At 44.2% G+C, this 144,179-nt stretch overlaps 2 protein-coding genes and 1 non-coding gene across 3 annotated transcripts in view; 2 read left to right on the top strand and 1 right to left on the bottom strand.

Annotated features, from left to right (window-relative positions):
* The window catches only part of GXYLT2 (glucoside xylosyltransferase 2), a 12,516-nt gene extending 10,585 nt beyond the window's left edge, over positions 1-1,931 (bottom strand). The window contains exons 1-2 of the mRNA XM_056855717.1: positions 1,750-1,931; positions 1,386-1,517 (exon numbers count right to left, since the gene is read on the bottom strand). Coding sequence (XP_056711695.1) covers positions 1,386-1,517; positions 1,750-1,890 — 273 coding nt within the window. The 5' untranslated portion in view covers positions 1,891-1,931. The remainder of the gene's footprint in view (positions 1-1,385; positions 1,518-1,749) is intronic.
* A 49,447-nt stretch (positions 1,932-51,378) lies between these two features.
* Positions 51,379-124,869, top strand: SHQ1 (SHQ1, H/ACA ribonucleoprotein assembly factor). The gene is made up of 11 exons (XM_056846744.1): positions 51,379-51,552; positions 51,874-51,935; positions 52,619-52,756; positions 54,315-54,457; positions 56,556-56,668; positions 61,512-61,642; positions 75,242-75,396; positions 76,827-76,880; positions 80,243-80,366; positions 88,397-88,517; positions 124,197-124,869. The coding sequence occupies exons 1-11, from the start codon at positions 51,410-51,412 to the stop codon at positions 124,867-124,869; spliced, it is 1,857 nt and encodes a 618-aa protein (XP_056702722.1). The 5' UTR covers positions 51,379-51,409.
* Positions 59,381-59,452, top strand: TRNAF-GAA (transfer RNA phenylalanine (anticodon GAA)). Its single transcript has one exon. It is a non-coding gene; the product is annotated as a tRNA-Phe (tRNA).
* Positions 124,870-144,179: the final 19,310 nt, after the last annotated feature.

Raw genomic sequence — 144,179 nt, 5'->3', positions numbered from 1 at the left:
GAGTTTTGCTGCCACTGCCTCTCTTGCTTTATTTTTCAATGGCTGAAAGAGAGGTGGGGAATGAAACCAGTCTTTCAATACCATCCCAATTCTTTTTTTAAAAAAACCCACGACTCAGGCTAGTAACTAGGAAGTGGCGAGGTAAGATTGCCTGACAGGTGTGCAAGGGAGAGCGGAACAGTTCAATCAGGCTTCCATATCTCTCTGGCCATTTATCTCTAGTCAAATTCCATTGCTTGTATACATGCTTTCTTAGGAAATGTTTCCTGCTGGAAAGGATGTTCAGAATCTGCTACTTATTTCCACCTTTGACAGACCAATCCTTACATTCACACTTTATTGGAAAACAAGTCAAGATCAACATTTAAAAGATTAGTAACATGATGCATTAAATTACAACTCTTAACTGAGATACCAGGCCACATCAATGAAGAAGCCCATGTTTGCTTTCATTTAAATTAACAAGAAATGTATTGACAGTAGTTTATACTTAGCAATGGCACAAAAGTGGGGGAGGGGGACTTGACTACCCTTCTGAACTGTTCTGGGTCCAGAAAGTACAGCAACTACTAAGGATAAGTGCCTACAATGCATGCACCTCCAGCAAGAAAAGCCTCCCAAAAAAGAGTTTTATGAAAGAGTGGAAGCCAATTATCACATTTTTAGAGAAATCCCCATTAAACAGAAGCAAAATTATTACAGTGTGATCCTAAGCAGAGTTGCGTCACTCTAAGTCCATTGAGGTCAACAGGCTTAGAACAGCACTTTTAGTAATATAAAGCTTTATGTTTATAACATTTTACTTTTAGCATTTTACTTTTCTATGAACTATGGGGTGGAGGAAGAGGAGGAGAAGAGTTGGTTTTTATATGCTGTCTTTCTCTACCATGTAAGGAAGAATCAAACCGGCTTACAATCACCTTCTCTTCCCCTCCCCACAACAGATACCCTGTGAGGTAGGTGGGGCTGAAAGAGCTCTGAGAGAGCCGTGACTGGCCCAATGTCACCCAGCTGGCTTCATGTGTAGGAGTGGGGAAACAAATCCAGTTCACCAGATTAGCCTCCACCGCTTATGTGGAGGAGTGGGGAATCACACCCGGTTCTCCAGATTAGAGTCAACCGCTCCAAACCACCACTCTTAACCACTACACCATGCTGGCTCATTTTACATTAGAACTATAACTTCAGTGTGATTCATCTGTTAATCTGTTCCCTTTACTATTATGACTATTCTATTATTTATTTTACAAATTAAATTAGACATTAACTAAAGCAATCTAAGGCCAACACACCGCTCTCACATAACTTCGAAGGGTGTAACTGTGTTTAGGGTTGCACTGTCGGTTTCTTAGGTTCTTCCACTTATGGGAGTCTGGGTACCTTACCGGAAGAAAGAGGCGTTGGGCGGCACACGGCTTGAATAATTTTTTCCATTCCTGAGCATTTCCTACCGAAAAGGCAATTGGGTAGACATTATGCTCAAACTTCTTTGTATAAGAGGAAGGCCAGTCCTGCAACTGAAGAGCATAGGGAGGAAAGGGATTAGAATTCTTGATGGACAGTTTCTAGAAATGCTATTGCAACAATGTCAAACAAATTAAAAGAGAGCCCTTATTCAGATGGAATTTTGAGGACTTAAAATGCAAAAGAATTCATTGACTTCTTAACTTGTGGCTGTCGGGCATTTCTAATCAAATATGAGGGCCTGAAGATCAGCTGCTGAAAAAAAAATGAACGAGGGTGACTCACTTTCCTCTCAAATTCGGGCTTCAGGGAATCTTCAGCAAAGATGTGAAACTTGAGTTTCTTGTTGCTGAACAGAACTGCTGATTTCAACATGATGAGCGTTTCTTCCAGCCGGTCACCACATGCTACAACCGCCAGATGCATCCGCTGTGGCGATGAGAGCTGAATTGTAGATGGTTTCTGGACCTTTGGTCTCCTAAAATGATGATAATGATGATGATGATGATGATGATGACAACCAGTAAGAAGAAGAGTTGGTTTTTATACCCCACTTTTCTCTACCTTTAAGGAGTCTCAAAGCAGCTTACAACCACCTTCCCTTCCCCTCCCCACAGCAGGCACCTTGTGAGGTAGGTGAGGCTGAGAGAGTTCTGAGAGAACTGTGACTAGCCTAAGGTCACCCAGCAGGCTTCCTGTGGAGGAGCGAGGAAACAAGCCCGCTTCACCAGATTAGAGTCCGCTGTTCATGTGGAGGATTGGGGAATCAAACCCAGTTCTCTAGTTTAGAGTCTGCCGCTCTTAACCACTATACATGGCTGAGAGACATGGTAATTTTGGATTGTCAACTTTAAAGTAATACTTTTACTAGATAAGAACTTGCAATTAGTCCTAGTTTAAATAAAGTATTAATATTCTACTACATTTTTTTGCCATCACAACTGCTTCATTATATGGTAGATTACAAATAGCTGCAGACATCAGTCCTAAAGAGATCTACTCTATATAATGGAGCTTAGCCTCAGAAAATTGTCATTAGGATGGTACTGTTAGGCCATTTATGCTTGGTAAATAGCAGTGCGTTCCAGGCCCTGCATATTTTTTTTTAGTTTTTCACGCTGAACCATCATTCAGGAAGTGACTGCGAAGCCGGCACATATCTGCTTTGCATTTCTTAAGAGACCCTTTAACATGACCTTTTGTGTTTGCTCTGCCCCCGCATCGAAGAATCCCCTCAAGGAAGCATGCAAAATGACAGCCACATGTTAGCTATGCAAATGGCGGCTGGGTAATAGAGGGAACGAAGGAGCAGGTGAGTGGGGTGGTGGTGTAATTTCTCCTTTTGCATCGAGACCGTGAATAGGCATTTTAAAGGTCACGTTTTAAAAAAGAGCTTTGAGCGAGCATCAAAATTGACCCCACATAAATGGCCTTAGTTTCAGTCTTTGCTTCTAATAGAGGTAGAAGATTTAGAAATATACTTGTGATTGCCAAGTAAATACGGAGAAGCTTCAAATTTTACGGGAAGCACCAAACCTGCCTCTCACATCTGGCTAACCACTTCCTGCTGGTGGAAATACAGGCAACAGACTGAATCCAAACTACTGAAAGCACAGGAAAGCTCATAACATTTCCCACCTTTCCTCTCCTCCCACAGCCTGCTGAGCCACCTGCAGTTCTGCTCCTGGTAGGCAGGAGACCCTCAACAAGGGGGGTGGGGGGAATCCGGGGTCTGCACTGGGAGAGAACCAAAAAAAATTGCCCCCTCCACCTTCGGAAATATAATTCGGCTAGCATCAGTGCCATAACACTGGTGAAAGAGCAAGTGTCGCGGCCCCAATATTCTGGAGGCATGTTTCTAAAAGCCCAGCCTAGTTCTTTCTTCCACAGTTCCCTGTCACAGACCCTTCCTACCTCTGACCAATCTCTCTCCTCATGCCTCCCACCCGACTCCAATAATTCAAACTTCTGCAGACATGAAAATACTAGGTAAGCCCAAAAGATGCTTATGCAAAATTATGGCCGTTCACTTCATTAACTTGAAGAAATTATTCTAGCAACAGAATTATGGGTCCCTTGGTGCAAAATACAAACAGACCTGGGATCGGTACACTTCATTCATAAAGGGAACAGACTTTTTTCCCCCTCCAGAAACTACAGTCTGTAATAGCTGCTGCTCTATATTGCAACATAAATCTTCTGGTGCCTTAAGGGACATCAGCCTTTGGTACCTGACTGGCTAAGCAATGCAATATATTTCATTAATTGCTTGAAAGTCCATAGGCTTTTGTCTTAATTAAACCTCAATTTCTGCAGTGGATAAATAATGATATACTACATTTATGCAAATAGTATTTACTTTCCAGCCAATTAGTACGAAACCTGCTGAATTATTAAAGGACATAATTGGCTGCTTGCATGGATTGTGCTCTTTCTCCTTTCTTATTACTCTGCTTTTTGCCTACTTTCTTCAGTGCTTATTCTTAATTGCTCCTCTAAATCAAGAGGTACATGAGAAAGCACAAGGCTTTCAAATGTCTCTTGCCCAGATACTTCCACTGAAGCAAGCAGAAGCCCCAACCATTTTTTATCGCAATGCCAAAATGTTTTTTGACACAAATATAATGCTTAACTAAAGATACTAATTTTATGTGCAGACATAAATCAAGGATGTTGACATAAGAAGCTCTCCTGCACTGTGAGACAACTGGTCCATTTAGCACGGTATTATCTACTATTTGTCAGTCACATTTTTCTCCCACCCTTTCTCCGACTCAGGGTGGCCCATGTGGTTCTTCCCTCCCCATTTTATCCTCATAACAACCCTGTGAGGTAGGTGAGGCTGAAAGAGAGTGACCAGCAAGCTTCAAGGCAGAGTGGAAATGTGAATCCAACGGCGCTTTCACACATGCTGACTGACTAATGTACTTTCAAACCACTTTCAAATGCACTATAGTTAGGGTTGCCAGGTCCCTCTTCGCAACCAGCGGGAGATTTTTGGGGCGGAGCCTGAAAAGGGCGGGGTTTGTGGAGGTGAGGGACTTATAGAGTTCAGTTGCCAAAGCGGCCATTTTTCTCCAGGTGATCTGATCTCTATCGGCTGGAGATCAGTTGAATTAGCAGGAGATCTGAGAAATCAGTTGAGACAAAGTCCAATCCAAAGAAGGAGACAAAGTCCAATCCAAAGAAGGAGGAAATGCTATTCCGGATATTCTTGTAGCGCTTTCACCAAAGCATAGCTTCATCAGCCTTTTTATGCAAAGCAGAACAATGACTTAACTCGTAAGGTTTCAAATGATCCCTCTTACTCTCGTCATTTGCACTGTTCCTGACTACATAATAGCAGTTCAAAAGAATGACTCTTAGTGACGGGACCAGATGGCTCTTCTCCATGTTCACAAGAAAGCTGTGAGTGGTGAGAACGTGGATTACCCTGGAGGTATGAACCACTGCCTCCTCCCTGGATCTGGAGCATATTAAGTTGTCATCCAGATAAGGGAATATTGTAATCCCCTCCTGACCAAGCAAGGCCACCAGCGTCACCAAGATTTTGGTGAATACGCGGGGAGCAGATGCCAGTCCGAAGGGGAGTGCCCTGAACTGGTAGTGTTTGTTGTTGTAGCAGAGCCTGAGGAACCTCCGGTGTGACTGGTGAATGGGGACATGGAGGTACGCTTCCTTCAGGTCCAAGGAGGTTAGAAATTAGTCTAATTGGAGGGCTTCTAGAATGGAGCGGAGTGTTTCCATGTGGAATTTCCTGTATCGGACTCTCCTGTTTAGGTGCTTCAGGTCTAAGATAGCTCTTCAGTCCCCATTTTTCTTGGGGACTGTAAAGAAAATGGAATATACTCCACTGCCCTGTTTGGATTGGGGAACTGGCTCTATGGCTTGTTTTGTTGTAAATGCAATATGGCCACTAGAGTTCTGTGGTGTTTTTCCTTCTTTAGGGATCTTGGGGAATTCAGAAACGTGTCCCTGGGAATGCTGGTGAATTCTATGAGGTATCCCGTTTGAATGACTTGAGATACCCAGGAGTCCATGTATGACCTCTCCCACCTTGAGTGGAACTGTAGGAGCCTGCCCCCTATCTCCAGGGCCCTGACGTCACTGTTTAGGGGCCTTGGAGAACTTGTCTCCTCTGTTGTTTGAGAACTGTTGCTGACAATGGGGGGCACGAAAAAATCTGTTGCCCCCCCTACGAAAGGAGCCCCTGTTGCTAGTATTCCATGTACCCGATGGTCTGGTCTAAAGGGCGCAAGGGTGTGAGTAGATCTGAAGTTGGGAAAGGCAGAAGAGGATCTCCCATCCTTCTTGTAGGATCTAGGGAGAACCTTCTTTTTATCTTTGTTCTCGACTAGAATCTTCTCTAGTCTTTCCCCAAAACGTTTGCCCCCAGTATAGGGGTATGACATAGTAAGGGTTTTGGTTTTGATTTCGTTCTGCCACGGACGTATCCAGAGAGCTCTTCTAATGGCAATGTTGGACGAAGTGGCCCTGGCCACGAAAGACATGGCGTCCAGTGAGGCGTCTGCCATGAAGGCTGATGCCTTGAGGAGCCTGTTCAGCCCCTCAGAGAGCTTGCGGTTGTCCCCAGTGTATAACTGGATGATCTTTCTCAGCCACACTATGGAAGCTCTGGCTATGATAGAAGTCGCAGCTGACGCTTGGATGGCAAGAGTAGAGGCCTCATGTACCTTTTTAGACAAGATTTCGGCCTTCCAAAATCTTCCAAATTAGGGGACCCAATTAGGGTCCCTAATTGTCCCCATCCCATCCTCAGAGGGTAGGTCCGGGGAGTGAACTGTTGCCACGGGAGCGTCTATGAGAGGGAGTTGAAAGAGGGACATTGCCTGAGGAACCATGGTGTAAAGCTTTTTGGTGTTGGACGAAAACTGCCTATTGGCCAGAGGCTTATCGAACTCAGCCTGTACCTGGGTCTCAAAGAATTCTGGGAAGGGAATCTCCCATATACGTGGCTTGGTACTAGGGAAGAATTCCTTCGTTCCCTTTTTTCTGGTTTTGAGTTTGGAATCGGTTACTGGTTCTGGGTCCTCATTAAGGTCCAGAGCTATGAGGGCCTTGTTTAATAAGCCTTGGAAATCCTCTGCCAAGAACAGCCGAGGATGTTGCTCCTCCAGCAGGACTGGGGTGTCCTCGTCGGAGTCAAACTCCCCCTCCTCTCTGCTCTCTGCGTCGGAAGCCATAGATAAGCATTCCTCCACAGGTTGGGGTGGTTGGGGGGGAGGTTGGGCCTTCAGAGCAACCTTTGTGCACCATTGTGAATTGGAACTTCTCTCCTGTTCCCCTTGTCCCTGCTGGAGAGGGAGGGGATTAAGGTGGGGACGGGTCATATCATTGCCCTGGATGATAGGAGCAATGGAGTCCCTAAAGGCGTTCATCATCTGTGCCTGTTTATCCAAAACCCCATTAAAAAGATCTAACATTTCCCTTCGTGTAACAGGAGCCTCAGGCTCAGACATAAATACGTTACCCCCCGATTGCCGCCGAGGTGCCTTCTTTAAGCGGGCTCCTTGTGGTCGAAGGCGCGTTGGGAGCCGACTGGCGCATTTCGCCGCCGCTCGCGCCATTTTGAGGCGGCTCCTCTGAGCGTGCCTTTTTTGATGCCGTCGGCCCTTCCAAGCCGCGAACCGCAGCTGCGACCGCCAATACGGTCTCTGCAGCGGCACCCTGTTGGGGCAACGAGGGCTGCGTCGTGGTCCTCCTCGGACAGTAGATCCGAGTCTGAGTCTCTCCTGCCGTCCGCCATCTTGCCCAGCGGGGCGAAGTGGGGGCGGAGAGTAAAGGACAAGCGGGGAAGACGGGGGAGGAAAAAAGGATGTGCCTGCGACCCGAGCCGGCAGGGGGTAACGGGGAAAGAGACGGTCTAACAGAATAGGGAGCGAAAGTCATACAGACAGGAACACACAAGGTAAAATTATCTCTAAAAGACGGAGTTCTATAACAAAGCTGCCACCCTAACCAAGGCAGGAGGGAAACTGGGTTTCCCGCCCAGGGAGACAGGAAATTGAAGAAAAATTTTTTTAGTCCTGCCTCCCTGGGCACGTGATGGTAATACCCGCGACTGACAAGATGTCCTTCCACCCAGAACTGAGAAGGGCACTGAAGGTGCATTATTTGGCATGTGTGAAAGCGCCGTTTCCCAGATCCTAGTCTGACACCCTAACTACTACGCACATACACTAACTCTATCCAGAATCTCAGGTGGAGAAAGCTCTTTCCCAGCACCTGCTATCTGACCTATATATGCTGACATAGTTAATCCTTTAAAACAGTCACAGAGGATCCAATCTAGGGATCAGGTAACTCTTTCCACACACACCATTTTCTCAACCAAAAGTGTCAGCGTTGATAGCATACGGGCCTGCCTAAATCTCCAGGACTGGACCTGGCAACCCGGTATGCAAGCGCACAGACTGCTTTCTAGCCGCACGCCTGCCTCAAACGCTACTGGGCAGTCGCGGCGCGACTCATTTGAAACTGACACAGCTGCTCTTGCCAGCCCGGGCAACCAGCTACTAGGAACCAGATGCAAAGGGCTGTCTCTTGTGAACCTGAGAGGAGCCATGTTCCTGTACATCTCTGTTTTAGAAGCAGCCATTTCGCAGAGAGCTGACAGCCACGTACCCAATGCGAGCTGCTCCCCCCCTCCCAACTTCCTCCGTTGCTCAATGAGTCGTTAGCAGTAATCCTGATATCCAGATGAGTCATCCCTCCTGTCCAGCTGCAGAGACCCCAGGACATTTGCACAGATCGCACCTATTGTTCCGGAATGTAAATCCCATCAGCAGAAAGATTCTTGACCATCTCGGGTTGTGAAAGCCATTGGAATTATAATAGATTTCCAAATTCTCACTACCCTGCCCCGGTAGACACAGCTTAATCCTTTTGTCCACCTTTTTGCCACCTGGGAACCTGGGAGGGGTCAAACCCCTCTGCCCGCCCCCAGAAAACAGTATAATTAGGATACCCCTGGCCCATTCAACACACCTTAGGTCTTTCCTGGCACCTTTGCCGTTACTCTGTTGGTTTGGTCTGCGCAGCCTTACCACGCTCCCTCCCGCCTTGCTGGTCAAGTCCACGGGAACCCCCACCCCCATCTCGGTCTTCCTTTTCAATCTGTTTATAGTCTGCGTGAGTTGGACAACACCTCATCTAGATAAGGTAAATATATTGGGTCTACGATATCCTGCCAAATTGGCAAATTTCCCTGTACTACTGCCTTTAATTTACTAGCTTCTTGTATGCTTGTGATGCACCATTTGAATGCCTGAATACATAAACACTGTTTAATTTGGAACTCCTAGTCTCTGTCTTTATTCAAACGTCTCATTAAACGGATTCTGGTATAGTTGAGTGCGAGATCGCTATAAAAATACATAGTTACCGATTGCTCAGCTAATTTCCCCATATAAAGGAGCAATTCGGCTAACAGATTACTGGTGGAGGAATGCGGGCACTCCTGCACGTCTGAATACATGCGAGTCGGCACGTGTGTATTTAGCGTGTTGACGTAGGAAAAAGTTTTTGAGACGCTTTGAATTTTGACCAGTTTTTCACAAAAAAATCAATTGTCACGTAAAACGACAGTGTGTGTGTGCCTGAGTGTGTGGCTCTAGTGAGCGCTATCTTGTGGGTTGGCTTCTCCCCCCTTCATTCTTTCAGCCCTAAGTCTAGCCGCCAGCTGAGCTATCTTCTCAGCAAAGCAAGGAGACTGAAAGGCTTTGCCCTGGGAACCACCTCTCTTCGGAGACTCCCCATTTGAACGGCTGTCTGGGTTGGGTGTTGCAGAGTAAGGTTGCACGTAGACATCTGCACCTACACGTAGGCCAATATAATATTCCCCCCCCTCCTTGAGAAATCCCCCGAGAGGAAACGATCTCTCCTCTCCCCTCTCAAGTCACCCTTACCAGGCGTTGCCTGCTGAATATTATTTCACTCACCCCGGACGCGGAGTGAGGTTATTGGGCGAGTAGAAGCGCCCCAGCATAGGGTTGAAATCACCCAGAAAGACCTAGGACGGAGGAGTGGCCACTCCCGCTAGGCTGGGATACGCAGTTTTCCCTTAGGAGTTCTGCCAGGAGTATCCCCAAGTGGAACGCGCACCAGTCCCTTAGGAGCGTGCCAGGAGCGTTGCCACTAATACAGGGTCCCCAAGTGGAACGTGCATCCGTCCCTTAGGAGTTTGCCAAGAGCGTTCCCACGACAGAAGGGTTCCCGAGTGGAGCGTGCACCCGTCCCTTAGGAGAGTGCCAGGAGCGCTGCCGCGACTGAAGGACATTCCTCTGATAAAGGTTGTCCCCATGTGCTGAGACGAGCCCGTTTCCCTTAGGAGAGAGCCTGAACCGTCTCCCGCAAGCACCAATCAAATGTGCTGAGAGGAGCCCGTTTCCCTTGGGAAGCGAGCCGGAACCTTCTCCCGTAAGCACAGAAACGCGCTCTCCTTCCTTAGAGGGACAGCCAGGAGCGTTTCCCAGTTTTGAAACCAGCAGTTTCCCTTAGGATATCTGCCAGAAAGTTAGTGCAAGGTCTACCATGACCACATTGGAAAAAGGAAAAAAGCAGGTTCTCCTTAGAGGATCTGCAAGGTAACATCTCCCCTATTAAGGCAGGCTCACCCTCCTTAAAAGGGAATATTAGAGCCAAGTCCCAGCAAAATCACCCCCAGCGTAAGGAGAAAAGGCGGTGGCAGCGCCTGCTCTCTCTCTAAGTTAAAGTGTAGCTCAGTTTGAATCCTTGAACCCTCCTTCCGTGCTGAGCTGCTAACCCACAGCCAGCGATTTAGAAAATCCAAGGAGCCCTGATTGACTCAAACCCACTTCCTTTGCGGTGAAAATAAAAAGGGCAACTTGTTGCCAAATCCCCCGCCATCCTGCAAAACCCACAGGGGGCATTTTAATCCAAAGAGATCAATTCAGGCTCAACCCCCCCTCCTTTTCTCCACTGAGAAGCATTGTTTTTGCCTTACACGGATCAGCCAGAGTGATCCTGCCCTTCCCTGAGCTATAGTTTACCATGGCAGAGAAATCGAACAGTGACCCCAGCCACAACAAATTAAAGAAATGGCTGCCAAAATTGGGTGGGTCCCGTGGTGGTCTTTTGGGGTGCAGTATCGGCAACAGCAACCCAGTTAGATCCCGGGCAACTGGTGCTTTTAGTAAGCGCTGTGAAACCTCTCAACCTAAGTACCAGGAAATGTGTGAGAAATCAGGAACCAGCACACAAGAAAATGAAAAACTAAAATCAGTAGAAAATGAACTAGAAAAAGAGAGGAATGAGTTATCTCATGCTCTCCTCGAAACACAAAAAGAATTAAATCAGGTAAAAGGAGTGCTGATTGCTGCTCTAAGCAGGATCACCTCGCTGCAACAGGAACTAGACCATTCAGGAGCCAAAATTCAGTCTCTCCAGCAGAAGCTTCTGACCCAAGACAAAATTATTAAAACCTTACTGTCTGCCCCCCCAAAAAAATGACCAGACAGCAGAGGATCACCATTCCCTCAATTGACAAAGGGAACCAGCAGCCTCTTCCCCAACTGAGAAGAGCTCGCTGCAAAGTTACTAACTGACCTACAGCCCCAGGAACACCAGAATGCAAGGCTGAGCTCAAGTAGCTTTGAAAGTACGATCAGACACCATTGAATTTCATGCTAAAGGAAAATGCTGTTCCAAGCAGCCGCTGGAACTAACTTGGGATATTCCAAGCTTCTTGAGTATCCCTCCTTTTCTCCCCCTTGTGTGAGTGAATGCATGTGTGAATGTTTCCCCCCCTATATTTTGAGTAAGAATTAAGAAGTCCAGACCATGTTCAAAGAAAATGCTGCCTCCCCATCCTAAGGGAATGGTAAAGTAAATCATTTTTGCTCCCTCTGTAGGGAATAGAAGGGCACCAGCACCAGCCCAAGTTTAACCCTTTCTCCGCAGGTTAATAAAGGAAAGCAAGCCTCCTCAGGGAGGACTCTTTATCTCCTGGTCTTTCTAATGTAATGCTGAATATGTGTAAAAAGTAGCCATGATGTGCAGTTGTAATAAAGCCTCCCTGGGTCAGAGAAGTCTATCTGGCACAGGAAAAGGATAATGATATAACATGTTTTTCTCCTACAGGAAATAGAGTTGTGTGTGTGATAAATATGATAAATCGATATTCAGGGTACATGCTTTTGTGAAGATCCGGCCAATCTCACAGAAACATCTGCCTAGGTTCCCCAAAAGTACAATGCGGTTTGCGCAAAATTGGCATGGGGCACCAAATGGAAATATGCAAGGGAGTGCGCTCCCCCAAGTGCCTGTATGTTTGCAAGTGAAACTAGCATGTGTGTCTGTATGAATGCTTTCCCAAGGTACCTGGGAAAGTAAGAGGAAATTATTTCCATGTGCTCGTAGAATAAATATAAAGTTAATTTTACTGCGCAGTAAAAGTCTTACATAATAGTATATTTGTCAACCTCGATGCTGTCTGTGTAAATATGTGAAAAGTGAATAATGAAGGGGAGAGCCCCGTGTGCTCTGCCCCTCCCCCCCCCCACAACCTCCCCCCACAGCTCCCAGCCCCTCTTCATTCGGTTTTATAGCTATTATTACTGTGTTGGAGAAACATGAAGGTGAAAGTATGTTGACATGGTGTGAGGAAAGAAGGTGTTTAGAATATAAAAGATAAAAGAATGGTATGGCTAATGCTTTGGGACTGCAGCCCATAAGCAGCGGCCAAAAAGGATTGTATTGTTATAAGAAGGTCAGTGAAAAGTTTTGAAGTGTACATGAATAAGATGGTCTCGAGAGTGGTGACTAAAAATAAGTTGGGGCTGCAACCCTAAGTGATGCAGCAGCTGAATGAATTCATCCAACATGGTAATAATCTGTAATCCAAGCAATAGGATTTTTATCTTTTTGTTCCTCCAAAATGTTAGGGTTGTTTCAGGAAAACAGCAACCTGGGCTCTCTAGCCCCCTGAAGCAACCCCCAAGCTCTCATTCTAGTTGCACATTTTGGTTCTTGCCTGTCATGGCAGATCCCATTAATGCAGCTCAATGTACATCGTGCACTCTGCACGTGCACAGAGATACAGTCCCTTTTGGTAACCCTTTAGTTCTCACCCTTGATCCTTCCTCAGGAGGAAGCTCTCATGCTTGCTTGCAACTTAAGCTCTGTAAGAACCTTGTGATTTGCTCAGTTTTAGCAAACTCACACCAGGACCTCACTAAATGTAAAACCCAGGTGCTCTATTTTTAAAAGATGGATTTTTGCTTTAATTTGGTAAACAGTTTGGAATTTGATTTTTGTGTGGATAACCCCTGAGTATCAAGACTCACCAAAATCTCATTAGGAACAGGGAAAGCCCCATTGCTCTCCCTCCCCTCGCTCTTTAGACAAACTGGAACCCACCCCGGCTTCCAAAGTGCACTCTGCATATGCCCAGTGGTGCCACACAGCCTTCTGGCATGGGGTGCACCGCATGGAAACAATCCTTTCCTCCTCATGTATTCAGAGGAAAGGAGGGGGGGAGAAGATATCCAATCTACTTTTATCTTTGAACCACTGCTATTTTTGAATTTGGAACTCTTTAAAGGAAAGAAATATAATCAATTTTTTTAATGTTGAAGTCGAGTTGAAGTTTTTACTCGATTTGAAGTTGATTTGAAGTTTTGAATTTGGACCTTTTTTTGAAGAGAGAAATATCAGATTTTGAGCTGGGTTCATTTTCTTTTGAATTTATTTTTGAAAATCTTGAAAAAGTCCTGATTTTTGTTTGTTTCAACCTAGCTTCTTCATTCCCTGGCATGCTAACAAGGCTATCAGGGATATGAAGGGGGGGGGTTGGAGAAGCAAACCGCCACTGGAAGGGTCTCTTCCTTCCCCTCTTGTGATCTTGTAATACAATTACCTGGCATTCATTAACAGTCTTGTTTCCTGATCCATGCCAACCAACCAGGAGAACAGGGAAGAAGAGTAACCCCCCACCAATTCTGTTCTGTTTACAGTGTTCAACTTTCTCTCCTTTAAGAAACCTCAATGCTTTATGCATACTACAATGTGTACTGTCTTTGATTATTAATGGCAGCCTGCATAAGGCTGCTCCCTGATCTAACTTGCTCAAACGCCACTTGTCTCTATCATATGAATACCTGCCTGCTTTGTAAGAACTTAATAAACAACCAGGTACTCCCTCCCCTTGGGAAACAAGGGGAAGAGGAACAAAAAGTCTTAATGCTCTATTTTAGCCTTGCAACTCTGCTCTCAGCAATCAATGCTAGTTATATACATGCCTGCTAGCCTTTTTTTGCTAGATTTCTCCCTGCAAGGACCCTTCTACCAGAAGAGCTGACTGCATTCAGCTCTCTCCGCCTCAGTGTTTTTGTTTGATTGTTTGCCTTGCCTTAAGGTGCAATGCAAATGCAAAGCACCCCCCCAAGCCATCAATGTGTCTAAGTAATATTGTTAAGTATGCAAGCCTCTACTCCCGGGCACCTGCAACTACTGCTGGAACTCCCTGCTGTATGCTCCTTTGTTCCTCTATGCCACCTCCAGGCAGGAGACTCCTGGTCAGCAACAATCCTGCTGCAAGCCAGCCTGCTGGCAAGGTGCCCCAAAGGTCGCCAAAGGAGGGAGGGTAGTCAACAATGGGCTTGCGAGAATGCACAGGGAAGGGAACAACTAAGAAATCTTTCCTTGCTGACAGGGCATAATTAGAAACTGGATTTCTGCTTTAAAAAAAAGTGCATCACCCTCCAGTATAGCCAGGGTTGCATTCAAGTCTGTGCAACCCTAGTATCTATGCACTAAGGTAACTGGTTCAAGTGGGACCCCGCACTGATATTTATATCCAGGGCTCCCCTTTTGCCAACCTCCTGGTCAGACCCGAACATCCCCAAAGAAGATATCTGACAACTGATCCAGCCGCTGCTGCTTCAGGGGCTCTCGCCAAAGAGGGAGAGGGGTGATTTTCATATGTGTATTCTTCAATATGTACAATACAGGTTGCAAGGGCCAGCCCCTTGGAGCCATGATGTCCTGTATGTTTAAGTCTATGAACTCCCCCATATGTTTTATACTATTGTGATCTAACCATCAGAACAAAGTAGTTCCTCCAGCCTAAACCACTGAAAGGTGCAGCCAATTAAGCATCAGATCCTGGTAACACAAGCCTGCTTAACTGTGCTGATTATTTTTCTGGGGTGCTGGGTGAAACGGCAGCTCAGCAAGCTGGAGGTCGTAAATCGCACCACCCCACTATCATATAAGCCGCTCTAAAAGGAAGGAAGGAGGGGAGGAGATGGAACTCTCCACTTCTCCACTCCCCCCCTCCTGTGTGTCTGTGTCTGTGTCTGTCTGTCTCTCTCTCTCTCTCTCTCTCTCTGTCGTCTAGCAATTTTATCATTATTATTGTGGCAAGTAAAAGTGTGTAACACAGATATGCCACTCAAATGGAAAAGGTGATGAATTAAGTTTTAAAGGTTTTAATTGTGCAAAGGCATAAATATGAATGATTGTAATGCCTAGTGCTAAGTGCAGAGGCCTCCCCACCTCCGGAGGTCTGCCAAGATCAAAGCATGCTGTGCGCGCACACCTAGATGAATGTCATATTGTTTTTTGCATCATGTGAATGTTATGAATTTTAGTCCTCACCAGGGAAGGTGAGACAGCCCCCCCCCAAAGAAAGAACCCCCCAGCATTCCAAAGCCCCCTCTAGTTGGGAAGGAGGGAACACTCCCCCTTCCATCAATTCAAGATCTATTCTTTAACATTTAGAGTGGGGTTGTTATTGGCCAAACCCCGGGCACAAAAATTGAAAAGGTTTTTCTCTGGAGTTGGCTCCGCTGGTGGCGTGTCATCACACCCACCGTGAAGGCGGGAACCTCCGTGCAACTACCGGTTTCGGGCTGTTGAAGGAGAGACACGCCAATTGCTGGAGCAGAGGAGGGACCCTGGGGAAAACCAATGGAGCCTTGCGGCGGTGGGGTGTGCAAGCACTCGGGCCATCCTGGTTTTGGACGGCCCACCCACCAATGCAGGAAGGCCTCCACTGCCACCGCATGGTCTCCTAAAGACACCCGCCTTGAAATCACAGGGGCCCCCTCCCACCGAAAAACAAACATTCCCCTGGAAAGCCAGCACCCTTCTCTGTGTCAAAAATCTGCAGCTGTCTCTTTAACGGACAGCACCTAGGCTGAATACCTGTCTGAACACCAGGAGCAGTCAGTTACCCATCAAGCCCCTGGTCTCAAAAATTTGCATAAGCCGGACCCTTTGGTGCAGACCGAGTCTGCGCAGTTTTAGCATGAAGTCCCCTCGCCCCCTCCCCTTGGAGCGTACCAAGTCAAGTATAGGAAATGTTGTTGTATATGCTGCTTTGTTTAGTTGGAATTCTATCTTTTACCAGTATAGGAGAGGTCTCCCCCCCGAGAAGGCGATTCCGGCTCCCGTAGAATCGCCCTGTTAGGAAGAGACCTCAAGGTCCTGGTTACATAGTTAGCCCGCTCAGTGGGCTGACTATCCAAAACCAGAATGACCCGCGTGCAATCCAGAAGGCCCACCTGGGCCTAGTGGTAAAGGACCGCATTTACTGGTGGGTGTGAGGACATGCCACCAGGGAAAATTAGCTTAGAGCTAATGAATTGCGCCTCGGTCTAACTTGGTCCCCTAGCCCCGGTTACCTTCTGCAGACTGTGTCCAGCTAAACCTCTCATCTAGTATTTTTCTCATATGTATAAGAATAGGAAACCAGGAAAGGCCTTACAGACACCTGGATATAGAAATGTTATTGCAAAGGTTTTATTAGGAAATGTGTAAATGTATTGTGTACCATAATACCCTGCGCCTTATGCAAAATGCCTCTCCTCCCCCAAAATCGCCTCCAACGTGATATCAAGCGAAGGTCCGCAGCTCGAAAGGCCGCGAGACTAGGAATGATTGACACCTCTCCCTTACGGAGAAATCCGAGAAAGGCCGGCCTTTGCCGATAGGACCGCATCCGGGCTCTTTCCCCCATCTGTTAAGTCTGTTCTTTGACCTTCATAGGCGGGGCTACCCCTTTTCGGCTTGCCCCTTTGGAAAAATTGGCTGGGAACGGTCAGGAGTTTGATGGCGGTTTCACTGTGGTGCTCGCGGGAGTGGAACTGTCTGATCTGGCCTATGCCTTGGAAGCCAATGCCAGTTATTGTCGGGCCGGTTTTGGACCGCCAGCCCACGGCCAGCACTAGGCCGGCTCGGTAAAGAGTAGAGGCTAGAAAGTCCTCCGGGTCCACGACAGCTGTAGACGCACCTAGCATGGCGACCGACTCAAAATTGCAAAAAGCCCATACTAGGAAGATCAAAGACAGACCTAATCCCCCACAGGTGCCCCTACCCAACATGCCAGCATGCCCGCCATTTGCATACGACCGCCCCTCCAACCCTAAGGCTCTAGTTATGCATATATGTTTTACTGCGTGTGTTGTGTATATATTTTGTTTGATCTATCTTTTACCAAGAGTATTGAGGCCCTTCCCGAGGAAGCGATTCCAGCCTGACCAAATGGAATCGCTTCATTAGTCAGAGCCTCGACGGTTCGCCCGGCGGGATCATCCGGCCCGAAACCAGAATGGCGCGAGTGTAAGCCAACGAGGTCACCTTTGGTGACCCGCCAGATAGGCGCCACCCCCGAGAGGTACCATAGTGAAGACCGCGCAAGCGCGAGTCTTCATGATTGATGGATGGCTATGGAAGGCGAGGGCATCCACTACAATAGATCAACCCTAAAAGGATATAGTGGGCACAAAACCAGTGCGCAGAAAGGGTCCCAGACCACTTGACCCCTTGATGACAGGCAGAGGTGCCAGAGTGAAATGGTATAGTAATCTTATTGTGCCCCTAGCATGGCCCTAGATCTAACCAGAATGCCTTGCAAGGCTGTATGTAAATCACCCCACGCCCCCTTAGTCAGGCCATCCCATACCAACCCCCGAGACAGGCGAGGCCCCGAAGAGTGCTACCGAAGAAGCACGAAGATAGCCGAGCCCAGCCGATTGCCAACGGAAGAGGCAAAGAAGATCTTTTTTTTTTCTTAATTAGCTCTCCCCCCCCCTCTCTTTACCATGGGGAGGAGCGAACTGGAAACCATTGTGTTTATGTGTACCTTCACCCTTCTACTAGGAGGGGAACGAGATTTTCCAGATCCTAAAACGAATGCTTGTAAACCAGCGGTATGTCTTTCTATCTTTGTCTATCTGTAACTTTAAAAAGGGTACAAAGTTTTTCCTTTTTACATCCGGCAGTTTTGCCTAAGGTTTTTTCTTTGTATCCTATGTATACTGTTATGACTCAATGTATATGTTTTCAGTTTGTTAGTTTAGCAATGTAAGCTTGAGTTTAGAAAACAATGTTTTATTTTGTACTGTAAGATGAACCGGATGCTTTGATACATGCAATGCATCCGCCCTGAAATATGCTTGCAAATTTAACAATGCACCCTTCTTGAGAGGTTGTCCAACTTCACTAGGCGGCCCCGTTTTTAATCTAAGGTTTTAGTATAGGACAAATGGTTCCCAAACCTCCATTGGCCAATGCAACCCGACCCCGGTGTCTCCAATCAAGACTTCAATCAACACGTGTTAGGTGTGCCGCCATTTCAGACGTTGTCTTCAGGCGGCAAGGAGGGGAATTGATAGCATACGGGCCTGCCTAAATCTCCAGGACTGGACCTGGCAACCCGGTATGCAAGCGCACAGACTGCTTTCTAGCCGCACGCCTGCCTCAAACGCTACTGGGCAGTCGCGGCGCGACTCATTTGAAACTGACACAGCTGCTCTTGCCAGCCCGGGCAACCAGCTACTAGGAACCAGATGCAAAGGGCTGTCTCTTGTGAACCTGAGAGGAGCCATGTTCCTGTACATCTCTGTTTTAGAAGCAGCCATTTCGCAGAGAGCTGACAGCCACGTACCCAATGCGAGCTGCTCCCCCCCTCCCAACTTCCTCCGTTGCTCAATGAGTCGTTAGCAGTAATCCTGATATCCAGATGAGTCATCCCTCCTGTCCAGCTGCAGAGACCCCAGGACATTTGCACAGATCGCACCTATTGTTCCGGAATGTAAATCCCATCAGCAGAAAGATTCTTGACCATCTCGGGTTGTGAAAGCCATTGGAATTATAATAGATTTCCAAATTCTCACTACCCTGCCCCGGTAGACACAGCTTAATCCTTTTGTCCACCTTTTTGCCACCTGGGAACCTGGGAGGGGTCAAACCCCTCTGCCCGCCCCCAGAAAACAGTATAATTAGGATACCCCTGGCCCATTCAACACACCTTAGGTCTTTCCTGGCACCTTTGCCGTTACTCTGTTGGTTTGGTCTGCGCAGCCTTACCACGCTCCCTCCCGCCTTGCTGGTCAAGTCCACGGGAACCCCCACCCCCATCTCGGTCTTCCTTTTCAATCTGTTTATAGTCTGCGTGAGTTGGACAACACCTCATCTAGATAAGGTAAATATATTGGGTCTACGATATCCTGCCAAATTGGCAAATTTCCCTGTACTACTGCCTTTAATTTACTAGCTTCTTGTATGCTTGTGATGCACCATTTGAATGCCTGAATACATAAACACTGTTTAATTTGGAACTCCTAGTCTCTGTCTTTATTCAAACGTCTCATTAAACGGATTCTGGTATAGTTGAGTGCGAGATCGCTATAAAAATACATAGTTACCGATTGCTCAGCTAATTTCCCCATATAAAGGAGCAATTCGGCTAACAGCGTCACCCCAACTATTACTACCAGAAAGGAGAAAACAGGCACTGTCTCTTTGAGTGTCTTTTCCCTCTCTGTGACGAGTAGCAATCCATAGATTTCTATCAGGAAAGCTGTGTGTGTGTGAGAGAGAGGGGGGGGGAATTCCTCTTCTCAGTGTCATAGCCCCGATCCCAGGCCTCCCACGCTGTTTTTTTAATATTAAAAGAAGTCAGGGACCTCATCATAGATAGCCATCTAATGTGTACTTCTGCCCCTAACTGATGGAAGGGACTGAACTGGGAACCTTCTGACTGCAAAGCATCTGCTCCATCACTTAGTATGGTATCCAGTCCATCTAGTGTAGCAGTACATCTACTGGATTCCTGGAAAAGTTAGCATTGTTAAAGCTTATATGCCTCATTGTTAGAAATGCAAAGATTTAAAGTGTCCACAGTCTGGCAGAAGTACTAGCTAACTTCCTTCACGATTCATATATGCAAGATCCTCTACCGTACCTATGGCCCCGCCAGCATTCAATAACTACTGTTCCTCCTTTCCAGCCGTTATTAAATCAGAGCACTTACCGTATTGTAAAATGAGTAGCAAAACTGTTCTGAATAAACCAGAATCAGATTCTGAATAAACCATTTCTGACTCTAGTAATTAAGATTCAAGTTGGGGCTTTAGACATGAAATCTATGAGAAAGAATGTGCATATACACAAATGTCTTCTACAGTAATGTCTCAATCTCCCCCCCCGCCCCAACATAAGTGGTTTCTGCACAGGCAAAGGCATTTGCTTGGTTGGAGAAACTCTACAGAATGTTTCTGTCTACTGCAATATATGATCTTCTGTAGCTGGAGCACCGACATGAAGGAACAAATTCGTTGCAGCGCCTTTTATAATCTAAAGCGACACAAGATGTTCCTCTGTAGTTTGCTTCTGATCAGCAGTGGATACAAGAAATAAACGTGACATAACTGTACTCCCAGGGTACTCGCTTGTGTGTGCGTCTATGTGCGAGAGAGTAAGAATACTCCCCTGTCTTCTTGCCGAGCTGAATTCAAAATGCATATCTGTGGCGTGTACAATGCTCTGGGGGTGGGGGGTGTCACAACAGGCAGTCTTCACTATGACAGGAAGTTGTCACACACTGGATAAAAACAGCTACCCAACTTCACCCTCAGAGCAGGCCTGTGAAACTGCACATGGGTGACAACAGTGGGGAAAACTGCCTGCCCCAGACGCGTGTTCCTCACACACCAAACATAATGTCTGAATAGAAGGTAAACATGGGAGACTGTCTCAGCACAGTCATTCCCGTTCCTCTTCAAGGTAAAGTAACCTGACTGACAGCAAATGTCACTTTTAATGGCACCCAGGGACCACAGAAGTGTGGCAAGTGCTACGTGTCTGTAAAGTTAGGCAGCTGACTGGACTCGACATATATCTGAAGGCCTTACTGAGGATATGGTGAAATACCCAATCCACTGCTCTCCTAGCTGGAGAGTCAGGTTTCTTTCCAAAGGGAAGACTGAGATGGGAATGTGCATAAGCCCACCCAAAGGAGCAGATTGATATTGGGCAACACACTGAATAAACTTGCTTGAAACTGCTCTGGGATGAATACTGAAGATCTCCTGCATCTTTGGGGAGCCTGAAGGTTTTCCGGGCATCGCTCTGGATTCCTGAACTCACAAAGAAAAGGAAGTATGTTGAGTACTAAAATGGACCACAAGGCACCGATTCTCTCTTATCATATTTTCATACTCTATACTTCCCTTCTGCTGCACTGAAATGCCTGGCCTGCAGATACTCCTGATGAAAGTGCTGTCAACAAAGTCCAGCCCTGAAGGCACCTTGGGCACGATGCAGCTAGAAAACATGGCAAATATTTTGGAAGCTGATAAGTGCACGGATAGCCCAGGCTAGCCCCCATCTTGTCAGAACATAGAAGCTAAGCAGGGTCGGCCCTGGTCAGTATTTAGATGGGAGACCGCCAGGGAAAACCAGGGCTGCTATACAGAGGAAGGCACTGGAAACCACTGGAAGGGGTCGCCATGGGTCGGCTGCAACTTGACAGCACTTTACACACCCACAAGTGCACTGATAGCCCAGGCTACACCCATCTTGTCAGATCACAGAAGCTAAGCCAGGGTCATGACATGGAGGTGGGCAATAGCAAACCACTTCTGAACATCTCTTGCCTTGATAACCCCCAAAGGGTCACCGTAAGTCAGCCGTGACTTGACAGCAACACTTTTTAAAAGTGCACGGACCACAAAAGTGACAAAACTCTGAACAAAGTAAGATTGTGCACCAGAAAGAATTCCAGTCTTTTCCAAAGGTAGAACTGTGCTTAATTCCCTCTGAAGCACTGACTTTGAGGGAGATTCCCCATGCCATGCCACCTAAATATGAGTGCTGCAACTATGGAATGGGTATGGTAGCTGGCTACAGCAGGGCAAGGAATTGCCACAATTGCTTCTTTGGCTAAAGCTGGAGGAGCAAGCATTGGGAACTGCAGTATCAGAGACTGATTCATAGGGCATCTCGGCAGAAGTGTGGAATGATGAGGGGGAAAGAAGAGGAGGAGGAGGAGGGTGTGTGTGGAGGCTGGGTTGTAAAAGAGGAAGGGAAGGGAGAGAGCAGCAGAGGTGGGTTGAAGGTTTGACATAAAGCAGAAGGAGGAATGGAGAAAAAAACAGAGGGCAGCAGGCAGCGAAAAAGGGCAGGGGGCACAGAGAGGATGGTCCAAAAAGATAAAGGGAAAGGGAAGAAGAGAAAGGCAGAACTGTTTTCTCCCAGCATGCAACCATTTTTGATAAAGCTGCCATTGTCGGCTCTGACAAAGCTGTCTTTCTTGGCACCCAGTGTTGCTAGTGTCAGGGTTGGGTGGGGGTTCCCTAGAATCCCCCCTCAGAGGATTCCACTCTCCCCCGCCCATTTCTTTCTGTTGGAACTGAGCAGAAATTATCAGAAAAGCACCCCCCCCCAAAAAAAAAGGCACGGAGATTTCAACCAACACCCGTTCCATTGACAGCCCCAACCCCCATTTCTGTCTTATATCTGGTTATAAGTAAAAACATGAATTGCTTATCCTTCCCAATATAGGTAGTTTGACCAGAACTGTCAAGACGGCTTTCTAGAGGCACCTGGATGGCCACTGTGTGAACAGACTGCTGGACCTGATGGGCCTTGGTTTGCTCCAGCATTGCTTTTCTTATATTCTTATGACCATACAGATTGTCAGGCACACACACAATCTGCAACGAAGGTCTCAGGAACAGGAAACACAAGACTGATCCACAGGTTATAACGTACTCCTTCTGCTCACATGCAAGTCGGCAGACATGGTCTGGAATGGGATTTCATTGCTTAGAATTTCCCATGTGCATGCTGGGCCACCTCAGACAGGGATCCCACACCATTTTCTCAACCTGAAACAGCCCCAAGAAGCAGCTATTTGCCTAGTCAAGGATTCTTATGCGTAGCCATCCATATATGCAAGTTTCCCCAACAGGGCGAATGGCATCTCCCTGGTGAAGTTTCCGATCTGAAAAATGGCACTGGGACAGGCTTAGCCACCCCCAAGCTCTGCAGTCCTGGTCCAAAATGGGCCCACATGTACCTGGAAATTCAGTTCTGAACATGGAACTCCCCACAAAAGTCCTTGTGGCAGCCACGTGAGGGCACAAATAAATCAGACCCCCAAACTGGCTGTTAGCTCTCAGTATGAAAGCCCCTAGTCATTGATTGAGCCGCAGTGATGTCACAGAGGTCACAGAAACTTAGACTCCAATGTCCATAAAAACCAATGCCTTAAACTCCTTGGATCATACATGTGCTTTTTAGCCAACATATAGAATATAAATATAAATCTCTAGTTTTATTCCCCCTTTAATCAACAGAACTTTGCAAAGTGAACTCCTACATTGTATTTAAAGAGGCATATAACTGAGTGAAAGCGACCACAGTGTAAGAAAACGGAGAGCTGGATACTCTGCATCCCTACTTCTATATTCTAAAGCTTTCTACATTGATGAAGAGTCCCTGCCAGCCCAAACTTTGTAAGAAATACTTAAATAAAACTCAGATAAAATCAAGCTTCAGAACATCAGATTATTTGTATTAATGTAAATGGGAAACTCAACCTGTTTACCCTTTTCAGGATAGTTTTTACCACATTAGCTCCTCATTCATTTAGTGCTGCCCAAAAGTTCCATGATAATCTAAGAGATATGCTCCGAAGAAAAATGACTTAAGGAGGTACGGTTGCTAATGGAAAATAATCCTGCCTTAATGCATCCATTTGAATTCAGTCCATGAGCCCATCCTGGTCACAGTAAACATCCCTTGCTCTCAATCAGATACAATGCCGGTAAGAAACCATCCACGTTAATAGGGCAAAGAATGAGATCTTGGAGAATGAGGCAGCATTTCATTCAGGATATCTCTGTGAAATCATGAATCAAAGACACAGAGGGTTTACTTGATAGATAAGGTCACACCGAAGCCGCAAGGGAGAGCAGTCTTCCAATCTAGAGGAACTACCCAGCAATTATCTATACTTTTCTGAATTAAAAACCTATTATTTCCCAGCATTTCAGGTTCACCTTTTTGTAAAAACATCATCATCATAACAGGCATAAATTGCAGTATGTTTTGCTAACTGCAATTATATAAAAAAAAGCCCAATTAATGTCTAAATTCAAGAGACTGGCTGTGCAGTTAATTATTCAGCTTCGTGTTAGCCTTACTAGTATAGAAAAAGCCGCATACCTGTTGTGATATTTTTTCCCATTTTTAATTCACAGGGTGGGGGAGAGGCAAGACAGCACACATTTATCTTTGATTAATGACAGTTATTCTGAATGATTACTGAAACTCGAACAGTGGTATTATTTTGAATGAATGCAGTGAGTGTCTTCAAGATCTCTTCTTGAAACTGGGACTATCTTGGATGGGGAAAGTGTATTGTTAGCACCAAACATTTTCACTGTAGTTCAGGAATAACTTTTTGTAATCATTTGTAATAGTAAAATGTTTCTTAAACATTTAAAGGGATAAGGTACATTTACACTGCAATCCTAAGCACAGCTATGCCTTTCTAAGTCCAAAGAAGTCAGTGGACTTAGAAGAGCATAACTCAAGCAGGACTGCAGTACAAAGTATCTAGAATATTTTTTTACTATTATAATAGTATCATATGAGAAAGCACATTTCCCTTGACTGACTTTCTTTTGAAGCTGTTGTGTCTTGGCGGAAATAGTAAGAAGAAGAAAAGTTGGTTTTTATATGCCGGCTTTCTCTACCACGTAGGGAAGAATCAAACCGGCTTACCTTCCCCTCTCCACAACAGACACCCTGTGAGGTAGGTGGGGCTGAGAGAGTGTGACTGGCCCAAGGTCAGCCAGCTGGCTTCATGTGTAGGAGTGGGGAAACAAATCCAGTTCACCAGATTAGCCTCCGCCGCTCATGTGGGGCGTAGGGAAATCAAACCCGGTTCTCCAGATCAGAGTCCACTGCTCCAAACCACCGCTCTTAACCACTACACCACACTGGCTCTCTATAATAATAATAACATTCATGCTCACACACAACTGCTTCAAAAGAAAGTCATTCTAGGAACATATGCTTTTTCTAACTGTCTATTTAAAATTCTGCCTAAATCTTATCTTACGAGAGACATCAGTACACTCAGTGAGACTCAAAAATGAGAAAAGGAGAAATATTTTTTGACAGCGGTATGATGCCTGTAGAAGCTTAATACGTTCTAAATGATCGGGGAAATCACAATATTCTACCCTTCACACAACACCATTCTGGAAGTTTTTGTGCATCAGTGAGCAGAGCCAAGTAAAAGTCTCCCGATACACAGGGAATCGAAAAATATCTCTGCTCTCCCTGGTGAAGTGCAGAGTAAATTTATATGTCGCAGGAGTACACAGATCAGGAAGTCACAGCATACTCTACTTCACCTGTGACGGTGCCCGTTTTTTTTTTCCAATTTGAAAATGATTTCTGTGTAAGAAAATTATCAAGGTTAAAAACAGAGGGGAGCTCTAACAGTCCTCAAAATGAATGTATTCAGGATGGCTTTAGCTGCTGATCAAAGAAAAACTTTCTGGGAAGGAGCTACGTTTTGCATCCCACGGCACCTAGAATCAGACCAAGCTTTCTGTCGCCCATTTTGCTGGACAGGTTAAGGCCTGTAGGCTAATTTGTAATCTAGAAGATCTCCAAGGGCCACATCTCACTTGACATTTTGTATTCAGGCATGATACAAAACGCCTTCTACCAACTGATGTATACTGAAAGCTGTGTTTCAGCAAACTACGCAGAAATTGGTTTCAAAAATAGGATCGCGCCCATCTAAGCTTGGTGTATTTTAACATAAGAAGAGCCCTGCTGGATCAGACCAGTGGTCCATCTAGTCCAGTGGTTCCCAAGGTGGGCGGAAGCACCCCCTGGGGGGCGGTGGGATTACCTAGGGGGCCACTAAGAGGGAAGGGGGCAGCAGGGGGTGCTAGAGGTGGGCGCCTTCAACTGTGTTGTTGGATAGGGTAGGGGGCGCTAGGGTTGAGTTTGTGGAACCAAGGGGGCGGTGGCCCGAAAAGTTTGGGAACTACTGATCTAGTCCAACATTTTGTCTCATTCTGTGGCCAGCCAGATCCTCTAGAGGTCCAACAACAGGGCATAGAGGCCAAGATCTTCCCCTGATATTGCTTCCTGGCACTGGAATTCAGAGATTTATTGCCTCTGAATAGGGATGTTCCTTTCAGTTACTGAACAGATTATCCTCCATGAATACGTCTTTTAAAGCTGTCTGTGCCTGTGGCCACCATCACTACATCCTCTGGCAGCCAATTCCATATTTTAGTCACTTGCTGAGTAGAGAAGTATTTCCTTTTGTCCGTCCTGAATCTACTGCCCATCAGCTTAATTGGATGCCCTTGAGTACTAGTATTTTGGGAGAGGGGGGAAAAGTTCTCTATGTCAACTCTCTCCATTTCAGGCATAATTTTATAAACCTCTATCATGTGCCGCTTAGTTGTCTCAACTTAAAAGTTTGAATACTTGGTTCCCTCTCATCCAAACCCAATCGCAGAGCAGCCCGTTACCAACAGCATACCTGACACCAAGCGGTTGCTCTGTGGCTCCATGGTGCCTGCTTTAGAGTGCCTGCTTTACATGCAGAAGTTCCCAAGTTCAATCCCTAGCATCCCCAGTTCATAGATAATATGAAAGACCCATGACTGAGTCCCTCATAAGAACATAAGAAAGGCCCTGCTGGACCAGACCAAGGTCCATCAAGTCCAGCAGTCTGTTCACACAGTGGCCAACCAGGTGCCTCTAGGAAGCCCACAAACAAGACAAGTGCAGCAGCACCATCCTGCCAGTGTCCCACCACACCCAATATAATAGGCATGCTCCTCTGATACTAGAGAGAATAGGTATGCAGCATGACTAGTATCCATTCTAACTAATAGCCATGGATAGCCCTCTCCTCCATGAACATGTCCACTCCCCTCTTAAAGCCTTCCAAGTTGGCAGCCGTCACAACATCCTGGGGCAGGGAGTTCCCCAATTTAACTATGCGTTAAATCATAAACCGAGAGCCACTACCAGCCAGAGGAGACAATACTAGCCTTGACAGACCAATGGTCTAAATCAGTGGCAGCATCATGTGCTCATGTATACGATGCATGTCATTATACATAAGTAGGGTTGCCAACCTCCAGGTACTAGCTGGAGATCTCCTGCCATTTCAACTGATCTCCAGCCCATAGAGCTCAGTTCACCTGGAGAAAACGGCCGCTTTGGCAATTGGACCCTATGGCATTGAAGTCCCTCCCCTCCTCAGGCTCCGCCCCCAAAACCTCCCGCCGGTAGTGAAGAGGGACTTGGCACCCCTATACATAAGACACGTTCGCTGTCACTTGGCATTTAAGCTCCCTGGGAAGAAGGAGCAGAGCATGCCTCTCCTTCCGACGGTGTGGCTCTGCGGGGTGAAACCCGTCACTTGTGAAGCGGCTCCAGCTGCCTCGAACCCTCAGCATTCTAGCGACGCGTTCCTATAGAAAACAATGGAACTGTCGCGGGATTTGTTCCAGGAGGGCTTCTCCGGGGCAAAGCCCGCTTGCTCGGGTGGAAGGGTTTACACGCAAAGGGGGAGCGCCGTTTCTTTTCCAAGCTGAGGCTCGAGCTGCCAGCCAGAGGCTCCTCTTTGCAAAGCGCCCAGTCCCCCCACCGCCTGCCAATTGAAAAAAAAAAAAAAGCCAAACACAGAGATCCTAGTAGTAGAAAAGGGCAAGAGTCCAGTAGCACCTTAAAGACTAACAAAAATATTTTCTGGCAGGGTATGAGCTTTCGTGAGCCACAGCTCACTTCTTCATACACAGCTAGAATGTGAATCCATCTGACTTTAAGTAGAGGAGAGTGAATTCAGACAAGCATTAGTATGTCAATGTTCACAGTATGTACATGTGAATAGCAGGCGTGATGGGATGAGGTGTGGTCTGCAGAAGAGTTGGTGATGTCCAGGGGAGAGATGGGTGTGGAGAAATCAGCACCGGTCATGAGCCATGAATGCAAGGTGAATGAAGAAGCGAGCTGTGGCTCACGAAAGCTCACCCCCTGCCAGAAAATATTTGTGTGAGTCTTGAAGGTGCTCCTGGACTCTCGCCCTTTTCTACTGCCGCAGACAGACTCACACGGCGAGCCGCTGGGAATTATCTACAGAGATCCTCATTCATGGCGATCGGCGTTCCAAAGCCAACGCGAGCAAGGGGGAGAGAAGAAGCGAGCTGTGGCTCACGAAAGCTCACACCCTATCAGGAAATATTTTTGTCAGTCTTTAAGGTGCTTCTGGACTCTTGCCCTTCTTCAGCTCTGAAGAAGCGAGCTGTGGCTCACGAAAGCTCACACCCTGCCAGAAAATACTGTTGTTAGTCTTGAAGGTGCTACTGGACTCTCGCCCTTTTTGACTACTGCAAACAGACTAACACGGCTACCCACTGTGAAGGGGGGGGGGAGGGAGGGAGAGAGAGAGAGAGAGAGAGAGAGAGAGAGAGAGAGAGCAGGGACCGGAGGGCTTTACCTCGCGTTTGCAAACTTCCCCCGAGCAGCGCCCCGCCCGCCCGGCCGCTCGCGCGGACGTGGCTCCCGCCCGGCCGCGCGCGCCGCCTCTTGCTCCGGGAAGCGCGCCCCGTCGGCCCCCGGCCCTTGCGAAGCCCGCGCCGGGCGGCCTCCCGGCGGCGGCGGCTGGTCGGCGTGGCCCACGGAGAGGTAGAGCAGGAGCAGGGCGCCCAGGGCGAGCGCCAGGGCCACCACTTTGCAGGAGAGCCTCATGGCGCGCCGGGCGGGCTCAGCCCCGCGGAGACGACGACGACCACGACGACGCCTCGCCCCTCGGCATCCTCCTCCCGCCGCCGCCGCTCGCTGCCTCGCTGGCAAACGGGCTGCAGCCTTGACATCTTAAAGCTGCTCGCTGGCCGCCCCAGGCATTGTGCGGCGGGCCAGGGGGGAGTGGGCGGCGCGCGGCGCCACGCTCGGCCCGGGCTCCGGTTGCAGCGGCCCGGGCAGCGGCGGGGAGGGGCGAGCGTCGCCCCTACCGTAAAGTTCAGAGTAGCCCCTCGCCCCGATAATGCCCCGGAGTCTTTTCCAGGGGCCTTGTACACCCGGGAGGTTTGGCCTTGGATTTGCCGCTCTCTATTTTATTATTATTATTATTATTATTATTTTATTTTGTTTTATTTTTTAAATCAAAAAGGGAAATACAGGAAAAGAGGGAAGGGGAAACGTGATATTATTTACATATCATATAGGTTAATAACTGTTAATCTCTCCCCCTTTTAAAATCCTCTTTCGTGCTCGCTTGTCATCATATTGTTTTAAAGTAGCAGAGTCTACTGTTTTTTTTGTTTGTTTTTTATGGATTCATCAAAAGAGTTCCATCTTTCATAATTATGTGCTTGTCCATCATCTTTCATATATTCTGTAAGTTGTGCCGTAGCAATATAATCTAAAGACTTATCCAACCATATTTGAAGTGTCGGAATCTCTAGATGCACATTTATTCCCATCCGACTTCTCAAAGCTCAGCATGGGGGGGGGGCTTGTTGTTGAGTTTTGAGAACTTGGATGGGAAAAAAACGGGCATCTACAGAGCGGCACATCCAAGGCAAAACCTCCCGTGCATAAATGGCCAGTGACTCTTGGCTTTTCATAATGTGACCTCAGTACGATAGCCTCCGATTACTCATTTGAGCTTCTAGGGTCATTGGTGCTTGTGGGTTATCCGGGCTGTGTGACCGTGGTCTTGGTAGTTTCTTTCCTGACGTTTCGCCCGCAGCTGTGGCCGGCATCTTCAGAGGAGTAACACTGAAGGACAGTGTCTCTCAGTGTCACGTGTGTACGAAGAGTAATATATAGTCAGAAAGGGGTTGGGTTTGAGCTGAGTATTGTCCTGCAAAAAGTATCAAAGGTAATGTGCTCATCATTGTCCTGTAAGTATCACGATAATGTGCTAATGAGGGTGTGGTATGTTAATGTGGAACCATTGTATCCTGAAGTTATCTGTTAATGTGTGAAATCCAAAACTAATCTGCATGGCTATTGTGGAGTGTAGTCAGGGTCAGTTCAGGCTTGATTTGATCGATGACCCTAGAAGCTAAAACGACTAAATGGAGATCTAGATCTAGATCTGAAGAATGCAAATTTGCATCTTAATCTTGTACAGAGGGGTAGTCACTCAGTCAGATTTTCTTTCTTTCCTTCTTTCTTTCCTTCCTTCCTTCATCTGACAAAGTGGGTTGTAACCATGAAAGTTTATGCTGCAATAAAATCTTGTCTGCCTTTAAAGTCCCACTGCAGTCCTGTTTAACTCCATACAGAGTTACTCCAGACTAAAACTGGAGTGACTTGATGTAGGATAGCACTGTTAATCCCTTAGATTTTTCAAATTAGTCCAGAGTGGTTTGATGTAGTGCCTGGTTCCCTAATAATTAGCTGAATTGTATTTTGTGATTTCTGTGGTCAGCAAACCTTTTTGAACAGAGCCCCACCCCCGGAAAAATGATACAGAGAAATGCCATAAAGAAATACCTAACCAGAGGCATCTAATAGGAACGCAATTTGTGGGCATTGATGGAGCCACATGTGTTGTAGTAAAATGCCTGGCTTGGTTCAAATCCCCAAAAGACGAACACATTATTTTTAAGCATAAAATTAAGTATATTAAGCATAAATTAAGCATTATTAAGCATACACTGTCATGAATTAGAGCCTTCTCAATAAATCTATCTGGGAGCCAGTGTGGTGTAGTGGTTAAGAGCGGTGGTTTGGAGCAGTGGACTCTGATCTGGAGAACCAGGTTTGATTCTCCACCTCCACATGAGCGGTGGAGGCTAATCTGGTGAACTGGATTTGTTTCCCCACTCCTCCACATGAAGCCCGCTGGGTGACTTTGGGTTAATCACAGCTCTCTTAGAGCTCTCTCAGCCCCACCTACCTCACAGGGTGTCGGTGGGGGTGGGAAGGGAAGGTGATTATAAACCGGCTTGATTCTTCCTGAAGCGGTAGAGAAAGTCGGCATATAAAAACCAACTCTTCTTCTTTCTTCTTTTAAGGTCTCCCTCACTTTGCTGAAACAGACTAACAGGGCCACCAGGCTTAGATCGGTACCCCTTTGGTTTCAAATCCCCATTCAGACATAGATGTAATAGGTGGCCTTAAACCAGTCACTGTCACTTAACCTAAACTACCTCACAAGGCTGTAGTGAGGACTTGGAATAAGTTCCAAGGGAGATAAAAAACATGAGTGAACTGAAATGTCTATAGACCATCCTTTTTGTTACAGTCCTCCCCCCAAAAAATCCTGTCAATAAATAAAATCCAAAGACTTGCTTTTCCCATTCTGTCCCTCCTCTTGTATCTGCTGTTAGACCCCCTTGGAATCCTACACATTATGACAGATGGGTAGGCTTGCCAGGTCCCTCTTCACCACCAGCAGGCTTTTGGAGCGGAGCCTGAGGAGGGCGGGGTTTGGGGAGGGACTTCAATGCCATAGAGTCCAAATGCCAAAGCGGCCATTTTCTCCAGGTGAACTGATCTCTATCGGCTGGAAATCAGTTGTAATAGGAGATCTCCAGCTAGTACCTGGAGGTTGGCCAACCCTATGGGAGAGCGCGGCGGCAATGGGTGACCAAACCCATTGCTGCTTTGTTTCGTTCGTTTTAAAGTGGCACAGCAAACCTGACAAGCCAACAAATGACAAGAACGCTACATCAGGGTTGAACAGGAGGTCGCTCAGGAGTGACCAGTCACTCTCAAAACAATTAAAATGATTTCTCCGTCCCTCCTCCAGTGCTGCTGTAATCCATTTCCTATTCTTTCCTTCAAAGCTACTACACAGCTACTCTCCTCTTTCACACAAAGGAGAAGGACACACAACACATACATGCACCTTCACTCTGGATGGGAAAACAACCGCACCAGTATCCTATCTTGTCTGCTTCTCCTCTTACTCCACGTGTGCACAAAAGCACCCTCATTCTGGATGGGAAAGGAGTATGCTATTGATTTTTCTCCTCTGCATCAAAGCTGGTATTTGCCTCTTCCAGAGAAAACACAGAGGTAACACTACTGCAATATCAATAGATATTAGTAGCGTGCGTTGGGCAAATAATCATCTTTGAGGCAAGCGCGGAAGGCGCGTCAGGGCTGGCACTTCTGTTACCAACCCTGGTATGCTCCAGCAAGTGTAGGGACACACAGTGAATAGCAACAACAACTTTAATGAGGGAAGCAAACAGGGAAGCTTTAGCTGAGAAAGGTTAGGAAGCAATAACTGAGTTCCAAAGGTGAGTAACTCGGTCTTTCATGCTAGCCAGCTAAACTGCAGGAATGCTCTCCCAGGTTTCAGGCTCTTCTTCCCAGGGCTTTCACGTTTGGTTGTGAGCCAAAGCACACGTTAGTGGGAGTAAGCTCAGTTACAGTCAGCGGGGCTTAGCGCCAAGTGTAGTGGCAAGGGTTTGAACATAAATATGCTTTGAACTGTAATGATAACCTTACAATAAAAAAATCAATTAAAGTTTCACTTTGGTCTCATAGTTCTTGCACAGTTGGGGAAAGAATTAAATGGATTTGTTAATAGTGGCTGAAAGGTATGAGATAAATGCAGTGCAGCAGAACCCTCATTGTTTCCAGTTTATTTATCCAAAACTATAAATTGCCTGGAGTTGCCCATGTAATTCTACATTTTCTGACCCTGATTTAAAAAAGTATATTCTTTTTTGGATTCCTCTAGGACATGGGTTCTCAACAAGGGGGAGGATTTTAAGGTTCCGGTGGGGGGGGGGGGAGATTGGGACCACAATTCAGCAAAGTGTGACGTCCTGTAGATTATGTACCATCTGTGAAATTGTAGTTTGTTTTTAGTTTAATCTGCAACATTCAATAAAGTTTATGACTATCTTGGGAAGGGGGGGAATTGTTTTCTGAACAATGGGGAAAGGGGGGAATGGAGCAAAAAAGGTCGAGAACCACTGCTCTAGGACATGTTGCAAAACACAAACTTCTGAGTGGGCAATTTAACGTTTTTAATCACTCACAGAAGGCTGCACATTAACTAGCAAATACAGGCCATTATATGGATTATTAGAAGTTCTGATAGTATAGTGAGTTTTCATATACAATATCTAGCCAGAACCTAGGAATTGCATAGGCTTCAACAGCTGCTGTCAGGAAAGACTAATGGAACCAGAACTAAATTCTGAACCACTTAAAATGCACTCACACAGATCTCATTCATGTCCACTTTGCAAGAGAAGCGGCTTGATAAGCTAGTGCACATGTGCAATCTTGCCTTCAGACTACTTTGTAACAATTTGGACATTTCCCCCCACTCGCACATGTACACGGTTTGTGGGCTACATTTGTGAGTTCCTACTGCTTCATAAATGGAGATGCTTGCAAGCCAACGCATGTTGTAAAACCAGAGGATTTAAATCAAGACACCTGGTGGGTTACACTGCATAGCCAGGAATGCCATTTGCAGACCCCCCTAAGGACTACACATGGTACACATCTATTAGATACCATCACAATAAATTATCGTGCTGTTATATGAACAGCAAACTCTCTAGTGACATCTGTCCTGGCAAACCATTGTGCAATGGAATTATGCACAAAAAAAAAAGATTTGAATCTTGTTGTTTTTATACAGTTTAAGGAATTTTCCTGGCTAATGCTGTCTGGTAACCTAACTAAAACCAGATGTTTTTCCCCCTCAGTACACAAAGCAAATGCAGTTCAAGCCCAGAATAAACATCATGCTATTTGAGTGGAATCTTTGCATGAATTAAGAATGTGTATGATAGTTTGCATGCAGGAACACACAACTAGGGTTGCCAACCTCCAGGTACTAGCTGGAGAACTCCTGCTATTACAACTGATCTCCAGCCGATAAAGATCCATTCACGTGGAGAAAATGGCCGCTTTGGCAATTGGACTTTATGGCATTGAAGTCCCTCCCCTCCTCAAACCCTGCCCTTGTCAGGCTCTGCCCCAAAAACCTCCCGCCAGTGGCAAAGAGGGACCTGGCAACCCTTTGCACAATATATCACAATCTGTTTGCACATTCTCATCTCTAGAAAAAACCTCCAAGGATAGGTCAATTCCTTTTTTTAGTTGCGCATTTAATGTTCATCTAGTGTTTTGCACAAACTTGATTCTCGAGAACTAGTCTGATTAGAGTGGTGAACTAGGACTGGAAAGACCTAGTTTCAAGTTGTCACTCAACCATGAAGTTTTCTGGGCAGCTTTCGACCAGTTGCTCAGCCTAACCCACCTCACAGGGTGACTGTGAGGATAAAATGGAGGAGAGGAGAACAATGTATAACGCCCTGAGCTCCTTTGCAGAAGGGTGAGTTAAAAATGTCATATCTAGAGAGACAGATATCCTCCATACTTAAAATATCGTACTGTTCCTAGCAACCGTTGTGCATTTATGCTAGGGTGACTGGATGCTTTGCCTACAGCTGAATTGAAGGGTCAATTTACTAATACTCCATTCTCTGGACACCTCTGGGTCTTTGGCGTATGGCTGTAAGAAATGGTATATCATGTATGATATCTTGTTGTCTATCAGTCAAATTGGATGTAGGAGACCATTTTTGTCTCTCTAGTCTCTCAACCTCTCGTGTGACTAACTGTTGGAATGTAGATATGAAATGATTAGAGGTGTTGGGTATAAAGGTGGATCTGTTTTTGAAACGAGATTGTTCTGCTATTACAGGGGTGGAAGTTTTGAAAAAATCTTTGAGTTTTATGTTCCTGAATAGTTTATAAAGTTCAATTTTAGTTTGTAAAGGGGAATATTTGGAGGTAGCTACAAATCCCAGTCCTAAATTAAGGACTTCGGTCTCCTCAGGTGTAAGAACTCTCCTGGAGAGATTCACGACTAGTGTTTCATTCGTTGGTTGCATCGTGATCTGGGACGGTAGGAAAAATTCTGATAACGACTCCCTGATCATAACTGGTATGACCGACCTGAAAATATCGAATTATTGGAGTCATAGGAACTTGCACTATCATGGTGAGATGTTCCTGCCTCTGTATCATAGTTAGTTCTATCTCTACCAGGCATGCGTCTGTTGGGTTTGGGTTCCATCGTGTCCTCCAGGGGAGCTCAGATAGAACACATCACACAATATCTTGACCATTTCTTACAGCCATACACCAAAGACACCCCTTCCTATATTCAGGATTCTAAATACCTAATTAAAATCATAGAAGGAAAACCTATACCACAGGGCGCAGTGCTTGCCACCCTTGACGTGGCAGCACTTTATACTAACGTTCCTCTTGAAGAGATTAGAGAAATTATAGTTATTAGATTCACGGTCTATCAAAGACCCTCCCACCCATTTTCTTGTGGACCTATTGGATGTGGTCTTAGAACATATTTTTTTCCGATATGACAACAATTTTATTTACAGACTAAGGGAGTGCCGCGCCACTTGTGCTCCGCCATCGCCAACATTTACATGGGACACTTTGGAAAAAAAATTTTGTTTAACAATAATCTATTTCATAATGATCTCATTCTATACAAACGTTTTGTGGATGATTTGCTATTTTTATTTAATTCTTCCAGTTTTGACAAATTTTCCAAATGGATTAACACTCTTGATACTCACCTACAGTTTACAGGAATTTGCCATTCAGAATACATTCATTTCTTAGATTTGGAAAAAAAAAATTTTTGAAAATTTTATTGGTTTTTATAATATAAATTTTCCATGTTGACAAACAACAATAAAAGTAATATAGAAAACTAAATCATAAGTAATGTTATTATAGTTATTTAAGTACTTAAGTACTTAATAAAAATAAAAAAAAATTATAACTTCAGAGCGGACCCTGACTATTAAACCATACAAAAAGCCCATGTCCCGCGATACAGGATTACATTTCTCCTCGTACCATCCCATCCATTTAAGACAGAATCTTCCTTATAGCCAGCTATTACGCCTCAAAAGAAATTCTACTCATCAAGGGGATTATAACAAATCAGCTACACAACTAACTCATACATTGAATAATAGAGGCTATCTTATAGAAGTGTTACAAACAGCGCTCACCAGAACGGAAAGGTTGCAACGTTCTGATTTGTTGCAAAACAAATCACCTACTAACAGAACTAACTTGTTCTGTTCTCTTACATACAACAAACAGTCTCATGCAATACAAAAAAATCATACAAAAACACTGGCACATTATCTCCAGTATTCCAGGATGTTCAGCTCCACCTACTTTTTGCTTGTGCCACACAGCCTCCTTACGAGATCAGCTTGTGCATTCGGATGTGGCTGCCCCCTCACCACCTCCACCAGTTGTCAGACATTTCAGATGCGGATCGTGTTCTGTCTGTGCACTGAGTCTGTCAGTGAAGGAGTTTCATTCTCCTTCTTCCAACTTTAGATTCAAATTACATTTTTCAAATTGTGCCACCAGCAGGGTGGTTTACGCCATCATCTGCGCATGTGCCAAACTTTACATTGGTAGCACAATGTGCCCTATACGATTCCGGATCGGAGAGCACCAATCACGGATCAAGGACCAAGTCCAAAATGTGCCCCTAGTCTTCCATTTCCTCGAGAAAAAGCATAATGAAAACAATCTAAGTTTTTTTGTTGTTTGGGACATCAATACAATTCAAATATCATACAAAAAACATACAAAATGTTTGGGACATCAATACAATTCAAATATCATACAAAAAACTTTATTGTAACAAGAAATTAAATATATACATCTTTTTAAAACTTTGGCATCTTTAGGATTAAATACAGATTTTGATTTATCTTGTTACTTATAAACATTTCATTAAATTTGATTTAGCTTTCCTAACACAACTTATAATTTTTATTAGACATGGTCCCTTTAATACAACATACACCAAGACCTCAGAGTCAGCAAAATAGGTTAAAAAGTAACATCTGTGAATAGAAGCTTTACTCAGAAAGCGCAAGCAACCATTACACAGGCAAGAATCAACTCGCAGACTACTATGTAGCATTAACAAAGTAACAAGGTAATACAACTTATTTTACTTTACTTACCACTGTGTGTTTGGCAATAGAAATTTTAGTAATTACATTTTAATATATCGGGCACATTATTGGTGAAAGCATCTGTTACCTGGAAGACGTTTCCATTTGACATTAAGTGCCAGCTTGGTTCTCATTTGAATTTCCCGCAGCACACAGCCAGTGGATTAAAGAGTCCGATTCCCGACACGGACCCTACAGAAATCTACAGGAATTTTTTCCACTTCCTGGACCAGCTCTTACAAAGACTGATATCATAATAGAAAAGTCTTTAGGACTCAAAGGGAAACATTAGACATAGATTTCTTGTATATATTGTTCTTTGACTTTGTTCTTTGATACTTGTTGTACTATGTTCCCTTGTTTGACTATCGCTCACTTGTAGATATTGCTTCCGCTACTTTTTGTAATGACTGTCTCCTTTTGAATATATGTGTAGAACTGAGCCTAGTGTTGATTATTTTTGCATAATCTCCAGGTGGTGGCTGGAGATCGCCCGCTATTAACAACTGATCTCCAGCCGATAGAGATCAGATCACCAGGAGAAAATGGCTGCTTTGGCTATTGGACTCTATGGCACTGAAGTCCCTCCCCTCTCCAAACCCCACCCTCCTCAGACTCCGCCCCCAAAATCTCCAGGTATTTCCCAACCCAGACCTATCCTAGTCATGGATAGGGTTACCAAAATGTAAAAAAAAAAAGAACGTGTCCTGCCCCTTTGATGGAAGCTTAATGGATGTTATTTACTTGATGAGACCATTTATCCCCATGCCATGCAAAACATTTCCTACCATTTCCATGCATTATGGAACATTTTTCCCCTCTAGATTGTTGGCAAACATACCAAGAGATCAGTCCTATGCAGGGCTACTTAGACTCCTTCTCAGGTGTATTCAATGGGGCCTGCTCCCAGTTGCGTGTTCATAGGGCTGTACTGCAAACCACTGCTTTTTGGCTTCTTCCAAGGAAGAATTTCCCATCTCCATTTGCACTGAGCTGTCGATATTGCAAGGCTGTCAGATCAGTTTGACAGGTGCATGGTAGATCAGATGGATGTGAAATGATGCAATCAGCCTGGAAACTCCCTGGAGAGCTAGAGGGAGCTGGCCTGATCCGGTTATGACCAGTAGGCTGATGCAATGCCTGAGCAATGTCATGATGACTAGGCATCTGCTCTGATAGGTGGCTGCGACCATCAAGTGTATATAATGGAGTGAAATTGAAGCTCAGTGTGGAATGCTATGAACGGAGAGAGTGTGACAGGTATTTGTATTATATCTTTGCACTGTAAAATAAACTACACTTTTCTAAGTAGCAGAGGACTTTTATGATGGTGTTATCCTGGACTGACTGCCAATCCACTGGTATCCGCGTCATGAGCAAGTTTAGAAGCCAAGAAAAATTAATGGAAATGCATGATGAAAATGACCTTTATTGTAAGAATTACAAAAAACAGAGGGCCAGCATTTTTTAAAAATAATTTAAAATTAAGAAAAACTCATATAATGAAGGACATATGAAATGCATGAGCAGTGTCGTACCACCATCATTCCATGGGTTTTGTGTGTCCCATTAAATAAAACAAATTAGATTAGGGTTCTGTGCTTTAAAACAGTATAGAAATTCCAAGATAGATTCTATCGCAAGCTCTTCTGCTATGTAACTTTTAAAGGCTTAGGAGCCCTGTTTTCCCTGTTTATATATCCGCTGAGATGGAATATTTGGATTTAACCCAATTAAGTTCCATAGATATCAAATTGCAATTTATATTTTTGCACATGCAAAAGTACCACCAAGTCACAGCCGACTTATGGTGACCCCATAGCGCTTTCAAGGCAAGAGACAAACAGAGGTGGTTTACACTTGCCTGCCTCTACGTAGGTACCCTGGTCTTCCTTAGTGGTATCCCCATCCAAGTACTAACCAGGGCCAATCCTGTTTAGCTTCCGAGAGCTGACAAGATTGGGCTAGCCTGGCCCATCCAGGTCAAGGCACATTTCAATTTAGGTCAAATAGCTAATTACAAATAGCTAAATTTATATATATATAAATGCTAGATTCACTCTGAAATGCTTACTGGAAATGCTTATAACCTGCTCCTCTCTTGACCAGGAGGGACCCAAGGCAATCTTAGACTTGCTAGGAAAGGTACATAAGTTGGCAGCACTCATCTTCCAGCCAGAGCCATTCACAAATATGTTTATCTGTCTGTAGATCTGGGAATCACTCTGCCATCTGCAAATGGAGCACCAGCAAGCCCACCCTTAATTGTTTTAAATCAAAGTACTTTAACTTAACTAGTTGGTGGACAGCAGCCAATGACATAAAGTAGCCATAAAGAAGTAATGTAGGCATAGTTATAAATTGACAGTAATGATTTTATCATCATTAAGAAACAGGATAGAAAAGTCTTTAACATGGGATTCGGTCCAGAGTGAAAAGGCATTACAATACATCATTTTTTAAGCCGCTGATAAAGATGATTTATTCCATAATTAAGTTGTTAGTCTATTTTTGCAGAGGCATACAATAAGAAATAGATGACCTTTCCATATTGCTTAGACGTTCCCCTAAACTAGATGCTCCTCTAAATTTGAGGCTGCTGCCGAAAAATGGCCCTGATAGTCTATCCTCTCCTCCCATGCCTTAATATCGCATAGAACTTGACCCACCACAACATTCACTGTTCTGAATCAACATCATTGGCTGTGGGGTGAAACTGGAATGTCGTAAGAACATGAGTAAGTTTGAAGAGACGTTATGGAGTAAAAAGCCATGTGGCAGCTTGGCAGCGATGCATTTTAAGATGTTTGTTTCCCTCCCCCATGAGAATTCTTCCTCTTTGAGACAACAGTGGTCAAAATCTGAATTCTCAGTATCAAAATTAGTATTTATCTCTCCCAGAGATCAATTAAAATCAAATGTTCTATTTATTTAGGGTTGCCTTTTCGATAAGTTTAACTGGCAGATTAATTAAAGCTTACAGTTAAGGATAGGATAGGATGTTTTGGAGGACACTGATTCATAGGGTCGCCATGAGCCGGAAGAGACTTGACAGCACTTAACACACACAGTCAGATCTAACTGTTCAATCCTGAAAGGGGGGGCAGAGCTGATTAGGAGCTGGCATGATCCCACTGCCATGCAAAGTGGCACGGATGCTGGCGCAAGGCAACTTATGCCTTCTCCGGGGAGCAATACAGCAGTGCAAGCCTCGTGCACCGGTGCTGCCTCCCCAGTGGCGTTTTTCCGGCACATGTGCTTGCCCCGCCATCTAGGGGGGCATTCCCGGGAGCGGAGGAAGAGGAGGAGTGGGAACCTGGGCCCGTTCCTCCAAGGACCGCACTGGAACAGCAGGAAAAGGCATCAGAGCCACCAAGACCCATGACAGGGGATGAGGGCTGCTCATTCTGGCAGCAAACAGAACAGCAAGAAGAGCAGGACTCCTCGCCTGCAAGTTCTCCCAAGCCAGCTGAAAAGCAGAGAATCAGGGCCCGGCTTCAATTAAGGGAAAGAAGGCAAAATGCCAGGTGGGTCTTGAGAGAGAGAAAGACAATTAAGCCTAATCAGGGAAGAGTGGAAGAAGCTGGAACTGCTAGGCTGATAAAAGGCCAGGCAGATTGCCAGAGTTCTTGTGGGTTCAACACATGTTGAAGGTCACTGACTGAGAGAAGCGAACAGAAGCTTCAAGCAACTGAAGCTATCTCAGTTAACCCCGGCGTGCAAGCTGACGTCTGATCTGATAAACAAGGAGGCTGTGCTGATAAGTGCCTCTACTCCTTTACCTGCTAATCACCTTAGTCTAGCCCTGTCCACGGGAAGAGAAAAACCTGCGTCAGGCTCTGGGCAACGCAGTACTCCCATTGCTGTTGTTGAAACCAGAGACCAAGCCTCCGACCTGGTTACTGCCTGCACGCTATACTCCTGCCTGAGCATGACACCTTTCGCCCTGGGAACATACCATTTTGCAGGCATAGTTACACCTGCAAAATAAGTGCCGTAGCCCCGTGAAACCCAATGGGCTGTCTTAGAAGGAAGTGCTACTGAACTTAATCAGGCTTACTCTCACATAAGTGTGCGTACTACTGCAGTTGTGTGGCGCCAATCTAGAAGAGTTTTAACCAGTGAAGCTGAAAATTAAGTGGCCTTTTAAAGACTATTTTCATTCTGGGTTACTGTAATACAAAATTAATTCTGGGTTACTGTAATACACTGAGTCGTGGCTTGGCATGCAGAAGGTCCCAGGTTTAATCCCTGGCATCTCTAGTTAAAGAGACACAGCAAGTAAGTGATGTGAAAGACCTCTACCTGAGACCCTGAAGAGCAGCTGCCAGTCTGAGTAGACAATACTGACTTTGATGGACTGAGGGTCTGATTCAGTATAAGGCAGCTTCATATGTTCATAAGAATAAAAACAATATAAATGGGTGATATGTGTTTAATGAATTTTAACAACTTAATTTATTTGCATTTAATACACTGTTAAATCATCTCACATATCCTTCAGTATTGTAAAAAATGAGTTGGAATACGCACATTCTAATTTTACTCAGTTACGAACAATTAACTGAAACGCCTTTAGTCTGTTGACAGCTCTAATATTTCACAAAAGCATCCTAGAAACAGTTCCTTGCGTTGAGTTATATTGAAGACAATCTATTTCACAAGTCTGAGTAATGCCTGAATCTGCGTTGTTTAAACAGCTCTTATCCCACACCACCTTACATCGCAAAGGAATCTGGAGTTGTATAGCTATTTTGCCTCCTTTCTATCAAGTAGCCCCTTGTGCTGAAAGGAAGCTAGGCACCAACTGCGGGCATTTTTATACATGACAGTAATAGAATTTTAATGATGCCCCAGGGAACTTGAGCTTTTTGTTCCTAAGGCCCAGTTTCTCATTCTGTAAAATATTATCCCTGGTATCTAAGGTCTGGAAAGCCATTCTTGTTGTTTGGCTGCTAATATGTAGCTTTGTGGTGATAAAAAAACATTTGAGTTTAGCTTATCTGTTCACAGGTAACATAAAAAGGTCTTAGTGCAAATATAAACCCGCCTTCCTTTGTGGCCCTCAGTACAATAAAAGACTGTTTTTTTTCAAAATGCATTAAAATCATTCCTACACACAAAGAGCAATAAGTGTATTAAGCGTACTATATGAAAATGTTTTGTGGAAATATCTCCTATTGATTTCAATGAAACTGCTCATAGCAACCCTGAATGAATACTATGATCTTTACTCTGCTCTTGTTAGACCTCACCTAGAGTATTGTGTTCAGTTCTGGGTACCACAATTTAAGAAAGATGTAGACAAGCTGGAACATGTCCAGATAAGGGCAACAAAGATGGTGAGGGGTCTGGAGACCAAGTCCTATGAGGAAAGGTTGAAGGAGCTGGGTATGTTTAGCCTGAAGAGAAGACAGGGGGGATATGATAACCATTTTCAAACGCTTGAAGGGCTGTCATATAGAGGATGGTGCTGAGTTGTTTTCTGTTGCCCCAGAAGATCAGACCAGAACCAACGGGTTGAAATTAAATCAAAAGAGTTTCCGTCTAGACATTAGGAAGAGTTTTCTAACAGTTAGAGCAGTTCTCAGTGGAACAGGCTTCTTTGGGAGGTGGAAAGTGCTCCTTCCCTGGAGGTTTTTAAGCAGAGGTTAGATGGCCATCTGTCAGCAATGCTGATTCTATGACCTTAGGCAGTTCATGAGAGGGAGAGCATCTTGGCCATCTTCTGGGCATGGAGTATGGGTCACTGGGTGTGTGTGGGGGAGGTAGTTGTGAACTTCCTTTATTGTGCAGGGGGTTGGACTAGGTGACCCTGGCGGTCCCTTCCAACTAATGAACCTGTGTTGTATTCATGCAAGCATTTCCAGGATGAAGATGCTAGAGGAAACCGCACTGCAAAACATTTCAAGTCTACACAACTCATTTTTTTTTTGGTAATTTGGAAACGTGCACAATTAAAAATAAGAGGGTTAACAGGTACATGAATATATTACAGTGTAATCCTATGTATGCTTACTCAGCAGTAAATCTAACTTTGTTCAGTGGGGATCATTCTGAGGTAAAATATTGTCGAAGGCTTTCACGGTCAGAGTTCATTGGTTCTTGTAGGTTATCCGGGCTGTGTAACCGTGGTCTTGGAATTTTCTTTCCTGACGTTTCGCCAGCAACTGTGGCAGGCATCTTCAGACGAGTAACACTGAAGGACACTGTCCTTCAGTGTTACTACTCTGAAGATGCCTGCCACAGTTGCTGGCGAAACGTCAGGAAAGAAAATTCCAAGACCACGGTTACACAGCCCGGATAACCTACAAGAACCAATTCTGAGGTAAATTTGCACAAGACTGCATATTAGCAGGAATATATTTACAGGTATCTCATTTTATTTTCTTACTGCATGACAGCAGCATTAGAACAAAGGCCTCAGTCTAAAATATTTTATTTCTTATTCTAGGGCCATTCCAACCTTAAGTGGAAATAGATTTGCTACTAAATATTAATAGGGAATTCAAAGATTCAATTTTCCACATTCTCTCTGTAGGGATTCAGTTTTGGTTAAAGACTGCGGTAGGCTAGAAATCAAAATGCTAGAAAAATATCACTGGATGGTCATAATACTATTATGAGTGAAACTACTAAAGCCAATAAAGTCCTGGGAAATTAAATCAATGACCTGGAAAACAAGATCATGTTAAGGAACATTAGATTAGTGGGGTGTCCCTCAGGGCTTAGAAGAAAACCAGCAGCCCTTTTATAAAAAATGGTTTCTGGTAAACCTAAGAATGTTGATTCCCCCCAAGCAGTGCATGGGGAGATTTTATATACTAATCTCAGATCATTCAACCAGCATTTGCCAAATTCTTGGAGAATCCTGAAGGAACTACCATAGAGAACGTCAGCATGCACACTGCAAAACTCAGATTCTCAGCTCATTGCTTTCTGAACTGGGTTGGTTCAGAGTGTGTTGAAACCAACCGGCACAAAAGCATCCCCGACTGAGGATTCTGAAAGTGGCTGTATTTTTAAAATATCTTTTTTTCCCCCACAAGATGATTGTCACTTATAATTTAAAGAGCTTTTCTCACCTCTTTTTGTTGACTCCATACCAAAACAGGAGGTTCAAAAGTTCTAAAAACATCACCCAAACGGTCCGCACCTGTCATCTGGCTGGGAACAGAAATCTCCCTTCCACCAGGGAGTACTCTCATGCTATTTAAAAAGTTCGTCTTATAAAGAAACCTTCAAAAATAAAAAATTCGGCCCCTCTATTGAAACAAACTAATATTTTTCATACAGGTTATCTGCCTTGAGTTCAATGCTTTTGGGAACTCCCCCCCCCTTCCACACAGGATCGTAGTACATTTATGAACTTCCAGGGGGTATCCTGGCTTTTCTCTCATCTTTCTCAAACCTGCTTTGGGAAGGATCACAGTAAAGCCTGGATGGCTACAGTGTGGGTGGGAAAGCTGGGATTTTCTAGCCCATGTGGCAGCCATTTCATCAGACCCTCTCCCTGTGGCAACCATGTACACATGAAGCTGCCTTACAATCAATCAGACCATTGGTCCATCAAGGTCAGTATCATCTACTCAGATTGGCAGCAACTTCCAGAGTCTCAGGCAAAAGTCTTTCACATCACTGAATTCCTCATCCTTTTAACTGGAGATGCTGGGGACTGAGCCTGTGACCTCTTGCATGCCAAGCTGATGCTCTATCACTAAGCCATGGCCCCTCTCCTATTTCCTCCCCCACCACAGGGGGGGCTTTGATTTATTCATTTTTTAGAAAAATCAGCACTAGAATATTGTTACAGCGTTGTAACAATGGGTGTAGGAGGTTCTCTGTATCCTCAGCTTTTCATTAAGTAAAAACTAAGTCCCCTTAACTAAAAACTAAGTGCCCCGTCTCTTGAAGTAATATAAGAAAAAAAGGTATATCTTCACAGGGGAAGGGGCTAGATACTTTACTTTTTAATGAGAGCAAGGAATTCAGAACACGAGCTGCACTTATTTTTACAAGGGCATATCGATATGACGATATTCTACTACCAATTTTTTTAAAATTGCAAAGACCTTGGAGGGACAGGAAGGGGTGGTGACCACTTCTGGGAGACTGGGGCAGAGAAACTATGGGGAAACCTCCCATGTTTCCCTACTGCTTCTGAACTTCACCTGCGCTGGCAACTAGGAAACCACAAAATTGCCTCCCCGTGTGGAAGCTACCTTAAACTGTAAAAAACAAGATTTGCTTTGGATAATCTCTAACTTTAATCCTTTGGTCTTGATCTAGGGAAAAAAAACCACAACCCAGCAGGCCTATATTTGCTCTGAACTAAGTCCTGTGAAGAATAATGAAGAAGAGAGTGCCCAGAAGTACATAACCAATGGGTAATTCCATTGTAACTACAAATGAAACGGGGGGGGGGGGCACTTGAATCGATCTGATTACCGGCAAGAGCACTAACTAAACTGACTAAAAGGCTGGACTCTAGCGTTAGTGCAAGCTGGGAGGGTTAACACAAGCCAAGTCCCATCAGTGGGCAGACTCCCAGTAAATCACCTCCCAGATTAAAAAGAATGTAAGATGGGATCCGGGCAAATCACATGAAAGCTATCCAGGTCCACTTTATCTTCCCACTCTGATTCAGAGAAACAGAGAAGCCAAACAAAAATGACTGGTTGATGGAGCGTTATGTAGCTGCGGTAGCATCGCTACTTAGGTATCTCACCTACCCATACCTCACCTTCCATAGGCGTCGCCCCCAATTCCCCATCAATTTCCCCTACCCATAGGTGGTAACCCTACAACTCCTCGCCCTGACTTGCTGGGCTCCACTCCCAAGTGCGGCTGATATTACAATGTGTGTGTGTTAAGTGCTGTCAAGTCACTTCCGACTCATGGCGACCCTATGAATGAAAGTCCTCCAAAATGTCCTCTCTTTGACAGCCTTGCTCAGATCTTGCAAATTGAGGGCTGTGGCTTCCTTTATAGAGTCAACCCATCTCTTGTTGGGTCTTCCTCTTTTCCTGCTGCCCTCAACTTTTCCTAGCATGACTGTCTTTTCCAGTGACTCTTGTCGTCTCACGACGTGACCAAAATACGACAGCCTCAGTTTAGTCATGCTCAGTTTAGATATTACAATATTGCGCCTCAAATCCACTCATCCGATCCGTATGAGGTTGCAACCCTAGTATTATTGGGTTTTGTAATCAGCACGTACTGTTAACTGGAAGGAATTGGGAGACTGGTTTAGAGAGCCAGTGCTCTCTCCACGCTCGCAGATCCCCTTCCCCCCAATACATTTCAATGAGGCTGCAGAACTTGCAAGAAACCCAAACACAGCAGCGTTCCCTCTCTTTGCTAAATCACCGCGGACAAGGCGCAGGCGCAAAACTCGGTCCCCCCGCGACACCGTCTGGGCGATAGTCACGTGGCGCCTTTTAACGGCTCTGCGAGGCGGGCGCGCGCCTCGCTTTACGGCGATTGGGTAAGACCGGCCAAGTATCTACCAATTATATTATGGCGGCCGGATAGATATCACGCCCCCCTCCCTCGGAGTGTCTCTCCCTATAGGAAGAGAACGATAGATTGGCATCGTCCTGAAGCCAATCGAAAGCGTCATCGAGGTGGGCTGGCCTTTGGCCGGAGGGAGGGAAGCGGATTCTGAAAGCGTGGCTGGCGGCAGTGTGTGTTTCTCTCCTCGGCCGGGGTCCTGTTGGGTAAGCGGTTTGGGAGAGGGGTGTCTTGTGCCGTGCCTGTCCCCCCCCCCGCCGCGTTTCTTTTACCTGCTTCCTTCCCAGTAGGGTACCCCTTAAGGGCTCTTGGTACGAGCCAGAAGGCAAGCTGGGTTAAGATGGGTCTTGGCCCGCCCATGTCGGGAAGAGGGGGAAGTTAGTTAGTTAGACCCTCCTTGGATTTTAGAGGGGGAATAGAGTTAGGAGTGTCCTGGCTAGCCCGGTCTGGTCAGATCGCGGAAGCTAAGCAGGGTCGGTCCTGGTTAGCGCTTGGAGGAGAGACCACTGAGACAGCAGGGTAGACTTCCCCTGCCTATGGAAGTTCCACTGATTTAGCAAATTGCAATAATCTCTTTTCCTTTCTGTAAAATGTATTGAAATGTATTAGGGCAGCTAGGGAATAGCTTGTTGCTGGGCAGAATATCTCTGTGTGCTAAGGAATTGGGGCAAGAGTCATGGAGGGTTACAGTAAACCATAACAAGAATTGGGTGAAACTGTTACTCTACTGCCGCCTCTATGTCTGGAGTGTTATCAGCGCTACCCTGAATGTTGATGGGTTGTCATATCTTGAATTTGGATAAATATCCATTCCTCAGTACAATCGGGGCTCAGAGATTTTTACTCAGTAGAGTGCTCTGGGTAGCAGCTGCTTCAAATAAATAACTGTTTTCTTGTAAACAACGGTTTTGGGTCTCCTTCTCCTCCACGAACCGTTTTACCACATCACCACCAAGGAATACCAGGGGCCTGACGCGGAGTCAGGCAATGGCAAACCACCTCTGTGCATCTTTTGTTTGCATTAACCCTCCCAGCTTGCACTAACGCTAGCATTCAGCCTTTTAGCCAGGTCGATTCAAGTCTCTCTCTCTCTCCCCCCCCCCCCCATGTTTCATTTGTGGTTGCAATGAAATTACCCATTGGTAATGTACTTCTGGGCATCCTCTTCTTCATTATTCTTCACAGGACTTAGTTCAGAGCAAATATAGGCCTGCTGGGTTGTGTTCCCCCCCCCCCCCAGATCAAGACCAAAGGATTAAAGTTAGAGATTATCCAAAGCAAATCTTGTTTTTTTTTTTTTTTACAGTTTAGGGTAGCTTCCACAGTGAACTGCGACCTGACAGCACTTTCCACCAACAGAGTTAGGAGCGGCGACCTTTCGGCCTTGCAATTCCTCAAAGCGTCCCCGAAAGGAGTCTTGTGACACTTGAAAAGACTGGATTTGGGGGTGGGGGCTACAATAAGAGGGAAAGCTCCTACCTCCCCAAGCTCTGGTGTTCGTACCACAGAGATAGTTGCTTACCTGCATGTGCTTTTGTAGAAAAGGGCAAGAGTCCAGTAGCACCTTAAAGACTAACAAAAATATTTTCTGGTAGGGTATGAGCTTTTGTGAGCCACAGCTCACTTCTTCAGATCCGAAGAAGGGCAAGAGTCCAGTAGCACCTTAAAGACTGACAAAAATATTTTCTGGTAGGGTATGAGCTTTCGTGAGCCACAGCTCACTTCTTCAGATGTTTCTGCATGAAGACGTTCTGTAGAAGTGAGCTGTGGCTCACGAAAGCTCATACCCTACCAGAAAATATTTTTGTTAGTCTTTAAGGTGCTACTGGACTCTTGCCCTTTTCTCCTACTGCGGACAGACTAACACGGCTACCCACTGTGAATTATCTGCATGTGCTTTTGTGAGACTTGAGTCTTCTTCGTCAGGCCTCCTTCCCTTGCAACTGAATTAACGGTACTATCCCAGGGCACTGTCAAAGTTCTGAGAGGTATCCTCTGGAGGAAAGCAGCAAGTGACAATGTGGAGCTTCCACAGGGAAGAACACCATAAACTAGTGCATGTATAGAAGAAGAAGAGTGGGTTTTTTATATGCTGATTTCCTCTACCTTTTATGGAGAATCTAACCAGCTTACAATCTCCTTCCCTTCCTCTCCCCGCAACAGACACCTTATGAAGTGGGTGAGGCTGAGAGAGCTCGGAGAGAACTGTGACTAGCCCAAGGCCACCCAGCAGGCTTCATGTGTAGGAGTGGGGAAACCAATCTGGTTCACCAGATTAGAGTCCACCACTCTGAACCCCACTACAGCACACTCTGAACCACTACACAATACATATATGTATGGGGAGGGAGAATCCCACTTGCTCTGCATGACTAAATGTATTGGGCTGTTTTTGTGTACAGAGCATTGGAAAAAGCAGTATTAAGAGAATTCTGAGTCCAAGACAAAATCAAGGGATTCTTCCTCCTTTTCTTGCTATATTCCTAGATTATTGGCCAGAAAATATCTTAATAGAATAAGTATAGTTAATTGAATGTTTGTACCACTAGATGTAGATGCAGTGTCTCAGTACAATTAACTGTATAGGTATAGAGCAATAAATATTTTGAACACATGAAGTTGCCTTATACTTAATCAGACCCTTGGTCTATCAAAGTCAGTATTGTCTACTTAGACCGGCAGCGGCTCTCCAGGGTCTCAGGCAGGGGTCTTTCACATCACCTACTTGCCTAGTCCCTTAACTGGAGATGCCGAGGATTGAACCTGGGACCTTCTGCATGCCAAGCAGATACACCACCACTGTTCCACAGCCCCTCCCCCTTTTGTTTCATTTTGCTATATGAAGTTTCACAACTCTATTGCTTTGTTTTGTTGCTTCTCTGCAAAAGGCCTGCTATGCAGTGTTTACTGAGTAAGAAGCCAGTTGCTTGAGACAATTGTTCCACAACTGAGAACTTTTTAATATCTCTGAGTGTTCCTTTTGTATTGTGTTTAAAGGTTGTGGTATGGTAGTTCTGTGTTGGGAGCTGTCTTGTACAGACTGAAAAGTGGGAAGATAAAATAAATGTGCAAGTAATGGCAAGTTTGCTGCATGACCCAGAGCAGCCTTTTTTTAAGGAGTAAGTTGAGTGTGGACAGATTCTTACACATGTATAGATGCCACTTGTTATGATGCTTATAAATTGTATTAGTTTAATTTAAAAAATTAGATTACTTCTAGTACTGTTGTTTAGAGCAGTGGTTCTCAACCTGGGGCCATATGGCCCCCTGGGGGCCCCCAAGATATTCCAAGGGTGCCACAGGTGAAAATTGCGTAAATGGGGGCCCGTGGCACGAGACTAGGGGGCCACAGAGGGAAGTGAGAAGAAAACAAATACATGAAAACCCAACACATGACTTTCTTCATTGCACTTCTATGCATCGTTTGCAACTGTGGATTTTTGTATCGCTGTAATCTTAAGCAACGGTGGTAGAAGCTTTGTTCTCCCTTGTATGTGAACATCGTTGTTTATTAGCATGTTGTATTCCCTTTCTGTGGGGTATTTTTTGTAAATTTCAGTTTCCCAATAAGAATTGCATGTGTGCATTTTGTGTGGCTGTTTACGCTTCTTTGTTCCTTGGCTATTTCCAAACAAAACATTTAAATAGCTACCTTTCTACTGGTAGGATGGGGGGGCCACAGGAAGGAAACAAGGTAGGAAGGGGGGCACAGTCAGGAAAAGGTTGAGAACCACTGGTTTAGAGTATCACTTCCAAATACCATGAACTCTTGACATGATTTACAGCAGTGTTGATATGGTTTAGGACAGTGACGGCCTTCTTCCCTTTTCACTCTTCCCTCCCCCTCTCCCCATCCCCGTCATTTCTTGATCTTATTTTTTTTCTGATTTCCTTCTTCTACCCATTTTTCCTTTCCCTTGGTTTCCCCCCTACCTTTTTTGGACCTATAACCTCTCTGTAGTTGGTTGTCTCCCCATTTTACCTCGGCTATGACGGGGCTTTATTTTTATGCTAAGAAACAATGCAATATAGGACACCATCCTATTACATTAGATTGAGAATTAGGTTTTAAATACGATGTGTTGTTTTATATTGTATACTTTAAAATGTTGGAAGGCGCATGTGGGGAAAGGTGTGGGGTAAAAGCTGAATAAAATAAATAATAATATGTAAAGTGCCCAATGGAATATAGATCTTTGATCATATGGCTTGCATTCAAATATAATCAAGTATTTACAACTGGACCACTTGAGTCTAGATTAATCTGAAGCCTTTGCCTTTCTCTGCTTGTGCCCTTTTTGTAACCTGCCATGGAATTGCATATTCATGAATTGTAGGTCTGACAGTCAGTAACAGCATTTGTAGTCATTTGATCTTCCTTTGAACGTTATTTGTGGAGAAACTCCATATATGTACGTTTTGAAGCTGCTGTTTTGTTTTTAGACAACAGACAATTAAAAATTTTTATTTCATCCACTGCTCAAAATCAAAATGGCCCTCCCCCCAGATGTCTGTCCTTAATTCTGAGCACCACCAATTTAAATTTGCTCTTCTTGAGGAAAACTGGCATCTAGTAATTAATCAATGTCAGGTTGATGTACTAACCAAGAATGGGAAAATTCACAGACGGGTTCAAGTGCGGTTCATATTTGTTTATGTACTTCCATATACATAGTTAAATTGTGCAACTCCCTGCCCCAGGATGTGGTGATGGCTGCCAACTTGGAAGGCTTTAAGAGGGGAGTGGACATGTTCATGGAGGAGAGGGCTATCCATGGCTACTAGTCAAAAGGAATGTTGGTCATAATGATGCATACCTATTCTCTCCAGGATCAGAAGAGCATGCCTATTATCTTAGGTGCTGTGGAACACAGGCAGGATAATGCTGCTGCAGTCATCTTGCTTGTGGGCTTCCTAGAGGCACCTGGTTGGCCACTGTGTGAACAGACTGCTGGATTTGATGGGCCTTGGTCTGATCCAGCAGGGCTTTTCTTATGATCACGTGCTTAAATAGTAACTATTTTCTGTCTCTTCCCCTCCCCTTTTCCAATGATTTTGCAGGCAGCTTGGCTGCATTTCTAACAGTATTCATCATGATCACTCCAGCTTTTGAACTGAGTCAGGATCCAGACTTCCTTATATTAACAATCAAGGTACCTTATGCACGAGTTTCAGAATTTGAAGTCTGTTTTGAAGGGGCGGAGTTCAAATTTTATGCTAAACCTTACTTTCTCAGGTAAGTAATGTACTTTTCCCAACTCAGCACTCCCCCAAATTTCCAGTTTTTCAATTGGAAATATTGAAAATAAGTCCTCAGAACACATACCCCCTTCCTTCTCCCCCCCCCCCCCCGGCCATATTTTTCTGGTTTTCTTTCCTAGGGACTTCACATGTCTACTCTTACAACCTCTCTCAAATTGCCAAGTTTGCAGTTTGGGCTTATTTCATTCTGTGGAGTGTATGTGGTCTGTTTTGTTGAAGCCTGATAGTTGTCCACTGATTTGTCCAGTATTCTTTATAACTGTATTTGATGAAAGAGCTTTTAATTTGTATACAGACTGGCTCTTCCTGGAAGAATTGTAGAAGATGGCAGAGAAAAAGCATCATATGATGACAAAGGTTTGTAATGCTTTTCATCTTTTTATCAAGTTTTTACAAGATAGTATCCAAATGAGGAGAATATTATTCTAGTAATAACATAAAGGGAAGAGTAACAGGGAATAGAAATAGGATTGTCTTGCATATATAATACATGTTGGATTTACTGATATAAGGGTGAAACCAAATGGCAACAAAATAACCAGTTCTCCCTTTAATGAGGTAACTTGAAAAATTAGTCCATAAACTCCAGGAATGGATAGCAGACATTAAAAAGAATCTACTTTTGCTGGCCGTGTTGCTATACAGATCTGATAGGTGAGTTGGTTCTTGAGAATATATTCCCAGATTCTAGCATGCATTTAGATAATGACAATAATATTTCAGATTTCCGAAGAGATGCTGTTAGAGTCCTAACCAATATCAGAAGGTTTATAGATACGTTGTGAGTCTAGATTCGTAGCCATATTAACCAGTTAGACATTAACCTTCCCCCACTGTTGCCTCCAAGCAACGATGTTCAGAGGAGCACAACTGCTATCAGGGGCAAAGAAGCCCAATTGAAATTGAGCTTTTGTGGGGCAATGGATCCAGTAAGTTATTTAGAAAATGCTGGAGCAGAAGCTTGAATCACTTCTGTGTCCTATTTTGTGGGTTTCTGTAACTGAAGATATATTTTTTTAATTTAACCGTTTTATCTTAAGGGATATTTACAATCAAACTTCCCAAGGAGACTCCTGGAGCATACTTCGAAGGATTAGACATGTTGACAGCTCTGTTAGCACCAAAGAAATCCAGATCAGCAAAACCTTTAATCCAAGAGATAGGTTTGTATGCTAATAGTTTTCTCTTGTCCACTCACAAAGCATGCACTTTTTATATGTAAAAGGTCGTTATCATCCAGTTTGCTATAAATGAGAATGCCATCATTGTTTACCTCTACCTATATTTAGCAGTGATTGCTGAAAATCTTTCTCTCCTTTGAGAGTTCTGGAACTGTAGCTCTCTTCAGAGCTTAAAAACCTGCAACATTCTTGCCATATTAAAAAGGGTATAAAGTAGGCTTTGTGTTCAGAATGCCTCCTTAATGCCTCCGTAAGCTTTTGGCTTGCCCATTTATTTATTTGTGCCTTGACACAAGTAATCGCTGCATGATCTCGCCCCATCTCTACCTGATCCTCTTAAAACTAAGTACTGCAAGGGAAGTTTGTCTCTGTCAACTACTACTACCACATCTCACTTTTCTGCTCTAAGTGCACAGGGCGCTCCATGTAGGCCTTGTGCGGGCCTCATGGAGTGAAGCATTTGGATGGAAGTGCCAACCCTGTGACTTCAGGCTTCTCATGTGGGAACTCTCCCTGAGTAGTGATCTGCTCTTTCTTCCTCTGTAGCCCTTCTCCCATGTATCACACAGTTGAGTGGCAACTGATTTTTTTCATCAGCTGTCCTGATGGATAGAAAACTGTGTGCAAAAATGCATACTTATTTGATGAATTTGAAGAATTTCTGGACATTTTGAAGAGTTAGTTATGTACTTAGAAGTGTAGGAATTTGAAGAGTCTAGTCATGTTGGCTGTTGCTAATGCTGTTTTGTTTTACTTTATCGAAGTTCTCTATAGCTCTTGGATATATATGGATGAGAGGGAGGGCAGGAAGGGTTGCATCAGCGTTTGGCTCTCGTGACCCTTTCTTGCATACCCAGGGTAGTGCCAGTCGCCACTTTGGGGTCAGGAAGCAATTTTCCTCCAGGCCATAATGGCCAGGGATCCAGGAGGGTGTGGGGGAGAAGTGGTTGTGAATTTCCTGCATTGTGCAGGGGGTTAGACTAGATGACCCTGGCGATCCTTTCCAACTCTATGATTCTATGGATATATATGAAGGATGGGAGATGGTTTCTTTAAATATTAAAACTGTTTATTATAGGAAGAATATCATAAACATTCACAGCAAACTACATGTTAATTTTTTTTCTTTTGTTATTTCAAAAGCATTAGCTCTACACAAATGCTTGAATGTGTAGTAGATGGCTGATGTCCTACATCCGCTTGTTGTTAGCACTGAGTTCAAATCACATAACACCAGGCTCCACATTCGGTACACTCCCATCTTGAGGTGTGCATACTAAACAGTTTGGAATTTTCTGCATGTTGTTTCCATCACTGGATCTTTAGATGGTCCTCAAAGTGGGATGAACCAGAACAATCTGGATCCCCAGCTGTGTATTCTGTACTATATCCGTAGAGGGCTCTGGAAAGAAACTTAAAATTTAAGACTTACTACAGATTTCTACATTGAGCTAAGAATCTATAAACAAAAAAAGGGAGAGGGTGGAGAAATTATAGAATGTTCATGATGGAAAAATCAGCTCTTTGATAATTTTTGCTGATCTCAAAATTTCAGATGCTGGAAATGGCGAGGAGGAGGAAGAATTTGATTGGGAAATTGAACAAATTCCATATGAGGAAAGCAGAGAGGACTGCTTATGTTCTTCTTGTGGCTATGGATTTGGAAATCAGAAATCAGGAGTTTTTAGACGTCTTCAGGTGTGTGCTTTTGTTTTGTTAAACAGTTTGATACTTCTGATTTAGTAATAGGCACAATTGCATTCTTACCTGAGAAACTACATCCTGGGCTGCTGAGAGTGGGGAGACTGGCGGGTGGAATGAAATTCCTGGGGCCCAAGCCAGCTGGAGGGCCCCTGAAGCCAGTGTGAAGGCATTTCTCATTAATGTTGGAAATACCACTGCAGTGGGATACAAGCACCAGATGGACTATGTTACAGATAAATAATACATGAGGATATTTTGTTGGAGGGAGGTAATAATTGTTAGTTTTAAAACTCATATCTTATCCATTTGTTATCAAGAAGATCTAAACCTTTCTCTTGAAAAAGAGACTAATTTGGTCAGATTTAAAAAAAATATTTTAATGATTAAGTAGCATTTGGAGAAAACAATCTGTGTTCTTGCAGCATGGATATAACTAGGTTTAAATAATGGGTTTAATGTTTCACATTTGTTTTGGAATATATATATATATATATAAAATTTGCCTTTTTAATGCATTTTTAAGACCATGTTAAAAACCAGTGGTTAAGAAGCAGGGAATTTTAAATTTGGTGTCTTGAAGCGTCTGTGTACTGAGTTTCACATCAGTGCCTCTTTAGTTTGCGATACCTGATGAGATTATACTGAAGCTTTGCACTGCATAATACTTGACCAATGGAGATTGTTAACAGTATCATTTTATGTACATTCATTCCCTTGACTTAGCCATTTATTAGTTGTAGCCATTACCCATTCTAGATTTAGGACCCAAAACTGGGTCACAGACTAAGATGAATTGTGCCAGGGTATAATAATTAAAAACAAACACACATCAGAAATACAGGAAAAAGAGCAAAGCAGGAGAAGGAAGTATCATGGAACAAGAGCATTTGGAGAGGGGGGTGTAAAGCAGAAAGATGGACATATAGTAAAAAAAAGGGAGTCCCATGTGGCAAGTTGGGATTAAGGTTCAGTTGTTTAGTGATGTGGCCACCTGTAAGAATCAAGCTGCTGTTGCATGTGTGAAGCAGCTCTCATGCTGTTGTGATATGGTCGTGCAAGAAATCCTGTGCCATGTAACTCCTGAAGAAATGAAGACGTTGGTTGTGGTCCACACAATATACAACACAGCGGTGGCCAAATCTTCATTCTCCTTTTGAGGAGAGGAGGACATCTTGATGTTTGGGTACTCCTTCTCCCATGATCCCTGGAAGTTGGATATGAGGTCATTCTTTCCACCCTTGAGAAGGAGTACCCCTCCTTCAGTTCTTTTCCCTACCTCCTCTGCAAGTGCAGGGCTTCAGAGGACCTCCCAATGCATTTTGGCTTTTCCTCTGCAGAGTTTCTAGGTGTAGTTTCTTTCCCTCATGTGCCTTTAGTCTTTTTTTTATTGGTCTGTCTCAATTCTTCTGTGCATTTGTTCTCTTTCCCTCCCTCCCCCATCCTCTGCTTGAGAGTTAGAGGCTGCCGTGATGCTGGAAGGAGATTTGGGGGTCATGATGCCCTGTGAGTTCCAAAACCAAGGTGGAGGAGCAAACCAGCCACTTGCAGCGATGCTGTAGAATGACAGGCAGCTGTGGCCTGCGCTCTGGTTGGCTCTGAGGAAGATTTTGACGCCAGAAACCTTCTACCTTGCTTTAGCCACTGTCAGCAGCCTGCATCCAATGCCCCTTCTGCTGCAGCCCAGGAGCAAACTTTTTCAGGTGGTAGTGAGTGAGCAGGGCAATCCTGCTGACCTGGGCTCATCAGGATGCAGTGGAGTTGCCTTCATTGTCCTAGTGGGACAACATGTTGCAACTTTTTCTTGTTGTACACTGTACTGCCAAGTAAGGAAGTCTTGTAATGTGGCAGATTGCTGTGTAAAGGTAGTGGTTGAAAGCCCATTCTTAGCATCATGAGATATTTAATTACAGTGGTTTTTAACTGGTTAATTGACCTGCTTCCAGCCCCAGCTCTTCTTGGGACTACCTTAGCATCCTAGAGCGGTTACAGTATATTTGAGTAAAGCTGTGCAGACGTCTGTGTAAAGATTTAATAGTGTATTTTTTCCTCAGTAGCTTGTGGTTCAATTCTTTTGTTGTTATCCTCTTTCTAGGAAGAACTTAGTGAAGTTATTGACATTAAGAATCCAGATGCAACCCCCACAGATGAACGCAGAAAGCAACGGCTGGTGGCGGAAGGGGCCAAATTTGATCCTGATCACTACCTGTAGGTATTAATCTAGTAAATCTAGTCCGATGCACTGTCATGTCACCATTTCAGTAGAAGATTCATCTAAAATTTCAGTTTTTGGAGAAGGCGTGCCTTCCTCTGATACAGTCATATCAAACGGCAAGAATACTTTTACAGTGCATTCCTAAGGAGAGTTACTCCAGTCTAAGCCCATTCATTTCCATGGGCTGAGACTGGAGTAACTCTCCTCAGGAATGCACTGTTAGTCTAGCAACTTTGAAACAGCCACAGATGACTGCTCCTGATTTGATACAGCTTAATTTTGATACAGCGTTAGTTCTGCAGGCTAGCTGATGTCAAAGCAGGGTACGTGCAGGCTGCCCAGAAAGTTGCTTCACAGCTGGTTTGTCCAGGATTTTTGAGGATACCTGTAACGTTTTGTAATGTGGCTGTTACTTTGTAAGGTGCAGAACAGTCAGGGCAATTGACCCCCTCTGGTGCGCACAAAAGGAAATGAGCCCATATACTAACCCTTCATCTTTCTAAAGGGTAGATATAGTACCACTTGCCTTGACCCTTCACCAGACTGGGTTATAAAGGGTTAGTTAGTTAATATATGCCCACGGAGCAGCTCTGATCATCCGAACAGGGATCGTTAGCAGTTCCTCCATTTGGGTTAGTGGGAGCTGCTTCTGCTCCAGCTTTCTCTGTGGCTGCTCCGGTTTTATGGAACAGGTTTCCCGAAAATGTGAGAGAGACCACCAATCTTGAAGAGATTTCGGAGGCTGTGCAAGGCAGAGCTTATCCTATCGGGTTTTGGGGGTAAACAATTTGGGTCACATTGTGGTGGTGGAAAGTGCCATCAAGTCACAGCTGACTCGATGGCGACCGGTTGGGGTTTTCAAGGCAAGAGACATTCAGGGAGTGATTTCTCATTGCCTGCTTCCACGTGGGCTGAGAGAATTCTGAGAGAACTGTGACTGGTCCAAGGTCCTCCAGCAGGCTTCCTGTGGAGGAGTGGGGAATTGAACCCTGTCCTCCAGATTATAGTCCACCACTCTTAACCACTCTACCACGCTGACTCTCACCTGGTTCACATTATCTGTATTGTATTTTTGTGAATTGAGATTTTGGCTGATTTTAATGATGTAAGCTATGCCGAGTCCCTGTTGTTCAGGAGAAAAGTGGAATATAAATATTGTAAATAAATAATGCCTGCAAATGTTGAACAATTAATTGCCTACTTCAGGGAAGAATTAATTGCCTACTTCAGGGTAAATGCAAGTGTGTTTCTATTTTTCCTGGAGTGTTTGGAGTAATTTGTGACTGAGATGGTTATTCCATTAAACATGTCCTTATAATATTTTTATCTGTTTGTTCTTGGCAAACTGTTGGCTCTTTATTTAAAATAAACTAAAAATAAAACCTGAAGTTTGGTTCCTATACTTCCCGTTTTTTTAATGTAAGCATTGTTCCAGTGCTAGGCACTTTTGGCTCATACAAGACCGGTATCTTGCATAAATAGAAAGTGCCTATCTCTGGCTGAACATGCTCTGCAGTGGAGGAATGTACAGGAGCTAAACCTTATATTCTTAAATATTCAACAACAGGTAAATCTGGATTTCTATGCCTTCAAGACCCATAGGCAAAAAAGTACATTAGAGAGGTACACAAGAGTGATGCCTAATTGATCACAAACACAAAATCACACAAGGTTGGAAGAGACCACAAGGGCCATCCAGTCCAACCTCCTGCCATGCAGGATCCCACAACCAAAGCTCTCCAGACAGATGGCCATCCAGCCTCTGCTTAAAGACCTCCAAAGACGGGGGCCTCCACCCCCACCCCCCGAGGCAGTGCATTCCACCGTCGAACAGCCCTCACCGTCAGAAAGTTCTTCCTAATGTTTAGGTGGAATTGTTTTTCTCTTAGTTTAAATCCATTACTCCGTGTCCTAGTCTCTGAAGCAACAGAACAAGCTAGTTCCCTCATTAACATGGCATCCCTTCAAATATTGAAACATGGCTGTCATGTCACCCCTTAACCTTCTCTTCTTTAGACTGAACAAACCCAGCTCCTTAAGTCTCTCCTCATAGAGCATGGATTCCAGACCTTTGACCATTCTGGTCTGGAATTCTGATCAGTCCCATCAAGTGAAGTCTTGTGAACTGTGTGATTGTCTGTTGCCATCCCATGATTGCTTTGCATGATTATGTTCTGCAATTCACAATGCATTTTTAAGGTGTTGATTCAAAACAACAAATATTCTGTACATTTCATTTTTCCCAGTTGCCCCAAGAGGTCTATTTTGTGATTTCTTCATGGTAGGCTGTATATTGTCTGTTCTCAATAGGTACAAATTAGTGTTCTTCTATTCTATGCTGCCTCTTCCCCTCCCCCCCCCCAAGCTCTCAATAGGCTGCTATTGCAGTCAGGCATACAAAAGCTAGACAATGTCTGGAAATAATAAAGGTGTAACAACACAGCTACAGAATTGACATCAAGATGACTTGGCACTTGAAGAAATTACGGCTTTTACTGTTTTAATGAGAATAAGTATTTTAATTATAATGGAAGATTTCTCAAGATGTAGTATATATATTCATTTAGAGCATATGGAACGATTTTAAGGAGAAATCTGCTTAACATATTTTAGGGCAGTTTCCCATATTAGAATTTTAGAAACGTTTCCTGCAATTGGTTTGTTCTGAAAATGTTGGAATACATACACATACTTTCATAAAGGAAGGGGCTGTGGTTCAGTGGTAGAGCATCTGCTTGAAATGCAGAAAGTCCCAGGTTCAGTCCCTGGCATCTCCAGGCAAGTAGGTGATGTCAGAGTCCTCAACCTGAGACCCTGGAGAGCCACTGCCGGTCTGAGTAGACAATATAGATTTCGATGGACCAAGGGTCTGATTCGGTACAAGGCAGCTTCATATGTACATACACAGTCCCATGTCAAATGATGGTCTCTGGAGGCCTGAAGTGGCTTAGGATGCTTGCCTTGCTATTTGGGCTTCTCGTTTTCAGCGTATTGTCCCTTAGTACCTTTCCTGCTTTGGTCCAGATGTAGATGTAACCTTTCCTGTAGGCCTCTCTCTTTATGCACTTCGTTATATTATACACATAATTCAGTAAAATCACAAGATGGTGATCAGGTAGAAGGTATAGCGATAGGTTTTCAAGTACTCACTGCCTACACCACTGACTGCTGTGTTGGTAGTGCTTTACAGCTGAGGTGGACTGACTTCACAATCTTAAATGGTCTGTTCTCTGTCCTAGGATCGATGTGACCTTAAGATACATGTTTAAAGGATTATGATTATGCATTCGTGTAAAACATAGGCTTGGATCTTGTGAATGACTTCTGTATGCACTAGATAGTCTCTGCTGTGGAGTGTTCTTCCTCTTCTGCTACATCTTTCCTTTAGGCAAGCCCCCCCCCCCCCCCCCCACCGAGCTCCACGGCAGAGACTATCTAGTGCATATGGAACTTGTGCATAGGATCCCAGCTTCTATTTAGGGATTATTTTGCAAGACTCTCAGCTCCTTATAGGAGCTATGCGGTACATTAAATTTGACTGTGAACTGCAGTTCACTCTGTGCCCATGCAGACATGAAGAAGTGCATGAGGAAAAGGCATTCTTCTGAAAATAAGAATAGGTAGGGAATGAGAGACTGCAGCTTTCAAGAGGTTAGTTGAGCTCTGCGTGTAAACTTTCCACAAAAGTTATTAGCAGTTAAAATGTTGACCTGTGTGCACATACCTGTGTGTATCCTTTATGTCCTAAAGAAAGGGGGAAAGTCTCTGTTTTAGAAGAGTCACTACTTGGTCACTTTTGTTTGTTGTCACGTTGCAGTTGACTTATGATGACCCTTTGGGTTTTCAAGGCAAGAGATGTTCAGAGGTGGTTTGCCATTGCCTGCCTCTGCATAGCAACCTTGGTGGTCTCCAGCATGAGAGCCAGCATGGTGTAGTGGTTAAGAGCGGTGGATTCTAATCTGGAGAACCGGGTTTGATTCCCCATCTCCACATGAGCAGTGGACTCTAATCTGGTGGACCGGGTTTGATTCCCTGCTCCTCCACATGGAGCCTGCTGGGTGACCTTGGGCTAGTCACAGTTCTCTCAGAACTCTCTCAGCCCCACCTACCTCACAAGGTGCCTGTTGCGGGGAGGGGAAAGGAAGGTGATTGTAAGCAGCTTTGAGAAACCTTACGGTAGAGAAAAAAGCATGTTATAAAAACCAACGCTTCTACTTCTTTTTCCCATCCAAATACTAGCCAGGACCGATCCTGCTTAGCTTCTAAGATCTGATGAGATCTGAGGGCTATCTTGGGCTATCCAAGTCAGGGATATACCTAGTCACTTGGTTGAGGTTATTTGCTACTGGCAAGTAATTATTTATAAGCCTATGGTCGCTGCTCAGTAGCAGGATGTTCCAAGTCCAGTTCTTGTCATCTCTGCTTAAAATATAGGAAGAATCTTGAGTAGTTTTGCTTGGAAAGACCTGCTTTAAGACCTTGGAGAACTGTTATGACTCTATGGCACTTATATATAAGCGCTCATAGGTTTACATTCATTTTCCTTTATTTTTGTAGTTGAGCTTAATAAATAGCTGGGAGAAGTGTGATGGTAGTCTCAGTTAACCCCATGTTAATAGAGGAACCATGAAAGACCCCTATTTTTCACACTAGTGTGAGAAGTTGGAACTTGTAGTCCATGGTGAGAAACTTGAGGTCCAAATGTAATCACGGAAATACATCTTGAAATGTGCAAGGGCTTGCATTTATGGAAAGCTTCCAATGAATTATATCATTGGTCCTGTCCCATCCATGGTTATGAACCTATAATGGATGAATCCTTTATTTTTTTCTCAGTGCTGACGTTTTTGAAGATGAAGCTATTCACCATCTGCTGAAGTACAAGCCGTGGTGGGTTAAAGCCTGTGCTAAAAAGATGGATTCTGAGAAACACAGTCCTCCAGATGAATTTAAGCAAACGGCAATTGGTAGGATTATGTTTTTAATTCTTATATTTCTGCTGTTTTAAGTTACTTACTGATGGGCAGACTTGTTTGTGGGTATCATGGCTCCTGTTTGCTGTCCTCTGGGAAAAGCAGCAAATGTGCAAGCCTCCTTTTGCATCTCTTAGGCATTAATTTCACTCCTGCTTCAGATCCAGCTTGAGGTCTAAAGCTGTTGTGATTGCCCCAACAGCCTTCACTTTGAGAGAGGCAGTTGAGTCTCCTGGCCTCCTTGAGTCTTTTGGACTACTTGGTGACTTTTCATGCCCCTCAACCATGATACCCTTATTGACTGGCTGTTTTACATGGATGTTGAGATGGCAATGCATTCTGGTTGTTCTGCTTCCATCCTGAAGACTGGGACCAGAAGATGGAACTGGTGGTGAGCTTGTCAGCTCCTCGGCACTTACCTTGTAAAACCCCTTTGGTAGCCCCTGTAATCTTTTATGGTACCTGATGATTACCATTTCTCACTGGTACAAATAACCTGGCAGCTTTGGAGTGAAGTGTCTCATATAAATGACTTCTGGTTTTCCTTTTACACTTTCTCAGACAAATTCTTCTTGTAAAGCGATGCCCAAAGTTCAAGTAGGTGGCCACAGAGTCTCTTAGCGCCGGCCCCCCCCGCCCCGGCGATTGCTTAGAGTAAGCAGCCCTCACTCTTGCCCATGCTAACCGTTTATAATGTAATAAAAGGGCAAGCAGCATCTATACAGCGACAGTGGCTTCATAGAATAGCTGACAATATTGAACAGCATTCAGATAATAGGAGGGCATTTGACTGATGGGTTGGCACTATTACCCATGATCTAATCACATCCAGATTAGAGTATTGCAGCGTACTTTACATGACACTGCTTTTGATGCCTTTTGGAAGTGTCAGTTGGCTGATGAGCTGAGTGCAGCAGAGAGGCTGTTCAGTGGAATAAGTTATTGGGAATGCGTCACACCAGTTCTTTGTTGTTAAATAATTTTTATTATTTTTCTGAAACAAGTTTGCATATACATTTCTACATTTGTTAAAAACCTTAAAAAAATTATGTTGTTATTGAAAGTATATCTAACATAAAGGGGAAAAGAACAAAAAATAAAACAGGACTTCCCCTACATCTTCCTCCATCCATTGATAAACCTGTATACTCTTTGGTATCAACAATTCTAATCCTACTATTTTTAATTATGTTCATTAAACCAAATCTCATACAGTTTTAAAGATATAGCATTGAATATAATCATTAGAAAATAATTAATACTAACACAGTTTTAAAGATATAGCATTGAATATAATCATTAGAAAATAATTAATACTAACACAGAAAAAAGGAAGAAAGTTAATAAATCTCATTAATAGTAAATGGATTAGATCAATAAATAACAATTATCAACTATTTTATAAAACAGTTTCTCCATACGCCCTCCATGTCTCCCAACACCTATTCATTATAAATTGTCCTTCTAATGTATTAATATAGTAAATTATACCATTATTACCAAAATCAGACCTTTTAACCAGTTCCTTGTCTATTTCCAAAAAATCTAGACTCTTTTAGCCAGTCCTTTTGTCTGGAATTTCCAGCGTCTTCCACTTTTCCTCATTAACGCCAAACACCGGAGAGCATCCTTGGATATTGTTGGTAAAGTTCCCTCTGCAAGCATAGAGTTCTCATAGTAAACCTGCATTGTAATTTCTTCAATTCCAAAATCATAAAGAGAGATCCTAGTAACTCCAGCCTTTCCACCCTTCAAGTCCTCCAAGCTAGTATCAAAGAATTCTTCAGGCAAATTGTAAAGACAAAAATCAAAGTCTCTCATGTTCATATCCATCCTAAGCAGCTGGTCTGTTGCAGTTTCTTGAGAGGATGCAGTGTCTGATTGTTTATCCTGGCTCTCCACTTCCTTTATGGGGATTTTCTGAACTTCAGCTGTCTTCTCAGTTGGAAAATCCACTGCTTTCACATCTGACTTCGTTGTAGTAGCTTGGTCCTTTATGTCTTTTATTACATCCAAAATAATATCCAGTTTTTGGTTAATAGATTGATATTGGGTGTTTTTCATGGCAAGTAGTTGATCCATCTGTTTAATCGCACGTTCCATGCTTGCTGCTTTAAGGGGTTTTGTTGAAACTTAGTTGGTAAAGTCCAGACAAAAAATAAAAAAAATAAAAAAAATTGTAGGTAATTCAACAGGATTCTTGTATTGTGGGTAGTACTTTAATGTAAGAATACCATCAAGTTGAAAACACTCTAGTATAGAGCTGCTGCAGAGAACAGGATATACCCAAAAGGTTGCAGGACCGTGGACCTTCCGTTACCTCCTCTTGTCCAGGAACTGGGGAATTATTTGCCAGTTACCCAAGAGAGCCACACTTCCGGTCTCACGATCTATGGTAGTCTCGCGATGGCATTAGACACTGAAGACGGAAAGACTACACCTAAGGAGGGGGGTTCTTCCTCCCTCCCCTTTCAGCGTCGAAGTATCTGATTGGTAGTTGTAACGTCTTTCAAAAGATCCTGTTTGTTATGTCTACCCACAGATCAAATTGATAGGGTTCCTGCCAATTTATCTGATGTTTTTTTGTTTTCTAAGAGTCATTTATACATCAGGTGGGGAGGCGCGGATTTAATAGGTGTATTTGTCAATCCTTCAGAACCTCCAGATCCAGGTAAAACAAAAGAGTTTTTGTAACTTACTCAGATTTTAGAAGAATAGGTATTTTTGCTTCCTTGTAGTTGCTTAGGTGGTAATAGGTAGAGGAGAACTGAGCCTGATTCCAAAGAAATGTTCTCGGCGTTGTATTTCCCCTTATGCCGGCGGGACCTCGCCCAATTTCCCGAGAGTCTTCCTCTCTCAGAAAAATGGGGGTCAGACCGCTCTTCAAGGCTGCAGGAGAGTTCCTGTTTCCCAGTCCACTGTTTAGGAACCGAGTAGGGGTACAGGGTGCACCCCAAATTAGAACGTTTCTTGGGTCCCTCGGGAGCTCCCGAGGAACGTGGCGCTCAGATCAGCGTCTCTAGCGGAAGTGACACCAGTTCTGAAAGAACATCTCTGGCCTTCCGGCTTCAGCTGAAATTGGACACAAAAAGTGCTGGCTCTTTTCTTTAAAATCTGAAATCAGGGGTGTCAGACATAAGGCCCGTGGGCCGGATCTGACCCCTTGAGAGCTGGTATCCGGGCCGCGAGGCAGCCACCCCCCTGCTCTCAAACTGGGCTGGCGAGGCATAGCCAGCCCCGAGCAAGTGAGATTTATGTCATATCCAGCTGTCGTAACAATTGTTTGACACCCCTGTCTTAAATGATATGGTATCAGGGTACCCAAAGAACTGCTCGTTTGTTTATTTGATTTATACTGTGCCTTTTCTCTTGTTAAAATTGCACCCAACCAACTTACAATGCAAATTTGAAACAAGACGTGGATTTATTGTACAAAATTAAGTCTGTAGGAACAACAGCAGCCCATTAAGAACTTCACCTGAAGCCCTTCTCTGTTCCATCAGCAAGAGCAGGCCTTGACTGATATTCTTTGGCTCTGGGAGCCCGCCCAAAAATTTAGGCACCAGTCTCATATTTTAGCCTTCAGAGTTTTCCATTTTAATGACAATATTTTCTGGCTATTGATAACACGAAACCTACTGCTAAGCACTTTGCAGTTTCTTGTAATTATATTCGAGCTGTTATAAAAACATTGTAGTATATAAATAAATATGGGGGGATAACCCTGGATGTTGTCATAATAAAAACCTCATAGTAAAATCACTGCTAGAAATACGAGGCGTTGTGCTGAAATTTCTAGATGCCATGGTGACCTGGTACCTGGATTTTGTCGAGCCCTGCGCTAGAGACTGGGCCTTATTGGTTGCGTGGATCTGTCTGCAGAGCCATCTCCCCACATCTGCACCAGGCAAGCAGAAGGCACTGGCTGGGGCAGATTTTCCCCGCCTTCCCCAGCAAGTCCCTCTCAGTGCCCAGAGAGATGACTTTTTGGGGTTGTAAGATCCAGGTGGGACAGACAGGTGGGACAGAGCCATGCAGGTCTGGGACTGCTGTGGGGGGTGGGGGTGGGTAAAATTTGCCTCTTCCCTTTTCCATCTGCAGAGCTGCTCTTATGAAAGGGGGGAGGGTGCAGTTTTGCTCCCTGTTCCCTTTCACCAATATTGGCTGGTCTGAGTTTGCTTGTTGGGCATGAAGCATGAATTTAAAAACAATTTCCCTCTGACAATGGAAATACTCTGTAATCCTGCTAGAATTTTTTTTTTTGCAATGAATTATTGAAAGCTGTGGTGTTTAAAGACCTTTGAGGACTTCATTAACTTTTATTTGTAAATAATTGATACTTTTTTATTCACCTGGTATTTCAGCCATTGGAAAGCAACTATATTTCATAGTGAGGAACTCCAGTTTATATAAGAAACAGACATGCCCGTTCAGGGATGCTAAGTCTGTGTTGCACGGCTTAGTGTTTAAAACTGGGTGACTTGGCTGTCTGTCTTGTGAGGGTCTGCTGGAATATTTCTCCTTGAGTCTGTGGTGCCTGATGGTCTCGACTGTGGCGCTAATTTGTAGGATGGACGTCCCCTCAGCAAGGAGTTTCTTTTGGCAGTCCAGTTCAAGGGCTACAATACAAACAATCATTAATTTCATGGGGACAAATGAGCTCCGAATCCCTACCTTTTTTTTAACCTCTCCATATTTTCAGCCTGGTGTAGTGGTTAAGAGCAGTGGACTCTAATCTGGAGAACCGGGTTTGATTCCCCACTCCTCCACATGAGCGGCGGACTCTAATCTGATGAACCAGGTTGGTTTCCCCACTCCTCCACATGAAGCCAGCTGGGTGACCTTGGGCTAGTCACCGCTCCGAACTCTCTCAGCCCCACCTACCTCACAAGGTGCCTGTTGTGGGGAGAGGAAGGGAATGAGATTGTAAGCCGGTTTGAGACTCCTTAAAAGGTAGAGAAAGTTGGCATATAAAAACCAACTCCTCTTCTTCATTGGAGAGATACACTGACTTTTGTCCTGTCAGAGCATGTGTCCCCCTCCTTGAGTGTGTGTGCACCACATGAATGAGCAGCTGCTTCGGTGACAGTTGATTAGCTGTCAGTATTTTATAGCATTTGGTAATAAATGCCAAGCGCATCCTCGGCAAACTGCATGGCAGCAAGTCCTGCTGATTTCTGTAAAACGTAATTCCACATGATGGGGTGTTAGGCTGCGATCCAAAGAACCATTACTGGGAAATGAGTTATGTGGAGTTCAGCAGAAGTTCTAAAACTAGAGTAACATCAGGGTGTTGGCATTTGAGTCGAATGCAGATGGTGACCTCCCCCGTCCCTTTGAATATTAAGTTAGTGATGCAGCATAGTAACAGCCTGCCTAAATTTCCTAAAAATACTATGGCAGCAAATATAGTAACACGTAAAAGTGAATGATGTTGACAAGCCCTGATGCATCTAAATCATATTTACACAAACACGCACCCGCCAGTTGTCCCTGTCTTGATCCCTGGCATTATCCTCTCCTATGTACCCCTTAACGAACCTTTTTTCCCACGACAATGTTTTTCCTGTACTATCTGTCAGTGTATGACTGATGGCTATCACCATTTTATCATTTAAGTCTACAGCTGTTTGAATTCTCTTGTCTGACTCCCTGAAAGTGTTATTTTTTTTGCTCTACCTAAACAGTAGATGTGTACACCAAGGTGATGCTGGGAGGGTAAATGCTTGTTTCCTAGTCTGTGGGTGAGTCTCACTGTTCATTGAGGAGAGGGCTTGGAAAGTTGGCCGCAAGGAGCCAGGGCAAGAGGACAGCAGATCCAGGGTGTACGGGCTTCTTTCTCTCCCAACCTACATCATATTCACCAGAGGAAGGCAAAGCAGCTGTCTAAAAGTAAAGAAGCCCCTGGCTGCTCTTTTCATAAAGATGGCAGCACCTTGGAGTAGAGTGTTCATATGTCTACAGTATGCACAGCATTGCCCTGACCTGGATGGCCCAGGCTAGCCTGATCTCGTCAGATCTCAGAAGCTAAGCAGGGTCAGCCCTGGTTAGTATTTGAATGGGAGACCACCAAGGAATACCAGGGTTGCTGTGCAGAGGAAGGCATTGGCAAACCACCTCTGTTAGTCTCTTGCCATGAAAACCCCAAAAGGGGTCACCGTAAGTTGGCTGCGACTTGACGGCACTTTACACACACACACGCATATGCACACACACGCACAGCATTATCTAATGGTACTTATTGTCTTACACAGTCCTCATACTTTACACTTTTGAGTAGGTAAAACTTTGTCTTAAAAAGCATTTCACTTATTCCAAAAGAGAAAATATAGGAGTTGTTTGTGCTTCTGTAAATTTTCCATTGGGGAAAAAAGGCCACGGAAGGATATAGTATGTGTTTCCTAAGGGTTTCCCCTCCCCGCTCTTTGCCTCCAGCCTTCTCACTTCTGGGTTAAGGCATTGCTACCATCTTGTAAAGAACACTGACATTTTGATTGTGAAACTAATAAATGAAAGGGGAATAATACAAATACCTGACCTGGACAGATTTCCCTACCTCAAGTGGTCAAAATAATATCATTCAATATGTATACTAAATACTAGAAGTCCGCTGTAATGATAATCATTCCAGGCTTCCAAAAGGTTTGCTGTGCTCACTGGTGGTAGCAAAAGCCAAAGACAAGACAGCCAAAGAAAGAATATAAAAATACTATACCTACTGATTCCTTGAAGGCCCAAAAAGGGATCCAAGCTTCTAGCAACAAATAATCCAAAAGAAAAAAAGAAACAAGACCCTATCACATCAAAGTCTAAATGTTAAACTATGCAGCCACCTGATGTATGATGAAGAGCACCTTCTGGCCCTGTTTTCAGGTGAGGGGGCAGAATATCTAAATAAAATATTATTTTCTTTCCCTTCTTGGAAAGACTGGAGGCGGTATAGGTGGAACCTGGTATGTAATCTGACTGAAGAAGGAAACAATTCCATGTAAGATAGAAGAAAGGAGGTTTCCGGGGGTGGGGGGGAGAGTACTTTTGCAGGGAATCTTGGCCTGTCAGTGAAGTGAGTCTTTGGCAGGGAATCCAGGCTGAGCACACTACTGTTCTGTAGAACGTGCAAAACAAAACTTCTGTGAAAGGAGATACTGTCATTTTTATGTCAAAGTTTGTAATGGGATTTACTGTATGTATTGAGGGCTTTTAATTTTTGTAATCCACCTTGAGCCTTCTGTGAGAAAGGTACATCATGAACGTAGAAAATTAATGCACAGATCTGGGTTATTGGGGTGATTAGTCCATGGTGGCAAATGGCTTGCCTATATGTGGACATGGAACTTGTATTTAGGGAATGCAAATATGGTTGGTTCGTATTGTGGCTAAAGCCATGCTGATTAGGTACTAGAGGTGTTTGGTGAGCGATGGACCCACTAGGTGAGGCTGCTTCTTGGGATAACTGTTCGGTTCTGGTTAGCTTGACTGGAAGAGAAGCAGTTACGCGTCTGCTGACTTGCTGCCTTTTTTGACAGTTAGAAATCTGCTTTCTTGTAAAAACAGAGGAGACAAGCAGTATTGATATGAGACTGTTTTGCCACTTGAACATTTTGGTGTCAGGAGCAGAGAAGCAATTCCCTCTTCTGTTCCTGACACCAAAATGTTGGGGTGGCTAAACAGCCTTGTAACAATAGTACGACATATATATTTGTGTACAATGGAAGAGATGAATTATTGTGCAGGCTTGTTGTTCCTGAAATCAAGTTATGAGTTTTGCCTTTAAGACTAATTGGGCAATGGAGTATGCTATCCTGGGAAGTCATTGAACCTCGTTTCATGGACACTTGTAAGAGGAAACTGGATGAGTTGGAGATACTTCAGACCTCTTCCTGCAGTTGAAAAAGGGGTATCAAAAGATTTTTTTCAGATGTTCTGTGTTTCCAAGAATACATGATCTTCATAAAATTAAAACTTGCAGAAGAGATTCTTCAAATGGAAAGGGTTGTTTTAGTTGGGTCCTTTGAAAGTGCCGCCTTTCCCCTGCAGCGTCAAAATATTTCATAATTACATGAAACTAAAGCTGCTATTTACTTATTTTGTAATAAGGTGAATATTTTACTGTAATAAAATCCCAAAAGGGGTTACAAATCTAACTGTAGCTTGTAATACATATGACTGTGAGACTGTGGAATGCCCTTAATGGTATTGATTTACCAGCTGTATACTATTTAAATGTATTGGTTTGAGTGTTTCCAGAGAGGACAAGACATGACTGTCTAGAGACAGTCTGTCTCTTTTGTAACTTTTGGATCCATCTCTGATTTTGCTTTGTATATTCTGTTAATTTTAATGGGACTTTTCAAAGATATTTCAGAAATTGACTCTGAAAGATTTTTCCCCACTCTGTAATTAGAGTCTTCTAGAATTGCGTCTCCTAATTACTACAAAAGATACTCCAAGACAAGTGTTGAGGCAGACTTTTTTCAAAGGGATATGTTTGTATCAAGAAATTGAGACCCAATTCATATCTTACTGTTGTTGCACTGTGATAGCTGCTAAAGTAAAATATTTCTCCACTCAGTGTTGCAATCATTATATGTGGATGTTTTAATCACATGGTTACCGTAGCATAAGAGCTCAGCCTTTCAAGTCATCCAAGTCTTGTATGACCTGTAGTAGGATCATATCCTTCCTATAACTTGACTGCAATTCATGGTCCTCCTCCAAAAGGGATATCTGAAATAGATACTAGTCATGATGCATACCTATTCTCTCCAGGATCAGAGGAGCATGCCGAATATATTAGGTGCTGTGAAACACAGGCAGGATGGTGCTGCTGCAGTTATCTTGTTTGTGAGATTCCTAGAGGCACCAGGTTGGCCGATGTGTGAACAGACTGCTGGACTTGATGGACCTTGGTCTGATCCAGCATGGCTTTTCTTACGTTGTTACAATCTTATGCCCTTGGTATGGCACACATGCGACATGAAAATGCAGGGAGTCCACTGCAGATACTTGGCAGCTGACAACATTAGAATAAAAGTGCTTACAAATATGGGAGTTAAATATAAAAATGCAATGATTAACTTACAGATGATTTTTGGGATCTAATATTGTTTGACACAATGATCTTTGGTTAAGAGCTAAAACAAAACAAATGTGCAACTCTCCACAGAGATTTGTTTCAATAACCCCCCTTTTGCTATTTCTAAACTTTTCTAGCACAGGCACCATCACTGTTGGCTTTCTGACCGAGTATCCTTCCAGCAGAGGGCATTTCACTCCTTCAGGTGACGGCCCCCCCAACTGTCCCTCCGTGGTTCCATTGTGTAGTGCAAGTCAAACAAATTCTTCAAATAAGCCTGACTAATTACCTAGCCGTTCCCATGGGGGAGGGGGGCTTTTCAAAGAACCCCTCTGCCGCTCTTCAAGCCTTGGCTCCTACAGGCTCCAGATGAAAGGGCTTAGGTTTTGTAACAGTCACGTTCAGCTTAGTTTACGCTTTTATTTGGCTTCGAAATGCTGAATTCTACGTTTTAGGTGACAAGCAGTCTTCAGAATCGTGGGCAGGCACATGCATTTAATGTATCATTTACATGCTCTAGGGTACTTTATTTTGTCTGCAGTAATCTATCATGCTTACGAGCGATCAGTCTCCAATTTCCTTTTATAGGAGAAGAAAAATGATACATAGTCTTTTCTAGAAGGCCTGGTCTTTCCCCTAGGCTCCTGAGTGCTGAAATGAAACATTCACAAGTCTCACTTTTATTGGGTCCTTGAATTTAATTGAATGATTGCAATTGTACAGTCCAGCATACCCGTCATGATAATATCAATGATAGGCAAAAAGATTCCAGAGATGTCATAACACTGGAGTGCAGAACTAGGTGACCATCTTGTGTATGTGAATGCTCTTGTACCTTGCAGCAAAAGGTGGGGTGGGTCTGTAACATAGAAGGCCGAGCTCCAGATTTGCATCCCTTTTTTCCAGCTACCCCTTTGTCGCACCACAGCAGTGACATTCGTGACAATTACTGTTCCGTGCAACATCATTTCACATAAAAAGAGGGCTTTTACTCCCTGCTATCCATCGTAATGGGGTTTTGTCCCATATATGTGTTTCTCCTTAATACGCTTTGATATATTAGATGGAGTAACTTATCGGTATATTATTCCCAAATTTGTTGTGTGCAAAGCGTCTGAAAACTGAATTATAGTATCACTGGAAACACAACGGACACCCCAAGCAAATGATTAGGGGACTTGAGCAACTGTCCTATGGGAAGCTGTTAAGACGCTTAGGGCTGTTTAGCTTGGAATGAAGGCGGCTAAGGGGAGGCATGATAGAGGTCTATAAAATTATGCATAGTTTGGAGAGAGTGGACAGGGAGAAGTTTTTCTCCCTCTCCCATAATACTAGAACGCGGGGTCATCTGCTGAAGCTGGAGGGTGACAGATTAAAAACAGATAAAAGGAAGTATTTTTTCACACAACACATAGTTAAATTGTGGAACTCCCTGCCCCAGGATGTGGTGATGGCTGCCAGCTTGGAGGGCTTTAAGAGGGGAGTGGACATATTAATGGAGGAAAGGGGTATTCATGGCTATTAGTTAGAATGGATACTAGTCATGCTGCGTACCTATTCTCTCTAGTATCAGAGGAGCATGCCTATTATTTTGGGTGCAGTGGAACACAGGCAGGATGGTGCTGCTGCACTCGTCTTGTTTGTGGGCTTCCTAGAGGCACCTGGTTGGCCACTGTGTGAACAGACTGCTGGACTTGATGGGCCTTGGTCTGATCCAGCAGGGCCTTTCTTATGTTCTTACTTCAGCCGTTAAACAGATCTTTCCACTCAGGAGAACTTTGCTGGTATAGAAACTGGCATGACAAAAAAAGGCATGATAGACAATGCCGATAGCTTACTAGATAGTTAGAAAATGGGTGCATGGAAACAGGCCGTGACCAAATGAGCAGTGAAAACCTGCAAATGGATGTGCAACACTGAAAACCCCCAAGCTTTGTGGAGGGTCGTTAGGGTGCTGTAGTGCCACTTACTTTTATTAAGCTAAAATGACTTTGAAATGCAAAAATCCGTTTTTGTAGATTCTAGAAGATGGTGGGAATACTAGTCACAAGACATCACCGAGCGAGCAATTGCTGGATGCTGTTTCTGTTTCCGGACTGGTTTTATAACCAAATGATCTTAAGCAGCTGCTGAGGCCCATGTTTGCTGCTTCATAAGGAGACTTTTTGCTTCGCTCGCAATCCATGTAACCATTATTGAGTTTCATCAGATTGGATAGAAGAAAGGTGTCATGGCTGCTGGTAGCATCCGGAAAGAAATTAGGAGCTCAGTGAGCTCAGGACCAGGTATCGAGCTGCTTTTTTGGGTATGTGTGGGGGTGATCATGCAGCAGCGAGTTGAAGCCTAGTAAGGGAAGGAAGAGGGGGAAGAATGAGCTGAGGGACTCTTAATAAAGATGGGCGGCTGGTGTGATCACAGAAATGGCTTTATGGTATGAGAGTTGCTTTGTTCGTCTCATCAGTTTTAAAAGGAGCAAGCAAGATCAGCATTGACTTCACAGAACATGCTCCGTGTCTCCTCTGCCTGTATAAAACTTATACAAGACCTTTGATATCTTAAGGGAAAACTGCACTCTGGCACTAAACAGTATTGCCTAATCAATGAATCTGAGCAAAAATCACGTATGAATCCGAAGAGGTGTCATGTCTGATGTTAATTTCTTGCAAAACATTAAAGGTCATGTATGGGCCTTGAAATATTTAGAACAGTTAAATGCGTTGCAGTCAAAGAAGCGAAAAATAATTGCAGTGATAAATCTTAGTCTTTCTCTGTGAAAATGTTACAAGAAAAGGGGTGTGGGTGTTGGATATATTGAGGAGTAGAACTGATCTATATTTCACAATAGTAGATAATTACAAATGCCTGTGTTTCAGTTATGTGTGGGGAGAGGGAGACTTGAAGGGGTGTTGTATACATCTTTATTAATTACCTCCTGAAGTCCAGACCTCAGGGATTGATTGCAGACCTTATGTGGCAAACTCTAGAGGATGGGCTGGATACAAGGTACCTGGGTTGCCCTTGGCTGTCTATCTCTGCTTCTTGATTTGCCTCAAACCTGTTTACTGTTCTCAAGATGCAAAAGAGACAAAAATGTTGTAGTGGTGATAGTGTGAGGATGGTGCCTAAGAACGCTTTGAGAGGGCCAGTGTAGGTCATTGTGGTTCTACTTGAACACATTTGTGGACCCTTGCTGTCTATCACTGGCGAGTTCCTCTAACCGGGCTTCTAAAGGAACTGGGAAAGTGCTGAAAAGTCTTGCTGGTCTCTCTATTCTTCTGAATTTGTGAATTCAGGTGCCAAATTGCCCTTGAATCCACTGGATTCAGAAGCTCAGGACCGGACGTAGTATTTTTCTCCTTGGCCCTGAGCATGAATGAGCCTTTTTGAAAAAGGTGCTTACTTTCCCTACTGAGACAACCACCTGAAGTAACCAGAGGCACCAGTTTGCGAATTAATGCATTCTCCTAGGACTTGAAGCAGACGAGAACATTGATAGTATGTGTGTGTATGGTGGTATAATGGTTCACACTAGCATTTGGGAGTGAATATATTCCTGAGCTTAGTTCATGATGCCATTGGTGCATCATGATGCCATTGGTGCAGAGTTACAACTGTGCAACAGAAATTGGAAGTCCCAGGAGCTGAAGTATTTCATATCCTATTGTTGGAGGCCCCATTAATATCAAGGATATGATAGTGACTAACAGTGGAATCCTATGCAGAGTTGTTCTAATCTAAACCCATTGAAATAAATCGGCTTAGACTGGAGTAACTCTCCTTAGGTTTGCACTGTAAGTCACTACTGGAGTCATGCTATTAATGGGCTCCTGTACTATATAATATGAATACATCTGCCAAGCACTCAAAGACTTTTAGCAGCAGTGTGGGAACAGGGAAACCTCAAGTTTAAGTTTTTCTTCCCTCCTGCAGGCTTCACGGGGGTGGACTAGAAAGGGATTGCAGAGGGATTGTTGGTAAATATGTGACCCTTTGTGCATTTTTTCTCTACTGCAAAGTCTGTGCCCCGCCCAAGCTCTGTACTTTGCAGGAATGCAGACGGTTAGAAATTCATGCCTGCCATTTGCTTCTCTTTTTTGCCCTCCAGTGAAAGATGACTTACTGGCAAAGTGCCCTTTCCATATCTTTAATGCTCTCCTATTCCAAAGATCAGTTTGTGAGACCTGAGCAAGGCTATTAACGATAGGATGTTTTGGAGGACATTGATTTATAGGGCTGCCATGAGTCAGAAGTGACTTGATGGGACTACACTCTCTCTCTCTCTCTCCCTCTCCCTCCCTCCAAGGATGATGTAGTTATGATGCTTCTTTTCTATGTGGAAATGGGCGAGCACTGTTGTGAAGCCAAGTGCTTAATTCTGAATTTTGCATGGGAGTAGTCTCTGGGAGCTTTTAAATTATTCTCATCATTGGTGCACCCCAAGTTAATCCATCCGTTTGTGCTTTTTCTGTAGCAAAGAATACAGATACGTGGTTCTAAAACTACCTTTCCGTTTTTAGTGTCTTTTACAGAGGAAGAGAAAGAGCAGCTTAGAAAATTCACTAACAGAACATACTTGCTCGACAAAAGAACCTGTCACCAAGTATATCTGAGCTTACTTGATATCCTTCTGGCATATTGCTATGAAGTCTATGCTACTGAAGGTGAAAAGAATGTGAGTATTTTCTTTTTCCTTCAACAAAATGTGGGTTAAGTTTCTCAGTTATGTGGCATTACTCTCTGTACCTGAGAGGAATGTTCCATTACTTAGATTAGATTTGCCATGAGAAATTAATTTGCCAAAATGTTGGGGTGGGGGTGGATTTGGGGGGGTCATGAGCACACATCCAACAGTTCTATATTGTTAGCAGTAGATAATGAAGGGTAAAATGTTTGGAATTATTATGGTTGAAATCACCTTCAGGCTATGTGTATAAGGTGTATATAAAACATGAATGAATTTCTTGTTTAGTCTTGGGTCCCATCCCAAAGATATCTCATTATGTATAAGCAAATATTCCAAAATCCGAAATGATCTGAAACCAAGCATTTTGGGTAAGGGATGCTCAATCCATAGCACAGTACATTCTAGGATCTCAGTGATGTAATTGTCCTGAATATGTGAACTGGGCCCCAAAGCCGAAGAAGTTACCTTTGCAATGTTGCATACCCAGCATCTTAAAAAAAACCAAATTGTGCCTGGGCAGCCATTCCTAAGGGTGTGTGTGTGTTATGACGGCGGCTGGAAGTGGAGCTGCCAGGTCGCCTCCACAGAGGCTTCCTGGCTGCTAGAATTTTTTTTTTAACTCCTTTAAAAAAAATAGAAAAATGCCTCCATAGACATCAACAGGGCTACGACACCAAAAAAGGTGTCGTAGCTACACTGCTGCAGGAAGGGTGTTCCTGGGGCAAAAGGGGTTAGGAGGCTGCCTCCAGGAATGCTCCGGGAACACCGCCCAGGACACTGGTGCAGGAATGGACAACCAACACAGATTCATGGGGACTATATTGGGCTACGTATGCTGTTGTTCTTTGATGTAGAGCCACCCTCCCACCACTCTCAATCTGGGCTGGCGAGGTAAGGCCTGGCCCGACCAAGTGACATTTTTGTCATATCCAGCTCTTGTAACAATTGAGTTCAACACCCCTGATGTAGAGTATTTTAATCTGTTCAGAGTTCTTGGTCTGCATTATCCCAGTGAACAAAATATGTAGAAAGGGGTGGTGGTGGTATCATGGCTTAATTTCCCCAACTATAAAGGACCAGTAAATCCTTCCTGGAAATGGAATAACTATTTAAAAAAAAAAAAAGCTGCTTCCAGAAGCAAATATTTGGGCACTTCTTATAGCCTTGAAACTAATCACTGGACAAATTGGTTTAATTGGGCCCACCAAAATTCTCTAGGGTTAGAGCATTTTTTTTAATTGCATGTGCTAAGAACAGAGAGGGTAGCTGGATAGTTGCAGCTACAGCTCTTTCAAGTCTACGTGACGTTTCATTGAGTCAACTCATTTTCTTAACTCCTGTCGGAATATTATATCACCTGTAAGCATAGTATTATGTTGTAATTCTAACCAGTCCCCCCTTTCCTCTTTATGAATAAGGTTGAATCGCCTTGGAATATCCGAAAACTGAGTGCAACCCTGTGCTGGCTGGAGGTAAAACTATTATCTCAGATGAAGTGGTAGCAAAGTATGTGTTAAAATCTGACTACACAGCCGATTAAGCAGTATTACTGCGCTTTGTATAATTTCCCCTTAGTAGCTGCCTCTAAAAAACTTCACAACGATTGTGGGAGGCTCTGTGGCTATTAGCCTTTTTTTGGATGATGCCCAAAGACACTATTGGTAAACCTCAAGATGGATCTTGTGAAGCATGAGTTACTTGAGAGATGGATTTTCTCGTCTCCCAGCAGTTCCCCTGAGCCCCAAAAAGGTGATGCCAGAGGTTAGAAGACCATTGAGGTGCCATCAGGAGAATTGCTTTAAAAACGCCATCCAAAATTGCATTAAAGAGAAATTGACACACGGAACATTCAGTTGAAATGTTTAATATGCATATGCAGAACTGTATATGTGTACAAAATTAAAATTAACTTTAATGCGTGAAAGTGATCACTGAGGTCACCTAAAATGCACAGCCTGTCAGAAGCAATTGAGCAGAAAGGAAGAGAAAAATTAGAGGAGGAAGAGAGTCTGTTTTAGGGCTGGAGGTAAGAAGTAAATGTAGCTGTCGCGTTTGCCTTTGGAGCAGTCAAAACTACAAGCTTTCTTCTTTTATTTTCCCTCTCTGTCCTTTACGTGTCTGCAGATTTAGACTTCGTTCTCTTCTCCTTAATCCTGGGTTCTTGCAGTTCAGCTGTGGCTCCTCTTAGTTTGATTTCATGCCTAAGCTGTATCTCATCCGGCCAAATATAGGGTTTTTAGGAATGAGTAGGATTAAAGGGCTTTTCTGTATTTGATAAAAGCACATGAGAGACAGTGTTAAGGGCTCCCTGCTTGGCATTGCTTTTATCCGTGTCCAACTGAAAGTGCTGAAGAAAGGGAGATTTGTACATGAGTGAGTGAAGGGAGCTCACACGTAGCTTGTGTGCACGCTTATGCATCTGAAGGCGTAGCTCAGTATGTGGCCGCTAATGCCTGCTGATGTCAGAGAGTGACTATAGAGCGCCGTTGGCATTGACAGAACATTGGTTAGTGTGTTATATATAAAATGTGAACATGTTCACTTGGGATTTTGATGTGGCCTGCTGACCAAGTTAACACTTGACTGGGTGACTCGCAGGATTGTTCCTCTGTTTGTAGAATAAATGACTAGTCCCCCATCCATTTGAAGCCGGTTCTTGAACTCTTGCGAGACCTGAAACAACAAAATGGTTGAATCCATCATATAACTGCTCTGATCTCTTGCCTGTCTTCATTCTTGGTACCCAAAATATGGTGCCAAGAATAAGGTAGCAAGGGAGAAGAATGTGCCGAGAGTGGTCTTGGCAAAGGCATTCAAGATTCTTTGAGATGGGATGGCTGTAAGATGATTCCGTATAGAATTTGTGGCCTCTGGCTGCTGGAAAATTACTCAGTCTTTTCAGAGCTAATATCTAACTGTTTTTTTACCTGGTAAAAGATGACAGCAGATGCTGGCAGGTGTATCTATGAGAACTTTGAAATGCTAGCTGCATAACAGATAAGCAGAGCCTTCATCTTCCTGGGAAGCTAACCTTGGTTTTAGCCTATCTTGCTTGCAATGAGCTCAGCGCTGAACATATTCGTCTTGGCAAGGACTCTGAGGGTATATTGCTTTTGAAGCTGTTCCATCCTCCTGGTTCTCTGATCGGCTAAATCCCTTTAATTTAAAAGGGTATTAAAGCATTGGTGTTTCTCTTCAAACAAGGCAATTGTAGCATGGGTGAAAGTAAGAACAAATATAAGTCCCCCCCCCCCCCGCCCCATAAATACTGGGCAAATGTGAATTAATCATCATCTCCGTTATGAATGAGACCATGTGTGAACAATCACAATTTTAACTTAGTGGATGAAAGGCTTTTCTTTTGGCTGAGGGGGTCTCTTCATTTCCTGCTCAGCCCCCAGAAACAACCTTGGTATTTTATATTTCAGTCCTATTAGTTACTTAAATCAAAATGGGTTTCTGAGCTGATGTCAGTGAAGGGCAGATAAATTAACTTGATAAGGGGTCTGCCTTAATCACATTTTCTTTCACGGTTTCCATGATGGACAGGGCATAACTGGGACAATACCGAAAAGACAGGGTATTTTAAATCAATATAACTTGCTGCATTGCCTTGGCAAATTTGAAACATTCATGATGTTGTTTTTTCTTGTTGTTTTTTCCTTGTTCTTGTACTGCTTGTTTAAATGTGCATGGAGATGAAGACCTGCTGAAGTGGGGGCAGGAAATGGGTTTTGGACTTCTGTCTTGGCACTGGACAGAATGTAGCTTCATCAATGAGACACGAGCTACTTTCAGACACTGCAAATGAGCCACAGTTTTTTTTATTTAAAAAACACACGAGCCAGTCGTTCTTCTACTCCCAGACATCCTCCCTCCTCCCAGTGTGCGTATGAAACTGAGGTTGAACACTTTCTAAACCAGGAAGAGGACAATCTAACTGCCAAGATGAATTGGGAGTTTTAAAAAGTTGGTGTTCCATCCTTACGCACAACGTGGAATTCTAATGGTATTAAGTTAGGTTGGATCAGGAGCTTTCCCCTCAATCCTACCCATTTCCCCTCTTTCCCCTTATCCCACATTATTTGTGTCTATGCCAGTCCTTTAACCCCTACTTTAGCATTTTTGGTAGTCAAAGGGGATCCTTCATTCTTCTCTCGCCAGCTGAAAAATGGCTGGATCCTACTTTGTGATTTAAAATCCAAGTTTGCAGGGCAGAAATAAACCCCAATTTGTTAAACCCCTGTTGGGGCATGACAAATTGTACTTAGAGAAAGATTTCCCTAAACCAGGTAATATTTAGTCTTGGCTTTCCACACTTAAGGGGAGGGGTGGGTGAGACTGAGGATTTCTGGTTTTTCTTGTCACAAACACGTTGTGGTTTGTATGCGACTGAAGTTTCCCATTGTGGAGGTACAGCAAAGCTGCTGCTGTTTATTCTCCAACCTTGTTCATATAGATAATTCACAGTGGGTAGCCGTGTTAGTCTGTTTGCAGTAGTCAAAAAGGGCAAGAGTCCAGTAGCACCTTAAAGACTAACAAAAATATTTTCTGGTAGGGTATGAGCTTTCGTGAGCCACAGCTCACTTCTTCAGATACAGCTAGAATGTGAAGTTCCTCTACTTAAAGACCGATGGATTCACATTCTAGCTGTATCTGAAGAAGTGAGCTGTGGCTCACGAAAGCTCATACCCTACCAGAAAATATTTTTGTTAGTCTTTAAGGTGCTACTGGACTCTTGCCCTTTTTGACTTGTTCATATAGCCACTATTCAACTAAGTATGTTACAATGGCCTATTAGGATCATTTTTTCTAAAAATTGTTCCCCACACAGAGCTTTACTAGTGTTACTGAAGTCCTGGAATCCTTTGGAAGAAGAGTTTTATGCTATCCTCTCTACAGACACTTCAGTTTAGTGACGCGTGCCTTAAATGATACTGTCCTGATACTACAACTAGGTAAGGATTTCAGTTTCTACGATTGTATTATATACAAAGGGGGACCCTTCATGCTGCTTGAGATGGCGTATGTAATATGTATGCAGTTAGCCATTTGTTTGGAAAAGCACACTTACAGAGATACAAGGAGTTTTCATGAGACTTTTGGCAAATATTTTTGAAGAATTTAAGGTACATGTTTGTGCTATAAGTTTAAAAAACTGATTGTCAGGAAACATTCAAGATGAGTGGAGGAGCATGCCTATTATATTGGGTGCTGTGGAACACAGGCAGGATGGTGCTGCTGCACTCGTCTTGTTTGTGGGCTTCCTAGAGGCACCTGGTTGGCCACTGTGTGAACAGACTGCTGGACTTGATAGGCCTTGGTCTGATCCAGCAGGGCTTTTCTTATGTTCTTATGAAGCATCTGTGGCTATGATTTTCAAACCATATTTAGTTCAGTTATCTGCTACTAGTAGTCTTAATTTTCTATCAAATAAAATGTTATTGTAATCTTAGAATCTTGAGGGAGAAGTATCCTATATTTAAAAAAAACCCTGAAAATGTTGCTGATTTGGGCTTGGCTTTATTCACCATATACTTTAGAAAGTCTGCTTATGTATTGATGTTTCCAAATATTGTTGTTAATCTTTCACTTAGAGGAAAATTGTTAATGTCCCACAGTGATACTCTTTGCAGTTGAGAATTATTTCCTTGTTCCCAAAACTTGGTGAAAGGATGTGAAGCTACTTCACATAAACAATTGATTCAAAATATAAAATAACCTAAGCTCAGAATTTACTCTTAGATTTTGAAGCAAATATTTGTGAAGCACTTTTGTCTTCTATTGGACTCTGTTTTTGCTGCCTTAGATTTATGGCCTTGCATCTTCTCTTTTAGTCTTGCTCATTGTACTAAAACTTAAATTGTAGGGGCAAGTTTAGATACTGAATCTAAGGTTTTCAATTTACATAGCTGGGGACAAGTCCCTCAGCAGAGGTTTAACAACAGCAAAACCTTAGGATTTTCATGAGTCAAGAGAGGATTCTGTGAATGTACGATATATGGAAAGTTACAGTTTTGATTATTAGAGTTTCTTGTGGAGAAAGTCTTGCTAGGAGAAAATTGCCTGTTAGTCAAAGATGCTACTGCCTTTTAATTTGCCCAACTCTCCTGTAGAGTATTTCTAACATTGCTTCAGAACAGAAACAAATCAAAATGAGCAATTTTCCTTCCCAATTTCTCTTCTAAATAGCAACCGCCACCCCTTTACTTATGCTCATTGTATCCATTTGAGGACAGAGCCCTTTTTTAACTTCTAGATTCTATACTTTCCCTTCTGGCTTCTACATTAGGTATTATAAGATTCTTTCAGGGCTATCTAAGAGACATGAAAAAAATGTTCTCAACATGGCGAGCTTTCATCTTCCATTCCATAATCGGAACCAAGCAAAGAAACTTTGTGCATTCATGGGGCAAAAGAGGTGTCTCTGAACCCATCTTATTGTTTTCTCATAGAAATGCTTTATGATTGTCGTTCTGTTGCTAGGCTAGCTGAGGGGGGTGGCCGCGATACGGATTGCAGCAGCTGCCTTCCAGTTGCACACCGTCCTTTTGCTTTCTAGTCAGAAAGCAGCTGCAGGAAACGCTTCAAGCCTGTGCCATTATGGGTTACATGAGGTGCCTTAACTTTGCTGGCACAGCAGAGCTGTTTGCAGGAAAAGCAGCCATAGGAAATTAGACTATTTGATATATGCCTGGAAAGCCACACTTAAGTAGGCTTGCATTGGCGTTCGGTGCAGAGCAAGCGGGAAAAGAGGCCGGTGGCCCTGGGTGGCTTCCGTGTATAAGACGACCCCCAATTTTGGGGGGAAATTTTAAAGAAAAAAACGTAATCTTATACGCGGAAAAATATGTGCATAAGATCAGGTTACTGAGTGGGCTTTGGGATGGAGGGAGCTTCAGTTTCCTGGGTTTCTGATCTGTGTAGAGTTGGGGATGAAAAGCACAGCTGCTGAACCCTGCCGTTAAGCAAAGGTGAGGCTTGGAAGATGCTAAGGCCTGAGCTTTACAAAGGTGATCGTATTAACTTTTGTGAGACTAATCTTATGAATAAATCTGCTTAAGTACTTAGGGTCCCCGTTCACCTTTCTTGTAGGGCTGCTTTATTGCTGCCCTTGTCTCTGTCGCTGCTCAGCGAATGGCATCCCATTTGTTGAGGACAGAATCTTAGAGTTGGAATGCTGCATGACATGGTATTTTTTTACACCCTACAGTTCCAGAGAGAAGGGAGGTTGACATTGCGGTAACAGGGGACATATAAAACTACTTTACTCCCTCGTTATTCTTCAGACTGCCTTTAAATATTCACTAAATCATTTGCTACCATCAAGTTCTGACAATGCCATTGAAAGGTTTAGGTCAACTGTAACCGTTATTGAGCAAACCCCTTTTGTTCAGTGAACTAGGTAAAGGTAAAGTGCCACCGTTTCCTAGAGTCACCCACTCTCCCCAGCCATTAATGTTTAACTGCTTTAAAGCATTGTAGAAAGTCAACGTGGAACTGGTTGGATTTCTTTCTGCTGTGGCAAATGCTTTTCTTTGACTGTATAAAGTTACCTAGGAAACCATTGTAAGGCAAGATGTTATTGGCTCAGTTGGATGATTGTGGGAGTTGTGGGTGGAATTTAAATATCTCGTGCTTGAATGTATAGTTGATGCAAATGATATCTTAACGGCTTTCACTTCTATTACTTCATAAGGAAGAGTATAAAGCATAATCAATTATGGTTTTCCAGATGCGTTGGGGGAAGTTAATAGGACTCTGTTGGACTAAACATAATGGGAGTGGGAGAATAACATACCATAAACGTCTGTGTACAAATACTGACATTTTCAACCCATATTAGTGCTTAGTTTTCTACTACTATATTTATAATAATTTTGTGGGTATGTCAAGTGCTGTCAAGTAACAGCTGACTTATAGCAACTCCAGCAAAGGGCTTTCAAGTCAAGTGAGAAGCAGAGGTGGTTTGTGATTGTCTTCCTTGGTGGTCTCCCTTCCCGACCCTGCTTAGCTTCTGAGATCTGACAAGCCTGGCTTGCTGGGGACGAGGGCGGGCTATAAATTTGAAAAATAAATAAAAATAAATAAAGATTGGGCTATACCGTGCCGCCTTCCCTCCCAATAATTTCGTACACACTTTTATTATAAGTATGTGTATTCCAACAAATAAACCACGGGTCTGTACTACAATGCAACATTTTTGTTAAACCATATGCATGTGTGTATGTCTCTTCTAGCTACACTGTTTCTTTTTTTCTTTTTTTAGAGAACCTGGTTTAAAATTAAATCTAAGTTTGATGGGAACAGCCATGTTCAAGTCTAGACGTACAGTCTCTTAAACTGAATCCATAACCATCTCTCAATGAGAGTTAAAACTGTTCTGTTTAATACAGAAAGAGTGAAAAATAGGGGGAAATCAGTTTTGATATCACACATATTTAACACACATTGCAAGTGTGTGTTAATTATTTCTGAAACCTGGAATCCGCCATGTCATCGGAGACATTTAAGACTCAGGAGAGAGAACCCTATATTTCGACAGGATCGTCCGCTGCATTCACTCTGGTGATCTCATGCTACTTCCATGCTCTCTCCAGCTAGGTGAGGTCTGCAGTGTGTTAATTTGTTAAATTATTTGTTAGAGTAATAAATATTCATAAACAGCGTGGACACTTATTTTCATGGAGAAACATCACTGTGCCCAGAAGGAAAGTTCAGGGGACCCGGTCCTTAAGGAAAACTACTTTGTACCTGTGAGCAGAGAAATTAATTTTACACCTGCTCCCTTGAATCTAAAGTCCTGTAGTGCGAAAGACATCACTTGTATTTTGAGATATGTTTGTATAATCATTACGCCAACCATTTAGTCTGCATATCCAGAAAATATGTGCATTAAAAAAGGGGGAGATGGATTTAAACAGGTTCCCCCCCCCCCCGGAGACTTGTTATAACCTTAATTTGCCTTGATAACAAATTAATCTACCCTGCAGCATCCAAATGGTCTATTAGTCATGCTAGATTTTAAAAAGATGGCCAGTGCCTTAACGAGCTACTTGAGAAGCAATTCACAAGCTTTGCTTGACCTCAGTAACCAGTTAAAGCCTGTACTTCCGCTCTTCTGCTCTTTTTATTGTGCACTGTCTGATTCAATGTTGAGAGTCAGTGATATCCTGCAATCTTCAGTTTGAATGGCAAACTTGAGGTAAAAACTATACACACAGGAGGCAACTTCCCTTTCACAGCAACTTTTATGCCAACCCTGTAAACTGCTTTTGAAACTTGGGTGGCTTTTTTAAAATGTACCTGTTGATAGAGAAACTCCACAAATGAACCTAGTTGTCTGTGTATGGATAAAGTGCCGCCAAGTCGCGCCTGACTTATGGCAACCCGGTGGGGTTTTCAAGGCAAGAGGCTAGCAGAGATGGTTTGCCTTTGCCTTCCTCTGCATAGCGACCCAGGACTTCCTTGGTGGTCTCCCATCCAAGTATTAACAAGGGCCAACCCTGCTTTGTGTCTGAGATCTGACGTGATCAGGCTAGTTGTCTGACCATGTGCCATATGGCATATGAACACATGAAGCTGCCTTATACTGAATCAGACCCTTGGTCCATCAAAGTCAGTATTGTCTACTCAGACAGGCAGCGGCTCTCCAGGGTCTCAGGCAGAGGTCTTTCACATCACCTACTTGCCTCGTCCCTTTAACTGGAGATGCTGGGGATTGAACCTGGGACCTTCTGCATGCCAAGCAGAGGCTCTACCACTGAGCCACGGCCCCTCCCCCTCCTACCAAAGAGTCTTAAAAACTGTGACCTGGACCTGAGGTGAAAAGCAAACGAAACACATTCACACAAATGTATCTGAGCTACCTGTGATCTAATCATCCCTCACTTCTAGTTTGTGTGTGTATGTGTCTAAAGTGCCGACTTATGGCAACCCCTTATGGGGTTTTCAAGGGAAGAGACTAACAGAGGTGGTTTGCCCGTGCCTTCCTCTGCATAGTGACTCTGGTATTCCTTGGAGGTCTCCCATCTAAAACAAAGTCTGCCTAGAAAACGTCGAGATGTGACGTCTCCCCATGGGTCAGGAATGACCCGGTGCTTGCACAGGGGACCTTTACCTTTACCTTTTACCTCCCATCTAAATACTAATCAGGGCTGACCCTGCTTAGCTTCTGAGATCTAACATGATCGGCCTATACCATGCTGCCTTCCCTTCTCACTTCTAGTTTACTTTTTAATAATATTTTATGGACGCAATCAAATGCATACAAAATTCAATAAAGTTTGTGCCTGTTGCCTTTTAAAATCCGATCCAATAGAACATAAGGAAAGAAGTGTTAGATTTCCAGTATGTGCAGAGTGAATTTGCTTTTGGTTACGTTATTCTGATCAAAAGGACACCAAGACTTTGAATTCAAATGTATCTTCTCCATAGGCCAAAATCATTGAGATGGCACTGTTGGGAGAGTGCAGAGGTAGTGTAGCAGATACAGTGTTGGACTAGAATCTGGGACACCCCCGTTTTGAATCCCCTGGTCTGCCATGGAAGTTTGCTGGGTGACTTTGGGCCAGTTACACACACTCAGCCCAATTTACCTCACAGGATTACTATTATGAGAAAATGGAGGAGGAGAGAACAATGTGGTGACCTGCTTTGAGTCTCCAGTGGGAAGAAAAGCAGGGTATAAACCAATACAGATACATAAATACAAAAGGTTTGCATATAGCAGGGGTCCCCAAAACAGTGAGCGCTGAAGCCTTTCCTGGTGCCCACTGAGTGTTTTTAGAAACTGGCCAGGGCCAGGTAGCTCCATTGGAGATGTGAGTAACTGTGCAGGTTTTTAAAAAGATGTTTTGGCAGCAGCTGCAGCCACCGCACAGGGGTCTTTGCTGCCTCACTGAAAGTAAGCTGCTGCCGGCCACGGGCATTTACCCACCTTCCCACTCCTTCCGGCCTGGGAGAGACAGAGAGAGAAGTCCTCAGCTGAACAAGATAGCAGAGTTGTTTTCCTCCCGAGCACTGCTACAGCCTGGCACAAGAGCAATCCAGCTAGCTTGAATGGGGGGGGGGGAACAAAGCCCTTGCCTTCATCCCCACTTCACCCTGCCCCTAAAAAACTCTTGTTGAAGCCAGACATTTGTTGAAGAATTCTTCCATGGTCTAGGTTGCAGTTTCTTGCATGTTTTCTCTCACTGACATAAGAGTAGCAGTGTGCAGTTTTCTGTTCCCTTTTCTGCAAACTCTTTACCTTTTCAGCCAGAGACGTGAGACGCTGCTCGTAAAATCTTGGACAGCAGGGGGAGTTTCGAGTTGCATACTGGAAGCGTTTGATCTGTCTCTTGCTGTTCCATATTCTCACCATGTTCGGGAATGGGGTAATGGGGAAGAACAAGACTCTGTAGAAGCTGCTATTCCCTTTTTACAATATTTCTTACATTGACAAATCACATATTTATGTGTTCTCTCAGAATGGCAAGCTTTTTAGGACACTGTTTTTTACAGAAGAAAAAAATCAACTAGAAATCTCATGTTGGAAGGGGTTGGAGCATAGAACTGGGACTTTAAAAAAATCTGCTTAATGTATCTCTGAAACTGGGCCTTTTCCAATATCCCTTTGAGAGGGCATTCTGCCAGTAATAGCAATAATCTGCCAAATGACAGTCTTGTTGTTACATTACAGGAAATGGGATATTTTTATCTAACTAGGTAATCTGAAATGTAAAACTTTTTAAAAAGCAAACACACTAGATGAAAGTTTGGTTTGCACATAATGGCCAAACCATGGCTTGGCTGTCTGCACTCCCTTCTCTTCCTTGATGTGCTCCGATTCACTTCCTCTTCCTCAGCAAACTCTAGCTGGCCCAGTTAAAATGTTGTGGCAACATATGGTTTTCTATGGAGGAAGAAAGGAGGGAGACAACATAAAAAGCTGGTGGCCTATTCCTGATCTTCACCCCTCCCCAAAATACTACCATCTTACCTTTCTTAATCATCCACATAGAGGCTTTTCTTCACCTGGGCTTCCAAACTGGAAGGGGTTTTTTTTTTTTTTGGAGCATACACAGCCTTCTGTCTCCAGTTGCTCACTTTGCAGGCATTCCCCTATGCTCAGTCTCTTCTTTCTGAAACCTGGTGTGGTAGAAGAAGAAGAGGAAGAAGAAGAGTTGATTTTTATATGCCGACTTTCTCTACCACTTAAGGCAGAACCAAACCGGCTTACAATCACCTTTCCCTTCCCCTCCCCACAACAGACACCCTGTGAGGTAGGTGAGGCTGAGAGAGCATGACTTGCCCATCTGGCTTCGTGTGTAGGAGTGGGGAAAAAAATCCAGTTCACCAGATTAGCCTCCGCCGCTCATGTGGAGGAGTGGGGAATCTAACCCGGTTTTCCAGATCAGACTGCACCGCTCCAAACCACTGCTCTTAACCACTACACCACACTGGCTCTTGTAATTTTCCTGCAGTTAGGTAGGAAAATTACTGTATTGGTAAGCCACCCAGAAGGAGTTGTGCACATTTTTGAAGGTCCCCATTGCGGAAATTTATCGTTTACAAATTATATCTGGATGTAGCCTGGGATCAATTTCTGAAAGACTGTTTCAGATTCTGTACATTCCTTTGTATGGATTTCAGAGATCTCAAAATTTGTGTGAACTGAAACTCTGCTGTTTTACATGGTAGCAGGTTTCTTCATTTACATGGTAGCAGGTTTCTTCATTTATGGTATGATACGCCAGTTTCTTTCACATGCTGCATCTGGAGGCAACTTGAGAGGGTTTGAGTGACAGATGTCTGTAGTATGTAGGAACTGGAAGTATTAATTACTGATAAACCCAACCGACCATCATTTCTCTCATTTTTAAGCAATCTGACAGTTTAGCAATATGCTATTAATAAGGCTTTCTGCAAACTTCATTCACATGGTTAGGTAGGAAAATTACAGGGACATTTGCAGAGCACTAACAAGTTTTCCCTTCTCTTACAGGCAAAAGTGCAGTTTTGAAGTGTCTTTTAGATATTCACAAGATTTTTCGAGAAAATGATCCTGCATACATTCTCAATGATCTCTACATCACAGATTACTGCATTTGGATTCAAAAAGCCAAGTAAGTTCTAAATATCTGGCTCTTTCAATGAAAGCAATTTTTAGCATGTTTTATCCAGCAAGCAAGTGGAAAACTAAGTCAGGTTAACTGAAACAAAATTTCCCCCCTGAATAATTACTTCCAGTCTGAAGGCTCCTTCTTGTTCACTTAAAGCCATTGGCGGTGTTGGATTCAGCATATGTTGCAGCGTAAAGCAAATACTGCACACCCAGTCATTTTCTAATAGTTATTTCTTTAATTAGTCCCATATATACAATCCACATAAAACTTTCTGTTTGTATGTGCTTCAGCAATTATGGGCGGGTGAGGCATATTGCATGAATCTGCAGAACATAAAAGGAAGAGGCAGTTAATGGGCTTTCCCAGTTTGCAGCAAATGTGCAGAAAGCAGCGGAGGTGGCTCTTCCTCGAATCTCGGCAGGTGTTGTCAACATTTTGTGTAGAAAAGCCAGATGCGGCCAGATGGAAAATTACATCTTTAACCCCTGAGGTCATTCGGCATGTCGCTGCTTCACTTGATCCTCCTGCTAAGCAAGTTTCCTGCCGTCGGCCTTGTTGCTGCTTTCATTTTCACAATAAAATAAATTAATTTGGGGGGGGGGTCAAACATTCAAATGCCTCTAAGGGAATAGTGAAAATCTGTTACAGAAAAAGGAATCAACTGTTTAGGCACTTAATATTTTGTTGTTCGATGGCCTTCTCCTCACTTACGTAGGAATACCAGAGGTCAGGGAATTGAAGGCCCAACCTACAAATGAAGGCAGGAATATTATTATTTATGAAACAAATGAGGGGACGGAGGCTTGCTTTTCGGTTCTTCAGGGCCAAGAGGATCAGTAAGACTGCAGGTGGTGAAAGCATGAATATTTCTTTTGATGTCTTTTTTGAGTGATTTCAAATGACCTGATACCCCCCACCCAAGGGATTTATATTTCCTCACCTCTCATTATCCAGAAATATCAGCAGTCGGAATTGAAGGCCTAACCTACAAATGAAGGCAGGAATATTATTATTTATGAAATGAATGAGGGGGTGGAGGCTTGCTTTTTAGTTCTTCAGAGCTAAGAGGATCAGTAAGACTGTTGGTGGTGAAAAAACGAAAATTTCTTTTTTGGTGTCTTTTAAAAGTGATTTCAAATTACCTGATCCCCCCCCCCAAGGAATTTATATTCCCTCATCTCTCATTGTCCAGGAGCAGATGTTAATCTTCCTTTCCCTATGGGTACTGTACTGCCACATGAAGCTGCCTTATACTGAATCAGACCCTTGGTGCATTACAGTCAGTATTGTCCACTCAGACTGGCAGCAGCTCTCCAGTGTCTCAGGCAGGAGTCTTTCACATTGCCTACCTGCCTAGTCCCTTTAACGGGAGATGCTGGGGATTGAACCTGGGACCTTCTGCATGCCAAGTGGATGCTGTACCACTGAGCCACAGCCCCTCCCCTAGAGTTTGATGCTCCTGCCATAGGGTTTTCAAGGCAAGAGACTAACAGAGGTGGTTTGCTATTGCTTGCCTTCACATCATGACCCTGCTATTCCTTGGAGGTTGCTCATCCAACTGCTAACCAGGGAAGACCCTGCTTAGGTTCTGAGATCTGACAAGAACAGGCTAGCCTCGGGCAATCCAGATCAGCTACATAAATCAGTGGGAAGGGTCAGTGGGTGTTCAGTGACATTGACGTCTTCCTTGAAAGTATACCAGGCTGCTGAATTAAATTTTCATGCTTGCCTTTTAAAGTCCTATCTCATTTTTTGTATTTGCTAGCACAGAAGCCCCTTCACTATAATTATTAAGTCCTGAGGCTGGACAGCCTGGGTTAGATCCTGTCAAAAGATCCACATGTGCAATTCCCTGCCCCTGGGGCAGCCCTCCAACTTCTTTCTCATGTCCTCCAGGAGCAGCAGTTCAGGGGGTATTTTGGGCTGCTTTGCGGGGGAAGGGGGAAGGAGAACTTGCCCTGGAAAAGAAGGAGATAGGTGTTTATTTTCACTGTAGGGCTGGCCGCCTCTGGGGGAACCACCCTCTTCTCTTCAGAGAGCTGGAAGGGTCGAGCCAAGGGGGCCTCCTCGGCCTCAGACCATTCTGAGGGAGAGTCTGAGTCACCCTCTCCCTCAGAAGACGCCAGGGCCACGCTGCTGTCGGTTGCCAGCGATAGGACCTCTGACTCTGCACCTCCTCGGCCTCAGCTCCCTTGGCTGTTTTTATCCCCCTCATGCCCGTCCCCGCCCCCTTTGCTCCAACCCGCCCCCGTCCAAGAGCCAATCAGCCTTCCCCTCTCCCCCAGCATCTCAGGACGCTGCCCCTGCCCGGCGCAGGCGTGGCCGCGCCCGGGGCGGGCCCACTCGCCTCTCAGCTGTTCCGCGGATCTACAGTTGAGCGTCAAAGCCGCGTGGCCACACCCTCGCGGCCTGCCGCCCCCGCGCTGCCCTTCATGCTCCATGGTGTTTCCTCCCGGGGTGGGGCCGTCCGGCTCTCCTGCGCCGTTCTCAGTCTACGTTGCCCCTGGCTCCTGTTTGCTTCCTGGTCCCGCCGCGCCACCGGGGTTCCCTGTGGGCTGGGATGGCGCTGGACAGCCGGGGCTGAGGGCTGTCTCGGCACATTCACGAACTCTTTTCTGCCCAGTAAGATCAGCCAAGGCAGTTCACAATGAAAAATTAAAATTGCATAAGATACGTTAAGTCCCTCCAATAGTCATATCCTATAAAAGCAGCAGCAAAGTATATCGTTAAACACGGTAAATGCTGCCATCAGTTTGAAATGGATAGAGAAGGGTTTAAAAAACTTAATAGAGCATTGGTTAAAACAGAGAAGCAGGCAAAACCTCATCAAAGACTTTCTAGAACAGAAGTTGTCAAACTCAATTGTTATGAGGGCTGGACATAAATGTCACTTGGTTGGGCCGGGCCATGACTCGCCAGCCTAGATCAAGGGGTGGGGTGGCTGCCTCGGCTGGCTTGTGGGCCAGATAAGAGGTCTCAAGGGGCCAAATCCGTCCCACAGGCCTTATGTGTGGCACCCCTGTTCTAGAATAAAACTATCTTCAGTGTGCTTTGGAAGGCCTGAACTGATGGTCCAAGTATCTTCTGGGAAAGGGAGTTCCGTAACCTAGACATGGCCGGTTAAAAAGCTCTCTTGCTGTATCCTGCTGACCCATCTTCAGAACAAGACCTTGATTTCTAAGCTCAGGCAGATTAAAATGGGTGATCTTTCAAGCCTGGAAGCAAACCTGGGCCACTGCAGTCAGCAGAGGGCTGGCTTTTATACTCTTGGTGCGTTGTAGTTGTGCCTTGCCCCTCTTAAAAGTTTTCATACTCTGTTCAAGGGAAGCCCCTCATAGTTTACCAGGATTTGAACTGGAGGTCTTCTGCAAGCAAAGTGGCTGCTCTATCACTAAGGCACAGCCCCACTCTGAAGAACCCATAATATCCAGTAATTACTCCTAATTTGTGTGTTTCTGTGTTGGACCATCTAGTTGAGTGAGAGCCAGCGTGGTGTAGTGGTTAAGAGCATTGGACTCTAAATCTGGTGGATCGGGCTGGTTTCCCCACTCCTGCACATGAACCCTGCTGGGTGACCTTGGACTAGTCACAGTTCTGTCTGAGCTCTCTCAGCCCCACCTACCTCACAAGGTGTCTGTTGTGGGGAAAGGAAGGGAAGGTGCTTTGAAAAAGATAGAGAAAATTGGGATATAAAAACCAACTCTTCTTCTTGGTCACATTGGGCCCCCTTGTACTTCCACATCCTTCAGTCTTAGAGTCAGGCTGTATGCCTTAAAAGTACATGCTTTTTTTGTATGAATCCAGAACAGTGACTTCATATTGGCTCCTTACATGCAACGGTATAAAACAGATTTGGAGTCTGTTCTGTGTGCGCACCTGCACAGCTGAATGTAAGAAATCTGAAGCATCTACTTTTTATTCACTCTGAGTGTAGAGGGACCAATGTGTGGCTTCCTGATCTTCATTAAATCATGTTGAGTGTGCACCCTTGGTGATGCTTCAGGCTGTGTCATTTTCACAGCTGTCCCAGACTGCTGGCTTGCCTGTGACTGGAAAAATATGCTCTGGATATAGTTGTGCAAGCCACGAGGGCTTTTGGCTTTACCCTGTGATGACTTTGCAACAGCAGCTCAGCTCTTCATGACCCAAAGGCTCAATTATTGTAATTCCCTCTTAGCACAGCTTACAAGCAGAGCATCGCTGTAGCTGGCAGCACTTTCAGGATGTTAGCGGCGCATCTGTTTATGCCTCAGAGCAGACATGCCGTGTTAAGCTTGTCCTTTATTCAGTCTTCGGCCCTGTGGCCAGGGGTAGGCTAGTTTTTAAAGCCTCTGACTGAGAGAAGCCATTGTTACCTTTATATTATTGAGAGTTCCCTTTAATGACACCTCTGTGCTCATGTTTCATCTGTCATATTACAATTCTTGGCCCATGCATGCCTTTAGGCAGTTGTGTATCTGGGATTCTACTTTGCACTGGATTGCACATGAAACCCTCAGTGTCATCCTAAACAAGAGTTACACCTTCTAAGCTCATTAACTTCAATGGACTTAGAAGGGGGTAACTCTGTTTAGGATTGCACTGCCAGTGTGACCGAGGCTTGTTGAACAAGATTGTGTGTGTCTAAAGTGCCATCAAGTCGCAGTCGACTTATGGCGACCCTTTTTTGGGGTTTTCATGGCAAGAGACTAACAGAGGTGGTTTGCCAGTGCCTTCCTCTGCACAGCAACCCTGGTATTCCTTGGTGGTCTCCCATCCAAATACTAACCAGGGCTGACCCTGCTTAGCTTCTGAGATCTGACGAGATCAGGCTAGCCTGGGCCATCCAGGTTAGGGCTGAACAAGATTACCCAGGTTGAAATCCCAAGCCAAACTCATTCAGCCTGACCTTTCTGACAAGGTGATTGCTAGGGTAAAAACTATACTGGAGATGAATGGGATCATGTATGACACTGAATTTAGACACTGAATTTATTGCAACAAAGGTTGAATCAATAGATCTAATTCTTATCTAAGACCTGTGCATACTTAAATCCAAAGTTTGTAGAAACATCTGTCTCATCTGTTCACAGCTCCAAACTCAAAAACACCCCAGATTTGAAGAAAAATCTGAAATCTTAAAAATACATTGGGGTGTTAAACCCCAAGTAAAAAAGCAGTTCCTATAGCTTTAAGAAATGAATGCCCTCAGTTACCTTTGTGAGGCAACCACAACTGTATTACTAGCCTTCAAGCCTTGGTTTGTGTTAGTAAAAGGCAGGGGGAGGGCCCTTTCTAGAGCTGTTTTGACTTCTGATGGATGACTGCTCAGAGCTAGGTCTGGCAGCAGCTTTTGGGCAACTTGCTTCTACCTGACTTGCATGACTCACCCAGGCCCAGCTGTTCGTTACTGTTCAACAGCAGCCACCACATGAAAGTGTAGTAGTTGAAGTTTCAGACTGGGATCTAGGAGGTCCAGGTTCAAATCTCTACTCTGTTGTAGAAGCTCACTGGGTAATTTTGGGCCAGTCACACCCACTCAGCCTAAACGACCTCACTGGGTTATTGTGAGGATAAAATGGAGAAGAGGAGAAAGATGTTGGCTGGTTTGGGGTCCCCATTGAGGAGAAAGGCAGGATATAAATGAAGTAAATAAATAATAAATGTAGCTGAAGATAGGGCAGCAGACAAAAGGTAGGTTAACAGGTGGGTGGAAAGGAAAGAAGGAAGCCAGGAAAGATGAAGATGAGGAAAGGTTGAAGGAGCTGGGTATGTTTAGCCTGAAGAGGAGAAGACTGAGTGGGGATATGATAACCATGTTCAACTACTTGAGGGGATGGCATATAGAGGAGGGTGCCGAGTTGTTTTCTGTTGCCCAAGAAGGTCAGACCAGAACCAATAGGTTGAAATTAAATCAAAAGAGTTTCCGTCTAGACATTAGGAAGAATTTTCTAACAGAGCGATTCCTCAGTGGAACAGGCTTCCTCGGGAGGTGGTAAGCTCTCCTTTCCTGGAGGTTTTTAAGAAGAGGCTAGATGGCCACCTGTCAGCAATGCTGATTCTGTGACCTTAGGCAGTTCATGAGAGGGAGGGCACCTTGGCCATATTCTGGGCATGGAGTAGGGGTCACTGTGTGTGTGTGTGGGAGGTAGTTGTGAATTTCCTGCATTGTGCAGGGGGTTGGACTTGATGGCCCTGGTGGTCCCTTCCAACTCTATGATTCTATGAGTATATTGGGGCTGCCGGGAGAAAGGAATAAGGAAGCTGTGTGGGGAGGGGGGTTACAAGGGTAAGTGAGGTGTCCCCCCCCCCACCTTCCTGGGCCTGTCTCAGCCAGCACCATGCTACTTGGCCAGAGCAGGCGAATACATGCAAAGAGCATCTCCAGGCAATGAACGGGGAAGCCCAATCAGGATGTCGAGCTGAAAAAGTACCGTAGGAAGTTCTGCATTCAGCTGACTGGAAGCAACCTGTGTTCTTGAAGGACTTGAGTACAAGTGCCAGCCATAAGGGCAATTCTGCTGCCTGCACAGTTGTATGGCAGTCTTTCTGTTGTTCAGCTCATATCTCGGAGTGGGGGGGGGGATTTTTTGTTTTGGTTATTTGGCATAAATAAAGCTCGAGGCTAGAATTAACACAGGCATGTTCTTGGAAATCTGGTAGTGGTCAGTGGTGTGCATACATTTCCATAGTGTACACATTTGCTGTGGAGCACCCTAGTGATACCCACAGTCACCAGTGTGTTATCCTGCCAGCTTTTGTGGATTGGTAGGGGTGGGGTGCCTGAAAATAGCTTCTTTCACCTAAATGTGAGGATCCCACATCTTTCTTGACAAGCAAAAAGGTGTTCGACATCTAAGACTGCTTTAAATCACCTGTGTTTCTAGCATTGGCACTGATTTATATGATGGCTGAGGAGATGTCTTAAGTCCTTTCCTTACTAGTTTCTCTTTGTAGTCCAAGACACATTTAACTTCAGTTCCTTTCAAAGTTTACCTTTTTATGCTGAAAGCCTTTTTTGTTTGCTTCTGGAAGGAAATGACCTCTGTAATGTACGTAAAATTCTGGGAACATGTTTTGGGCAAACCTTTTAAACTCCTTTTGCCAGAGAAGATAAATACTTTTTCAAAAGCCCCCTAATATTCTAATAGAATTTCTGGATTTATTCCTGCTGGCTTCTTAGGCAAGCTTCCTTTGCTTGGTATTTAGAATAGGTAATAGCAAACTAAACTGCTTCCTGAAATATTGTCACATACATTGCCTAACAGCGCATTCCTGAGAGGAATGCCTGCGCTGGGCTTAGGAGGCAAACTATCCGTGTTGCCTCCTGAGGAGGTTTCTACCCGGCGCAAAAAAAAAATGTGCAACCCTATGGGGCGCAAAAAAAAAGTGCAACCCTATGAGGGTTGCATGGGGGGGTATCTCAACAACAACAAAAGGGCGTTCCGGAGCTGAAATGGCTCAGGAGGCCGACTAATGTTGGCCCCGGCTAACTCCGGAACGCCCTGGGAACACCTCCCGGGGTGCCGTTACATCCTGGGAACGCCTCCCAGGGCGCCAGAATGCCTCCCGGCTCTCCGCCACAGCCTGTGTTGGCAGCTGGATGCTGGCAGGAGGCTCCGGCAGTGGCCGGGCCCAGTGCTGCTGCCGTGGTGGCCAGTCTGCACGCAGGCGCTGGGGCCACTCACGCCGGCGTGCACCTTCTGGGCGCCGGCGGTGTGGGCCTTTGTGCCAGAGTGCGCCATTGCCGGCCTCCTATGGCCTTTTGGCATGGCTGCTGGTGCATCTCAGGAATGCGCTGTTATTAGGAGCCCTGTGGCGTGGAGTGGTAAACTGCAGTATTGCAGTCAAAGTTTTGCTCACAACCTGAATTCAATCCCAACAGAAGTCAGTTTCAGGTGGCCGGCTCAAGGTTGACTCATCCTTCCAAGGTCAGTAAAATGAGTACCCAGCTTTCTGGGGGTAAAGTGTGGATGACTGGGGAAGGCAATGGCAAGCCACCCCGTAAACACAGTCTGCCTAGTAAACCTCGTGATGTGACGTCACCCCATGGGTCAGGGGACCCATGTACAGGGGACTACCTTTACATTGCTTTATTAATGAGATTAAGACTTATGATATGTAGAATTAAGAACCAAGGGATCATCTCGCTTGTTGAAATCAAAGGTCCATTTAGACCAGTTGAGCTTCCCTAACAATTATCAACCAGATGTGTTTGGAAAATAGACCAAGACCTTAATGGCATAGTCCCTTTTTGTCTGAAGTATCTGTATGAACACTGGCTCTGCACAGGAACATTACATTGAAACAATCCAGATCCTGTTTCAATGAGCGCAAGTTTTATTAATAATACGTTTTCCCGATTGTTGGTTTCAACCCACATTCAGACGGCCTGGGAGAAAAGTCTACAAAAGAAGGTTGCCTCAGCATACCAAATAAGTTAGTTAATTAGTTTTCTTAATCTACCCTTTCAGCTGGGCTCCAGTCAGCTTCCTTGAGCTTAAGGATGAAGTAGGTCTAATGCCCGGGCTATTTGCTAAAGGCTTCTGCAACGGCTTTTCAGCATAATGAAGACACACTAGAGGCCTCTGCAGAAAGCAAGCTGACTATTTAAATCCCTTAGGTCCCCAGGAATTTCTCCAGAGATCTGCAAACTACAGTTTCTAGGAGCAGGCAGCTCACAGATTAATCTGTTTTTTTCTGTTTGAGCTTGCCTGACATGTTAAATGAGATAGTGAAAGAGATCCTCTGTGCAGCTCCTGAAAATCAACAGGTAGGAGCCAGCGTGGAATAGTGGTTAGAGTGTCAGACAGGGATGAAGAAGAACAGTTGGTTTTTATATGCCGACTTTCTCTACCACTGAAGGAAGAATCCAACCGGCTTACAATCACCTTCCCTTCCCCACAACAGACACCCTGTGAGGTAGGTGGGGCTGAGAGAGCTCTGACTAGCCCAAGGTCACCCAACTAGTTTCATGTGTAGGAGTGGGGAAACAAATCCAGTTCACCAGATTAGAGTCTGCCACTCATGTGGAGGAGTGGGGAATCAAACCCGGTTCTCCAGATCAGAGTCCACCACTCCAAACCACCGCTCTTAACCACTGCACCACTCAGGATCGGGGACACCCAGGGCTGTATCACCATTCCACCATGGAAGCGTGCTGGGTGACCTTGAGCCAGTCACACACTCTCGGCCTAACTTACCTCACAGGGTTTTTGAGAAGATAAAGTGGAGGAGAGGATAACAATGTGAACTGCTTTGGGTGCCCACTGGTGGGGGGAAGGTGGGCTATCAATAAAGTAACTAAATGAGAGGTAGAAGTTTTCTCATCAGTTACACTTCCCTCCCCATTGATCTTCTAGTCTGCTATTCTGGGAGTGAGCAGGGAGTTGTTTACACACCTCCTTTCCCAAACCCAACGCAGTGTACATAAAAATCCAATTTAAATAAAGCAATATTTGAAACAATGGAGATAATATTCATTGGCAAAGGAAAAAACCAGACCCACAGCAGCCCCCCTCTTCCATCAAATCTTGCCTCCAAAGGCCATCCAAAGAAATGGCTCTTGCAGCTCTCTTAAAAATTCACAAGGAAGGAGTTTGTCTATTCCAGAGCTTCAGGAAAGTTGCTGCAAAGGTCCTGCCAGTAGCCCTTGATGGCTTTACCTTAGGGTAAAGTCAACAGTGCCTTTACCGGTTTAAAGAGTTCTGAAAGCGAGAGGCCATCTCCAAGGTTTGATGTTCTCAGGTCATGAAGGGGAAGAATCAGCAGCTTGAGCTGGGTCTGGAAGAGCAGGAACAAGCCGTTCTTCGAAATTGCAAACTCACAGGAACACTTTCATGATTCGTAGAAATAAAAAGCCAACATCCATTGACGGGGAGTTGGGCAGGGGCATTCTGCACCAATTTGATGCTCACATAAAATGCAATGCAGTAGTCAACTCTTGGTTACAAACTGGGTCTGGGAGAATTCCATTGCTCCGAACCTTCTTTGATAGAGTAAATACTGAATCATTTAAAGCAGGCATCACCTTGGGAAGTACTGTTACCTTTTCTGTCCTGTTTAGGTTCATCTTCAGTTTCTGTGGGACTTTGCGAAGCATTGTAAGAGCATGTGTACTGTTTTCCTTGGCCTCTTATGTACGAGTTGCTTCCATGGCCATCATCTCCCCCACACACACACTACTTCAAGTCTTTGTTTTCATTATGCACATCTTTCCCGACCTTTAGAAGTCACCTTGCTCTCTCCCCGCGCCCCCACTTTTCCAGATGCCGCCAGAAACAGAATCCAGAAAATGTGGGGAGAGAGCAAAGTGACTTCTAAAGGTCGGAAAAGATGTGCATAATGAAAAGAAGCCCTGAAGTAGTCAGGGGGTGATCACCCATGGAAACCACCGGTGCATAAAAGGCCCTTGAGTCTCCCTTGCTTTAACATCAAATTGCTTTTAAAACTGAAGGGCGTTCAAGATGCCATTTGCAACCCCACGAGGGCATCTTGTGAGAAGACACTCCCCAAAGCCCTGGCAGCTTTCCTAGACTCTAGCCTGAATCTTTAACCTCTACTGGTTGGTCTTAGAAAACAGGTGTGGTGGGCAACCTTGCTGGAGATAAACAGGCATATGATATCGTCATCTGGATAGGAGACTTCCTGGGAAACCCTGCGTTCGAGTCCAGCAGCACCTTAGATTTTTGGAGTATAAGCTTTTTGGAGTCAAAGCTCCCTTCGTCATATATCAGACAAAGGTATCTGGAGCTAACATGGGAAACCTCCTGTAAGCCACATTGTGCTCCATGATGGAAGAAGTTGAAATACATTTTGAAAATTTAATGTTCCCACCTGTGTGCATCTCTGTTTTAAAATTTACATTGGTATCAATGGCCTTACCTTTTTCTTTCTCTTCTTGCTTACACCTACCTTGAAACACGATGCCTCTGATATAGACAAGTAATTCTGAACGTGCCCTCAGCCCGGTCATCACAGTAAGTCCCAAAAAGCCACAACCACATGGAGGGCGTTGTGCGAGTTAACAGAGGCTGTGTAATAAAGCGTAGAGGCTTGGAGGAACAGCAGGTTTGCCCTGCGGGCTGGAAAGAGTGACAGACAGGAGGAGACAATGCCAGACATTTGTCTTTATATATGTTTTAGCAGCCCTGTAAAACACGGCTTTTAAATCGGAGATTTAAGCTCTCTCTTCCCGGCTGCTGCCTCCGTTGCCTTTGAAGTTCTTTCTCCTCCCCCCCCCACTGTTTATTCCATCTTTTTTTTTTCAGCCGCAGTTCCCATTCCTTGAGGCTGTGTCTGAACAACGCACCTTGCCGTAGGTAGGGAGGAGAGAGAAGAAAGGCTCTCCCTCCTCTCCCTTCGGGTCCCTGCTTTGATTTCTCTGAAGTTGCAGGGCAGGAGGCGGTTCGCTATCAGCTTGCGGAAGAAGGGGGGGTCAGCGATTCATGTCATCTCTCTTCAGTCAGCACTTCTCTGCTGTTTCCTCCTGTTTTGACTACAGGGGCGACATGTAGCTTGTATAGCTCTTGCCTCTTTTTTATTTTTAAGCAGGTGCAGCGTGCAGCTGTGATCAAAAAGGGGGAGTCGCTCTCCATGCAAATAGCATCTTTCTGTTCGGTTCTCAGCCTGACACCCTTTGGCGGTGATTCTGCGATCAGCCACTTAACTGGGGTGAGCAGAGAAGAGAGGGAAAGGGCAAACGTTCCTTTCTTGTGTTCGCTTTGATGTTGCATGTAGATGGTAATCTACAATTCTGGTGGGCTTGTCCTTCTGCTGTCCGATGGACTCCAGGAATTTCCTACTACAGCAAGAACTCCAAGTCAGTGTCTAGGGATTGAAGCAGCAGCTAAACTGAGATACCCAGTGGACAGCCAGAAGACCATCTGTTAACGTAGTTGGCTAGACAAATTTGTACCTTTGGGTGTGCAAGGACAAACTGATTTGAGCATCTTCTAGGAATCTTTAGAATCCTGCGGTGCTCTGAGTGGTGTTAAATTTATACAAGGTTCTTAAGACCTTTGGGGTGTTTTTTTTTCCTTTCTGGTTACCTACTGTCTGCACAGGAACACAGCTATAGTTTAGCCTCTGAGCCTGAGCAAAAAATTATTCTTTCATTATGGTGACTATTATCAGAATGCTCACAAAAGAAGAAGAACAAGAGTTGGTTTTTATATACTGATTTTCTCTACCTTTTAAGGAGAATCAAACCAGCTTACAATGTCCTTCCCTTCCCCTCCCCACAACAAACACCTTGTGAGGTAGGCGAGGCTGAGAGAATTCTGAAAGAACTGTGACTACCCCAAGGTCACCCAGCAGGCTGCACGTGGAGGAGTGGGAATTCAAACCTGGTTCTCCAAATTAGAGCCCACCACTCTTAACCACTACACCACGCTGGCTCTCTTATGTTCTTACTAGCTTTTCCCCGAAAACTTCCATAAGAATGGAGCAGGTGAGTAGCTTGCCTCACATTCTGCTGTCTGAACAAGATAAGAGACTACTAGCTTCTTTCCTATCCCTAAAAGTGAACCAAGATCAACCGACTAGAACAAAGTTACTTCTAGATCAGACTTAGCACTGCCCAATTATGACACACGATTGGGACTCAGGAGTTGGTGCCACCACACACACACATTGACAGGGGAGTGAAACATACCTGGCAAGCAAGCAAAGGCCTTGCATCTCGTGATGATTATATTAGGTTAAGGCGCTCTCTCTCTCTCTCTCTCTCTACCTACCTACCTACCTATCTACTATCTAGCTACCTACTATCTACCTACCTACCTATCTACTATCTAGCTACCTACTATCTATCTAGACCAAGCTGTAGAAGTGGTAGGTGTGTTTGCAGAATGGGCTATGCCACTTTATCCTTTTTAATGATTATTTGTGGGTCTCTTGAGATTGTGGAGCCCCGTGGCGCAGAGTGGTAAGCTGCAGTACTGCAGTCAAAAGCTCTGCTCACAACCTGAGTTTGATCCCGACGGAAGTCGGTTTCAGGTAGCCGGCTCAAGGTTGACTCAGCCTTCCATCCTTCTGAGGTCGGTAAAATGAGGACCCAGCTTGCTGCTGGGGGTAAAGTGTAGGTAACTGGGGAAGGAACTGGCAAACCACCCCGTAAACACATTCTGCCTAGAAAAGGTCGGGATGTGACATCACCCCATGGGTCAGGAATGACCCGGTGCTTGCACAGGGGACTACCTTTACCTGAGATTGTGGAAGTAGCCCAAGCCAGGAGAAAAACACGTTAAAAACAAGCCAAGCCAGAAGTGGAGAAGGGCAGGCAGGGGGGAAGAGTTCTGCCTGCGTTCTCCGGTCTTTAAATCTTAACCCAGCACTCTGCTCCGTTGGGAACTGGGAGGGGCCAGGTTGGGTTCTGCCACCACTGTGCTGCTGTTGTGCTCCTAGCGGAAAGCTGTTCAAGCTCCTCCGCTTACTCCTGACTGCTGTGCTCGTAACTCATCATTGCAGCTTTCCAGGTTGCGTGTGTGCATGTTGAATTAGGCATTCACCTGTTTCATTATTAATATCCTTTCTGTGCTGCATTATTGGAGCATAAAACCTTTTTTTGCTGGCGGAGATCAAAGGCCCGCTACCACCGGCAGAGGCAAGCCAGTTGCCAGGAAACCCTACCATTGCTGAGTGCTCTGGCTGCTGCCAGCCTTTGGACCTCGTTGACTTTCTTGCAACCTCAGGCATTCTTCTTTAAAGCTCTCCTGACTATCTGCCACAGATGAATATGCTACCTTTTAGAAAACGTTTCTTATGTTTGTTTCAGTGGAAGGGAGTTAAAGCCCTGCCACTTCAGAATGAAATAAGAAAGAGTTAACCCCTCATGCGTCTGCATGCACATGTGCACACACATGCTCAAGGCTCCAGGGTGCCTCTTGAAAGCCTGTCTGACACAAAGCATTGTACCAGAAAAATAGTGACGAAGCATATAGCATGACACATCCGGTCATCATAATCTTCCTAGGGACTCCATTGGGAAGGGTTAAAAAAGTCTGCCCACGTGGTGTAGTGGTTAGGAGTTGGTGGACTCTGATCTGGAGAGCCAGGTTTGATTCCCCCACTCCTACACATGATGTGTGCTGGCTGACCTTGGGCCAGTTACAGTTCCCGCTGAACTCTCTCAACCTCGCCTACCTCACAAGATGTCTGTTGTGGGGGAAGGCAATTGTAAGCTGCTTTGAGATCCCTTAAAGGTAGAGAAAAGCAGGGTATAAAAACCAACTCTCCTTCTCCTCCTCATTTCAGTCTGCAGCCTCAGGGGGGAAATCCTTCAATTGACGACTGATCAGGCAATAGGAACACTCCAGGGCAAGTTACTACTGAAAGATTTGGAGTGAGCAAGACGCACTCCAGCTGGAGTGGTACTCCCCACCCCCATTCCTGATGGATTGGAGGGAAGCAGTTTTTCTTCCAGTTTGTCTAGCCTAATACCTGCTTCCAAGTAGACACCACCACATAAGGCCAGGCTGAGAGGCATTTTGCATACAGTTCTTCAGGTGGATCGATAAGAATACAAATAAAAGCAGGAAAAAATTACCATTAAAAAGCAGTAAAAGACCGTCAACACTGAGCATGTGAAAAGTGCTTAAATGTATCCAGAACCACAAATCCATGTTTCAAGTATTGCACAGGTACAGTAAAGGAGCAGCACACAGGCCATACATATATGGATGGAAGCTGAGATCTTAAAACAAAATTTATATCATTGGTTCTTGTAGGTTATCCGGGCTGTGTAACCGTGGTCTTGGAATTTTCTTTCCTGACGTTTCGCCAGCAGCTGTGGCAGGCATCTTCAGAGTAGTAACACTGAAGGACAGTGTCTCTCAGTGTCAAGTATGTAGGAAGAGTCAGAGAGGGGTTGGGTTTGGGCTGAGTACTGTCCTGCAGGACAATGATTAGCACATTACTTCTGCAGGACAGTACTCAGCTCAAACCCAACCCCTCTCTGACTCTTTCTACACACTTGACACTGAGAGACACTGTCCTTCAGTGTTACTACTCTGAAGATGCCTGCCACAGCTGCTGGCGAAACGTCAGGAAAGAAAATTCCAAGACCACGGTTACACAGCCCGGATAACCTACAAGAACCAATGAACTCTGACCGTGAAAGCCTTCGACAAAATTTATATCGATCGCTCATACTTCCACAAGTTAGAAAAACGCACAATTAAGTGTGTCATTATATAGCTGAAGCAATTTTATGAAAGTTTTCAACTAAACTATAAGTTAGAAAAATATAGAAGTGATTTTAATGGCAATTTATTTTTTCTTGTTTTAATTTACATTTTTATAAGAGCTCCTTAAATAAGCGTATGCGAAACAGTAGGAGCAGTGTAACTGAATAAAAATAATTTTTCTTCCCACTACACTGTTCCTTTTTTGCTCTGCCTTTGGTGCAGTCCTTTTTTCCTGTACTGTGCACTGGATATATTTATGCACACGTGTTGCATAAATGTGTTGGATATATTTATGCAGACATGGGTTGCACTGAGCTAGATATCCGGCTTAAAAACCAAAGGGGGTGGGTGGGACAGCCATGAAGTCCATACATACTCTTCAGTGCCTAGATATTACTAAGCTCTCGGGTTCTTCACATTTGAAATAGGTCTCCATAAGGAGGTTGAGGCATTTCATAGGAGAACAGCAAGCTCCACCCATCATTGCTACCTCCTTCCATTCCATAAGGGGGGGGGGTGCATTTGTGAATTTTTGTTTTGCAAGTTCAAAAAGAACACATCATCTTAGTGGATTCCCCCCACCCTCTGGAAATTGCTTTGAAAGGAGGGCGCATCGACCCATTAAATGGACGATGGGCACTTCAGCACATGCTGGATAATGCACTTTCAATGCACTTTAACGACAGTTTGCAAGTTGATTTTGCCGTTCCGCACAGTAAAATCCAGCTTCAAAGTGTATTGAAACCGGATTGAAAGTGCATTATTCAGCATGTGCAGGTCATTTATGCATGGGAGTTTTGCCTGAGGTTCATTGCTGGCTGGACCCACACTTTCCTGTTGGAAATCTCTGCTCCAGCAGCCTCCAAGCTCAAATCAAGTCCCGCCCCTTTAAATGCTGTTTTGTAATGGCAGTGCTCACTGTTGGAGGAGATTCCCCCCAAACCCAATTGCCTCATAAAAAAGCATTTTAAGAACAAAAAATAAAAAATGGAGCAATCCGAAAGAAGGGGTTGGGGAGAAATCCAAACCTTCGTTTTAAAACGACTTTCTTTTGCTCAGAAAGAGCTCCGAGGAAGCAGGAAGTATTTGAATCTTCACCTCTTTACATGCTGCTTTGTGATTGGCTGTGATAGAAGTCAGTCTTTTTGTGGCCGGTTTTTCCATCTGCAGGGAGATTTCAGCCGGGCTGAGCTCAGGTTAGAGGGGAAAATTGGATTAACAGAGGAATGGGAAGACCCAGACATTGCGAGGGCTGGCAGTGAAGTCGTTTCTAATAGATAGAGAACTCGTTCAGAGCTCCAAGGAACAACTGAGTCAAACCGGGGCTGAATGTGACTCCAAGTGCCCATGCATAAATGACCTTAGTGGACCTCAGCAATATCTGCATCCAGCCAAACTCTGTAGGATATACGTTGTTGTGATATCATTTCATTCTGACCCTGGTTAGCGATGGTTGTCTGTATGACCGTTCCTAGGAAAACTTCAATTGCTAGATCACCAAGGGAAAAAAATAGTACCATCCAAGAAGCGAACCTGGAAAATAATGGTAGTAAAGAGCTCCAAGGAAGAAAAAGTGAACATAGTTAAAATTTACTGCATGAAATACTTCATATCACTCCAAAAGTGGAAACGTGAAAGCATCTGATATAATCCTACTGCTTTTACCTACTCGAATTGGTCATCTGTGCTAGGGATCAATATAGCTACTTTTTTGTGTGCACATCATGGTGTATCTATTTTCTCTTATTCAAAGGTTTTAAATGTTTTACTGTTCTTATGGTTCTGTGTGCTCACAGGCTCTCTTTTATATGAGCCAGTGGACAAGGGAATGTGCTGTCACGTCCATTGTATGTCTCTGTTTTGCTTTCGGGTGACTTCGCCAGATAAAATATTCATGTGATGTCTGCAGATATAACTTGGCTTATCTGTACTTGTGAAATTGCTATCATCACTTATCACTCAGTGTGCTTCTTTGCTTCTCAGATGTTGAGTTATTCAGCAGTGGGGACCAAAGCAGAGTTCTATTGTGAAAGTCTGCCACTTACGTGGAATGTGTGAGCCCGGTCCATACGTTTCATCTCAAAAGGCTGGAAACACTCAACTTCCTTGACTAATGAGGGGTTTTTGCTGTGGTAATTTTGAAGAACCCATGACTTAACCCTTTAAGTGGAGGCTGCCAGCTCTTGGGTCAAGATATATTTGTTCATGGACTAGGCATGATGAGGTGACGTTTGTCAAGACAAACTGCCCTATAAGGATGTTGTTTCCAGTGCCCACACCTGTAACCCTGAGCAACCTCCCCAAAATCTGGCAAAGCCACCACACCACTTCCCCGTGAGTTCCATGGTGATTCCTGCTCACACACTAACCAACCGGGTAAAACATTAAAATGTTTTATTTCTAAAGGTTAAAGAAAGCAAAACAATTAAAATTCCAGTACATTCTCTGTTAGGTCCAAGAGTGATGGAAACAACAAAACTATCTCACATAAAATACCTGCAGTACAGATGGTCAATCTTCACAGCCAGCATGGTGTAGTGGTTAAGAGCAGTGGACTCTAATCTGGAGAACCAGGTTTGATTCCCCACTCTTCTACATGAGCAGCAGACTAATCTGGTAAACCAGGTTTATTTCCCCATTCCTACACATGAAGCCAGGTGGGTGACTTTGGGCTAGGTACAGTTCTCTTCGAGCTCTCTCAGCCTCACCTGAGGTGAGGTGTCTGTTGTGGGGAGAGAAAGGGAAGGAGATTGTAAAATGGTTTGATTCTCCTTAAAAGGCATATAAAAATTGGCATATAAAAATCAACTTCTGTGAGCGTTCTGATAGCAGTGAGCAGAAGAATAATACAAATTATGGCACAACACAGCATACCAGTTTAAGCATCAGGTACAGATGTCAGGTAGATAGGCAAAGGAAAAACAGAAGAGAGATTGCCCACCCTGAGCCCCTATACTCAATTATAGGGTTTAGCCTACAGCATCAGATGATCAACTCCAACCAATGAGAGCCTTCTCCCTTCGGAATCTTCCAGAAAACACTCGCATCTGCTCCTTCTTTTCCCCTTCCCCTCCCTTTACCACTCATTAACATGCTTCATTGCCCGACTTTGGGAGCGATTCTCGCTATTCCCAAGCCAGGTGTGTCTGGTGAGCCTGATTGGGTCTTTCTAATACTCAAATTAACCCTGAGGTGGAATGAGGGTACATTTGCATTGCACCTATTTAGATCTAGAGTCTAGAAAACTCTGTCATACAGCTGAGTTTTCCCATAACTCTTTAGAGAGGAAGCGGCCATTACAGACTATGAAAAGTAAGTCTTTTTATAATTCTCCCAGGGGGGCATTTTTTGGGGTAGAGCCATCAAATTTGCAGCGAACGATCAAGGGACTCTCCTTGCATGAACCCCAAAGTTTGGTAAAGTTTGTGAAAGGGGGTCTAATTTTATGGGGTCTGGAAGGGGTTGCCACCTCCTCCATAGAGAAGTATTGTAAAGTTTACTATGCTTCTTTATGGAGGAGGGTGTGACCCCTTTGCAGGCCCATAAAATTGGACCCCCTGACCCAATCTTCACCAAACGTCAGGGTTCATGCAAGGAGTGTCCCTTGAAGCTATCCTGAAAATTTGGGAACCCTACGTCCAAAAATGCCCCCACAGGAGCTTTGAAAAAATCCCCATAGACTCTAATGGATTTGAATTTTTCGGTAAACCCGTAAATGAAGCCGAAATACAAATTTACGGGTGTGGGTATTCAGCTTATTCCGGGTTTACAAAAAAAATTGGGCCCAATAAACCCGAAATGTACCAAAAATATGTTTTTTTGCACAACCCTAAGAATGCTATGTGATCCATAAAGCGTTCTCCCCTCTCCCTCTACCGGAGACCCTGGCCACTTACCCTTTTAGTTTATGCATGTTCCTAGTGTACTTTTGTGTATTTTCCTGCCTTCCTTTCTGCCAAACTCTCTTCCCCTACCCTCTGTTGGGTTTGGGGGTGGAGGAACGACACCAAACTTGGAGAAAAACTACTGTCAGAATAAATGACACCTATTTATTTATACTCAGTCCAGGAATTTGCGTGTTCAGCTACAGCTTTGGGCTCTCTGTTTTATCGTGATTTTTTCCCCCTCCTCAAGACCTCTGGTGTACAGTGTGGAATGGGCCGTGTCATTGTTTTGACAGCTGATAACCGCCAGAGGAGGTTTCACAGCTACTGTGATGCTTATTATCCTGCCCCGCTGAGGAGCTGCTGTTTGGCCTGAGACGCGTTAGCAATTTAACTCTAGTTTCTTTCATGCAAGTTATAACACTATCTGCAGCGATCAGCAGTACACAGCTTTTTCTTGCCCTTACTGACAAGAGCGAAGGAATATTTTAAAAATAACATCTCAAAGAAACAGAAGAATCAAGCCTTTTGAATTGTGCCATTACAAAAAAAAAATTAAGTGTAAATGCAGTTCAATAACTTGCCTGCCAGTTGCCCTCCATAGAGCAGAATGCTTGGCCTAGTGCAATTTTATTTCTTTGGCTTTGACTTAAAGTCATTCTTGCTTGTTTGTGATGCAGAATGCTTTGGGCTCTGCATGAGGAGAGCTCTCTAAGGAATAGTCTTGAAGCGCAAGTTTAAAAGTGGTGTAGATGATTCACTAAGAAGCAGAAAAAGAATTGGGTTTTTTTTTAATTTCCTCATTTTCTCTACCTTTAAGGAGTCTCAAACCGGTTACTTTAAAGTAATAGTGAATGCAGTTAATGAACGAAGGATTCAGGTTATATAATGGTCTGCCTGGTCTCTTTATGGAGCATTAAAGCTGTTTGTAGTTATTATTTGTATAGGTCTGGCCAAAGTATGGCCATTTTATAATTGCCCTGTATTTTGTATTGGATGTCCCATTTTTGTACTTGATGTTTTAGCTACTATGCCAATAAATAAGGCTATGAATGAATGAGTCGCAAACCAGCTTACAATCACCTTCCCTTCCCCATAACAGGCACCTTGTGAGGTAGGTGAGGCTGAGAGAGTTCAGAGGGAACTGTGACTAGCCCAAGGTCACCCTGCAGGCTGCACGTGGAGGCATGAGGAAACCCGGCTCTCCAGGTTAGAGTCTGCTGCTCATGTGGAGGAGCAGAGAATCAAACCCGGTTCTCCAGATTAGAGTCAGCTGCTCATGTGAAGGAGTGGGAAACCATCCCAGTTCACCATATTAGAGTCCGTTGCTCATGTGGAGGAGAGGAGAGTCAAACCCAGTTGTCCAGATTAGAGTCTGCTGCTCCTAACCAGCACACCACAGGAGTCTGCCTTCAAATCTTACTGCTCTGTGCCTAAGTAGACATTTCAAGCATGCTTTTGTTTGGGCTTCCTGTCTCCCACAGGGGAGAGTGCCGTTTGAGAGCAGATGCTGCACTTCGGCACAGTGACAGCGATGGTTACAGTGAAGCCTCTCTTTCTGCGTTCTGATTCACAGGCACCAATGAGAACTGCATAAGCGCATCCCGCTTATTCCACTGTTTATAAAAGTTATCAGCAATATGTTCGTAGGCAGTCTAATCGGTTGCTAACGTTCGTGTGGTACTGCCTCATCATTGGCATCCCCTTTAGGCCAAGCGGGCATGCGCCGAAGGGACACTGCGTACTTTCTGCTGATTGTAACAAGCAGATTTTTAAAAAGCCTTTCCTTTCCGAAGTTCCACAGCTATGATCTGTATGGAAGCCCCTTAGCAAAAGCTACGTTAAAACCAATGGCATTCAGATGGTGTGTATAATTTCGTGTACACGATACCACGAAAGACTAACCCAGCCTTTGGGCTGAGTTCCTGTTGAGTGTAGCTAATTATCACACAACACATTATATTGTGTTGTTTGCAAAGAAGCCACAAACAGTTCCCCAGCACTAAGGCAGTAGGCGATTCTCGACTCTGGTTCCTGAATCCTTGACAAAAAATACTTCATCCCTAGTGAGTATCTGTGAAGAGTTATCTTAAGAGCAAACTTGGTCTGGTGTTTTAACTTTCTGATAAAAGTGAATTGGGTCAAATAAGTGTGTTTAGCGTCAAACTCTTGTAGAGAATTCTCAACCTGAAGTGCTTGTTAGAAATAGTTCAGAAGTTGTAATAAAGCACATTGAATGTACTGCGTCTTCTTTGCACATTTAGAATGTAATTGAGTCAAAGGTGCATTCTCTCCAGGCAAAATCTCCAATGCTTTCCCATTCGGAAGAGTCATTCTTCAGCAAAAATAGGGAAGTCTTGAAGGGTGATAGATTTCTGCTGTTTGCCCTTAAAGGATTTTTTTGTTTCCAAAGCATGGCACATTAAATTCTACAACGGGTTCACCTATAGGTTTCTTTCCCTTTAGATGACAGAAGTCTTTATTTCAGTATCTGCCCGGTCGTTGACCCTAACTGGCTTCTGCCTGAGAGGGGCTGCTCCAGCACTTAGTATATCTTTCCTGTTTTGTCAGTGGTGTCTTTCCTATTTCATTGAAGCTTAATTGGGTTTTCAGGGCGGTTCAGTTCTGCATGTTCTGTAGTTAAAATGCTTTGAGTTTTTCTTGTGATCTGTCTGGAATTGCTGTCCCTAATTTAGATTGAATTTTGATTTCTAGAGGCAGCGTGTGATCTGAGTGTCTTGATTTCTTGAAGTTTTGAACATTTGGTTTTTGGAGCTGCTGATCTGATTTGTGTGTTTCATACTTGTCTTCTCCCAAGTGGTGTAAAGATTATGGGAGCCTAAAGCATCAGTTGCCTTTGAAGAACACACTTGCAGATTTTGGGTCTCTCTAATAATGTTTTTTATCACACACAAGTAGTGGGGTGGGTAAAGGGTGTGCAGCAGCAGCAGAAGAAGAGTTGGTCTTTATATGCCGACTTTCTCTACCACTTAAAGGAGACTCAAACTGGCTTACAATCACCTTCCCCTCCCCACAACAGACACCCTGTGAGGTAGGTGGGGCTGAGAGAGCGTGACTGGCCCAAGGTCACCCAGCTGGCTTCGTGTGTAGGAGTGGGGAAACAAATCCAGTTCACCAGATTAGCCAACGCCGCTCATGTGAAGGAGTGAGGAATCAAACCTGGTTCTCCAGATCAGAGTCCACCGCTCTTAGCCACTACACCACACTGGCTGTCAGTGTGGTAGTGAAACAATGTCAGTTCAGCCCTTCAAATGCCAACTTCCTCTAAGCACAGTAAATTCTAAAGTTCTTTCTTCCCAAATTCTTTAACAATCCTGATTCAGACCGGATAAATATTTTCACCCCCACCCCAGTCCTTTTCTAGTGATTTCTGGATAAATTACCAATAGTTTGGAACAAAGAGGGTTTAGACCAGGGGTGGGGAACCTTTTTTCCGCCAAGGGCCATTTGGATATTTATAACATTATTCGCGGGCCATAGAAAATTATCAACTTAAAAATTAGCCGACCAAGCCCCAAGAAGGCAGCTGCCCTAGATGACCCCCCCGGCATGGCCAAGCAGGCAGGTATCCAACCGGTGGTGCACTCACCCACCTGGTGGCACAGGATAGTCTGTTGCACCAGCCGGGCATAGCCGTCCAGCCAGATGCCGGAGTTGCTCCTACTCCGCATGGTCAGGACCGGATTCTACAGCCGGCTCCTGCTACTTCCACCTGCAGGGATGAAATGAAGACACACTGGCTAAGAACTCACTCCCCCCCACGCACACGCATTCTGGCCCTGCCCCCTTTAACCCCTCCATTGTCGCCACTTCTGCCCCCAGCCCTCTTGTAGTACAGAGGGAATACGTTTCTCCATGGCCCGGGTGGGAAAGGGTTAACACAGTTTCTTGGGCGGTCCTTGCAGCTCCATAGCTAATGACTTTTCTGCAAGGGGGAAAATGGTTCCTTTTCTCAGCAAAACAAACACACATCTCTCTTGAATAGGGGCTATTCCTGTCCGCGGGAGGGGGCGGATTGCCGATCTTAGATCCTTCTGAGCTAGAGATCTGCCAGGACCCATGAAGGGCCAGACCAAATGATTTTGCGGGCCTTAAACGGCCCCCGGGCCTGACGTTCCCCACCCCTGGTTTAGACCTTGACTTTTCAACCCTCAGAATTGTTGCCACCCTCATCCAGAAGGATCAGCAGGATGCCTTGGAGATGTGATCTAGTGCTACTTAGTGTTCTGATAGGCTGGCCTGGAAACGCCTGCTTCAGAAATAGAAGAGCGTTAATAGAAACTGCTTTTGAAGATAAGGACTTGTTTCAAAGATGGTGGTACGAGGTCACGCTGAATGGCAAGCGTTTTCCTTGAATATTGGTGTTATGATCCATCGCAAGCATCATTTTTCACTAGTGACAACTGTTTAATGTCAAATCGGGAGATAACACAAAAGAGAGCGAGTGTAGAAAATTATAAAGGAATGTTTGGATTGCTTTGTGGATCCCGTTATAGAAACTGATTGAATTGTAAAGGTATATTTGAGGACTATGTTTAAAGACTCTTGCTTGGTTTCGTACTTGGAGTCCAAGTATTCACTTATGCGAGGTTTGGATGAAAATTTTCCCTGGTCCGAGTTTGTGGTGAATGCACGCTCAAAGTGTGTATTTTTTGGTCCACTTCTGACATACAGCCCTTAGTATGTTCCTGGACTGTGCTTGTAGTTTGCTGTAATAATGAATTATGTAGTCCATTCTTGTGTTCCAGGAATTCTTGGGGTTCCTTTTTGAAAGCTTATTAGGGATTCCTCAGTGAAAAGATTAAAAACTTTGGCTAGGCATCCCGGAAAAACAACTCGGGCACAATTGCAGATATTCCCATAAAATTGTCAGCCGTAGGCCATTATTGGGTGGTGTACCCCCTCAGCTCGTATGGGGTAATCACAGGTCTGACTAGCTTATAAGAATGTCTGCAAAACATACCAGAGTTCCTGAAAAGAAACATGAATCTGGAAAGAGTTCCCTGAAGGGGGAGATACTGCAAGCCACTAATACTACTGTGGTTTATAATATCTTGCCTTTGTGTACATGAGTAGCCCCTCCTTCAATTTATTCTCCAAACTACCCTGAGGAATAGGAGAGAGTAACTGGCCCAAAGTCACCAAGTGAGCAAGGAGGAGGAGGTTAGTTTTTATACCTCAGTTTTTTCTACCTTTAAGTAGTTCCAAACCGGCTTACAATCTCCTTCCCTTCCTTTCCCCACAACAGACACCTTGTGAGGTAGCTGGGGCTGAGAGAGTTCTGAAAGAACTGTGACTAGCCGAAGGTCACCCAGCAGGCTTCATGTGTAGGAATGGAGAAATCAACCCGGTTCTCCAGATGAGAGTCTGCCGCTCATGTGGAGGAGTGGGAATCAAACCCGGTTCTCCAGAGTAGAGTCCCCTGCTCTTAACCACTACACCAAGCTGGCTGACTAAGGATTTGAGTCATAGTCCAGCCACTATACCGCTCTGGTTTTCCCTGTTAGGGGTATGTTAGAAGATCATAGAACATCATGTTAATATACAGGGGCTACATTAATAATTTGTTTTTGGGACTAGAATTCTCTGATTGCCTTGCTGTTTCAGTATGAAGAAACTTCCATGCCTTGATTAGTAAGTGACTCTTATCAGATGGCATCTCACTCTAGTTTTTGTACTTGGATACAGACTTTAGAGTTGTGATTTATTCCAGACTTCTAGTTAACAACCTTACCTCTGGAGAATTTTAAGTTGCAAAATACAAGGGAGGTAGCCTATAGGCACGATGGCCTCAGATCTTGGATAAAATATTAAACAATACGGATTAATTTAATAGCATGGCCTGCCTGTAACGTTCCACTTTTAAAGGAGGGTTTTTTATATGTTTTGTTGCTTTTAGACTTTAAGGTTTTCAGTGTTCGCAAAACATGCCCAATGGGCAGGGCAAATGCTTGCGCTACATTGCCACAGGATGATCAGACCCACTCAGCTTTAGCGTCATCTAACTCAGTGAGATGTTGGTAATAACATCAAGGTTTGAGAAGGTATATATATATAAAAAAGGGAGGGACTGTGGCTCAGTGGTGGAGCATCTGCTTGGCATGCAGAAGGTCCCAGGTTCAATCCCCCGCATCTCCAGTTAAAGGGGCTGGGCAGGTAGGTGATGTGAAAGACCCCTGCCTGAGACCCTGGAAAGCCGTTGCCGGTCTGAGTAGACAATACTGACTTTGATGGACCAAGGGCCTGATTCAGGTATAAGGCAGCTTCATGTGTTCAAAACCTGCTGGCACAGCCCTCTCAGGAATATTGGGCAAGTGTGATAGTTGTAATCAGGACAGATTCCAAGTAAATTTATTCTCTTGGCAGCCTTCATTGTCTGTGCTTAATAATCTGTCTAGCGGGTTTTAAATAATTACCCTGCCCATTGTAACCCCCGATTCTGAACTTTTGAAGGTTACTTGCCTTGTGACACTTTGTTCATGCTGAAAGCTGGTCACATTTTGGCAAGATACATATGCAAGACCAGGGTAATCTGATATGCCCGACGATTTAGCATTGTTCAAAGGTGACCCTCCCCCTTTGCAAACGTGGTTGCTTCTTCTCCAGTCTCCCGATAATCTGGTGTGCCTGTACTGATTCACAGAGCATCCTATACAGTTCATTGATACAGGGATCCCAGGTTTCTTCCAGCCTTGCTCAGGAAAATCACTGGGCTAACGGACTTTGAAAAGGTTTGCTTACCTAGTGTCTGAATGAGACAAATATGTGAGGTGTGTTTTTTCTGTACCAGCTAGGAATATCAAAGCGCAATATGTGCAGTCTATTGCTGTTTCTCATAGAGATGAAGCTTAGCTTATTATAACATTAGATATAGATGGATGGATGGATAGATAGGTATGAGTTTTTGTTTGTGTTGATAAATGTAATAATTGTAAGGTGACACCACCTTGCAAAAACCTTTATATGCACTTGTGAGGGACATTGTTTTGTAACAATCTGGATTTAAGCAAATAAATTAAACTTAATTGGCTATAGAGATTGGTATGCTGTGACCTGGATGGCCTACGCTAGCCCAGTCTTGTCAGAAGCTAAGCAGGGTCAGCCAGAAGTTCAGGGTTGCTACCCAGAGGCAGGCAATGGCAAACAACCTGTGTTTGTCTCTTGCCTTGAAAAACCTACACTGTTGCCATAAGTCCACTGTGACTTGACAGCACTTGCCACCACAGAGGTTGGTAGAATGAAAGTCATGTATAAGTTGGAAGGAAGTGGTGGGTGTCTGCTTGCCATGATGGTCAACCCATTTCTCATAAAGTCCTGTGGGAAATCTTTGCTATAGAAATACCGCAACAATTTTCAAAGCTTTTTTTAAAAAAAAATTGGGAGGAGGGGAAGCAACTCTGAGCTTTAGTTCACTGGAATGCACACATTACAAAGAATATGGGTCAGTTCCCACAGGATTCTTTTCATTCATGGAGACATCCATGTGATAAACGTCATGTTCTCATGCCTTTCTGGCATTCCTGGCATATGCTATTCTCTACAGGAATCATTCTGATACGCTCTTAAGCAGGCAAATGTTTTACATCAAACCCAGCTCTGCTTCTCCAGTTGAGCTTTACTGGAGTTCCCCGAGACAAAGAAAGAAGCATGTCGTCTGCCAGCTATCAAAACCGTCTCTGAAAACAGCAAAAGCTTAAGACCTGTTTGGATTAAATTAGGAGGTTAAACAAAAGGGAAGTCAGGGGGAAGCCGCCTGCCCCGCAGAGGTAGCACAGCTCTGCCTGTGAGTTGTCACTCCAGGTGTGTGGGCAATTTTTGGTTGCTGCCTCGGTTGCGTTGTCTGTTCCCCAAAGCTGTGTGTTAAATAAAAAAACATGCCTACAATCAATTTAGCTTGCAATTAAACATTTTCCTTAAGCAGTTGGCACTACGACAACTGATAATTACCACGAGCAACACTTTGAAAAAGCCTTATTATGCTTGTTTATGTAGGATCACTCTTGGCATCATAATAAGCCACCATTAACATAAATGTACTTACTGTATGAGCACACCTTAATGTTATCGTGAGACTCAATTAATCACACGGGATAATTAAAATGAGTGACTTTAATCTTCCTGAATTAAATGCTTATCAGAAGAGCTTTAAAACTTCAAGGTATGTTGCCAGGTCCCTGTGCCCCTCTACTTCCCTTCATACTATCCTTTTTCTTTTCTTTGCTTTGTTGTCTTGTTAACTGCCCGGGGCTGCATTCATGCGCCATGCTCTTGTCAAAATTATTGAGCTATGCCTCCCTCCTCTCAGAGTCTCCCTTGGGAAGCTGCCTCTGCTGTGCTTCCTGCAATTTGACTTGGCTTTTCTCCGTTGGCATGGATCTGAAATGTTAATAAGCTTTGCTTTTAAGTTGGCAAGTAAACTCCTGGTGCTTGGTTCACAACACTATGCAGTTGCGTTTTTTCTTTTAAAAAAATAGAAAAGAGAACGGATAGGTAATTGCCTGTGGAACAGGTCCCCTATGTGCCCATATAGCCTCAGGGGAGGGACTGTAACTCCCTAAGCACACCCTTTGCATCCAGAAAATTCCAGGTTCTATTCCTCGTGCTTCCAGCTCACAAAGGATCTTGGGTAGCAGGGCTGGGGAGAAACTTGGAAGAGCTGATACCATTGATGTAACTCTTCCAAGTAAAAACGTCTCTTAAGAACATAGGAAAATCCATGCTGGATCAGACCAAGGTCCTTCAGGTTCAGCAGTCTGTTCACACAGTGGCCAACCAGGTGCCTCTAGGAAGCCCACAAACAAGACAACTGCAGCAGCATTGTCCTGCCTGTGCTCCACAGCACTTATTATAATAGGCATGCTCTCCTGATCCTGGAGAGAATAGGTATGCATCATGACTAGTATCCATTTTTACTAGTAGCCATGAATAGCCCTATCCTCCATGAACATGTCTACTCTTTAAGCCTTCCAAGTTGGCAGCCATCATCACATCCTGGGGCAGGGAGTTCCACAATTTAACTATGCACTGTGTGAAGAAATGCTTCCTTTTATCTGTTTTGAATCTCTCACCCTCCAGCTTCAGCAGACGACCCCACATTCTGGTATTATGAGAGAGAGAAGCTTTCCCTGTCCACTCTCCCCACACCATGCATAATTTTATAGATCTCTATCATGCCTCCCCTTAACCGCCTTCTGTCTAAGCTAAACAGCCCTAAGCTTTTTAGGCAGCTTCTTTGTAACGTAACTACCTGCCCCGCTGCTACAGTTCAGTTTTATTGCTCATTTTCACTAGTGGGGAGGGGCAGATTTGCAGAAGAATTTTTGGATGCTTTATGATGTCTTTGTTATATTTTGTCTATTTAGAATGATGCAAGAGATTGCATATTTTACATGGGTGTGGAAGCCCCTTAATGTATGGTTTGGTTTAAATGTCATCATAGGGTATCTTTTCTGGCACCCATCCAATGAAGCCAGTGACATGAAGTGCAGTTAGAAATGTAACGGCATCAGCACATGTAATGTCATCCTGAGATGTGATACTGCAAAGAGGGACTGGGAAATCTATATGGGGCTGCTGTTTTGCATGGCAACTTATATTTTTTGTAACGTGGTTCAGCTCAAAAAAGACTGCCGGAATTATTGGTCTTCTGGGAATATGTACTAACCCAATTAGAGGACTTTAAGAAAGATGTAGACAATCTGGAACGGGTCCAGAGGAGGGCAACAAAGATGGTGAGGGGTCTGGAGACCAAGTTCTATGAGGAAAGCTTGAAGGAGCTGGGTATGTTTAGCTTGAAAAGGAGAAGACTGAGAGGGGATAGGATAACCATGTTCAAGTACTTGAAGGGCTGTCATATAGAGGAGGGTGCCAAGTGGTTTTCTGTTGCCCCAGAAGGTCGGACCAGAACCAACAGGTTGAAATTAAATCAGAAGAGTTTCCATCTAGACATTAGGAAGAACTTTCTAACTGTTAGAGCGGTTCCTCAGTGGAACAGGCTTCCTCGGGAGGTGGTGAGTGCTCCTTCCCTGGAGGTTTTTAAGAAGAGGCTAGATGGCCATCTGATGACTGTAGGCAGATCATGAGAGGGAGGGCACCTTGGCCATCTTATGGGCATGAAGTAGGGGGTCACTGGGGGTGTGGGGGGGGAGGTAGATTGGAATTTCCTGCATTGTGCAGGGGGTTGGACTAGATGGCCCTGGTGGTCCCTTCCAACTCTATGATTCTACGAAGACGTTTGTATCCATTTCCCTAAGACCTTTCTGTGAACTTAACGGTTGTTTGTGGGTGAAGGAGACATGAAATTGCCATCACGACGGGTTTTTTAAAAAGAATTCGGCAGTATTCTTTTAATGACAAATGGAGTACAACTAAAGCCTTTTCATGCTACAATGTTGTTTGCCTGCAATCAAAAAGGTATGTTTCTGAAAAGGAGTTTGATTTTTTTTTTTTTTTGTACTTCCATGCACACACAGAGAGAGAATGCAGAAATAAATCACCAGGAAAGAGAATTGCTGAGTTCAGGAGCACTACCAGACTGATTCAGTGGGATAGAGAAAATTCACTGCTCAGGGAAGACAATAAAAAATCCTGGCTATTAACATGACAGAGAAGATTTTTCCAGAAGGAGCTTGGAAAATCCAGCGGATAGGGGGAACAGAACAAGTTCTGGGTCAACCAAGATGGGTTACATGAAACGTTTCCAGGGGGAAAAAAATGAAGTCACTTTAGGGGGGGGCGTTTCCTCTCCAAGAAGCTAGTAAAGTTGCTGGAGGTTTGCCTGCAATGGAGTGAATGTCTTTGCTGGCAGAGTAGGTTACTATTTTCCACGAAGCTTAAAGTGGGCACCCAAAAAATGCATTTCCCAGGTTAACAATACAATGCAGACGTTACTTTTCTTTTGCGTTATATTGTTAGCCTGGGGAGTGCATCTGCTAGAAGGTATGGTCTTTCAGCATCAACAAACTTGTTCTGACAAGGTTATCCGGGCTGTGTAACCGTGGTCTTGGAATTTTCTTTCCTGACGTTTCGCCAGCAACTGTGGCAGGCATCTTCAGAGTAGTAACACTGAAGGACAGTGTCTCTCAGTGTCAAGGGTGTAGAAAGAGTAATATATAGTCAGAAAGGGGTTGGGTTTGAGCTGAGTATTGTCCTGCAAAAGTATTGTCCTGTAAGTATCAAGATAATGTGCTAATGAGGGTATGGTATGTTAATATGGAACCATTGTATCCTGAAGTGATCTGTTAATGTGTGTAATCCAAAACTAATCTGTATGGCTATTGTTGAATGTTGTCTTTGTCTGGAGGTGTTTCAGGGCAGGAAGCCAAGCCTTATTCATTCTTAAACTCTCCTCTTTTCTGTTAAAGTTGTGCTGATGTTTGTGAATTTCAATGGCTTCTCTGTGCAATCTGACAAAATAGTTGGTAGAATTGTCCAGTCTTTCAGTGTCTTGGAATAAGACCCTGTGTCCTGTTTGTGTCAGTCCATGTTCAGCCACTGCTGATTTCTCAGGTTGGCCAAGTCTGCAGACTTGGCCAACCTGAGAAATCAGCAGTGGCTGAACATGGACTGACACAAACAGGACACAGGGTCTTATTCCAAGACACTGAAAGACTGGACAATTCTACCAACTATTTTGTCAGATTGCACAGAGAAGCCATTGAAATTCACAAACATCAGCACAACTTTAACAGAAAAGAGGAGAGTTTAAGAATGAATAAGGCTTGGCTTCCTGCCCTGAAACACCTCCAGACAAAGACAACATTCAACAATAGCCATACAGATTAGTTTTGGATTACACACATTAACAGATCACTTCAGGATACAATGGTTCCATATTAACATACCATACCCTCATTAGCACATTATCTTGATACTTACAGGACAATACTTTTGCAGGACAATACTCAGCTCAAACCCAACCCCTTTCTGACTATATATTACTCTTTCTACACCCTTGACACTGAGAGACACTGTCCTTCAGTGTTACTACTCTGAAGATGCCTGCCACAGTTGCTGGCGAAACGTCAGGAAAGAAAATTCCAAGACCACGGTTACACAGCCCGGATAACCTACAAGAACCAATGAACTCTGACCGTGAAAGCCTTCGACAATATTTTGTTCTGACAAGGCTTCTCCTTTCTGGAGGTTACAAACCAAGAGCGGATCTTGACAACAGCGCTGCCTTTGTTTGAACCGTCCGTCCTAGCGGCTGTGCTGTGGGCATTCGCACCAACTGCTTGGCTTATTCTTGTTAGGGAAAGGGATACTCATCAGGGACACGAGTAAGATTTGACCTGCTGTTTTTTTCCCCTAGACAAGACTTTTATGATATTCCTTGCTTTTGTTAGCATCTCAGGGCTGTGTCCTGCAGCACTGTTGGAGAACCAACGGTGACTTCGACATCTTCGAAAATGTACGCGAGTGTCTTGTTCGAATGAATGCGTGTGCCTTGGCTCCCAGCCAGACCCGTGAGCTGCTCTAATGCTTCTGGAGTTTGCTGATCTGGCCGATAGCCAAACATATGTAATACGCCCTCTGATAAACATAGCTGCTTGTCTTTTGAAAGCTGTGGGTGTCTGTTTCTGTGAGCATGCTGGAGTTTGTACCCTCCCATATAATAGAACTTCCCCACACGTTACACTAAGAGAAGATCACGTGAACACGGCTGCAAAGTATTTTCTCAGAACCATGAAGAACAGCAGCTATTCAAGTTCTGTTGCGTCAGTACGTTTTGAAGTAGCAATGACATAGCTATTGTACATTCAGTCCTAGCTCTGTTTAAAAAATAAATAATTTGCAGCTGTTCTTTAAGTGAACTTTAAAATTGTCAATGAACATCCCATAATTGCACAGTTTACTGTATCTCTCTTATTCTCATGGGGCTTTTGCACATGCAGTGTTTTGCACCTTTAAAGTCTACATAGGACCATTTTATCACAGATTAAACCATTTGTGACGCACGCAGTCTTCTGTTGACAGACATCTCAATACACCCGTGTGTGCAGTGGTTTGAAGAAGAGTAGGTTTTTATATGCCCACTTTCTCTACCACTTAAGGGAGACTCAAATTGGCTTACAATCACCTTCCCTTCCTCTTCCGACAACAGACACCCTGTGAGGTAGGTGGGGCCGAGAGAGTGTGCCTAGCCCAAGGACACCCAGCTGGCTTCGTGTGCAGGAGTGGGGAAACAAATCCAGTTCACCAGATTAGCCTCCGCCGCTCATGTGGAGGGGTGGGGAGTCAAACCGGTTCGCCAGATCAGAGTCCACCACTCCAAACCACTGCTCTTAACCACTACTCCACGCTGGCTCTCTACCAGAAATCTCTACTGTACACTTTTTTTTTTATTACAAAGAAGAGAACAAAAACAAAACAAAACTACAGTTTCATGAAATATGTGGGAGGGAGGGAGAAGAAAAGGAAAACCAGGTATAAACAGCAGGCATACATCCCTTCCCCCCCCCCCCTTGCCATAGAGTTTTGTCTCAGGCTATCAATCAACTTTTCACCACTTCCTGCAACAGCAGGTCTGCTATAAATCCTGCCGTAACTGACTGGGTTTCATTTCCTCTGCCAAACCCTGCTAACCTGCGAGGCATGACACAGTGACACGAGAGCGAGCAGCTGATAATGTAATACATGACTCCTGCGAGGCGAAAGTTAAAGTGCCTGTTCTCTCCGCTGAATGATTTTCAAGATCTTTTTATTTTAGTCCCCAAGGGGCATAATTACTCTGTGTAACACACTGTGCATTTTTTTTAATCTCCTAAAGGAATTTTATTCAAAGGCATGTCAAAAGGATGCGGACAACCGAGAGGCTTTTCTTAGGCTTTCTCGCCCCTTTCCAAATTGCCTTCGTTCCAGGAGGCAATGCATCGTCTTACAACATGTTCCAGAAGGATCTTTTAGCTCAGTCCCAATTATAAGAATATCAGGTGAAGGGCTACAACTCCGTGGTGGAGCATGTATGTCAGGTCACATGAACTCATGAAGCTGAATCAATTATACTGAATCAGACCCATGGTCCATCAAAGTCAGTATTGTCTACTCAGACCAGCAGCGGCTCTCCGGGGTCTCATGTAGAGGTCTTTCACAACACCTCCCTGCCTGGTTTCTTTAACTGGAGATGCCGGGGTTGAACCTGGGACCTTCTGCATTCCAAGCAGAGGCTCTACCACTGAGCCACAGTTTCTCCCCCTAAATGAAATCTGCCTTATACTGAAGCAGACTATTGGGTCATCAAGATAAGTATTGCCCACTCAGACTGGCAGCAGTTCTCCAGGGTCTCAGGTAGAGATTTTTCATATCACCTACTGCCTGGTCCTTTTAACTGGAGATGCCAGGGATTGAACCTGGAACCTTCTGCATGCCAAGCAGAGGCTCTACCACAGAGCCACAGCCTCTCCCCCTGGCAGCAGCTCTCCAGGGTCTCAGGTAGAGATCTTTCATATTACCTACTGCCTAGTCTTTTTAACTGGAGGTGCCAGGGATTGAACCTGGGACCTTCTGCATGCAAAGCAGAAGCTCTTCCACTGAATGCAAAGCAGAAGCTCTCTCCCCCCCCCCTGCATTCAGTTCTTAATATTTACAATTAAAGGATTTCCATTACCAGGGCAGAGACAGATCCCTGCCTGAAATGCAGTAAATGCATCCCTGCGAGACAGGCTTGAGAGTAGTGAATGGAGCACCAATCTGATGTCTTATTTATAGATGTTTATACCCTGCTTCAATCCCCTATGGGGACCCAAAGTAGCTTACAACATTCTTCTCTTCCCTCTTGCATTTTACCCTCACAACAACTGTTTTCGTCACTACAAGCTATGTCTCTCCCTTGTGAATGTGGTAAATCGGCAGCCCTTGTTTCTTAATTTCACAACCTTTGCGTATATCCTCACTGAACTGTAGCAAATGCTGGGTTTAAAAACATTGACTTAAATTAATACTGAAATGTACACTGTCCAGCTTTTAAATACAAAAAAATTGGTATTTTAAAAAAAGAAGAAGAGTTGGTTTTTATATGCCGGCTTTCTCTACCACTTAAGGAAATATCAAGCCAGTTTACAATTACCTTCCCTTCCCCACAACAGACACCCTGTGAGATAGGTGGGGCTGAGAGAGCTGTGAATAGCCCAAGGCCACCCAGCTGGCTTCATGTGTGGGATTGGGGAAACAAATCCAGCTCACCTGATTAGCATCCGTCACTCACATGGAGAAGTGGGGAATCAAACCCGGTCATCCAGATCAGACTCTACCGCTCCAAATGACCGCTCTTAACCACTACACCATGCTGTAATAAAGTATATAATAAAGTATAGTTGCCAAAAGATCAGTCTTGCAGAAATAAGGGTGTTTTGGAACCCTGGAGGAACATCCCTTTTTGTTCTGTGGTAGCATTCAGTACATATCCACTGATTAATGTTCCAGAATAAGGGACACTGATTTGAAGCAAGAGATGTGAGGGACATCAGACAAAATATATACAGGCCATGGTTATACAGAGCCGTGAGCCCTCCATTTGTGCTTGAACCGTCTGCCTCATCTCTGGGTACAAGAGTTAGCTGTACTTGCTGAGCCATATTTTGCTTTGTGCTGGTTACATTGGTGGGAAACTTCATGTAGGTCATTACTATGAAATAGACTTGGTGATCATTTCTTGCTGCAATATTTGCAAGCAGTTCTTCTGCCTCACACCATTATTCCTCCCCCCCCAATTCCCTCTTTTGATGACTTCTTCGTATAAAAAGTGTTTAATCTCCAGCCACAGAATTGAAAAGTGACCCTGTGTTATCACAGATGGCGTGCTGGTGGTTTGGGTGGCCAAGTGAATGTCTTGGCCACTCAAACCACCAGCACGCCATCTGTGATAACACAGGGTGACTTTCATGAGTCCAAAATCTCTTTTTTAAAATTCAGTAGACATTGCAACGCAAGCATTACGTGCTGTTAGAAATTAACCAAACAGTGGTAGGGTAACACATTCTTCTCCTTCCAGAGAGACACCCACAGATCTCTGCTTCTTAAACAGAGTCACCAACCAGCAATCTATAACCTTACACTCTGTACATTCCTAAGAACGCTACCCAGAAAGCAAACCCCATTGAATACACCTGAGTAGTATTTGGAGTAGACCTGTTTAGGATTGGCCCAATTGTCTAAACTTGTGTCATTCCAGATACATGGTTTGTCATAGCTTTGCAATCTCAAAAAAGATGAGCTGAAACTGTTTACTAAGGTTACTGTGGTCTGAATTTTTCTGCAAACTAGTGGAGGTAAACCAGCCAAGGGGAATCAGGAGGCAGATTCATTTCCCATATCTAAACTAGTACTATGTTGCTATATTCAAAAAGCTTGGAGAAGATAGTTTCAGATGAGGTGTCCTTTCACAGAGTAATACTGGGCAACTGCTGAGAATACGTGGGAACTCACAATCCAGTTGTGGATATTCAGGAAACTTCTCTGTAATCCCAATAACAGGACTTCCATCGCTGTTCTGTTTTATTTTTGTCATCACAAATCCAATGGCTTTGTCCTTGAGTTTGTGTCTGCCTGTCAAATAAAGCATATCGTAAAATGTCATCTTATTTCTCTCTCTGCTTTTTTTTTTTAAGGTCACAGAAATTGGCAGCCCTTGCCCAACGCGTGCAGAAAGCAGAGCTGAATAAGGCCAAATTAGGCTTCGAACTAGACGAGCTGGAAATGGCAGCACGGCTCGTACGGGAGGAAGAAAAGGAGTTAAAAGCTGCTGGCGTAGACATTTCCAAGCAGCAGCAGCTGCCACCTCCTCCCTCCAGAAGAGAAATGAGTGGCTCTGAAGACTCAAGCAGCACTTCATCATACGAGACAGAAGGCTCCGATTCGGATGAACAAGAGTCCTCAGCCAGTGAAGATGGGAAAATAAATCCTTTACAAAGCACGCCTGGAGAGGAGAGGACAGCCCCACTCATTGGCTGTAATGGATTAAGGCGAGACACAGACACTTTGACGTTAGACGCTAGTAATGAAAAATCAAAGGCTGCCTTACGATCTACATCTGTTCCTGGGAAACTGATAGAAGAATTAGGAAATCGAATGCAGGCTGCAGCGAGGCTTACGGAACAACCTGAAGGATCGCTGCCTGGCAGTGATGGCAGCGGTTCTTTGCAAGAGACGGGAACGAGCCGCACGGCTGAACCCCCAGGACTTTCACCAGACCGTAATGGAGACGGAGGTTTCTTGGAGGTGACTCCAAAGCCTAGTCCTCTTCTCGTTCTGGGCGCCGCAGATGAAGATGCAACTTCCTAAGCAAATAGGGGTGGGGTGGATTCCAGGCCATTCTGACTGTCAGATGTCACTCCATCAAATTGGAGGGAGGGGGTGCAGCCTTTTAAGGTTTCATCTTTCATGTTTCTTCCTGCATTTCTTAGTCAAAAGCCTATGCAGAAAACAGTGGACAGGATTCTGTTAAATGCGGTCCAGGACATCAGCCACCCGCCTTAATAAAATTCTTATGCCTGTGTGTATGGGACTCCTATGACCTTGTGTTAGCATTGCAGGGGCATCGTTCCATGAGGTCAGTAGTATTACAACGGTGTGGTCGAACCTTGCTGCAGATAGTTGATTTTTAAAGTAAAGTGCTGAAAGTAACTAGTAAAGACAACCTTCGCAATCTTGTTTGTAGAGAATTTAGTTTTAAATAGTGTGTGCTTACCTTTTAAAATCCAGCTTGGTTTCTAGCTTTTAAACATGTTTGCTCATGGTCCGTATAGCCATTTGCATTATATGTTTGGAATGTCTACAGTCTGTACAAATACATCAGCAGAATACAGCCTTGTAAATCCTAGACAATAATATATAACAAGACTGTCCGTCGCTCACAGTTGCATATGCAACATATTCAGTGTCTACATGGTCTCATTTTATGCCTGGTTACTTAGAAATAAAGTCCACTGGGATAAGAGGATATAGTGTCATGTAAGTATATGTAGAATGGGACCTTTTGTGTGATCATCTGTGAAACATGTTGGCTGTTTCAGGTTTATGTTTAAACAATACAAATGGATATTGAGGGGATAGGATAACCATCTTCAAGTACTTGAAGAGCTGTCATATAGAGGATGGTGCCAAGTTGTTTTCCGTTGCTCCAGAAGGTCGGCCCAGAACCAATGGGTTAAAATTAAATCACAAGAGTTTGTGTCTAGACCAGGGGTGGGGAACGTCAGGCCTGGGGGCTGTTTAAGGCCCGCAAAATCATTTGGTCTGGCCCTTCATGGGTCCTGTAAGATTTCTAGCTCAGAAGGATCTAAGACTGGTGATCCGCCCCCTCTGTTCAAGGCAGATGTGAATTTGTTTTGCTGAGAAAAGGAACCTTTTTCCCCCCTTGCAGAAGAGTTGTTAGCTATGGAGCTGCTAGGACCCCCAAGAAACTGTGTTAACCCTTTCCCACCAGGGCCATGGAGAAACGTATTCCCTCTGTACTACAAGAGGGCTGGGGGCGGAAGTGGCAACAATGGAGGGGCGAAAGGGGGGGCAAGTTCTTAGCCAGTGTGCCCTCATTTCACCCCTGCAGGCGGAGGTAGCAGGAGCTGGCTGTAGAATTCAGCCCTGACCATGCGGAGCAGGAGAAACTCCGGCGTGCGGCTGGAAGGCTACACCCGGCTGGTGCAACGGACCATCCTGTGCCACCAGTTGGATTCCTGCCTGCTTGCCTGGGCGGGTGGGGGGGTCATCTGGGGGCAGCTACCTGCTTGGGGCTTGGTCGGCTAATTTTTAAGTTGATGATTTTGTATGGCCCATGAATGATGTTATAAATATCCAAATGGCCCTTGGCGGAACAAAGGTTCCCTACCCCTGGTCTAGACATTAGGAAGAATTTTCTAACAGTTAGAGCAGTTCCTCAGTGGAACAGGCTTCCTCAGGAGGTGGTAAGGGCTCCTTCCCTGGAGGTTTTAAGCAGAGGCTAGATGGCTATCTGTCAGGAATGCTGATTCTGTAACCGTAGGCAGTTCATGAGAGGGAGGGCACCTTGGCCATCTTCTGGGCATGGAGTAGGGGTCACTGGGGGTGTGGGGGGGGAGGTAGTTTGGAATTTCCTGCATTGTGCAGGGGGTTGGACTAGATGACTCTGGTGGTCCCTTCCAACTCTATGATTCTATGGTATAGTGAAATCATTTTTCAGTTTCAGCGCAACCATTTGGCTTCAATTCATCAGCTGCTCTGAAAATTAAGGTCCAGAGGTATGGTACGAATGTGTAAATATTTGAAATCAGTAAATTTACCTAACTTATGCTGGTAGTAATGGGGCTGGGTCTCCTTATTCTTTGGCAGTTCAGCTTTCTTTGCTAGTGTTAGATAGAGCTATGTGTATAGCCACGATGGTGTAACATACAAGTCAGAAATCAAGTATCCAGTAGGCGTCCTAAGAAACTTAGCTTTCACTTGTGTCTTAAGGGTGTGTTTCCTGTCTCTACGCTGGTTAGCAGACAAAGAACAAGTTACGCAGATTAAGCAAAGAACACGCACGGGCTCTTAATTTGTGTGATTTATTGCGCAAAGAAAAATGTGGGTGCATCACGTACACTGCACTACTCTAAAGAAATCCATATTGCAAGAGCTGCACCTCATTCATACGCTTTCCTCTGTTTTATGGCTGGTAGCCAAGAGAGAGCCTGATTGTCAGTTCTCTGAACAGCTCTGTTTCTCTCTAGGAAATGACAACTTCTGTGTTAGAGAAATCAATCTTCATTGTGTCCAAAGCATTTCTGCCTGCGTCGGGAAGATTGTTACCTTAGCCTGACTTTATTCTGGCACGTCCTGTCAGATTTGGACCTTGATCTCTCCTCCCTCCACTGCCCTGATAAATTGTATTAAATTTTATCAGCCACATTCTCCTTCCACTCTCGATGGGCTTTTCCGCACGCTTGACTTCTGACTTGGGAGTTGATCCAAAAGCATTGGAATTGGTTTGGGCACAGTTGTCCCACCCATCCGCCCTCCTTGTGCATTTTCACAGTTGTGGAGTCGGTTTATTTTCTTCCGCACATGCCTTCAATAATGAGGATTTTCAAGGGAGGGTGGTGGCGTCACTGGTGGTATCATAGCACCACCCCTTTTTTAAAAAAATGGCATTAAAATATTGATAAATTGCTGGACTGTTGTAACAATAGCCTTAGGCTCTGTGAATTTCCAGCTGTCATTTTTTTAAAAAAAATGTCTCTAGCCTCTTCCCTCATGGAGATATGCCTTTTCCCTTATATATACGCAAAGAAAGGTACTACAGACTTTTCAAAAAGAAAAAGCTGGTAATTTGGAGAACTTTCTCAGGCTATTTTTACAGCACTCCAACAATGTATCAATATTGGCGTTTTAAAGAAAAGAAAATTGCTTGTTTTTTTGAAGGTGGGAGTGGTTAGACCATGACAGGCCAATCATTGAATAGTGGGCTGGAGGTGGGTAGGAGTGGGCGGGACAAAGAAAACCAACAAACATTGCACTTGTGGAAAAAGCCAACTCAACATCAGCTTCCAAAAAACATTGGGGTAAAAGTAATCTAAAAAAAAACCAGGAAAAAGTGAGGGGAGGGGGGACAAAAAATGAAGTGAAAACTAAAGGCACAAAAGTGTGTATGTTAATTGGGATAAACCAAAGCATTATGGGGCTAGAACCCAAAACAAACACCTATGCATTTATTTATTTTATTTCATTTACACCCACCTTGTTCGCCAATGGGAATCTGAACTAGCTTACATTACCCTCTTCTCCATTTTATTCTCTTTTATTAAGCCCTATTGCAATCTCTTCTCAGTGTCCTCTGCATTCATACAGTAAAGATAGGTTGGTGGGTTTTTACACACTCAAAGCTGCCTTATGCTGAATCAGACCATTGGCCCACCAAAGTCAGTAATGTCTACTCAGACTGGCAGCAGCTTTCCAAGGTCTCAGGCAAAGCAAGGGCTTTCCCATCACTTACTGCCTGGTCTTTTTTGACTGGAGATGTCAGGGCCTGAACTTGGGACCTTCTGCACTCAAAATGGAGGCTCTTCTACTGAGCCTCTTATGTTGCCTGGAAATCTTGCTCACAATAGGCTTTCCAGAGGCACAGCAGTTTTTAGAAGCATTGCAAGACCTTTCTATTAAAAGTTTTTGTAACCCAGTCAGTAGATTACGTACCTGCCTCATTTTTTAAGGTGTTAATAAGATTGAGAGAACTATTGATTGGCAATGATATGACAAATATATGTTTAAATAAAATCCTCCTGGTTTCCTCAGTTAATTGCTTTCATGAGTGGTAGTTGCTGCTGACATCAGAGGAATGGTTTCCCTCCTTTTTGGTCCTGTGACCCACCAGTCAAAATTCTGTTGGTGTGGTAAAAAGGTAAAGGTCCCCTGTGCAAGCACCGGGTCATTCCTGACCCATGGGGTGACGTCACATCCTGACGTTTCCAAGGCAGACTTTGTTTACGGGGTGGTTTGCCAGTGCCTTTACCCCCAGCAAGCTGGGTCCTCATTTGACCGACCTCGGAAGGATGGAAGGCTGAGTCAACCTTGAGCCGGCTACCTGAAACCGACTTCCGTCGGGATCGAACTCAGGTCGTGAGCAGAGCTTTTGACAGCAGTACTGCAGCTTAACACTCTGTGCCACTTGAAAAAGCAGAGCATGCACAAATCAAGAACACTACAAAAGCCTAGGGCCCACCTTCACAAGCTTGCAACCCACTTTTGGGTTGTGACCCATAGGTTGGGGAACTCTGTGCTTGAGGACCACTTTGGAGAGGGAATGGAAGGCAAACAGCTTAACTTCAGTCTAAATAATGATGAGATTTGTGTTTCTTGCATCGCTTGAGTGCATACCAGTAGCCCAAAGCAACAATCCTTGCATCTGTCATACATATGCTGGCGATTTATGCATGCAGCTAATCCACACACAAGTTTGTTTTATTTTCTGCAGAGGCCAAACAAAGCTCCAAAGTCCATCAAATACATCAGCCCCTTTCAATGAGGTTGTAAGCATCCCCCCTGTATAACTTCTGTAAATAGGATGTCTCTAAGATGTCTGGTTATCCAAATATTAAGCAGGCTCTCCCAGATAGTTGAACTAATGCCTTACCTGGGTTTTTTTTTAATAGAAGCTTTATGCTTAATTGATGAATTCTTAAGGCTCCATCCAAGAATACTGCAGCCTATTTGCCAACGTTTTATTTGTTTTCCCTTCTCAGTTTTGTGTATTTTCTTTTAAAGGCATGTATTTTATATCAAATGGGGAAGTACTGATGAGCCTCAATTTACTGCAGTATATGATGAATGTGCTCAAGAAATTGATTCATACCTCTGGAGGGAGGGGGCTCCGCGGCCTGCCACAGTTGACACAGCTAAATATTGTCAGAGCGGGTGTCTCAAGGCTGGAGAAAAACAAACAAGGAAACACATGTCAGACAGATAAATGGCTTTGCTTTTTAGAGCTGTCCGTGGACGCCGTTTGTTTCCGAGATAAGGCAGGAGGCTCTCCAAAGCAGCAAAAAAGATAAGCCAGAAGAGTGCGACGAATGTGGAATTGTGCCGTTTATTCGTGATGCTTCCCCCATCTGAAGAGTAAGGAAGAGGGCACCCAAGGCAATTTGGATAAATTGATTCTGAGTATGCTTTGAGTACAATATTTAAAAGGGGCATTTTTATAGATGCCCAAACACTTTTTTGGAGCAATCCAGAGCCCTGCATGCATGCCAGTGTGGCTGCATGTAGCTCCACTATGAATTCCTTCTCTGCTCAATGAAAGGAGTAGGTCTGCAATTGCTTGTCTTTTTGCATGCAAATCCCTTCCCTTTACTGAACCCATGTTTATTATTTAAAGTATTTATACCCCACATCTCCATAGAATCATAGAGTTGGAAGGGTCGATACAAGCCAGCTAGTCCAACCCCCTGCTTAATGCAGGATCAGCCTAGAGCATCCCTGACAAGTGCTTGTCCAGCCTCTGCTTCAAGACTGCCAGTGAAGGGGAGCTCACCACCTCCCTAGGCAGCTGATTCCACTATCAAACAACTCTTACTGTAAAAAAACTTTTTTCCTGATATCCAGCGGGTACCTTTCCGCCCCCAATTAAAACCCATTATTGTGAGTCCTATCCTCTGCTGCCAACAGGAACAGCTCCCTGCCCTCCTCTAAGTGACAGCCCTTCAAATACTAAAAGAGAGCCATCATGTTCCCCCATCTTCAACCTCCTCTTCTCTAGACTGAACATTCCCAAGTCCCTCAGCCTTTCCTCGTAGGGCTTGGTCTCCAGGCCCCTGATCATCCTCCTCGCTCTCCTCTGCACCCACTCCATTCTGTCCACATCCGTGTCCACCTTGAGTCTCAGAAAGGTGGACTATAAATGACGTAAATAAATAAAATATAGGCATCTATACTAGAGATGTAAAATTTCTGGAAATTTTGAAGCCATGGGGGAAAAAACGTTTTCAGCAAAAACGGATTTTTGGGGGGAGGAAATTGAAATATGTGCAATACTTACTGTCCTATCAAACCTAATCTGATTTTACCTCTTCAACAACATAAAATGCATCATTTATAACTTAGCATATAAAATTGCAATATTTTCCATATTTATGGAAATAAGTTATAAATACCTTAGTTTTGTACAAGCAAAATTGCAAATGTACCCAATACTTGAGAGAAAACAGCAAGCTGATTCACCCTATGCTATCTTAGCACATGTACCTTCATTTTTGCTATTTGGTTAGAGAGAGAGCTAAATTCTCAATGAAATTCCGTTTTCCTTAGAGGTTTCTGTCTCACTTCCTTCTGACCTTTCCACACCTCCTGCAAGGTAGGGCAATAAGCTACTTTTTACCCAGTCTGTGGATAATTGTGTCACAGTGGTTTGAGGGAGAAGTGAAAAAGTCAACCACGTCAGGTCAAGTTGATTCTCCGCTCCTCCACATGCAGCCAGCTGGGTGACCTTGGGCTAGTCATATGTTGAGAAGCAATGAAAACCCTGCATGCTCCCCTCATGAAGTTTAGGTATCTTTCTAGGTGCAGAAATGCACTTGGGATTTAAGAGCTGTATATGTCTACAACATCCCCCCCTTGTTATTAAAAGCAATTTCACTCATTCTAAAACAAAATATTTAATAGGAGTTCCACCCACCCACCCACCCACCCCAGTACTCCCCAAAATTTCCAGTTTTTTCATTGGAAAAATTGAAGGAAAAACGGTTTAGGAACAAACAAACACCCTGCCCCAAAATTACCTTTTTTCCTGGCCCTTCACATCTCTAATCTATGCAGTGGTTTATATCAATTGTATTGCCTGCTTTATGCCTGTAACTAAATAATGCTCCTATCTGAGATCATAGCAATGGTCAGGTGTGTTGTTCTAGGACATGATTCTCACTTTGGGTTCATTTCCTCAGTCAGCCAATACTGGAATGAGGGGCCAGACAGTGGGAGGGAGGTAAATTTGGCCCTAAGCTTCACACACACACACAACCTGGTGCTTGTGTCTCAGTAGTACCAGGTAGGTGCTGTGTCTCACCTGCTCTGCATTCAAAAGGTCCTGTGCTCAGCCTCTGGCATCTCTAGTTAACATTAGGGAATGCTGGGAAAAGATCTTTCACAATATGAGACATTAAAAGTGTTCTACCATGGTACAGAGGACCAGAACAGCCATGTTGCTCTTACCAAAGGAAGTTGAGCTCTCAAAAGTTACACACTTGCAGTTGTGAATCAAGTTTCAGATCAAGTGACATAAATGCATAATGTTTAGATTCTGCTTGAGAGATTTTGAAAGACTAAGAGCATAAATACATAGGAAGAGCCCTGCTGGATCAGACCAGTGGTCCATCTAGTTCAGCATCTTGTCTCTCACACAGGGGCCAACCAATTCCTCTGGAGGGCCAACAACAGGGCAAAGAGACTGAAGTCTTTCCCTGGTTTTGCCTCCTTGTACTGGAATTCAGAGTTTGTGGAGGCAGCGTGGTGTAGTGGTTAAGAGCGGTGGACTATAATCTGGAGAACCGGGTTTGATTCTTCACTCCACATGAAGCCAGCTGGATGACCTTGGGCTAGTCACCGCTCTCTTAGAGCTCTCACCTACCTCACAAGGTGTCTGTTGTGGGGAGAGGAAGGGAAGGAGATTGTAAGCCGGTTTGAGTCTCCGTAAGAGGTAGAGAAAATCGGCATATAAAAACCAACTCCTCTTCTTCTTTAGCAACTGATAGACCTATCCTCCACGAATCTATCTAATCCCCCTTTAAAGCTATCTATGCCTGTGGCCATCACTACATCCTCTGGCAGCAAATTCTACATTTTAATCACTGTGTAAAGAAGTATTTTCTTTTGTCTGCCCCGAATCTACAGCCCATCAGCTTCATTGGATGCCCTCAAGTTCTAGTAGTTGGGGAGAGGGAGAAATGGTTCTCTTTGTCAGTTCTCTCCACCATGTGCAAATTTTATAAACCTCTATCATGTCCCTCCCTCCACCCTTAGTCATCTCTTTTTTAAACTCAGAAGTCCCAGACTCTTCAGCCTTTCCTCATAGAGAAGGTGTTCCAACCCCCTAATCTTCTTGGTTGCCCTCTTCTGTACCTTTTTCAGCTCTGCAATGTCCTTTTTGAAACACAGTGACCAGAACTGTACACAGTATTCCAAATGAGGACTTAGCGCAGGTTTTCATAACGGGTTTCTCTTTGAGTTGTTCCTGGGTTGAATAGTGTATTGTATTCTCATCATTTACTGACCTCATAGTTCATACTACTCTCAAGAAGCAGAACTTAACCTATAGCCCCATAAGATGTGTCCAGGTCCCTGAAGAAATTTTGCTTCAGCCATAAAAGGCTTATGAGAAGCAACTTTCACTGAATATCCAAGTACAATTTTGCCCTCGTTTCAGTGAAGAGCTTTAAAAGGTTATAGTAATGACCAGTCTTAATTATCAGTGGGCGCCTAATAAAAGGCTTCTGTTTGCTGTTTTTCAGATAATATATCAGTTTATTTTAATGTCTCATGGTCAGTAGTAATTCCAAAAGCCACTTTGTAAGCTTTTACGAGCATTAAAAAAAAAATGGAATCAGTGGGGTGGAATGATTAGAGTGTTGGACAAGGAGCCCCAGGTTTAAATCTCTTGGCCACTGAAGCTTGCGGGTCCAGTCACACTCAGCGTAACCTACCTCACAGGGCTGTTGTGAGGATAAAATGGAGAATATTGTGAACAACTTTGAGTCCCCACCAGAGAGAAAAGTTGAGCATAAGTGAAGTTAAGAATAACTAAAATGAATAAACCTCAACCTTCATGTATAAATGAAGCGTTTAGTCTTCAGAAAGGCAAAACAATCAATAGCATGTATTAAATGTCCGTCAAAGGAAGCATAGGACAAGAACCTCAGTCGCCTTTCTTAATATCTTACGGCTTCTGGACTATGAATAATATTCAAAAGGGCGATTTGCATTTTTGTCATAATTTCCAGCATCTTCAAAATAAGATCACAGTGGTGACGTTTCTAGCACACAATCTCTAACACTTACACCAAAGCTATGCAAACGGCGCCCCTTATATGGCTTTCAGCTAATTATGTTTCCGGAGCGCTGAATATGTACCCCCCCACCCACAATTCTCCCCTGAAGTCAGAAAGCAGCTGATTGCCTTCCACTTTTATCATTGTCCTAATCCAGAATTGTTTTAGGAAGCTGCTTGGCGGTTTCCTAGCAACCGCGAATACAATTTCCCCAGTTCTTCTCCTCCAACACAGGTTCATACCTGTCAGGTGCATTAGCTTCAACCACTGAAGGTGGAAGGAAGGCATCAGGGAGAGTGGGAAATCTCCATCTTCGCAGCTTAGCAAGACCTCAGCATTTGCTGAAGAGCTGCAAGTTCTTTCTTTTTGGCTCTTGGTAACCAGGATTAAGCTAGTAACAAAGAGGGCTGCTTAATATTTGCAGTTTTACACTTGCTTCTGTTTACATGAGTGGTCTTAACACACACACACAAATAAGTAGGGTTGCCAGCCTCCAGGTACTAGCTGGAGATTTCTGCTAATTCAACTGATCTCCAGCCGATAGAGATCAGTTCACCTGGAGAAAATGGCCGCTTTGGCAGTTGGACTCTATGGCATTGAAGTCTCTCCCCTCCACAAACCCTACCGTCCTCAGGCTCCGCCCCCAAAACTTCCCTCCAGTGGCAAAGAGGTAATCCTACACATAAGTGAAGAAGAAGAAGAGTTGGTTTTTATACCCCTCTTAAGTTGTCTCAAAGTGGCTTATGATTGCATTCCCTTCCCATCTCCACAACAGGCACCTTGTGAGGTAGGTGGGGCTGAGGGAGTTCTGAGAGAACTGTGAGTGGCCGAAGGTCACTCAGCAGGCTTCATGTGGAGGAGCAGGAAATCAAGGCCACTTCTCCAAATTAGAGTCCACTTCTCTTAAGCCTGGAGGACAGTGTCCTGTCCTCTATATAAATGCTTAGTGTTTGGGAATGGGCAGGTGAAGCTTTTCATGACATGGAGGTAAGCAACATCACTTGGTAAACAGCATCCCACTAAGCCTCTATAGAAGGGACAGTACATTTTGTCTCCAGGTAGCTGACAGCCTATTTCACATTGTTCCAGGGTAAAGCTTGTTGCACACGAGAAGCACTATTTAGTTTCTGACATTTTCCACCTCTCCACAGCCTTCAGCTGACTTTGAATTGTCTGCCTTGGAAAACTTTTTGTTTTACACTGATGTTGGGAGCTGGACAAGCCCTGTCTGTGGCACGGTGGCATTTCCCCACAAGCACACCAGGAACTTGCAGTTATCCGGAGTGAACAAATTTGAAGTGGTAAGGCTGACGTTGCCCCAGGAATGCGTTTTGTTAGTCTGAAATGTAAGATGGAAGAACAATGTGCCATCCAATTACTCATGAACGCAAAGATGGCTCCGGTGAGTGAGTCATAAACGCTAATGGGACTTGTAAGTATAAATCACCTGTGAGCAAGCAAGGAACTAATCCCATAAATTCCACTCTTAAATATTTCTTGGCAGTGGCCCTGGCTTGAGAAGGCCCCCTGCTTTAGCGGTGGCGTAATTAGTTTCTGCCTCCCGTCTGCACTTTTAAAGCAATTTGAGAGAAACGTCCCATTCACTACAGTAGATAAACCGGAGTCCACGTTTTTCGCTGGATGTAACTCCGCCTGCTCTAATCTGCTGCACTGGCCATTGACTCGCCTAATTATGTGTATTACAACTGCAGAAGGCTTACAGCAACAGCAGGGGGGCTAACTGTGGAATGAGTACAATGATTGTTCCATCTGTTCCTGCGGAGCTGGAAGGGGGTGGGAGCTGAGGCTGGGGGGGGGGGAAGGTTAGGGGAGGGAGGGGGGAAAGATCGTCTAACACAGGTGCCTCTGGTATGGGAGTCCCTGTACCAGGTGCTGGCAGAGAGCACAAATGTCAGTGTTCCCTCTTTGTGCTTAATTACAACATATTGAGACTTCCTATTTGAAATTACCCAGGCATAACAGAGGGCTTGGAGGGGAGCAAAAAAAAAAAAAAAAAGTAACCTGGAGGTCCTGGTTATGATTGTCTGGGAGTTTTTTTTTTTTTTTAATTTTATTTTATGGCCTTGGTTTGTTAGCCTGCCTGGAAAAAGTGACACCCCCCCACCAGCCTGGAAACAGCCTAGGTGGGAAGGATGCTTAACTCTTCCCAGCCAGTTGCTTGCTGCAGCTCCCCTGCTCCCAACTCCCTTTTCTGCAGAGGTTGCAGATGTGTAACCACACGTGTATCCTTGCGGATGGATGTGGAATGCTATGGGAGAAAGGTGGTTGGAGAAGCGAGTGAGGGTTTTCTGGCAGGGTATGAGCTTTCATGAGACATGGCTCACTTTTTCAGACACATGAAATTATCAGTAGAAAAGAGCAAGAGTCCAGGAGCACATTAAAGACTAACAAAATATCTGTCCGGGTATGAGCACCCTTACTAGATATAGAAAGGCAAACTTTATCCTCTTTAGCGAACAGACATTGTTCTCCCATGTTTCCTGGTGTTGCTGTGGATTATGGCGCTGTAGCTGCTTATTTATTTCATCTGGAATCACCTGATGTCCGCAGAGCATTTATTATTCCATCAGCCATTTTATATGGTAGATATTGTTGGAATATCTATCGTGGGGATATTCCTGTATTTAGCAGAGTGCCTTAAGCTTAGCAACAACAGAAGCTACACGTGTGTGCATGTGTGAAAATAAAAAGGAGCAGTCGTTTGCTCTAATCAAACTAAAGTACATTTATTGTTGAAATACACATTGGGTAGGAAAGGACAAACAAGGGTCCCTATCCTGATCTACCTTGCTAATTCTCTAGGTATAAAAGGGTATCTGCCTTCCACTCCATCTTTGGGGTGGGAAGGCCTGGACGCGCGGAGCGCCCGGCTCTAGGTCTTGCTTGGATGATGGGGAGAGAGAGAGAGAGAGGAAGTTTCCCTGACAATACATCTTCTAAACATCAAAGGGGCAGGAAATGAGGGCAAGGTGTAACTAGAGATGACCTCCCCCTGTCCCGTCTATCTATCTGACTGTGATCAGTTCCCCCTCTCAATGTGCAGGCAAGTGACACCGTCCTAGAAGGGCAGATTTTCCAACAGATATAAGAGAATTCCTCCCAGCGACAGGTGTTGTCCAGGTATGGTTGGGGTACCTGCTGAATACTTGGGGCCGAGGAATGCTTTTATCAGACCTCTGTTTTCTAGTGCACAGAGCTTCTCAGGCCAGTAGTTGGTGGCCTATCTTTTATCAGACAGAAATTCTTTTATCACTCAACAAGTAGCTAGATTTCGGCTACCTACATCATGAATACGTGAACAGCTTATATGTATTTCCAGATAATGTTACTGACGTTGTTGTAATGCTTTTATAGGCTGTTTAGTTTTTGCAGTTTTTTTTTATAAACCATGGCGTGACAAATGCCTCATAAAGGTGATGATGATGATGATTTTAGTGGACCGAGGAAGCCAGGGCCCTCAGTTTGCAAGACCTGAGCAAGGCTGTAAACGATAGGACATTTTGGAGGTCATTAATTCATAGGGTCGCCATAAGTCAGAAGCCACTTGACAGCACATTACACACAGCCGCTTTGAAATGAAATAGTCCTGGTGGGGGAATTAATTAAGAGAACAGAAATAATTGTTTTATCTGATTCTAATTAATCTTTTACACACATTCTGTAATCTGCAAAGAGAGATGAGCTTGTAGAAGTTTTCTGTATCCTGCCATAAGAGGTGTGAAGAAATTAAGCTGTGTGTGTGTGTGTGTTGAGGTGTGCATACCCTCAATTCTCTGACCCCCTCCCCAAAGTCTCCCATATACCACCCAGAAGAGAGCTAAAAATGTCGCACCACCAGCAGGGTACTGCATAATTTCTGGGCAATAACACTCACCAGCTGAAGCTCATGTGCCATCTCTTAGAAAGCCAACCCAAAGTGCCCCCCTTTACAATAATACTTTAGAAAAAGTACTTAAAACCACCCAAAAGTACTTAAAAGTCTGTGTGGTGTAGTGGTGGTTTGGAGCTGTGGAGTCTGATCTGGAAAACCGGGTTTGATTCCCCACTCCTCCTCCACATGAGCGGCGGGGGCTAATCTGGCGACCTTGGGCAAGTTACAGCTCTCTTAGAGCTCTCTCAGCCCCACCGACCTCACAGGGTGTCTGTTGTGGGGAGGGGAAGGAAAAGTGATTGTAAGCCGGTTTGAGTCTCCCTTAAGTGGTAGAGAAAGTCGGCATATAACAACCAACTCTTCTTCTGCTGCTGCTTCTGCTGCTGCTGCTGAAGTGGAGGTCCAGAAAAAAAGAGCAGCTACCAAGCCTGTCCCTGCGTACGTACTTCAAAGTCCTAACTTGGCACGCAGGCATCTGCTACCATTAAGAGATTGTTCTCAAAGCAGTAATAGTTCATGTGCATATGTGTTTGAATCAATTGAAATGACTCCTCCGAGTGGCATGAAAACAGAAACCTACGGAGTTTCCACTATGAGGTGATTTCCCTTGGTGCTGCCGAGCTCACAGTCTTGGTGCTAACTGCTTATTGTGCTAATGGCATGCTCTCGCCGGAGAAAACATTATACTTCACATCTGAAGTGGCTGGCAGAAGCTGCAAGCGAGGTGTGAAGTGACTTTCCACATAAGAACGTGGTTTTCATTCTCCTCAGCGTCTCTGGTTCCTTGCTCATCTTGCCATGTGGAACACTGTTACTGAAAACACCTCAGCGATTAGAGTTCATAAAAGGGTCTGGCCCCTCTTTTTGTTGTGAGTATTATTACTCTCCGCGGAAGTTGTTCTAAATCCCACATTTACCAGGGGGAATCAATACTGCTTAAATGTTGTTGCATTTAGCAAAGGCATGTGCACGAATTTCACCCAGGAAACAATGATAGCTCACACAGGGATAAGCACCATCTAATTTTGCTTTAAGAACAACCTTTTAAAAAATTCTCATTTACTTCCGTGGGACTGAAATCCACTTATTGTAAAGTTTCAGTGATGGGCTAACATGCCATTCTCTCACACTTGGGTGTGGCATTGATTGCCAGATAAGCTGGAAAGTGTCCAAGATGTTCTTTATGAGGAAAAAAAAGGCTACATGCTGTGCGAAATCAGTTTCTAAGTCTGTCATTTTACCTAGCCCCCCTCCCTTCCCCCCTCCATTTTATCCTCATTGCAGCCCTGTGAGGTAGGTTAGACTCAGAGAGTTTGTGACTGACCTAAGGTCATACAATGAGCTTCATGCCTGAGGGATAGGGTTGTCAACCTCCAAATGGTGGATGGAGATCTCCTGGGATTACAGCTGATCTCCAAGTGACAGATCAGTTCACCTGGAGAACGTGTCTGCTTTGGAAATAGGGTTGGCCAACCTCCAGGTACTAGCTGGAGATCTCCTGCTATTACAGCTGATCTCCAGCCGACAGAGATCAGTTCCTAGGGTTGCCAACCTCCAGGTAATTCTCTTTAACAAACAAAAAACACCTATGCTGCTATAGTAGAAACTGCAAACAACAACCAGCATGGGGCTCAATAAATGTTAATGCATATGCAACTATGTCTAACTATTTACATACTGTTATTATAATTTTCTTAAAACACCTCAACAGGTTGATAACTACTCAATCCTTAGGTGCTTATAACATGCTTATTACACATTCAATCAGAAAACAATTGCTTGTAACAAATTCAAAAGGAATCAAATAATTGTCAGCGCAATAAGATCATTCAGAAAGGCGGAGTCCTGTGTACAAAGTTCAAAAGGCATCAACTCCCCAAACGGTAACAAGAAATCACGGACTAGAATTGGCAAAGACAAGAAATCCCAGATTGGAGGTGAAAAGAGAACTCCTGGATTGGAGGTAGCAAGAACATGGAGCCAGTCTTTCACATGTTTCTGTCCTTCTTCAGCTTGCCCATCAAGCAGTATCTTGAAGAGTAGTGATTAATCTCACTTGCGCTGCTTACATCTATTGCAAATTTATAGGATATCTAACTTAATATTATACTCTATCATAGTCACAAATTACATTCAATAAAAAAATAAGAATATCTGTAAGGCAGACTTACCAACCAGTACAAGGCAAAGGTACACGTTCAGCGTTAGGAATTTTCCCGGTGTAATGGAAGATCCCAGCTGCTTACAATCTTATTATCTGTGATCTAACCAGGTTTTCAGCAGTTTCTTTACAATCTTAAAGGCACAGAACTCAATTATACATAGCACGATAGGTCGAATTCTGTGTTGAGTCCACTAGGAGCCAAAAATTTAAAGAGAAATAACCTCCAGGTAATAGCAGACTGTTTCGGGGCTTCCTTTTGATTATGCATGCCTTTTCCGCCCGTCAGAGGTCGTCTTGCTCTCCCCGCCCATTTTACCCATGTTTTCCAGATGCTGTTTTAGGTGGAAAAGGCATGCATAATAGAAAGGAAGCCCTGAAGCAGTTGGCTGGGGTGACTGCGGGCAAACAGCCCTGCATAAAAGGCCATACTGTAAGCATACAGGCCGCCTAAAACTCCCGGACTGGACATGGCAACCCGATATGCAGGCACACGACCACTGTTCCAGCCGCGCGCCCGCCCCAAACGCTACTGGGACAGCCGCTGCTCGCTCCGTTGAAACTGACACGGCCGCTCCTGTGTGCTCCGTGCAGCCGGCAGCTAGGAAGCAGAGGCAAGGGCAACCTCCAGTGAACCTGAGAGACTCCATGTTCCTGGGCAGACTCTGATCCAGCCGCAGCCATGTCATGGAAAGCAGACAGTCACGTAGTCAGTGCCAACACCCCCCTCTCCCATTGCAACACCAGCAGCGTAATGGGCAATCAGCAGCAATCCTGATATCAGCGATGAGTCGTCCTTCCAGCTATGCAGCAGCGATCCCCAGACGTTAGCAGAGATCGCGCCTTTTGTTTGAGAACGTTAATCACTTCAGCAAAGATCTCCCGGTTCCTCCCGGGTTGCAAAAGCCATTGGAATCAGAATAGATTTCTAAATTCTCACCACCCCACCCTTAATCCTTTTTGTCACCTTTTGTCACCTGGGAACCTAGGAGGGGTAATCCCATCACCCCGCCCCCAGAAAAACAGTATATCTGGGGTGCCCCCAGCCCATAATGTTACCTTAGGGCTTCCCATTTCATACAGCCTGCCACTCTGCCGGAGTGAGCAGCCATGCTAGAATACGCTGGGGGCTACCCATGCCCCCTGTTTATTCCCCATGTCCCCCTTTTTCTGCTATCTTAGTCTACTGGAACTTGGACAACTCCTCATCTGGGAAAAGGTGCAGTATTTCCCAATCAACGACCTCCTGCCACGTTGGCATCCGTCCTTATTCTACTACCTTTTATTTCTTAGAATCTCTGTATGTTTGTGTTTGCATCACTGAATGAAAGAAACGACATAAAGTCTTTTAATTCGGAATCCCTTGTCTATCTTTATTCTTAAGGTCACAGTTAATGGCCTCTGGTATAATTGGTTGATCTCGCTATATAAATATTAAAGTTACCGATCTGCTTAGCTAATTCCCCATTCAAAGAGCATTTCGGGTAACGATACTGAACCTTGTCAGGCACTTTTATGGATCTCTGAGTCTTAGGCAAGGCATTACAACCAGTATCGCAAAGTGGTGTAGAAAAATTAATTGGCTGGAGATCTATAGCTTTCTGCATGCACAGGAAGGTTTGCATGGACAAGTAAAATCTGCTCTAATATGCCCTATTTCCAGAATATTGTGTTGATTCAAGACCCCCCCCCCACACACACACAATTAAATTAAGGGGCATTTATGCATTTTAAAGGGTGTGCACAATGTTTTGAATGCATATCTAAAATGACAGAGTATAGCCGTGATAAACGCATTTGCAAACAAAGTATATTTCTCCTGCCTTCCAGTTGAGATGACTTTGGGTGTTTTCCCATGGAGGTTTTTCCCATGGTTCGGGTGCTGATCTGCTATGTCCCCCCCCCCCAGCTTCCTCACTATGTTTGCTTTCTTTCTGAGGTTTCTTTGTCATTCCTCCAAGCTTTCTCAAACCACCTTTGATCCAATTTGAGGAAGCATGAAGATAACGACAATTAACCACGGAAAGACAACAAATGTTATCTTCCATGGAAGCTCTCTGGGTGACCCTGTGCCAGTCACACACTCTCAGCCTAACCTACCTCATATGGTTGTTGTGAGGATAAAATGGAGAGGGGAGATTGTTGTAAGCTACTTTGGATTCCCATTGGCGAGAAAAGTGAGGTTCAAATAAATACATGCAAATAAATAAATCCATTAAAAGACAAATAGAAAAATGAAGTTGTGAGGAAGCTCAAAGCACAAACGCTGCAGATTGGCACCCAAGCCATGGGAAAACCTACGTGCAAAACCTTTGTTGTGTGGCCAATTTTATCAACAACCCTAAGGTTGATTCCTATGAGTGTTTTGCTTATGATGCTTAAACTCTCAGCAAACATATTGTCTGAAGCATCCACTGACAACACAAACTGACATTTTAGAAACAACTGTAAATCCAACAAGAAGCTGAATGTTGGCAAGCACGACTGAGTCTCCAGGTCTTGAAGAAACATTCAAAGGACGGGGTTTATCTCAAGCGCTGATCACCAGAAATGGGGACGAGAAAAGGATAACAGACTGTGAATGAACGTGTGAAAGGGTCCTCACCCTGCATTCTAGGCAACTGAGATAATGAAGGCACTGCTGAATATTTTTAGATATTATAATGATGCTGCCGGACTAACAATTTTCAAAATGTTCTAATAGGAATCCTGGTTCTATTATTTTACAGTATGACTCATACCATGAGCAAGCGTACCAATTTAGGACTCTCCATGTAAAAATATGCAAAAGCTAGTGGTGGTGGTGGGGGGGAGGGCGGAATCGACAGCTGCAACTATTATCTTATTAGCAAAGGGAAGAAGATGATTCCCTGAGAAGTCTTTTTCAAACATCTGGCACTTATAAGATGGAGACAAAAAGCAAGTAGTTTGCCATGGTATTATCCCCACTGTTTCTCCTTGGCAGCACCGGCTCCAGGTTTTTGCTCCCTTAATCCCATTTTGCTCCTCGACTATGTGATTCTGGCTGCCAGCTTGGAGGGCTTTAAGAGGGGAGTGGACATATTCATGGAGGAGAGGGGTATTCATGGCTGTTAGTAAGAATGGATATTAGTCATGCTGCATACCTATTCTCTCTAGTATCAGAGGAGCATGCCTATTATTTTGGGTGCGGCAGGATGGTGCTGCTGCACTCGTCTTGTTAGTGGCTTCCTAGAGACACCTGGTTGGCCACTGTGTGAACAGACTGCTGGACTTGATGGGCCTTGGTCTGATCCAGCAGGGCCTTTCTTATGTTCTTATGAATCAAGAAAATACCCTTGAGAATGTGCAAAACGTTTTATTACTGCACAAATGCCCTAAGTTAACAAATGTCTGAGATGAAGTGAAGTGGCTTCCAAGGCACTTGGAAAGTGATTTCGTCCAGGCAAATTCAAGTCCCAGCAACTCTTGTGGAGAGCCAGCGTGGTGTAGTGGTTAAAAGCAGTGGTTTGGAGCAGTGGACTCTAATCTGGAGAACTATGTTTGATTCCCCACTCCTCCATATGAGCAGCGGACGCCAGTCTGGTGAACTGGGGTTGTTTCCCCACTCCTACACATGAAGCCAGCTGGGTGACCTTGGGCTAGTCACAGTCCTCTCCAAACTCTCTCAGCCCACCTACCTCATAGGGTGTCTGTCGTGGGGAGGGGAAGGGAAGGTGATTGTAAGTTGGTTTGATTCTTCCTTAAGTGGTAGAGAAAGTCGGCATATAAAAACCAACTCTTCTTCCTCTGCTTAGTCTTCTTCTTCTGCTGCTGCTGCTGCAATGGGCAGAGGCGGATCTACTGTGAAACTAATGAAGCTTAAGCTTCAGGGCTCCCAATACCGGAGGGGCCCCCTGAAGCAACTTTTTTTAATGAGTGAATTTCTCAACAAAATCGATTGAGTTTTTTAGTGATAGAATCATAAGCCAATGCGTTGAAGTACTTAATATTGACTTTAGAATATGCTCTAATACCCATTTCATATGGCCTCAAAATGTCCCTGTAATTAGTCAAATTTCTGGGGGGTTGCAGT

The sequence above is a fragment of the Euleptes europaea genome, chromosome 1, assembly GCF_029931775.1.
Source record: "Euleptes europaea isolate rEulEur1 chromosome 1, rEulEur1.hap1, whole genome shotgun sequence".
NCBI classification, from domain to species: domain Eukaryota; kingdom Metazoa; phylum Chordata; class Lepidosauria; order Squamata; family Sphaerodactylidae; genus Euleptes; species Euleptes europaea.
Note: the sequence above shows the minus strand (reverse complement) of the source record. Positions and strands in the feature narration are given on the sequence as shown.

What these genes read in the sequence shown, in the direction of transcription:
- SHQ1 (XM_056846744.1), top strand. Translation starts at nt 51,410, where the DNA reads ATGATCACTCCAGCTTTTGAACTGAGTCAGGATCCAGACTTCCTTATA. An exon ending in GAGTTTTTAGACGTCTTCAG is followed by an intron (nt 54,458 to 56,555) that starts GTGTGTGCTTTT and finishes TCCTCTTTCTAG; the next exon opens with GAAGAACTTAGTGAAGTTAT. An exon ending in CAACCCTGTGCTGGCTGGAG is followed by an intron (nt 76,881 to 80,242) that starts GTAAAACTATTA and finishes TTCCCCACACAG; the next exon opens with AGCTTTACTAGTGTTACTGA.